Here is a 144,179-nt window from a genome sequence, read left to right as displayed (position 1 = left end):
TTGTATCCAGTCCATGTTTCTTGAGGTGTAATTCCTTCTAGATTCCTTGTAGGAGATCTATTTAGCAAATACACCGCACAGTTTACGACTTCGGCCCAAAATTCTTTAGGCACTTCTTTTGTTTTTAGCATACTTCAAACCATGTCAAGAATAGTTCGGTTCTTCCTTTCAACAACTCCATTTTGTTGAGGGGAGTAAGGTGCGATTAAAGGCCTCTAGATGCCATCATTTTTTTAGAATTTTTTAAATTCTTTTGAGGTGAATTCACCACCACGATCTGATCGCATTGCCTTGATTGTATAGCCGAATTGATTTTCTACCAATCCTTTAAATTCCTTGAACTTCTCAAAAGCATCATTTTTATTCATCGAAAGATAGACCCAATTTTTTCTGCTGAAATCATCAATAAAGGTAAGAAAATATCGACGACCTCCAAAGGAGGTCGGAGTGATTGGCCCACATATGTCTGTATGAATGAGTTCAAGAGACTTCTTAGATCAGTTGTGCGATTCATTCGGAAAACTTGCACTAGGGTGTTTGCCAAGAACATACCCTTCACAAATATCATCTTGAGCATTAATATGAGGAAGACCATTCACCATTCCTTTACTTGGAAGAAGCTTTAGAGCTCTGAAGTTCACAAGCCCGTACCTCATATGCCATAGCCATGTATTATTCTTTATGCATGCACTTAAACATTTTGTAGTAACATGCTTAATATCAAGAGAAAACATCCTATTTTTAGACATAGGAATATGAGCAATAAGTTTGGTTTTCTTTCTCAAACGAAGACTACCATTTTTAGTTGCATATTAAAACCTTTCTCAAACAATTGTCCAAGATTAATAATATTTGTTTTCATGTCAGGCATATAATAAACATTGGTGATGTTTGTGTGAGATCCATCTTTAAGCTTGATGAGAATCTTACCAACGCCTCTTACTTGGATTTTGGACACGTCCATTCACCATTTCATCCAACTCGGTAAACATATATTTATGCTCGCACATATGATTACTTGCCCCGAAGTCTAAATACCACAAATTCTTGATTGTGGAATCTCCATCCTTTCTTGCTAGCAAAACTACATCATTGTCATTGTCTTCTTTTGATGCTTAATTAGCATTCCCTTGCACATTGTTAGAGCAGAATTCTGTTGCATAATGTCCAAATTTATTACAAGTATAGCATCTTACATTTCTTTTGCCATACCTTTGGTCTCTACCTTGATTATTGTCTTTACTTCTTCCTCGGCCTCGAGCAAAGCCCCTACCATGACCTCTACCTCAGCCACATCCACGGAAGTCACCACGGCCACCGCCGTTTTCTTGTGAACCTTTGGTCTTTGACTCTTCTTTCTGGTCAATAATCGTGAGCTTGGTTTGTAGAGCCTGCTCCATAAGATCTCTCCATCTTCTTTGCATCCTTGCTTCATGAGCTTGTAGAGAGCTTAATAGTTCTTGCACCTTCATTTCTTTCACATCTTTTGATTCTTCTATGGCTGCAACTACATAGTCATACCTTGGCTCCAACGAGCATAGAATTTTCTCTATGACACGACTATCTTCAATGTCATCGTCATTTTTTTTTCAATTGGTTGACAATAACCAATACCCCTGTAAAGTAGTCTGATACACTTTCGGACTCTTTCATCTCCAATGATTCAAATTCCTCTCTCAGGATTTGAAGGCGAATACTTTTTGTTCTTTTATCACCTTTGTATGCTACTTGTAAGATCTCCCATGCCTTTTTGGAAGTTGTAGCTTCGGCTACTTTCTCAAAAGTAGCTTCATCAAGAGCTTTATAGATAAAGAAAAGAGCTTTCTTATCTTTTCTCTTTTGTTCCGCCATTGTCGTCCTCTGTGCCTACGTTTGGTCGACTCCTTCTTGAGGCACTTTATAGCCTCTTTCAATAATATCCCACAAGCCTTCGCTCTCCAGTAAGGCACTCATTTGGATACTCCAATTACCATACTTCAAATCAGTAAGACGAGAGATAGGAAGTATCGACATGGCTCTGATACCACTTTGTTGGAAAAAGGAATTATGGGAGAAGAAATAAAAGGATTATAGAAGAAAAAATGTGGAAGAGGAGAAGAATCTATACGTGGAAGAGGAGGAGAATAAAATAAAAAAACTCAACTTGCTTCATTCATGAAAAAAAAGTACATATTTATAGGCTTATTGGATAAGCATCAATATCAGATAATCGTGGCTCTTTTTTTTATTATTGTTTTATCTCAATGAAACTCTTATTCCTATCATGATTGCCACCTCATTTATTTTATTCTATCAATAATTAAGTTTAGTTTTCAACAAACTGTATGACTACTTGTCTCTTCCAAGGTGGAAAAAGGTGAATACGCTCATCCCAGCGCCCCTGCCAGCCCGTCCCAGGGCCAACACGGCGGAAGTAAATCACGGGCGACTACTAGCCTTTGGAATAATGACTAGCACATAAGGGAGGTATTTATCTCGGCTTTGTCGAGATTCGAACCCCAGACCTTATGGTGGCAACACCTCATGAACTAGCCACTAGACCATCCTGAGCGGACTACGTGTCTCTTCCAAGCTGCCGGAGACAAAGGAAATTGTGACTTAATGTCACAATTGTTCTCGGTGTTCGACAGAGAGATTATGAGGTAATTTAGGGATTTTCTCATGCTTTTTACAACTATCACTCTGATACCATTGTTGTATCTAGTAACATGAAACAAACACAAAATAAAACTGCAAACAACTCATGATCTCCCGAGACGAACTTGGTCACCACTTGACGTACTTCGGAAGAGCGATCACGAAACTGAATCAAAAAGCTCTTCGGCCTTCACAGATCAAATCCCTCTGTTGCCTGAATGTTCACTTTGCCTGCAATCACCTCCTCGATGCCCTTGCCTTTGCGATCTCTTGGACGCATAATTTATAAGATGAAAGCATCGATTTGTAACCGATGTTTTGATGGCTCTTAATCACAATATACATTGAGGGAGATGAACCAAGCATCTCCTCAATGTAAACATTGCAAATCTTTTGCAACGTAGCAATTTCTAACAGCCTGTGTCCTTAAAGACCTTATTTCTAGTAGTGGCTTTTGCATTTACGGCACCATAGGGATCATAGTATGTTATTTTGAAGAAGTTACAAGATTTCTTTCATTTTTTTCTGCATTAAATGGTTACTAGTATACAGATTTGATGTTATGAGTATATTTTCTCAAGGTTGTGCTTCCTTCGATTCTTATGATGAAATAAAGAAGCTTTAATGTTGTCTGCTTGCTTTTGTACCGAAATTTCTCCTATTGGATGGCTGAGGGAGACGTTGGTATTCTACTAGGAATGCATTGGGGGTTGTTCGGGTGAGAAAGGAGGAGGTTGGTGACTCGAAACTGAACCCGATTTAGATGCATATTTTGACTAGATAGTTATAAATGGTATAATAATGATATCGAAAATTTTAATATGATATACTAACGTATTGAAATTTTTGATATACCGATAATATTAATATGATTCCATATATTTTAGTATGATATGTATATAGTATGCTGAATCTTTTATATTTTTCCCACCCTATTCAAAGTGTTCTGGAGCATAGTGTTGGGGTTTTCAGGCCGCAAAAATCACTTTTTGCGTTGCGGAAACCCCGAATCTCATGCCACCGATCCGTGCGAAGTTATAAAATTTCGTAAAAACTTCGTGTACATGTTTTCTAGCCTAGATCTACACTAGATCAACAAGGAAGAGACATATACCTTTGTAGCGAAGCCCTTCGCGTATCCCGCTCGTCCAAAGTTCGCCGGATCTCAATGTTGTCAAGTGTACAACCCTCTATGTGTATCCACACGAATAAATCGATGGAGAGAACCTCTAAAGATAAGTTAGCAACCTTAGAGGATCAACAATGGTGGAGGAGAGGGAGAGAAGAAAGGTAGAGAGGAAGAAGAAGGAGGTTACACAAAGCAAAATGAAACTCTCACTTGTGTTAAAGTGGCCGGCCACTTCAAGAAGGGGCTTTTAAACCCCATGGGATATCAAGAGTCACAACTCTTGATCTCCCTCATGATGTGGCACACACATGTGCTAATCTTGATGATGTGGCATATCATCATTAGCCCACTTAATGCCAACTCACAAATGAGGTGGCAATGGTCAAGTCAAACTTGACCTTTCATCTTCCTCTCAAGTCAAGTCAAACTTGACCACTTCTCTCCTATGGTTGAACAAATATAACCATTGGTTCAAGTCAATTTTAATTTAATGAATCTCTATTCATTGAATTAAATTGGCTCAATGAGTCTAAGTCCAAATTAGACTCATTTAACACATGAACCAAATTGAGTCCAACTCAATTAGTTTACTTTGGATTACTCTTAATCCAATTTGGTTCATCATATGAACCTAATCCTCTAGGTACATCAAATGAACCTAATCTCCATCTAATTTCCCTTTGTGTGTGACCCTATAGGTTCTTGTAACATTGGCAATGCTCCTAAACTCATTTAGAAGCATAAGTAATGAGCGGTATCTAGCAACACATCATTACTAGCCAAGTTACAAGAATGTTGAGATCCAACATCATCTTGTGACTACTAATTGTGACTCTTCACAATATGTGACAAGTGTCCTTCTATCCTTGACATCTAGATTGATCAATATGAGGCATAGACCGTGTCATCCTCTAATCAATCTAAATCTTGAATCCCAAGTAGACTCACTCAATCAAATGAGCTCAACATCTCATATTGACTCATTTGGGCATGGTCATGCACATAGTGGTCTCACTCTATCAAGAATAATGATGTCACTCCCGTCATATAGGAGGGATAGATCCCATCTACATCACTCACATCCCTCCGCATAATTCGTTACATACCCAATAATCACCTTTATAGTCCACCCAGTTACGGGTGACGTTTGACGAAGCCAAAGTATGTAACTCCTTATGTAGGGAACCATGGTGACTTCGGGTCCAAGGACTAATAGTCATACTAATAGCCACTTGAGAAAGTATATGACACTCATATAACGATCCATGATACTTTCTCATGGCGGGTCATTCAGTATACATTCTCCAATGCATACCCATGTGTCAACTTGATATCTTCATATCCATGACTTGTGAGATCAAGTCATCGAGTTGACCTACATGCTAGTCTCGTCGCATTAACATTGCCCCTGAATGTTAATACTTGACTAGGAATGATTAAGAGTAGTGTTCCCTATATCATCTCAATATCGATTCAACCAATCGATTGATATAGGTAAGAACCTTCTACTCAAGGACACTATTATACTTAGTTATTTGGCACCAATACAAGTAAGCATAATAACCATAAACAAATACCTTTATATACATAAGAATATGATATAACGAGTCCATACAACAATCATCAAATGATTGGCTCTAGGGCTCTAACTAACAACCTCCCACTAGCACTAGTGCCAATCAGTATAGGCTCTAAGGTCTAATGACCTAGTGTGACAATCATGCTTTCTCTGTGCCAAAGCCTTGGTCAAGGGATCTGCGATGTTAGCCTCAATGGGTACTCTACAAATCTTCACATCTCCTCTATCGATGATCTCTCGAATGAGATGGAAGCGCCATAGTATGTGTTTGGTCTGCTGGTGTGAGCGAGGTTCCTTAGCTTGTGCTATTGCTCCATTATTGTCACAATAGAGCTCTATGGGATCAGCTGTGCTAGGAACCACCCCAAGTTCAGTAATGAACTTGTGGATCCAAATTGCCTCCTTTGCTGCTTCTGATGCAGCAATATACTCGGCCCCTGTTATAGAATCAGAGACTGTGTCCTGCTTCGAACTCTTCCAGCTCACAACACCACCATTTATGCAAAACACGAACCCTGACTGCGATCGATAATCATCCTGATCAGTTTGAAAGCTAGCATCACTGTAACCCTTTACAGTTAGCTCATCATCGCCTCCATATATCAAGAAATATTCTTTAGTCCTTCTCAAGTACTTAAGAATATTCTTGACCGCTATCCAGTGACTTTCACCTGGATCTGACTGGTATCTGCTCGTCATGCTCAAAGCATACGAGACATCAAGACGAGTACATAGCATGCCATATATGATAGATCCTATGGCTGAAGCATAAGGGATCAGATCCATGCGGTCTCTCTCATCTCTAGAAGAGGGACCTTAAGTCTTCGAAAGACTTACACCATGTGACATCGGCAGAAATCCCTTCTTGGAGTTCTGCATGACAAACCGTAGTAGTACCTTGTCAATGTATGTACTCTGACTTAGGCCAAGCAATCTCTTAGATCTATCTCTATAGATCTGTATGCCTGAAATGCGGGATGTTTCACCTAAGTCTTTTATTGAGAAACAAGTCCATAGCCAAGCCTTGACAGACTACAGCAAAGGGATGTCTTTCTCAATGAGTAGTATGTCATTCATATACAATATAAGGAAGACAACTGTGCTCCCAACAACCTTCTTGTAGACACAAGGTTCATCTTCATTCTAGATGAAACCAAACTATTTGATTGCATCATCAAATCGAAGATTCCAGCTCCGAGAAGCTTGCTTTAGTCCATAAATGGACCTATGCAGCTTGCATACTTTACCGATATGCTATGGATCTATAAAACCCTCAGGTTGTGTCATGTACACATCCTCGAGCAGGTTTCCATTCAGAAACGTGGTTTTGACATCCATCTGCCAGATCTCATAATTGTGGTATGTTGCAATAGTAAGCATGATCCGAATGGACTTAAACATCGCTACTGGAGAAAAGGTTTCATCATAGTCAATACCATGAATTTTCTTGAAACCTTTAGCTACCAAGCGACCCTTGTAAATAAGTTCATCCATGTCAGTCTTTCTCTTAAAGACCCACTTACACCGAATGAGTTTGACCCCTTCAGGTGGATCAACCAAAGTCCATACTTGATTAGTGTACATGGATTCCATCTCGGATCTCATGGCCTCTAGCCATTTCTCGGAATCTGGTCTCATCACAGCTTCCTGATAGGAGGTAGGCTCATCCTCAATGAGCACAACGTCATCATGGTCAGACAAGAGAAATAAATATCTCTCAGGCTGATGACGTACCGTATCATACCTGCAAAGAGGTAGGTCTACTTGAACTAGTTGTTATTCCTCAACTCCTTGTGGAACAACATCATCCACAACACTTTGTGGTTCCAGTTCAACTTCCATCGAGGCTTCAGTGCTATGGTTCACATCTTGAACTTCTTCAAGATCGAACGTACTCCCACTTGTCTTTCTAGAAACAAAATCCCTTTCTAGAAATACCCCAGTCTTAGCCACAACTATCTTGTGTTGATTGGGAATGTAGAAGTAATATCCCTTCGTTTCCTTGGGATATCCAATCAAATAGCACTTATCGGATTTGGGTCCCAATTTGTCCGAGACTTGACGTTGAACGTAAGCCTCATAACCCCAAATCTTCATAAAAGACACCTGGACATTTCTCCCAGTCTATATCCTATATGGTGTCTTTATTACAGCCTTAGATGGAACTCGGTTGAGAATGAAGGCTGCTGTGTCTAGAGCATAGCCCCAAAGATACATAGGAAGATCTGTGTGACTCATCATAGACCGTACCATATCTAATAAGGTATGATTCCTCCTTTCAGATACACCATTCCACGGTGGTGTTCCAGGAGGAGTGAGTTGGGATAGGATCCCACACTCAGCTAGATAGTCACGAAACTCATGGCTAAGGTATTCTCCACCTCGATCTGATCGAAGTATCTTAATACTCTTGCCAAGCTGGTTTTGTACTTCATTCTTGAATTCCTTGAACTTTTCAAAGGATTCTGACTTATGTGTCATCATATACACATAACCATATCTACTGAAGTCATCAGTAAATGTAATGAAGTACCTATAACCACCTCTGGCAGCGACATTGAAAGGGTCACATACATCACTATGTATAAGTCCTAACAAGGCAGTCGCTCTCTCGCTATGTCCACTAAAGGGAGTCTTGGTCATCTTGCCCAGTAGGCATGACTCGCATGTCTCATAAGATTCAAAATCAAATGAGTCCAGCAAACCATCTTTATGGAGCTGGGATAAGCGTTTGTCATTTATATGACCTAAGCGACAGTGCCAGATGTAGGTTTGGTTCATGTCATTTGACTTGAACCTCTTGGTACTTATGTTATAGATAGGGTTCTCAAGGTCTAGAATGTAGAGTCCGTTCATCAGAGGTGCACTACAATAGAATATATCATTTAAATAAACTGAACAACATTTGTTCTTTATTATAAATGAAAAATCTTTCTTGTCTAAACAAGAAACTAGTATAATGTTCTTAGTCAAAGCAGGCACATAACAACAATGATCCAATTCTAGTACAAGCCCAGAGGGCAGAGATAGAGAATAAGTTCCTACAGCAACAACAGCAACCCGTGTTCCATTGCCTACTCATAGGTCCACCTCGCCCTTCGTCAATGCCCTGCTATTTCTCAACACCTGCACATTAGTACAAATGTGAGAAGAACATCCGGTATCTAATACCCATAATGAAGAAATGGATAGATTGACTTCTATAACATATATACCTGAAGTGGAAGTCTCACTTCTCTTCTTCTTAAGATCTTCCAGGTACACTTTGCGGTTCCTCTTCCAGTGCCCGGTCTGACCGCAGTGGAAGCAGGTAGCATCCTTGGCAACCCCTCCTTTGGGTTTCAGTGCCTTGCCTTTACCCTTAGCTTGAGACTTTCCCTTACCTTTGGGCTTGCCCTTGCCCTTGTGTTTCTGAACCATCAGAATAGAGTTGGGCTTAACCTTCTTAAGGTTGAGCTCAGCAGTTCTCAACATGCTAATAGCTCGGGCAGTGGCTTGTCAATTTCGTTCATGTTATAATTTAGAACAAATTGATTATAGCTATCTGGCAAGGATTGCAAGATCAGGTCAGTGGCCAGCTCTTGGCCAAGTGGGAATCCCAACCTCTGTAGGTTTTCTATGTACCCAATCATTTTGAGTACATATGGGCCTACGGGAGTCCCATCTTGCATCTTGCACTGAAACAGTGCCTTAGAGATCTCGAATCTCTCATGCCTCGCTTATCCTTGATATAGTTGACGAAGATGTTCAACCATATCATAAGCGCTCATCAACTCATGTTGCTTCTGAAGCCCAGAGTTCATGGTCGCGAGCATAAGACATGACACATCTAATGCGTTATCTTGATGCTTCTTGTAAGCATCTCGGTCAACTCGCGTGGCAGTGGAGGAGGTGCCTCCGGAATGGGCTGCTCCAGAACGTACAGTTTACGTTCTTGTGTGAGAATGATTCTCATATTCTTGTACCAGTCCAGGAAATTAGCTCCGTTGAGCTTGTCCTTCTCAAGGACAGAACGCAGGGAGAAAGAGTTCGTATTTGACGTCATGACAGTCTACAACAGAAATTAAAGCAGAAAAATAAATATCATATTCAAATTAATCATATAATTAGGCCTTAATTAAATGATGCTCCCACTGAATTCTATAATTCAAGTGGGACAAGATCCACATCATACTATACCTTAAGTTAGCTTTGGCTAAATCATCCAAGACCTAGTATGATCGGTAGGTAACTAATTACCAATTACATCTCTATGCAACTCTTGTTTATAGGATCAAGATCCGCATGTATATTAAAACTTGAGTTAGCTTTGGCTAAATCACCCAAGTAATATAAATGTGATTTTGACCTACCTACCAACCATTGGAAAATGTCTATAGTTAAACTCGATCCAATTGAGTTAACTAGTTACTCAATCTAATTGAGTTGTACTCACCCATGTGTTGATAGGCGGGACCAAGATTATCCCTCCGCACCTTACCAAAATAATATGCATTGCTCTGCTTTGGTAGATTCAACAACAACATGTGATCACGGCATGGTAGGCATTTCGAGTTGACGCGATTGAGATCTAATCTAATCGACGATATGTATCATATACGCGATTTAGATCTAATCTAATCGTGGAGGTGCATCATGTACGCGATTTAGATCTAATCTAATCGTTAAGGCACTAATTACTTACTAATCTAGCATGCATCACATACACACACAAGCAATTAATTAAATTTTGTGATTAGTCATGGCCCTACTACTATCTTCTCAAGCCAATGAGAAGATCAGTTGGTCAACCTAGGGTCAATAGCTTCTCCAAGCTCCTCCCTTTGACCGCCATGTGTTGCTCGCACCCTCCTCGTAACTCCGTCTCGAGTGGACCTTCCACCGCTCTAATTTTGTACATTACAAAAGGTGAAACTCGAGTTACATTTGAGTCTAAAAACTATTTTACAACAGGAATATAAATAGAAGGGCACGACGCACAGGTCGCGAATCAAGTACAACACGCACAAACACACAAAATGGCGCGCAGGCCATATTATGAATTACAACACATATTTCCAATCAAATTGGGTTCTTTAGGCCATGACCATCACAAAATGATATATAATTCTAAATTATGTGATTTCCATAAATTTCTGTAATTTTTTCTAATATTTTTACAATTTTATGAGTCGCAACTTCCCGGCGGTCCCGATTAGTGATTTTCGGGCGCAATCGCGGAACGAAGCCCCTTGCGGGGTTAGGGGCAGCACCCCTACTCGCGATATAACCATCGCGAGTGTTCCTAAGCGATCCTACAGTGCCTTAGCCCGCTGTCCCAAAATAATTTGGGCGAGAGCTTGCCGATTCGGAAGGTGTTTCTCGGTAGTCGAAGCCTACAAGTGTTCAAACACTTGTTGCTTCGCTTCTACGAGAAAAATACTCATAAAATACATAAAAAATCATAAATTTACATAAAGTTATAGAACTGATATTTTTCATAAAAATACAAATAAAACACGTACACACTTCGCATGTGGCTCTGATACCACTGTTGGATTTTTTGGGCCGCAAAAACGCATTTTGCGTTGCGAAAACCCCGAATCTCATGCCACCAGATCCGTACGAAGTTATAAAATTTCATAAAAACTTCGTGTACATGTTTTCTAGCCTAGATCTACACTAGATCTACAAGGAAGAGACTTATACCTTTGTGGCGAAACCCTTCGCGTATCCCGCTCGTCCAAGGTTCGCCGGATCTCAAGGTTGTCAAGTGTACAACCCTCTATGTGTATCCACATGAACAAATTGATGGAGAGAACCTCTAAAGATAAGTTAGCAACCTTAGAGGATCAACAATGGTGGAGGAGAGGGAGAGAAGAAAGGTAGAGAGGAAGATGAAGGAGGTTACACAAAGTAAAATGAAACTCTCACTTGTGTTAAAGTGGCCGGCCACTTCAAGAAGGGGCTTTTAAACCCCATGGGATATCAAGAGTCACAACTCTTGATCTCCCTCATGATGTGGCACACACATGTGCTAATCTTGATGATGTGGCATATCATCATTAGCCCACTTAATGCCAACTCACAAATGAGATGGCAATGGTCAAGTCAAACCTGACCTTTTATCTTCCTCTCAAGTCAAGTCAAACTTGACCACTTCTCTCCCATGGTTCATCAAATCTAACCATTGGTTTAAGTCAATTTTAATTTAATGAATCTCTATTCATTGATTTAAATTGGCTCAATGAGTCTAAGTCCAAATTAGACTCATTTAACACATATACCAAATTAAGTCCAACTCAATTAGTTTACTTTGAATTACTCTTAATCTAATTTGGTTCATCATATGAACCTAATCCTCTAGGTACATCAAATGAACCTAATTTCCATCTAATTGCACTTTGTGTGTGACCTATAGGCTCTTGTAACATTGGCAATGCTCCTATACCCATTTAGAAGCATAAGTAATGAGCGGTATCTAGCAACACATCATTACTACCCAAGTTACAAGAATGTTGAGATCCAACATCATCTTGTGACTACTAATTGTGACTATTCACAATATGTGACAAGTGTCCTTCTATCCTTGACATCTAGATTGATCAATATGAGGCATAGACCGTGTCATCCTCTAATCAATCTAAATCTTGAATCCCAAGTAGACTCACTCAATCAAATGAGCTCAACATCTCATATTGACTCATTTGGGCATGGTCATGCACTTAGTGGTCTTACTCTATCAAGAATAATGATGTCACTCTCGTCATATAGGAGGGATAGATCTCATCTACATCACTCACATCCCTCCGCATAATTCGTTACATACCCAGTAATCGCCTTTATAGTCCATCCAGTTACGGGTGACGTTTGACGAAACCAAAGTATGTAACTACTTATGTAGGGAACCATGGTGACTTCAGGTCCAAGGACTAATAGTCATACTAATAGCCACATGAGAAAGTATATGACACTCATATAATGATCCATGATATTTTTTCATGGTGGGTCATTCAGTATACATTCTCCAATGCATACCCATGTGTCAACTTGATATCTCCATATCCATGACTTGTGAGATCAAGTCATCGAGTTGACCTACATGCTAGTCTCGCCGCATTAACATTGCCCCTGAATGTTAATACTTGACTAGGAATGATTAAGAGTAGTATTCCCTATATCATCTCAATATCGATTCAACCAATCGATTGATATAGGTAAGAACCTTCTACTCAAGGACACTATTATACTTAGTTATTTGGCACCAATACAAGTAAGCATAATAACCATAAATAAATGTCTTTGTATACATAAGAATATGATACAACGAGTCCATACAACAATCATCAAATGATTGTCTCTAGGGCTCTAACTAACACATAGAGCACTTGGAAGAAGAATAGAATTCATGTCTCGAAGTTGTTGTTCGATGGCTCTTTCATAAGGTACTTCGAGCGCCTAGATCAACTTAAGGTGCCTTCAACAAGGCCTATCCAATCCGAATCCTCAGTGACTTAGCCATCTCTGGGCACTTAGATCCCTTCTGAGTGCCTAGACTGCTGACTTGACGTGACCACGACAAACCTCAATCCAACCACTTCTGCATCGAGTTTATCCTTTCTCGAGTGCCTGGACCCCTCCTAGACGTCTGGAAGTTGATGTGCGATGCCCAACCAAGGTGTGCCACGAGGCTAGGTTTCAAGCTATTAGGGGGCTTAGACCTCGGATCATCTAGAACCTCTTTGGGTGCCCAAAGTGCACTAATTCCAATCTTCTGATTATCGATCATTGTACTGCATCATAATTATCATGCCTCGAGGGTATACTTGTCCTCCAAATCTAATGGTATCCCTAGTGATAATATAAGAAATATGATATCAAACTCAGCTCATATAAAATAAACATTGGTGCAAAATAGAAACTCGCTAACTTTTTAAATGCTAATGTGGGTATGTATGCATGAACATGTGAACATACTAAAACCAAACAAGGTAAAGAGTATTACAATTCTACCAAAACTTAAAGAGTTGATACGCAACAAAAAACAATCAAATCAAAATAGTAGAAAAATAAAATCCAATAACCTAAAGTCATGCGGGATCGGAAAGCACTTATCTCTGAACGACACTAAGGTAGTCGGCACAGTCTGTCCTCTATCTGCTAACCTAGAAGTCGAAGAAAAGTAAGGGGTGGTAAGAACAAAATACTCAGTGGGTATAAGACAGATAGTGGATAATATTACATATATGAAGATCAAAGGAAACATTCTCAAGTAATAATATTTATCATAAAAGTAAGAGCATCAATATAATCATCTGTTAACCAAAAGCATAAACAACATAGCACTCCACTAACCTGCTCAACTAGGTATAACTAATAAATCAGGAGTACATATAGTACATTCAAATCTTACATGAACAAATACATAACTAGCATATAACAAGTCTTGACTGTACACAACAACATGCTATCACGAATGTATCTCATGGGTAATCAGGTATATAAATAGTCACTGTCAGCAGTAGAAATGCTCTACCATGGATGGTCTCATGGGTAGATAGAATATATAGGTGGCCACTGTTTGTGAGAGAAACACTCAACTACAGATAGTCTCATTGGTAGATAGGGTATATACATAGTTATCTAGCTACAGACTGTAGGCAAACTCGTTACCACGGGTGTCTCATGGGTAGTTAAGGTATATACATAGCTATCTAGCTGCAGACTGTAAGCGAACTCACTACTACAAATGTCTCATCAACAGTCATGACATACAAGCATATAAACTAATAATGACTAGTAAACGGTAACAATCATATCCAAGATTAAACTCTGCTAGCTACACTATGGTCTAATGATATCATACGTATATAAACAATTAAGCATGAAGCACAATGAAACTATATAGATATCAAATGGAATAAACATAAGGATGAGCAACTAAGGTCGGGTAGCAAGGTTTTCACAGCAACAGGGTCGTGATCGTATGTGTGCTTGGACCGGATGTTGGCCGACGATGACCTCCGTGAATGAGAGGGTGCCGGATTAGGGGAGGTGATGACATGGACACAGTGGCCATGAGGCCACTGTGGCAGGGGCAACAACGCATGATGCGAGGTTGAGCGGCGAAAGTGAGTAGATGGTGTTAATTAAAACCTAGGTTTTAATTAATGAAGCATAGGTTTAGAGTTCAATCAACTCTATATTTAAAGTTTTTCTTATACCCAATTTATCCCCTTAAAATATAATTAAAACCCATTTAAATTATGAAAATTATAATAAAATCACATATATATATATATATATATATATATATATATATATATATATATATATATATATATACACACACACACACACAATAATGTTAGCACAATAATATGAAAAGTAGTAAGTTGGACTGTTCTAACTGTCCTAATCTCTACTTAGAATTTCTAATGAAACCTTTACGTTGAATCGAGTGGAATTTCCACTCACTATGGTTTCCTTTTCGATGGTTCCTTGGTTCTTTAGCATTGGCCTCCACTCCACTATTGTCACAGTAGAGTTCAATAGGTTCATGCATGTTTGGAATGATTTCCAAATCTTTCAAGAACTCATGAAGCAAAACTGCTTCTTTAGCTGCTTCGTAAACTGCCACAAACTCGACCTCCATGGTTGAATCAAAAACACAAGTTTGCTTGACACTCCTCCAAATGATGGCTCCATTTAACAAAGTGAACACCACACTGAAAGTTGACTTTTGAAAGTCTCTATCTAATTGAAAATTCGAATCTATATATCCGATAGGAATCAAATCCCTACCAGAATATACAAGCATGTAGTTCCTTGTCCTTCTCAATTATTTGAGTATATGTTTCACTATTATCCAATGATCCAATCTTGGATTTGATTGGTATCGACTAACCACTCCCACTGCAAAGCATATGTCGGGCCTTGTACACAACATTATATACATGAGACTACCAACTACCGAGGCATAGAGAATTTGTCTCATCTTCTCTTCTTGAGGTGTTTTAGGACACTGCCCTTTAGAGAGATGAACTCCATGTCTAGAAGGCAAACTACCTTTCTTGGAGTTTTGTATCGTAAACCTGACAAGCACCTTATCAATGTATGATGCTTGAGACAATGCTAAAAGCCTATTCTTATGATCTTGAATAATTTTGATCCCAAGAATATAGCTTGCTTCTTCCAAATCTTTCATTTGGAATTGACTAGCTAACTAGTTATTTACCTTGGACAAATATTCTACATCATTCCTTATGAGCAGAATGTCATCCACATAAAGAACTAAGAAGATCACTTTATTGTAGGATCGATGCACACTAGAGGGGGTGAATAACCCTTGTGACTTTAACGTTCATTTTAAAACAATCGAGAGATAGGCAGCAGAATAAAGAAGACCAATAATCGCAAACACACTAAGATTTACTTGGTTCAGAGCCTGTAGTGACTCCTACTCCAAGGCCCGCACGTGAGAGTGCTTTTAATGGGAAATCACTAATCAATTGCAAAGTTTACAAATACAATAAGATTTAAGTACATGCAATTTAAAACGCAAATAATACCAACGACTTGAAAATCAAATTTTTAGTGCAGTTGTCATCGGAGTAGCTTTCGAGTGTCGAGGAGGCGTTTTCTGAGCAGCATACAGAAGCATAAGTTGTTTAGAAAGTTGTTGTGAAGCCACTGCTCGAAGGATACTTTTATATCCTATTCCAGGGGCTTGGATCTCCTCCCAGGCACTTGGATCCCCTCCCAAGCTCTTGGATCCCCTCCCGGGAGCCTGGACCGTACTGACATGGAATGCTCTCGTCAAAAGTCGATTGGCAAAAATTATCCTCTTCCGGGCACCTAAACCCCTTCTGGGCCCCCGGACCGTGACGTAGGCATGTCTAATCCTCGCGCTCCAGCTCGGCGAAGAGATGGATATTGGTGGTCCGAGCGCCCGGACCACCATGTTTTGCCAACTTCAATTTCTTGTAAAATAAAGTTAGTACAAGCAAATAATATATAAATAATGATAAGATTTGACAACCTTAGGATTGTCCGATCCTAACTTTGAGTTTCGTTGAAACTCTAGATCGAACTAGGATTGTTCGATCCTAACTTTGAGTTTCGTTGAAACTCTAGATCGAACTGACGCCTACTGTTCCCTCTTCAAGGAACGCGTCCTCACCTACTCCTCTCAAGAGAAATTACCTTTTGTCATCCAAGCCATCTGAACTTCTTCTCAGCATCCGAGGCTTCAAGACTTCTTCGCTGGACATCCGATCCCCTGTCGGTATAGTCTTCTACCTGATGTCTGCGACCCCCAGGACTTCCACCTAGAATCTGTGATCCTAGGATTTCTCCTGATGCCCTCAACTTGCAAAGACTTTGGCTAGTCCCCCATACTAGGATTTCGTTGCCTAACCGTAGCTAGGGCTTTCCACCTGCCTAACCTCAGCTAGGACTTACCTTTGCGTAGGATCGCTTAGGACTTTCTTGGACACTTAGTTCAACTTGTTAGACAACAAGATAGCTTAACTTTGAACTCCTTTGTCATTATCAAAATATAAGTTTGATTGTCTAGTACTCCCTGCACCAACAATATAAGTTTGATTATAACAACCTGGTTCAAAAGTTAAGTAAAAACATACAGAGTAGTAAAGCATGAAGAACATGTAAATTTTCAAGTAACATTTTTCAAAGAACATTTTTCAAGACAAAAATAAAATCTTACTTACTCTCCCTTAAATATTACTTTTTTCTCAACATAAAGATATTTTTCTCAAAATAAAGCTTTTTACTTTACATTTTAATACATTTCTCCCCTTTTGACATATATCAAAAAATTATTAAGTAGAAAGAAAAGTTGTAAGAAAAACTTAAATTTTGAAAAGTTAACTTTTTAATTCTTTTATTTTAAGCTCCCCTAAAAATAGCACTTAACTTTAAAAAATGTGTTTAGCTTATAAAGTCTTAGCTAAATACTTAGCCTTAAAAAATTTCATATAAAATTTAGTTAAATACTTAGCTTTAAACACAATTTCTTTAAAAAATAATTAGTTAAATACTTAGCTTTAAAAAGAGTTAAAAAAACTTAGCTAAATAATTAACTTTTGAAGATAATTTCTTCGAAGAATACTTAGTTAAATACTTAGCATGAAAAGATTTTTTTTGTAAAAAAACTTAGTTAAAAACATAGCTAAAAGAATTCATTTAAAATTTTCAAGAAGTAATTGATTTTGAAAAAGCTTAACTTATAAATCTTTTGAAATATCAACCCAAAAAAAATTAACTCTCTATTTCTCTCTCTTAAAAAGTTTAAGTAATTTGTAGGGGAGTGAACTTAAATATTTCAATTAATACCTTGATTAATGACTGTGACCCTAGAGTCTAAGCATGAGAAACTTAAGTTTAAAATTATGAAAGTAATTATCGATTTTCCTAATTTTCTAATTCACCCACTCTATATTATCAAACATATTCAGCTTATGAGTTTGTGCTAGATGGAGTAAAATTAATTTTAAAAACATTTAATTTTAAAAAAAATTAAGTTTCAAATTTGAAAAATATTTAAGTTTCAATTTTAAAAATATTTAAATTTAAAATTCAAAATTATTTACGTTTGAATAAAAAATTTAAGTTTGAATTTCAAAAATATTTAAGTATAAATTTTTAAAATATTTAAGTTTGAATTTGTAAAAAGTATTTAAAATAATTAAGTTTAAGTTTAAAAATAATTAAGTTTGAATTTATGTTTGAATAATTAAATTTGAAGAATTAATTAATATTTAAAAATTATTAAGACTTGAAAATAATAAAATTTTAAAATAATTAAAGTTTCGAAATTAAACGTTGAAAATTAATTAAGATTTTAAAATAATTAAGATTTTAAAATTAAAATTTAAAAATTATTTAAGATTTAAAATTAAAATCTAAAAATTATTATTTGAAAATTAATTATGTTTTGAAAACATTTAAAATTTTGAAATTAAAATTTGAAAAATAATTGTAATTTAAAAATTAATATTTAAGATTTTGAAATTAAAATTTAAAAATTAATTATGATTTGAAAATTAATTAACTTTTAAAAATATTTAAGATTTTGAAATTAAAATTTAAAAATTAATCATGATTTGAAAATTAATTAACTTTTAAAAATATTTAAGATTTTAAAATTAAAATTTAAAAATTATGATTAAGATTTGGTTGGAGTTTGATTAAGTTTTATTAAGTTTAGTTTAATTTGAATTATATTTTTGTTGATTAAGTTAGGTTAAAGTTTTAATTAACTAATTTTAAATCTAAATTCATCTCACACTTCTTCTAGATTGTCAATTAGGAAACCTTATCTATTTTGTGAAATGGTTAATTTTATCTTCAAATTAGATTTAAATCTAAGGATTGATTTATACATGAGTCAGACTAAGGTATAACAGTTAGCCAATTAAACATTTATTTCAATAATTAGATTTCAGGCTGTGGCGAGATACTAGGCTTTTTTGGATATTGGAATAACAACCACTTCTAGACAAAACTTTTTAAAGAAATTAAATGTTTAATTTTCTTTCTGAAAATCCTTGGTTTAACTAAACAAGTGTCGATCAAGCCTAAGTTCTTATCTATCCTAATCTAAGCATGTATAAGGAAAAAGCAGTAAATCAAGCATCAATCAGGTTTATTAATAAAGATGGTCATTCTATTGGCTCCCCAAGAGCATAGCCTTGATAAGGTTTATCAAGGTAGTGGATTTAATCTTTGAGGATCAAATATTGATCAAGTCCAAATTGATTAGTCAAGTTAGACTTGGGGACCCATGCTTGGACTACTTTTCTATTTGTTCGATTAACAAGAGACAGGTAGGATTTAAATTTACTTTTGGCCTTATACCCAAGTCTGGATCAGTTGTATACAACCCTTTGCTTCCCAAGAATTAGGTCAAGATTCTTGAAACCCAAAGTGAACTGTTCCAATGAGTCCCTAAGTTCCTTGACTTTACTTTTTAAGTTAGAGTTTTCTTCCTCGAGTTGTTGGACTTAAGTTGAAGTTCCAGCTTGAACTGATTCAGTCAAGGAGCTTGGGTTAGTCACTTCCTTGAGGGCTTTGACCTCCTCTTGGAGTGACATGACCCAGAGGTTAGATTTAGTTAGTTTTCTAGATAAGTATGAAATTAAGTTATGTGATCTAATCAAGGAGATACTTACAGTGGATTTAGACCCTTTTGAACCGGATATGGATCCATGGCTTTGCTCGGACTTAGCTTCCAATTCTATCTTAAACTCGGATTCAGTCTCGGCAACATGGACTTGTACGAGTAGAGCAAGGAAGCTTACTTGAGTTTGTTCTTCTTCGTCCGACTCTTCCGATGACTCGGACCACGTTGTCATCAACGCCTTCCTTCTTCCTCGCTTCTGGTTTGGACATTCAGGCTTGTAGTATACCTTCTTGTTACAATTGTAGTAGGTAACTTCGGACTTAGCCTTCGTGTTCTATTGAGTCACCTTCTTGATCTCTCGTTTGGTAAAGCCCTTCTTCTTCTTATATAGTTTTTGTACCGGTTTCACTAGCTCGGTGGTGATTTCGTCATCGTCTTCTAAGTTTGATTCATCTTCGGGCTCGAGTATGGTTCGGCGGCTTTTTGGTTCCCATGTTCTACTTGTTTCTACAATTAAAGCAATCCCTTTCTCGACTGACTATGCATTAGTCTATTCATGAAGTTCAAATTCTGAAAATAGTTTATCTAGTCTAATTAAAGAAAAATTCTTAGCTACCTTGTAGGCATCTACCATTGATGCCCACAATGTATTCCTTGGAAAGACATTAAGTATGTACCTGATAATGTCGCGATTTTCCATTTTTTGCCCGATCACATGGAGGTCGTTGAGTAGATCTTGGATTCGAGCGTGTAGTTGACTTGCTGATTTACCATCCTGCATTTTGATGTTATACAATTTATTAAGAATTAAATCTCATTTGCTTACCTTAGTATCGGAGGTGCCCTCGTGTAGCTCGATCAGCTTTTCCCATAATTCTTTGGCGCTGTTGAAGGGGCCAACCCGATTCAACTCTTCTTTGGTTAAGCCTACACTAGAGGGTCTAGGTTACCTTTGCATCAGCTTCAATCTTCTTATAGGTTTGTGCGTCCCATTTGTCATAGGAGACGAGAGCTCCATCTTCAGTGGGATATGTGAATCCCATTTAGATGATTATCCACATTTCTACCTGCGTTTTGAGGTGGTACTCCATTCAGCTCTTCCAGTAGCCGAAATCTTCGCCAAAGAATAATGGTGGGTGTGCGGTGTTGTAGCATTCTTGGTATGTCATTTGAGGGAATCTTGCACACAAAAATGAAAGAGAAAAGAGTACCAAAACTTGATCTTGGATTAATAGTGCGGTATGAAAAAAGATTGTACAACTCGAGTGGTTTTGCGCCGACTTTGAGACATGAAAAACTCAATTACGAAAAATAAATCTAATCAGAAGGGGCGATGATACCAATTTCAAGGAAAAAAATAAAATAATAATAATAAAAATTATAATGTCAAATTTTGTCAAACATGATATTTCACAAATTCTTACTAATGGTGAAAAAATGAAAGTGATTTTTTCAAAAAAATATGGAGGGAAAAATGAAACGAACCTCCTGCTTGATTGGTGGTTTCATCAATTTAGAGCGGTCTTGCTCTGCTACCAATTATAGGATTGATGCGCACTAGAGGAGGGGTCAATAGCACTTGTGGGTTTCACATTCATTTTAAAACAATCGAGAGATAGGAAGTGGAATAAAGAAAAAGACAAACAATCACAAACACACCAAGATTTACTTGGTTCGGAGCCTATGGCAACCCCTAATCCAAGGCCCGCACGTAAGAGTGTTTTCGATGGGTAATCACTAATCAATCACAAAATTTACAAAGACAATAAGATTTAAGTACATGCAATTTGAAATGTAAATAATACCAATGACTTGAAGAATCAAATCTTTAGTGCAATTGTCGTTGGAGCAGCTTTCGAGTGTCGAGGAGGCGTTTTCTGAGTAGCATACAGAAGCATAAGTTGTTTGGAAAGTTGTTGTGAAGCTAATGGTCAAAGGCTACTTTTATAGCCTGTTCCAGGTGCCTGGATCCCCTCCCAAGCGCTTGGACCGTACTGACGTGGCATGCTCTCATCAAAAGTCGATCGGCAAAAATTATCCTCTTCTAGGCACCCGGACCCCTTCCCGGCGCCCGGACTGTGACATAGGCTCGTCCAATCCTCGCGCTCCAGCTCGGCGAAGAGATGGATTTTGGTGGTCCGAGCATTCGAACCACTATGTTTTGCCAACTTCAATTTCCTACAAAATAAGGTTAGTCCAAGCAAATAATATGCAAAAAATGACAAGATTTGATAGCCTTAGGACTATCCGATCCTAACTTTGAGTTTTGTTGAAACTTTAGGTCGGACCGACACCTACTGTTCCCTCTTCGGGGAACACATCCTCGCCTACTCCTCTCAGGAGAAATTACCTTTTGCCAAATAGATCCTCCAGACCGTCTGGACTTCTGATCAGCATCCGAGGCTTCAGGACTTCTCACCTAGACGTCCGATCCCCGACCTATCTAGTCTTCCGCCTGGTGTCCGCGACCCCCAGGACTTCCACCTAGAATCCACGATCCTAGGACTTCACCTGACGTCCTCGACCTGCTAAGACTTCGCCTAGTCTGCTAGACTAGGATTTCATTGTCTAACCGCAACTAGGGCTTTCCACCTGCCTAACCACAGCTAGGACTTTCCTTTGCTTAAGATCACTGAGAACTTTCCTGCACACTTAGTTCAACTTGTTAGACAACAAGATAGCTTAAGTTTGAACCCCTTTGCCATTATCAAAACACAGACTTGATCATCTGGTACTCCATGCACTAACATTTATCTCTCCTTTTTTTTTTTTTGCTTATAGATACAAGGTTCACCTACATTTTGATAAAACCCATAAGATTTTATTTCTCCATCAAATATGATGTTCTAAGATCTAGAAACTTGCTTAAGTCCATAAATGAATCTTTGCAACTTACTGACTTTCTGCTCTTGGTCTTTAACAACGAAACCTTCTGGTTGAATCATATAAATGATTTACTCAAGATAGACATTCAAAAATGTCATCTTAGCCTCCATTTGTCATGTTTCATAATTATAATGAACAACAATAGATAAGAGAATATGAATGGATTTGAGCATGGCTACTAATAAAAAGGTATCCTCATAATCTATTCCTTCTCTTTGGGTAAAACCCTTGGCCACCAGTCTAGCCTTGAAAGTCTCCACTTTCCCATCAGGTCCTCTCTTTTTCTTGTAGATCCATTTGTAACTAATAGGCTTAACACCTTTAGATAGATCTACAAGTCCCCATACTGAATTAGAGTACATTGAATCTATTTCAACTTTCATGGCTTCTTTTCAGTTCTCCTTATCAACATCATCTTTTTCCATCTTGTATGTCAAAGGATCATCATCACCTCCATCAATGACTACAACTTGTGCTTCTCCTTCTTCATGATATCGCATGGGCAATCTTATTTCCCTTACACTATGTCGTGGTGGTGGAGATGATGTTTGATTTATAGTGGTCTCCTTCTTTGGTTTTTTCAACAACTTTTGTTGGCATAGAGTTGATCTCATCAGCTAGCAACTCCTCCAGAACTACTTTACTTTTGGGCTTGAAATCTATCATATAATTGTGCTCAAGATAAGTTGCATTTGTCGATACAAATACTTTATTTTCAGTAGCATGATAAAACAAACTTCCTCTTATTCCTTTGGGATAGCCCACAAAAATACATACTTCTGAACGAGGTTCCTATTGGTGCAGCTGGCAAAAATAATTAAACATGAGTTTTGGTGAATGATAAATGGATTAAAATTAAATGTGTTATTAATCTAACCTTATTATTGAGTGCACAGGGTTGACTAACTTGATGGGTCAAGAGGACCAAGCACTAGACAGGAAGTCCAGTCAGGATGTACAATTCTCAATTAGTGAAATCCATATGTGGGATTTTGGCAGGAGGTTGGTATATTTGATTCCTGATGGGTTGAAGTCCATATGTCAGATTCTGGTAAGAGGTCGGAATGTTTGATTCTCGATTGATGAAGTCTGAATGTGCGATTCTGGCAGGAAGACCTAGTGGGTCAAATTAGGCGTCAATGAGGTAACTTGACACTTGGTAAGTGGAGGTAAGTCACTGGAGGAAAGTGACTCAGTGAGAGTGCGTCCTGGTTGAGGGGATAATAGGCATTGGTCCAATTTAGGTCCATTTCAAAAATCTAAATTGAGACCCTAACTAGATCCTGGTCTCAAAGAGACAAGATCTAATTAATACTAAACTGCTTATTTTTATTGTACTAATACTATTTTGCAGGTTAGATATTTTGTGTTGGACTAACATATTTTGTAGGGCCAAAGGAGTACAAAATGCCTTAAGTGAACAGTACCCGAGGCGCCTTCAAGCCATTGGAAGGCGCCTTGAGTACTGTTTATGGAAAGTACCTTTGGGGACTTGGAAGGTACCTTCGGTAAGATAAAGTAGAAGGCTTTGTCGATGATAAGGAGCAGTTGTGTCAGGATAAACTTTGGGGTTGAAGGCGCTTCCAGTGCTATGGAAGGTGCCTTCAACGCTCAATAAAATAGCATCTCGACCAGCAACTCAAATAGACTTCATTTACAAGCTTCTACGCAATCGTACGATGCTCCAACTACTCCGATTTCGTGTTGCTACTTTGCTACGACACTACTACGCCCAACTACCACAGAGAAGCCATCCAACACCGAGTTTGATCTATTAAAAACTACAAGTGTTGAGTAATGAACATTTGTTTCTGCACTTAATTATTGCTTAACTGAAAGTGTAGCTTGTTACACTTATCCAAGTCTTTATTATACTTGATTCCCTCTTCTGGAAGTTTCGAAAGAGGCTATTAGTGGATTAACCATCGATAGGTCAACAGGACCTGGGTCTTGGAGCAGGAGTTGCTAAAGGCTCCGAACCAAATAAAACCGATTGCGTACTTGTGTTTTGGCTTTTGTTTCTATGTTTAATTCCACTGCGTACTTTTGATTTAAAAAGAAAAAGAAAAATAAAAGTTTTTTAAAACCACATGATTCATCCCCCCCCCCCCCTCTCGCATGCGTCTTAATCCAACAATTCCAACTTTCCAACCTTTTCCTTTAACACATGTGTTGGACACCCCCATATGCGGATTTACCTCAAACTAGGTTTGAAACCATTTCACAATTCTAAGGGGATTTTAGGGATGACTTAGATGGAACAATATTCAAATATATATAGACGTTTGCAATGCAAAACTCCAAAATGAGGTAGGCAAAGAAGAATAATTTAACACCGATCTCATCATGTCAAGCAAAGTGCAATTCCTTCTTTCGGCTACACCATTTTATTGTGGTGTCCCAGGTGTTGTGAGCTGTAATAATATTCCATTTTCAATCAAGTGGTACTTAAATTTATAATCCATGTATTCTCCTCTGCGATCTAATCGAAAATTTTTGATTGATTTACCAAGTTATTTATCTACTTCAACACATAATTGATTGCACTTTTCAAAAGATTTAGATTTTCTTTGCATTAGATCTACATATCCATATCTCAAATAATCATCAATGAATATAATGAAATATTCATAGCGTCCTCTTGCTTTGACATTTAAAGGTCGACATACATCAGAATGTATAATGTCTAGTGGTGCTTTGGCTCTTTTACCTTTAGTCAAAAATTGTCTCTTGGTCATTTTTCCTTCTAGACAAAATTCACAGACCAATAAAGTGCTAACATTTAGCTCTTTCATAGGACCATCCTTTACGAGTCTTTCTATCCTATCTATATTAATACGACCAAGTCTTAAATGCCACAAATATGCGTTATTATTTTCGTTAACAATCTTTCTTATTTTGAGGATTGATTCAGTGACTTTGAACATTTCGATTTGAAGTAAATTATGATAGATTGGTTTAACAAAAAATAGACCATTCTCAGCATAACCAAAACAACTATTTATCCAATTCTTATTAATTGAAATATGCTCTCAGGGTGTGGGTGCATGACATCTCTGGTGTAATGATCAAGTGTCGATTCTCAGGAACTGACGACATGGAGTTTCTCCCTCTATATCCGTAAAACTGACACTAGAAGAGTCACTAAGGTAATGGATCTACCTTATTAATTGAAATATAGTCCATATTAAAAGAAACTGAAATAACTGTTCATACAACTTCAAAACCGAACACAAATTACTTTTAAATCCTAGAACAAAATAAACATTATTTAAAAGTAAATATTTATTATTCTTGAATGGCAGTTATACTGTCTCAACTACTCTCATTGATAATTTTTCCCCATTGCCAATTTTCATCATAAAAGCTCCCTCTCCAAGATCCCTGGATGACTCTAACATCTATAAAGAAACACAAACATGATTAGATGTTCCTGAATCAATTATCTGGCTTGTTCTCAACTAAGCATGTTTCCATGACTAGTAAATCAAATTTACCTTGTTTCTTCTTTTGTTTCAGCTCATCTAGATACTTCTTGCAATTCCTTTTCCAATGGTCATCTACGTTGCAATGGAAACATTTTCCCTTAGCTTTAGGTTCAGTAGCCTTCCCTTTCTTCTTTTGGATCTTTTTCTTGCCCTTCATCTTTCCCATATTTTTCTTCTGTTTAGAAGAAACTTTCCCCGTAGCGACATTAGCCTCTGCAACATTTGCTTTTCCACTCTTATCATCCATAAGAGTTTCATATGTTTGTAGCTCATTAAGGAGTTATGTCAGATTATACATCCCATGATTCATGACATAGTTTGTCCTGAATTGAAGGAATATGGGAAAACTGTCTCCAGAATCATGCCAACTTGAGTCTTTTCATCAATGTTTGCACCATTGATTTCAACCTCGTTGAAATGATTAATCATTTTCAGAACATGCTCGTACTGAAGAACCATTCTTCATTTTATAGTTCATAATTGCTTTCACGGCTTCATAACGAGCTTACTCAGATGGACGCATTCCATAATCTCTTTAGCAGTTTGGAGAATTCATGCTTAGTTCTAAGCACTTCATTCATCGCTGCTAACATGTAGCAACGAGCCATATTATTTTCAACAATCCAATTATTGTATCCTTCTGAGATAGCCTTAGAAGCATTGGTTGAAGACACTGGAGTGTTGGTTATTATCTTCAATTAGTGGGTTTAATTGTAAGTTGTGTGTATGAGCACCAACTAGATCCATTAATGTGATCTAATTTAAATTTTTTGAGTTTCGGTTGTTGGATATAGACCTTATATATGTAAAATCTATAAGCCCGCATCTATTATTATCTATAGGTTAATAATAGATGTTCATTATATTTAGGGTTGGTCCCAAGGATTTAGGACATCATCTTGACACAACTCATGGTTTCTCATTAGACCTAGAATTTTTCGGCACCGTCAACCCTAAGCCCCTTGGAAGACTTTCCTTTTGCTTCTGCTCTATTTCTTCTTCGTCAGGATTTATTTCTAGACGACACAAAAGACAAGTATATCTTTTCAATCAGGTTCCTTTGTCTTTGGTTATTCTTTATATTGTTGTCATGATTAATTGTTGAAACTAGATTCATACTCATATGTTTTTGAATTCCCTCTTTGTGAATTCTTATATGATTCTTAGAATTAATATGGCTTAGGTTTTGTAAGTTCTATCAATTGGTATTAGAGCAAAGACTCTATTTTATCGATTTCATAGTTTAAAATTAGAGTTTTTATCGATTTTTTAGATTTTGTGTTAGATTAGATTTTAATGGTATAAATATAATTGATCGTCGAAATCTTTTATATAGAAAATTTTAAAATACTTGATCTTCCATGCAATTCGTGTTTTTCACGGAGACTAATGATGATTTAATCGATTGATTTGGTTGTCAATCAATTACCAAACCCAAAATATCAAATAGAATCAATGGAATCGATTAAAATTTTTTCTTAATTGATTCCCAATTTAAACTCGTGATGAGATCAATTGATGATCGATTAAGTTTGTTTTTAAGTGATTACAATGTTTTCTTAATTGATTGGATGTTATTTTTAATGGATTAAGTTTTCGTTTTAATCGATGAAGTTTTTCTTTTAATCGATCGAAAAAAAATATTGCAATATACCGTTTCAACGTAAAATAGTGTAAGGAAGAAAACAAATAAATATTTTATTATTATGCATTAATAATTAATTTACGTTGAATCGATTGCATGCACGAGTAGTGCGTGACGGTTTAATGTAACGATTAAAGGATTAAATACTATTAAGTATAGAATTTGAAAGAATTTTAGCCATTTAAGTAAGAGTTGTATATAATTACACAAGTTACATGTAAGTTTTTATATTGATTGGAATAATTAATTAGATTATATCAATCAATTAATAAATTTAATTTTAAGTTGTTAAGATTGATTAAGTAATTTCTATTCGAATAAAATTTTTAGTATTTTTTTTAATCTATCTACATAACGTACTACTAAGTTGAATTAATGTGTCGGCCCAAAGGAAGACACCTTAGATAGGTTTAGTGCATGTTGTGTTGATAGACGTATATCTATGTTAAGAGTAATCGGCCCAAAGGAAGGTTACTTTTATGCCAGATATATATACAGGTAGCTTACAACTATGGAATAAAATTATTATTTTGTTCAGATCATACACGAAATATGTCGGCTCAAAGGAAGGCATATTATGTGGCTAATTAAGGTTGTTGTAAGGTATATGGACCAAAATATAACTTATATAAAGTATCATATTATGCGCATAATGGGTCGGCCCAAAGGAATACACATTATGTGGCCAATAATAGTTTAAGTTATATCAAAGAGTATCACTAAAAAATAATGTGTCGACCCAAAGGAATGTACATTATATTATACTTGGTATATCATAAAAAGCTCATTTATGTGCATTTAAAATTTTATTTTATTTGCATAATCTTATACCTATTCTTGGCTTTGATTAAATCGTGAGCTTAAATAAATTTCTCTCTCTAATTTTAATGTAATCTGTTGTTGGGACCGATTATGTAGCTAGAGGGGGGGTGAATAGCTCTGTGCGCTCGTCGTGCTCTTCGTTGCTTGTTTCTTCAAGATATGCAGCGGAAAATACAAAGAAACAAAATACACAACGCTAACAAGAGGATTTACTTGGTATCCACCTCACAAGAGGTGACTAATCCAAAGATCCACACACTCACGCACCCTCCACTATGAAAACCCTCCTTTATGGTAACTACCAAAGGCGGAGAAGCACTACAAGTTCACACTACAAGAAGAAAAGGAAAGGGAGCAAAATACAAGCAAAAGCTTACAAGTTTGCACAAGAAAACTCTAACCCTAGATTTCTTCTTCTCACTGTAGATCCACATCTTGACTTGGAAGAACCTCCAAGAACTTCAAGAACTAGCGGTGAGAACTCTGTGGAGAAGCTCTATGAAGATCTGTGCTCGTTGGAGAAGAAGTCGTGGAAGTTCTACCGAGAAAACAGCTGGCCAGCAGCTAAATACGACGCCAACGGTCGGATCTCAATCGATTGAATTGCTCCCAATCGATCGGGGTGGCTTTAGATCGATTGACCGATCGATCCAGAGCGCCTCTGTGCTCTCGGGAATTGTCTGGATCGATCATCTTATTGATCCAGCCTTTATCGTGCAAAATCGAGACCCCAATCGATCCACTGATCGATTGGAGGCTCCCAATCGATCACTGAACGATTGGAAGGCTTTCTGTTCGCACGACACTTCTCCCCAATCGATCCACCGATCGATTGGGAGAAGGCTTGTCGCGGGGACTCTCTCAATCGATCGACCGATCGATTGGGCATGAGCCAATCGATCGGTTGATCGATCCAGCCCAACTTGCCAAATCAAGTCCAAACTTCCCTCAAACCAACATCCGATCAACCATGACCTGTTGGTACATCATGCCTAGCATCTGGTCACCCTTGACCTACTAGGACTCCCTTACCAAGCGTCTGGTCAATCCCTTTGACCCACTTGGACTTCCACCAGATGTCTGGTCAACCTTGACCCATCTGGATGTCCTCGTGCCAAATATCCGGTCAATCCCTTTGACCTACTTGGACTTCCACCAGATGTCTGGTCAACCTTGACCCATCTGGATTTCCTCATGCCAAGTATCCGGTCAATCCCTTTGACCTACTTGGACTTCCCAACACCAGATATCCGATCATCCTTGATCCATCTGGATTTTCCTTGCCTGGCTTCACTCACCAGGACTTCCTTTCTGCCTAGCTTCACTCACTAGGTCTTTCACGTCTGCCTGGCTTCACTCACCAGGACTTCCTTTCTGCCTAGCTTCACTCACTAGGTCTTTCACCTGGCTTCACTCACCAGGATTTCTCTTCTGCCTAGCTTCACTCACCAGGACTTCCTTTCTGCCTAGCTTCACTCACTAGGTCTTTCACCTGGCTTCACTCACCAGGATTTCTCTTCTGCCTGACTTCACTCACCAGGACTTCCTTTCTGACTAGCTTCACTCACTAGGACTTTTCATCTGCCTGGCTTCACTCACCAGGACTTCCTAGTCAAGTATCCAGTCAATCGTGACCTACTTGACTTTCCTTTACAATCTCACCACATGAACAATTGCACCTGCAATCTCCATGTCTTGTCTCCATGTATTGTTAAACATTGAAACTCAAATATCAAGACTCGAGCTTGAACCAATTCAAGCTCAGTCAATCAGGTCAACCTTGACCTAGGAAATATTGCACCAACAATCTCCCCCTTTTTGATGTTTGACAATACCACTTAACAAAACCACTTGTAAGTTAGGCTAATCCCATAACCTGAACTTACTTCATGCCAATATGAGAATGAAGGTCTAACTTAATCATACATTCTCCCCCTATTGACACACATCAAAAAGAAATTCTCCCCCTGAAGAGTTACTCACCGTTGTTCACAACTTCACTCGTTGTTCACAACACGATTCAAATAAAGGTCCCATACCCTTTATTTTCACCAAATGCTTATCCTTGAGCATATACCACTTGGTATATTCACACACGATTCAAATGAAGGTCTCATACCCTTCATTGTTATCAACTGCTCACCCGTGAGCAAACACCACATAAATAATGAAGATATCCACTCTTCATTACATTCAAATGCCCAACCTTGAGCATTTTAGCTAAAGAATGTTAACCACCTTCCAATGTGTATGAAAGATATTTTTCATGTCCTTAAAGAGTAACCCCCCCTAAAGACATGCACGAAACTTCTGTCATTGCACCAACAATGACTTGGAATCCCTAAACCTTTAGGAAACCCAAAATTAGAAGTTTTGAGGTTCATAAATTCAGTAATGAAACCAAACCTCAACCTAAACTTCGACTTAGTCTTCCTTAACCAATCCATCATTGTTTTCATCATGAAAACTCCCCTTAAATGTATATAAATATGTTTTGAGGGGTTAGGAATGGTTACCTAGACTAAAGATGGTCCAAAATGCTGAAATCAGACTTTACCAGCCAAAATCAGCATTCCCAATCGATTGGAGTTGGGTTCCAATCGATTGAACCTGCTTGAATCGATCCACTGATCGATTCAGGAGGGTTGGATCGATCGGTGGATCGATCCAGGAAGCTTCTGTTCGCGAGAAGCTTGCTCTCAATCGATCGCCCGATCGATTGAGACCCTTCAATCGATCAGGTGATCGATTGAAGCTCTGAAAAAGGCTGAAATTCCATTTTAGTCAATTTCAGAAACCTCTAGAAAAATCTACAAAATTTCAAAAATCATAAAAATCGTTGTAGACATTATTTAGGGCATATAGTATCATGGAAAAATAGTTTTCTAAGAAAATACTTCATATTTTCCAAGATTGACACAAACTTGAAAACTTATAAATACCTTAATGTTTTCTTCAAGTTTGTGCTCAACTATTCAATGATGATTATTATCAAAAGATAGCCTTCACCAAGGTTTTCCAAAAACATTTTAAAATGATTTTCAAAACCAATATCCAACCATGTTCCTTTGGCTCAATGCACATGACTTGTACATTAGCTTTCCCAACGATTGGAAAACACATAACTATGTGTTTTGATGAACTTAAAACTCAAAATAATGCACTAAAGCAACATCTTGAGTTTTGTTCATCATCCTAACATCTCGCTTGTATTTAATGTGTACGAAACTGTTAGAGTGTATACTAAAAGCTTAGCTTTTGGTATAAACATTTATCTAGAAATAAGAATCACATTGGTCAAGTGTCTACATTTATGATAAATGTAGTTGCTCAATTAATTTATATTGTAGATAACATGGTGTGTGGTGTCACATACAGAAGATCATGTTATCGGTTCCTTATAAATTATAAACAGTAGCTCACGACCAAGATGGAAAGGAACAAACCATTGGAAGGTCGTAGTGTAATTAGGTATTAGTTTATCTTAACTATATAATTACACTAGTACACTTAGAGTGTATTGAGTAGGACCATTTGAGGTCGCTCCTTTTATACTGACTTTATAAAGGAACAAAGACTTCAGTTATTATGGAAGTGTGTGCTCTTAATCCTAATATAATAACAAGCACATATATTTGATATTTATTTCTTTAATTTATCAATGGGTGAGATTTAGTTCGATAAATCAATAAGCCCGATAAGTTGGGAAATGATATCACTTATAGTGTGTGTTGTTGATTATAGAAGGAAACTGTGTCTTAGTGATCTAGGTTGAGAATGTCCCCAAGAGGAGCTCATAAGGATTGTCATGTTAAACCCTGCAGGTGGACTTAGTCCGACATGACGATGAAGTTGAGTGGTACTACTCTTGGAGCTAGATATTAATTAAGCAAGTTGTCAGTAACTTACTTAATTAGTGGACATTTGTTATCTTAAACACAGGGAGACTAACACACTCATAATAAGAAGGAGCCCAAAATGTAATTTGGGGTTGGTGCGGTAGTTCAATAATAGTTCTTTAGTGGAATGAATTATTATTGATGAAATTAAGTTGTGTGTTCGGGGCGTAATTTCATCGGGAGACCAAAACCAATTCCTCCTCTCGGTCCCTATCGTAACCTCTAGTATATAGAGATTTATACCCACCGCATACCCACCTTCTTACCCATCCAATGGGGCCGGCCAAGCTAGCTTGGAACCCAAGCTAGGGCCGGCCAAGACCAAGTGGATGAGCCATGTAGGTGGCCGGCCAAAGCTTGGGTCCCAAGCTTAGGTGGCCGGCCACTAGAATATTAAAAAGGATTTTTATTAAAATTATTTCTTATGTGGATATCATGATTTTAAAAGAGAGTTTAAAAATTAAAAATTTCCTTTTATAGTTTTCTACAAAAGATTAAGAGAAGAGATTAATCTCTTTCCTTATTTGTATTTTAAAAGGATGATTTTAATTTTTGGTTAAAACTTTCCTTATTTGTAAATAATCTACATGTTTAAAAGAGAGTTTAAAATTTGAAATCTTTCCTTATTTGTTGATTAAAGGAGGATTTTAAATTTTAAGAAAACTTTCCTTTTTAACCATGTTCATGATTTAAAAGAAAGTTTAAAAATTAATAATTCTCTTTTATTAGTTTCTACAAAAGATTGAGAAAAGATTTGATATCTTTCCTTATTTGTAGATTAAAAGAGATTTTAATTTTTAGAGATAACTTTCTTTTTATCCACATGTTTAAAAGAAAGATTTTAATTTATTAAATTTCCTTTTTATAAACCAATCATGAAGGGATAAAAATTATTGAGAAATTTTTATAAATTTCCGGAAGCAAATAAGGAAGTTTTAATTGTTGTTTAAAATTTTATTTGCTTGGAGTTTTCTTGGTGTGGCCGGCCATTGCAAAATTGAAAAGAAAAATTATTTTTTAATTAAATAAATTTTCCTTTTCAATTGCAAAAGAATTAAGGAAGTTTTTATTAAATTTTCCTTATTTGCCAAGACCAAGGATTATAAAAGAGGGGGTAGAGGAGGCTTCAAGGTGAACAACTCTATTATTTTTCTCCCTCTTTTCTTCCTTGGGTGTGGCCGACCCTTTCTTTCCTCTCATCTCCTTTGTGTGGCCGAAACCTTCTCATGGTGGAGATAGCTTTGGTGGCCGGAACTAAGAAGGAGAAGAAGGAGAGAAAAGAAGCCTCTTTTCTAGCATCCCTTGGAGCATGGTGGTGGTGGCCGAACCTCTTCATCCTAGGAGAAGTTTTGATGGCCGAAACTTGTAAGGAAGAAGAAGGTGCTAGGTGGTTCTCATCTCGGAAGATCGTTGCCCACACAACGTCCGAGGTTAGAAGAGGAATACGGTAGAAGATCAAGAGGTCTTTCTAAAAGGTATAACTAGTAATTTTTCTTTCCGCATCATACTAGTTATTTTTGGAAATAATACTAAATACAAGAGGCATACGATTCTAGTGTTTCGAATTTTTTTTTGATATAGTGTTCTTTTGTTTTTCTTTTCCTTGTGATTTGATTGTTCTTTTTGGTTGACCTAAAGTTATTTTAGGAAATTAAATATTAGCTTTCCTTAAAAGGTTTTGTCTAGTCGGTGGTGGTTGCTCCCATATCCAAGAAGGTCATGTGCCTCGCCACGTCAGTACTGGGAACCAATTTTGGAAATTAATATTTAATGGAATTAATAACTTAGGTGATTTGGATCAAACGTGTTAAGTTCCGCAGGCGATCCAAAATTTAATTTAAAAGAACACATGGTAGCTAGGAAAAGGTTCAGACCTTTGTACAAAATTTTTGTACAGTGGAACCTCTAGGTTTTCCGAGTAGCAACCAACAATTGGTATCAGAGCTAGGGTTTTGCCTCTGTGTATTTGGTATTAGTTTAATTATGCACATGTCATACATAATTTAGGCAGGATAATAGTAGGATGTGCTAACTTTGTGGATGCAGGATCCAACTATTATGGCTTATAGTTATTATGTGTGTGATTGGACCCTTGGACATGTCAAGGGCATTTTATTGTGTGTGCATGATTGTATTATAAAATACAGCAGGAGCTGTATTTAGTTTTATTAGGATTTTATTTTTGATCTAGATACATGTACATTCCTTTTATGGAATATAGGATCAAAATATAAAATTATATTTATGTCGCGGATCGAATCTTGCAAAGCGTGGAACCTTCTAAGGACCAGAGGCGCAGCGGAACTAGGAGCAAGATGGATGCGACAGCTAGACCCGGTGGCAGTGGCCAAATATGGCAGCAGCTTGGGATGACAACACACGGAGGACAACTAGAGATAAAAGCCATAATAGTTGAAAATTAGATTTTCTATTTATTGCTTTTATATTGTGCTGTGTGCATGTTAGTTTACATATTTAGTAGGCTAGCATAGTTAAAATTCCTCATTTATAAATAACTAAGTGGGAGAGGGATTTTTAAGTAAATCTCATGGTCTCCATTACTGGTTTGTAAGTGATGCAAACAAGCTTGCGCGTTGGCTCTGAGTGCCTTCCTCCATAACGGATGAGCTTGTTTGTGGATCACTAGAACAGACTTCCATTTTTGGATAACTATAGGAAGTTAATTAAGAGCGTGTGATCTTCCCCAACGGAAGGGGCATAATCTTATTAATGGACTTAGTGTCAAGTAATGGTATACACTTAGATACATCTAATAGTATCCTCCCCATCGGAGTCACTGCTATTATTTGTGTGACCAAATGATACCAACTATTAATTTTATTTGTCAAAAAGATAGGTTGACAAGATAATAAAATTAATGGGTTAAAACCCTCCTTTTACAAATGTTGAATTTGTATACGTCCACACTAACGTGGCATGCAAAATTCACGGTGTTTGAGGTGTTGGTGAATTTAAATAATATTGTTTAAGGAATCAATATTTTTTAAAATTCAAAAGTTTTTGACCAAATATTTGATCAAAGACAGATCAACTATTAATTTTATTCGTCATAAAGTAAAGTTGACGAGATAATAAAATTAATGAATAAAATCTCCTCTTCGATTTTGTATACGTCCACACTATCGTGGCATACAAAATTCATGGGGATTTTTAAGGAGTTGATCTTGACCAAATATTTTTGTGATTCTTAGGATTTAAATATTTGTCAATTTCCTAGTAGTCATACTATAGAAAAGGCTTAGTAGTCCCAATTGTAATGATTGGAAATAGGACTTGGACATTAAGGTAGACTGTCTTCTTAAAACTAAGAACAACATAGGTGTATTTAATTCATTAGTTGAAACATGTTTAGTGGTGTTATCTACCAAAACCTGGAGTGTAGATACAGATGCCATTAATCATGTCCGCAATTCATTGCAGGGTTCCAGGAAACCCGACAACTAAATGAAAATTAAAACACCGTCCACATGGGCACTACTGTAAAAATGGTAGCTGTTGCAGTGGGAGATGTTTATCTTTTGATAAGAATAAAACATGGATTTTTAAGTAATTGTCTTTACGCACCAAATTTAGAAAGAACTAGTTTTCAGTTTCTAAACTATTCAAAGAACTTGATATTCTGCCTCTTTTAATAACAAAGTTGTTATTAAGAAAAAGAGGGAAGTTATCTGTTCTGGTACGTTGGTTGGCAATTTATAAATCCAATAACTCTCACGATGCAACAAATGGAAATTAGTAACACATCTTCTAACTTTAAGAGAAAGTAACCTTCGGAAATGAACCAATTATATCTTTGGCATCTAAGGCTAGGTTATATTAACTTGAGTATGATTCATTGGTAGCTGATGAACTTTTGGGTTCATTAGTAGTGGAAATCTTTCCAACCTGCGAGTCTTACTTGGAAGGAAAAATAACCAAGAAGCTTTCAAGTCTAAGGGGTATGGAGTCAAAGATATGTTGAAATTGGTTCATTCTGATTTGTGTGATCTTATGACTATCCAGACAAGAGGTAGTATTGAATATTTCGTCTATTTTATAGACAACTATTCAAGATACAAATAAATTTACTTAATGTACCGCAAGACTAAGTACTTCGATTAGTTCAAAGAATACTAGGCTGATGTGGAGAAACGACAAAGTAAAAAGACACTATGGTGAAATCATAGTGGCAAGTACCTCTTGGGAGAATTTAGGAGTCACTTATCAGAAGTAGGGATTCAATCCAAACTAACTGCACCTGGTACACCTCTACAGAATGGTGTAGTAGAAAGAAGGTATAGGACTCTTATGGAAATAAGTAGATTTATGATGAGTTATTTTACCAAATTCATTTTAAGGATATACTCTGGAAACGGAAGTGAACATAGTACCTTCCAAAGTTAGAACTCTCTACTCATATAGAATTGCTGAATAGGCGTAAGCTTATTTTGAAGCATATTTGGATTCGGGTAGTCCAGCACATATGCTGAAGAGAGACAATGATAAGTTGGACAGGAATTCACTTGTTTGTGGGTTATCCTAGAGAAATGAAAGTAGGTTTATAGTCTTAAAAATCAGAAGGTCATTGTTAGCATCAATGACCAATTTTAGAAAAAGGACTATGTAATAAACCATGTGCCCATAAGAAAACTTGTTCTTAAGGAAATAATAAAAGACATGTCTAATCTAGTACCAATTGTGCAAGATGAGATACCACAAGGAAACTGCAACACGTATCACAAATGATACACAATTGTAGAAAGTGCCTTGTCGTAGTGGGAGGGTTGTTAGGCAACCTAAAAAGATTCATGTTTTGGGAGAGTTTTTGGACTCGATCCCTGGAGGACATGAACCTGATCTCCGGACATATGACGAAACACTCCAAGATAAAGATGCAATATCTTGGCAAAGAGTAATGAATAACAGAATTAGAATATATGTATTCTAATAAAATCTGGAAGCTTGTAGAACCACCAAATGGTGTAAAAGCCTTTGGGTATAAAAAGGTCTATAATAGGAAAAGAGTGATAGACAGGAAGGTAGAAACTTTCAAAGCAAGGCTAGATGAAAAAGGAAACTTTTTCACTGGTAGTCATGCTTAAGTCTATCCGGATTCTTTTATCTATTTGGTAAGTGGATGTCAAGACAGCATTCCTTAATGGAAGTCTTGAAGAAAGCATCCATATAAAGCAACCAGAAGGGTTCATTGTAAAGGGCTAAGAGCATCTTGTGTGTAAGCTCAATCAGTCTATGGACTGATACAAAGCTTCAAGGTCTTGGAACATCCAGTTTATCAAAGTAATCCAGACCTTTGAATTCATTTAGTAACTGGATAAGTCTTGTGTATACAAAAGGTGTGATGGAAGCGTGGTGGTATTTCTTGTACTATACGTAGATAACATTTTTGGTAGTTGGAAACAATATCAAAATGTTGTCAGAAGTAAGGGTATGGTTGTCCAAACAATTCGATATAAAGGACTTGGGAGAATGTATATATTCTTGAGATCAAAGTAATAAGGGATCGCAAGAAAAGAATATTTTACTTATTCCAAGCTTCATACATCGGAAAAATCCTTGCTCGTTTTAAGCATGCAAAACTCCAAGAAAGGTTTCTTACTTTTTTAGGATGGAGTAACTTTATCTAAAGATATGTCTCTGTAGACATCAAAGGAGATAAAGGAAATAAAGGCAGTTCTTTATGCTTCGGCTATCGGAAGCCTAATATATGCTATGCACGAGATCAGAAATCTGTTTTGCCAATGCATAGTTAGCAGATATCAAAGTAACCCTGGACAATGATAGTGGACTGCAGTAAAGCATATATTGAAGTACCTTAGAGGCACTAGAGATTATATGCTAGCTTACATGGCAGTTAATTTGGTCCTAGTGGGTTGCATGGATTTTGGCTTCAAATCGGATAGGGATAATAATAAGTCAACCTCGGGGTTTTGTGTTTACTTTAGGAGGTAAAGTCATAACTATGGAAGAGTGATAAGCATAAGTATTTTTCTGGACTCCACCATAGAAGCTTAGTATATGGCAAGCCTCTGAGGTAGCCATAAAAGCTGAATGACTCAATAACCTCAAGATAGACTTAGATATGATTTCTGATTTGTCCAAAGATTGTTACAATTTATTGTAATAATGTTGGTGCAGTAGCAAACTCGAAGAAACCATAAGTCTATAAGGCAAGTAAACACAATAGAGCGCAAGTACCACCCAATACGAGAAATCGTATAAACGAGGAGAAGTTGTTGCTGCCTAGATTGCATCAGGTGATGACCTATAGATCCTTTCACTAAGGTCCTTAAGGCAAGAGCTTTTGATGGGCATGTTGAAGGGTTGGGAATCAGATTTATGGCAGCAGATATGACAGCTTAGTCTTTTAGTATAAGTGGGAGATTGTTAGAGTGTATACTAAAAGCCTAGCTTTTGGTATAAACATTTATCTAGAAATAAGAATCACATTGGTCAAATGTCTACATTTATGATAAATGTAGTTGCTCAATTAATTTATATTGTAGATAACATGGTGTGTGGTGTCACATACAGAAGATCATGTTATCGGTTCCTTATAAATTATAAATGAGCTCACGACCAAGATGGAAAGGAACAAACCATTGGAAGGTCGTAGTGTAATTAGGTATTAGTTTATCTTAACTATATAATTACACTAGTACACTTAGAGTGTATTGAGTAGGACCATTTGAGGTCGCTCCTTTTATACTGACTTTATAAAGGAACAAAGACTTCAGTTATTATGGAAGTGTGTGCTCTTAATCCTAATATAATAACAAGCACATATATTTGATATTTATTTCTTTAATTTATCAATGGGTGAGATTTAGTTCGATAAATCAATAAGCCCGATAAGTTGGGAAATGATATCACTTATAGTGTGTGTTGTAAATTATAGAAGGAAACTGTGTCCTAGTGATCTAGGTTGAGAATGTCCCCAAGAGGAGCTCATAAGGATTGTCATGTTAAACCCTGCAGGTGGACTTAGTCCGACATGACGATGAAGTTGAGTGGTACTACTCTTGGAGCTAGATATTAATTAAGCAAGTTGTCAGTAACTTACTTAATTAGTGGACATTTGTTATCTTAAACACAGGGAGACTAACACACTCATAATAAGAAGGAGCCCAAAATATAATTTGGGGTTGGTGCGGTAGTTCAATAATAGTTCTTTAGTGGAATGAATTATTATTGATGAAATTAAGTTATGTGTTCGGGGCGAACACGGGATGCTTAATTTCATCGGGAGACCAAAACCAATTCCTCCTCTCGGTCCCTATCGTAGCCTCTAGTATATAGAGATTTATACCCACCGCATACCCACCTTCTTACCCATCCAATGGGGCCAGCCAAGCTAGCTTGGAACCCAAGCTAGGGTCGGCCAAGACCAAGTGGATGAGCCATGTAGGTGGCCGGCCAAAGCTTGGGTCCCAAGCTTAGGTGGCCGGCCACTAGAATATTAAAAAGGATTTTTATTAAAATTATTTCTTATGTGGATATCATGATTTTAAAAGAGAGTTTAAAAATTAAAAATTTCCTTTTATAGTTTTCTACAAAAGATTAAGAGAAGAGATTAATCTCTTTCCTTATTTGTAGTTTAAAAGGATGATTTTAATTTTTGGTTAAGACTTTCCTTATTTGTAAATAATCTACATGTTTAAAAGAGAGTTTAAAATTTGAAATCTTTTCTTATTTGTTGATTAAAGGAGGATTTTAAATTTTAAGAAAACTTTCCTTTTTAACCATGTTCATGATTTAAAAGAAAGTTTAAAAATTAATAATTCTCTTTTATTAGTTTCTACAAAAGATTGAGAAAAGATTTGATATCTTTCCTTATTTGTAGATTAAAAGAGATTTTAATTTTTAGAGATAACTTTCTTTTTATCCACATGTTTAAAAGAAAGATTTTAATTTATTAAATTTCCTTTTTATAAACCAATCATGAAGGGATAAAAATTATTGAGAAATTTTTATAAATTTCCGGAAGCAAATAAGGAAGTTTTAATTGTTGTTTAAAATTTTATTTGCTTAGAGTTTTCTTGGTGTGGTCGGCCATTGCAAAATTGAAAAGAAAAATTGTTTTTTAATTAAATAAATTTTCCTTTTCAATTGCAAAAGAATTAAGGAAGTTTTTATTAAATTTTCCTTATTTGCCAAGACCAAGGATTATAAAAGAGGGGGTAGAGGAGGCTTCAAGGTGAACAACTCTATTATTTTTCTCCCTCTTTTCTTCCTTGGGTGTGGCCGACCCTTTCTTTCCTCTCATCTCCTTTGTGTGGCCGAAACCTTCTCATGGTGGAGATAGCTTTGGTGGCCGGAACTAAGAAGGAGAAGAAGGAGAGAAAAGAAGCCTCTTTTCTAGCATCCCTTGGAGCATGGTGGTGGTGGCCGAACCTCTTCATCCTAGGAGAAGTTTTGATGGCCGAAACTTGTAAGGAAGAAGAAGGTGCTAGGTGGTTCTCATCTCGGAAGATCGTTGCCCACACAACGTCCGAGGTTAGAAGAGGAATACGGTAGAAGATCAAGAGGTCTTTCTAAAAGGTATAACTAGTAATTTTTCTTTCCGCATCATACTAGTTATTTTTGGAAATAATACTAAATACAAGAGGCATACGATTCTAGTGTTTCGAATTTTTTTTTGATATAGTGTTCTTTTGTTTTTCTTTTCCTTGTGATTTGATTGTTCTTTTTGGTTGACCTAAAGTTATTTTAGGAAATTAAATATTAGCTTTCCTTAAAAGGTTTTATCTAGTCGGTGGTGGTTGCTCCCATATCCAAGAAGGCCATGTGCCTCGTCACGTCAGTACTAGGAACCAATTTTGGAAATTAATATTTAATGGAATTAATAACTTAGGTGATTTGGATCAAACGTGTTAAGTTCCGTAGGAGATCCAAGTCAAAACCTAAAAGAACAAATAGATTAAGTTTTGGATCAAACGTGTTAAGTTCCGCAGGCGATCCAAAATTTAATTTAAAAGAACACATGGTAGCTAGGAAAAGGTTCAGACCTTTGTACAAAATTTTTGTACAGTGGAACCTCTAGGTTTTCCGAGTAGCAACCAACAGAAACCACATACAAGTCACCTTATAGTTCTTAGTGAGATATAAAACTTTGGTTTTGCCCTATTCTAGGGATCATGCATATTTATCTAGGCATTTTAAGGTGATGAACATCCACCAAGGATGTTACTTGTTAATAAATGTCATTAGTCCTTAATTGCAAGAAATTAAAATAATACATGATATGTTATGGCATACATCAAAAAGAAATAATCTTAAAAAGAATATACCCTATAACTACATGATGTATGTATGACATGACATGGTATTTTTGTATTTTTCATAATAAGGTATGAATGTCAAAGCAAATAAATATGATGTCATGACATATAAAAGGCAAACAATCATGGCAAGTTTTAGCATAAATAAAATACCTATATTACCTATCTAAGTACCCTATAACCTTGACTAACTTAAAATTTAAGTCCTAAATTGCCCTTAAGTCCCTAATAAAATGTCAAACTCCCAACTTGACATTTCTTTTATTCTTAATTTGTTGTGCCAATTGAAATTAACTATATTCCTCAAATTTTGGCACAATCTACTCTTCCAAGAGTAACCATTTGAGTTAAGGCATAGATTGCCTTTAATCCCTTAAGAAATTACCAGAATATCAACTTGGTAGTTCTTATTATTATCCCAATTGTGCCAATTTAATTTAGAAACACAATTCCTCAAAGTTTTGGCACATTTTACTCTTACAAGAGTAACCAATTAAAAATAAGGCCTAAATTGCCCTTAACTTCCTAAGAAAATGCCAAAATCCCAAATTGGCATTTCTTTTACTCATATTTTGTTGTGCCATTGAAAATACATCAAAAACTTCTCAACTCATAGCACATATTACTCCAATTAAGAGTAAATGATAATCCTTTTCATTTTCAAAGGTTAATAATAACCTTGAAAATACTCCTTGAGTGTCAACTTCATCATGATTAGGTTAACTACCCTTTTAATTTGAGTTGACACTCTCTAACCCATCTATGGGGTAGAGAAAATGCTCCTAAGAACTCAAAACCTATTGGTGCTCCTTGGATGCTCTAGGTACTAGCTAGGGATAACCTCTCTAGATACCTTCCTAGTGACTTTGTTTGGCTTCTTAGAAGCCTTAGTCACTTTTTCTAGGTCAACCCTAGGGATTTCTTCCCTTGTGACCTTTTTAGTGACTTTGTTAGACTTTTTAGAAGTCTTAGTCACCTTAGTTGCAAAAATACTCCTAGGGATAACTTCCCTTGTACTTTTGACTTGACCCTTAGACCTAGATTCGGTTCCATAGCTATATGAAACCCTATGGTAAGAAATTACATCCTTCTTAGCCTTAAGTTTGTATCCCAAACCTCTATGGCCATTGGATGGCTTTTGTTGTCCTAAACCTAGGTTTTGCTCATTTTGCCCTTTTAGGATATTTTCCATCCTTTTTAGGGTCTTTTCCATTTTATCAAGTCTTGACCTCAAGACTTGATTTTCTTTCCATAAATCCTTAGTTTTGATTTATCATTAAGTCCATGAGCATTTCTATTTCTAGGCTTATAACTAAAATCCTTAGAGTTATTGCCTAAGTTCTTATCTACCTTCCTAACCCTAGGTGTGGTAGTTTTAGCATGAAGAGCCATATGATTTCCCTTAATGCTATCATGCTTCCTATGTTTATGGTAAATAGCATTAAGATGATATAAATTAGAATTATCATGTTTTTTACCATTATTTAAAGGAGTACGCTCAATGAACGATACCTTTTCTTTTACCTTGGAGGCTCTCCCTTGAGTTATGCTTCCTCCATGAGCCTTGATCGCTTTCTTCCCCTTGGGGCATTGGCTCCTATAATGTCCCTTTTGATTGCAAGAGAAGCACACAATATGCTCCTTGCTCTTCTTTGTTGTGAGGACGGTCTCCTTGGGCTTCTCCTTGCCCTTTGGTGCCTCTTGGCTCTTTTTCTTGGCCAATTTAGGGCATTTGCTCTTATAATGCCCATGCTCCCTACACTCAAAACATATGATATGATTTTTATTTTTATTTGAAACATTTATACCTTCATGTGTAGGGATGGCATCTTCTCCTTTTGATCCGGAGGTAGAGGCTTCCTCTTGATCCGATAATGATGCTCCTCCAATAGATTCGACTCGACTTGTGGAGGTGGAAGCTTCTTCATCCTCTTCTTCTCTTGACCCGGATGTGGAGACTTCTCCTTCTTCTTGATCCGGTGTCATCGAAAATTGCTCCCCCTCAATCCTAGAGGTGGAGGCTTCTTTATCTTCGTCTTGTGTATGGAACAAGGAGTATGTCCTCTCCTTGCCCTCTTCATTGCATTCCTTTGAAGATGAAGCTTCTTGGACTTCTTCTTCGGAAGATGAGCATCTCTCACCTTCAGAATTCTCCTCCTCTTGGTCTTGCTCCAATGAGTCACCCTCTTTGGATTTTTCTTTGATTGGTACAGTGGAAGGGATCTCATGAATCTTTGCCAATTTGCTCCATAGCTCTTTGGCATCCTCAAAATCTCCAATTTGCTCCAAGATGTTGCTCGGCAATAGATTGACCAAAAGCTTGGTCACTTTATCATTGGCCTCACATCTTTGGATTTGATTTTGGCTCCACTTGTTCCTCTTGAGAATTTTTCCCCTTGAATTCTTTGGAGCTTCGAAGCCTTCCATTAGAGAAAACCATTGCTCTATCTCCACCATCAAGAAATTCTCGATCCTTGATCTCCAAAGATCGAAGCTCATCATTATGAATGGTGGAGGCACCCTTGTATCGAATCCAAAACCATCTTGGAATTCTATTTGAAGTTGAGCTTGATGATGAAGTCTTTGACTTGATAGAATTTGCTCCAACTTCTACACCCTCTAGCTTTGTTGCCCCTTCCGGCGATGATTCCAGTGAAGAGCAGTTTCGCTTTGATACCACTTGTTGGGACCGATTATGTAGCTAGAGGGGGGTGAATAGCTCTGTGCACTCATCGTGCTCTTCGTTGCTTGTTTCTTCAAGATATGCAACGGAAAATACAAAGAAACAAAATACACAACGCTAACAAGAGGATTTACTTGGTATCCACCTCACAAGAGGTGACTAATCCAAGGATCCACACACTCACGCACCCTCCACTATAAAAACCCTCCTTTATGGTAACTACCAAAGGCGGAGAATCCCTACAAGTTCACACTACAAGAAGAAAAGGAAAGGAAACAAAATACAAGCAAAAGCTTACAAGTTTGCACAAGAAAACCCTAACCCTAGATTTCTTCTTCTCGCTGTAGATCCGCCTCTTGACTTGGAAGAACTTCAAGAACTAGCGGTGAGAACTCTGTGGAGAAGCTCTATGAAGATCTGTGCTCGCTGGAGAAGAAGCCGTGGAAGTTCTACTGAGAAAACAGCTCGCCAGCAGCTAAATACGACGCCAACGGTCGGATCCCGATCGATTGGATTGCTCCCAATCGATCGGGGAGGCTTTGGATCGATTGACCGATCGATTCAAAGCACCTCTGTGCTCTCAGGAATTGTTTGGATCGATCGACTGATCGATCCAGCCTTTATCGCGCAGAATCGAGACCCCAATCGATCCACTAATCGATTGGAGGCTCTCAATCGATCCACTGATCGATTGGAAGGCTTTCTATTCCCGCGACACTTCTCCCCAATCGATCCACCGATCGATTGGGAGAAGTCTTGTCGCGAGGACTCTCCCAATCGATCGACCGATCGATTGGGCATGAGCCAATCGATCGGTTGATCGATCCAGACCAACTTGCCAAATTAAGTCTAAACTTCCCTCAAACCAACATCCGGTCAACCATGACCTGTTGGTATATCATGCCTAGCATCTGGTCACCCTTGACCTACTAGGACTCCCTTACCAAGCGTCCGGTCAATCCCTTTGACCCACTTGGACTTCCACCAGATGTCTGGTCAACCTTGACCCATCTGGATTTCCTCGTGCCAAGTATCCGGTCAATCCCTTTGACTTACTTGGACTTCCACCAGATGTCTGGTCAACCTGAACCCATCTGGATTTCCTCGTGCCAAGTATCTGGTCAATCCCTTTGACCTACTTGGACTTCCCAACACTAGATGTCCGATCATCCTTGATCCATCTGGATTTTCCTTGCCTGGCTTCACTCACCGATACTTCCTTTCTGCCTAGCTTCACTCACTAGGTCTTTCACGTCTGCCTGGCTTCACTCACCAGGACTTCCTTTCTGCCTAGCTTCACTCACTAGTTCTTTCATCTGGCTTCACTCACCAGGATTTTTCTTCTGCTTGGCTTCACTCACCAGGACTTCTTTTCTGCCTAGCTTCACTCACTAGGTCTTTCACCTGGCTTCACTCACCAGGATTTCTCTTCTGCCTGGCTTCACTCACCAGGACTTCCTTTCTACCTAGCTTCACTCACTAGGACTTTTCATCTGCCTAGCTTCACTCACCAGGACTTCCTAGTCAAGTATCCAGTCAATCGTGACCTACTTGACTTTCCTTTACAATCTCACCACATGAACAATTGCACCTGTAATCTCCATGTCTTATCTCCATGTATTGTCAAACATTGAAACCCAAATATCAAGACTCGAGCTTGAACCAATTCAAGCTCAGTCAACCAGGTCAGCCTTGACCTAGGGAATATTACACCAACATCTGTAACTGCCAATATTAATAAAAAAAATATAGATCTGCTACATTAACGACCCCCTAGTATCGGCCCCATGAATATGGATGAAGGTACATGTAGGTACACAAGCGTCAAGTGCATGGTGGGGTAAACCCCCGGTCATCAATTCCTGAGAATCGACCTCTGGCTATTACGCCAGAGATGTCATGCGCCCACCATCTGTGTTACGCCCTGGGGACAACTGCCAATATTAATAACATCCCAACATTAACTAGTTCAAATTTTGTTGAATGAAAAAAAATATGTGATAGTAGTTTTACACTACATGGACTTAGACTATGTATTAAGGAATGATCGCATCACACCTCTGACTAGTGCTAGCACTATAAAGCAAAGGGTTAAATTTTAGCTGTAGGAGAAATCATATAGCATGTTTCTAAGTATTATGAGATTTTCCATATCGGCATAACTTAAAGGCTCAATAACTGAGGGAAAAGATGCTAGGAGTTTCCTTAACCAATTAGCATATTGTTTCATAGCAAACGAAAAGGTCAAGACTATCACACTTCTTTCGAAGTTGGTAACCATGCGATATAATGGCAAAGGAATCATATGGGAGACACTTGTAAGTGCTCACTTAGCATCTGAATCTCAAGGTTCGAGTAAGAAAAGGAAAAAGATCAATAAAAAAAATAAACTACAGATTCTGGGGGGCTATGACTATAAGATGTAAAAGAAACAAAATAAGGAGCTCACTTATTTCTTCTACAAGAAGAAAGGTCATATAAAGAAAGACTGTCTCAAGTACGCCAACTAACATATAAAGAAGGGTAAACTTTTCAACTTTGTTAGTTCAGAAGTCAATTTAGCTATTGTACCCACTGACACTTGGTGGATAGATATCGGTGCTAATACTCACATAAGTGTCACTATGTAGGGTCGTCTCAGGAGCTGACTTCCGCTTTATGGTGAAAAATACATATATACAAGAAATGGAAAGAAAGCTAAAGTTTAGTCAATTGGTGTTTTTAGACTTTGTTTAAGAATCAATATCTTTCTGAATTTAAAAAATATATTTATTGTACCATCTTTTCAATGAAATTTAATTTTAATTTCTTGTTTAGGCAAATCAGGTTATTTTTGTTCATTTAGAAATGGAATTTTCAATATTTTTTAATTCAGTGTTAGTTGCCAATGGTTTCTTGGTTGATAAACTTTATAAATTGAATACCTTTACTCCTACGATTGACAACGTAATAATGCATAGTATAGGTATGAAATGTAAATTGACCAACAAAAATTCTTCCATATTATGGCATAGGCGTTTAGAGCATATAACTAAGCAACGCCTAGAAAGGTTAATGTTACATGGAATTCTTAATTCTCTTGACATGTCAAACTTTGATATCTACATTGAGTGTGTTAAGGGGAAGACCACTAACAAAAGGAACGAGGGGTCTAGCCGTTGTAGTGACGTTTTAGAGATAATGCATACGGACATTTGTAGACCATTCTCTAAGCCATCTTGGAATGGACACACATATTTTATTAGCTTCATAGACAATTATTCCAATTTTGGCTATCTGTACCTTATTAATGAGAAGTAGCAATCTTTGTACATGTTTAAAATTTTCAAAGTTGAAGTTGAACTTCAATTAGATGAGAAAATTAAAGTCATTCGATCTGACCATCGAGGTGAATATTATGGTCAATATGATGGATCAGGTGACCAACACCCATGACCTTTTGTGAATTATCTAACTGAGTGTGGGATTGTGTCTCAATATAGTATGCTTAGTACTCCCAATCAGAATGGTGTAGCTGAACGTCGCAATCATACCCTAAAAGACATGGTAAGAAGTATAATGAATTTCACTTCTCTACCAGAGTCTTTGTGAGGTGAAACACTCAAGACTACAATTTACCTACTCAATAGTGTTGGTGCAATCAACCTCTAGGGTTTCGATATTTGACAATATACCTAAGTTTGGTCAATTTGACCAAGGGTTGATCTAAACAAGACTTGATGTTTGGAAGAGAGAAGTCTACTCAGGACTAGATGACTAGCAAAGGTAAGTACTAACCAAAGGATAGGCATGTGAGAAGTCTACTGAGTGACTAGTCCTAACTGTAGGTTAGGCAAAGTGGAAGTCCTGGTGAGTGAAGTCAGACCCTAGTGAGTGAAGTTAGGTGGTGAAAGTCCTGGTGAGTGAAGTCAGACCCTAATGAGTGAAGCTAGGTGGTGGAAGTCCTAGTGAGTGAAGTCGGACCCTAGTGAGTGAAGTTATGTAGTGGAAGTCCTGGTGAGTGAAGCTGGGCCCTAGTGAGTGAAGCTAGGTGGTGGAAGTCCTGGTGAGTGAAGTCAAGCAATGAAAGTCCTAGTGAGTGAAGCTGGGTAGCCCTAGGGAGGTAGCCCTAGGTTATATATGACAGACTGGTTTCCAGTCCAGCGAATCTTGAAATCTGTTAACAATATCTTACTGTTTTATCTATTGTGCTAACTCAGTGTTACAAGGAAGTCCAGCTAGGTCAACGGGTCGATCGGATAGCTGGCATGAAGTCCAGACAGGTCGACGAATTGACCGGATGTCTGGCAAGATAATAAGTTAAGGTAAGTCATTGGAGGAGAGCGACTTTGTGAGGACACGTTCCCCGTTTGAGGGAACAGTAGGCGTTGATCCAACTTAGATCCATTTGGGAAATCTAAGTTGAAATCTTGACTAGATTCTGGTCTTGAGGAGACAAAATCTAATTACTACTCTATTTGTTATATTGTGCTAACTTTGTTTGACATGTTAATATAATTTTTATTATCTCGGACTAACTTTTTCTTGCAGGAAAATGAGTTGCTAGAAAAGTCAGGTCCGGGTGCCCGGAAGGGATTCGGGTGCTTGGAGCTGGTTTGGGCGCCCGAATTCGGTCCGAGCGCCCGGAATGCCAAAATCTATCAACGCCAATTTAGAGCACGCTGATTGGATGAGCTGACGTCACAGCCCAAGCGCACGGAAGGGATCCAGGCGCCCGAAACTGCCTATATAAGCAGCCTTCCACCAGGAGCATGGACATAAGTTTCTTCTATGATTACTTTCTTGTGCGCTGCTCCAAAGACGCTCCTGCGACTCCACGACGTGACTTCGACGGCCAAGTGACGCTGCTCCGACGACCAAGCAACACAACTCCAACGACAGAGTGACGCGACTCCAACAACTAAAAACACTGCTTTCCATATCTATGAGAAGTTGTTGGTATACTTGTTTATTTCTGCACTTAAATTATAGATTTGTTGTATTCCTCGTGTAAAGATTTACGAATTGTTAGTGGATTGCCCAACAAAAGCACTTGACGAGTGCGGGCCCTGGAGTAGGAGTCAACGAAGGCTCCGAACCAAGTAAAAAATAGTTTGTTAGTGTTGTTCTTATTTTTCTCATCGGCTGCGTACTCAATTTATTTCTTGATTTTCGACGATCGCTATTCACCCCCCCCCCCCTCTAACATTCTTCACGATCCAACAAATAGAGTACCTAGTAAGGCAGTAACTAAAATATCATTCGAGGTGTGGATGGGTAGAAAGCCTAACATTAGGCATTTACACGTCTAGGATTGTTCAGTTGAAGCTAATCCTTACAAGCCTAATGAAAGGAAACTGTACTCAAGAATAGTTAGTTGTAATTTTGTAGGTTACTCTGAAAAGTCGAAAGGGTATAAATTTTATAATCCTTCTAATAGATCCTTCTTCGAAACAGAAAATGTCAAGTTCATTGAGGATAGTGGGAGTGAAAAGATCAGGAAAGTATCTTTTGAGGAATGCATTGATAATCCTCCTATAGTCACTACTAGTGCGATCAGTAGTGATGGGGTTGTTAGAGTGTATACTAAAAGCCTAGCTTTTTGTAAATATTTATTTTGAAATAAAAAATCACATTGATCAAATGTCTACATTTATATGCTAAGTGTAGTTGTTCAATTAATTTATATTGTAGATAATATGGTGTGTGGTGTCACACACAGAAGATCATGTTTTCAGTTCCGTATAAGTTATAAAAAGTAGCTCACGACTAAGATGGAAAGGAACAAACCATTGGAATAGTCATAGTGTAATTTGATATTAGTTTATCTTAACTATAAAATTACACTAGTACACTCTGAGTGTATTGAGCAGGACCATTTTAGGTAGTTTCCTTTTATACTGACTCTTTAAAAGAACAAGACCTCTGTTATTATGAAAGTGTGTACTCTTAATCATGATATAATAACAAGCACGTATACTTAATATTTATTTCTTTAATTTATCAAAGGGTGTAATTTAATTCGATAAATCAATAGGCCCGATAAGTTGAGAAATGATATTATTTATATGGTGTGTTGTTGATTATAGAATGAAATTGTGTCCTACTAATCTAGGTTGATGATGTTCCCTTGAGGAGCTCATAAGGATTGTCATGTAAACTCTGCAGGTGGACTTAGTCCGACATGACGATAAGGTTGAGTGGTACTACTATTGGAGTTAGATATTAATTAAGTGAGTTGTCAATAACTCATTTAATTAGTAGGCATTCAATATCTTAAATACAGGGAAAATAACACACTCATGATAAGAAGGAGCTCATATAGTAATATGGGATTGGTGCGGTAGTGCAATAATAACTCTTTAGTGGAATAAGATATTATTGATGAACTCGAGTTGGGTATTCGGGACGAACATGGGAAGCTCAAGTTCATCGGGAGACCAAAACCAATTCCTCCTTGTGGTCCCTATCGTAGCCTCTTATTTATAAAGTCTTATACCCACCTAAACCCACCTTCTTACCCATCCATAGGTGGTCGGCCAAGCCAAGCTTGGAGCCCAAGCAAGGGTCGGCCAAGATATGCCTTGGATGGATCAAGTGGTGGTCGGCCCTAGCTTGGAGCCCAAGCTTAGGTGGCCAGCCACAATAAAATAAAAAGGATTTTATTTTAAAATCTTTCCTAATATAGAAGACATGATTTTGAAAGAGAGTTTTAAAATTAAATTTTACCTTTTATAGTTTCTACAAAGGATTAAGAGAAAGGTTTGATATCTTTCCTTATTTGTAGATTGAAAGAAAGATTTTAATTTTGGAGAAAAGTTTCCTTATTGTAATCATCCACATGTTTTAATAGAGAGATTTTAATTTATAAAAATTTCCTTTTATAACCAACCATGAAGGGAATTTTTAAAAGAGAAATTTTTATTTTAAAAATTTTTAGAAACAAATTAGGAAGTTTTAATTTTGTATTTAAAACTTTCCTTGTTTGGAGGAGTTGTAGGGGTCGGCCACATTAAAGGGTTAAAAGGAAATTTTTAATTAAATTTTCCTTATTAACCATTGGCAAGGAAAATAAGGAAGTTTTAATTATGTTTAAAACTTTCCTTATTTGCCAAGACCAAAGAATATAAAAGAGAGGGTAGAGGTGCCTCACCTCACAACATATCTTCTATTATTCCTCTCTTCTCTTCCTTGGTGGTGGCCGGCCCTCATCCCTTCTCCTTCTCCTATTCTTCTTCCTTGTGTGGCCGGCGGCATCTTCATCTCAAGGAGCTTGGTTGGTGGCCAAATATTGTTAGAGGAAGAAGGAGAGATAGGAGGCTTTGTTTCTTAGCATCTCTTGGAGCTTGATTGGTGGCCGAAAGTTCTTCATCTCTTGAAGATTGTTGGTGGTCGAAACTTGCTTGGAGAAGAAGGAAGCTTAGGTGGATTATCGTCTCGATAGATCGTCACCCACACGACGTCCGAAATAAGAAGAGGAATACGACAGAAGATCGTGAGGTATATAAGCTACAAAAGGTATAACTAGTTATTAGTTTCCGCATCATAACTAGTTCATCCTTTTGTTTAGATCTTGGAATACCAAACACAAGAGGCTAGCGATTCTAGGTTTCGAATTTATGATTCGATTTTGTGTTTCTTATGTTTTTTGATCTTGTGATTCTATTGTTCTTGATGGTTAAACCTAGGGTTACTATAAGGAGATTAAATATTGAATTTCGTTGAAAGGCTTCGTCTAAGAAGTGGTGGATGATCCTATACCCAAGAAGGCCTAGTGCTCGCCATGTTTAACCTGGAAGTCGATCTCTGAAATAAATATTTAATCGAATTTGTAACATAGGTGGATTTGGATTAATAATGTTAAGCATCGTTTGCGATCCAAGTCTAAACCTCTAAAAACAGATAAGTTGAATTTGGAATCAATAATGTTAAGTTCTGTTTGCGATTCCAAATTTAATTTCTAAAGAACACAATAGGTTGTTAGGAATGGTTCGGGACTTGTACAAATTTTTTGTACAAGGGAACCAGTACGATATTCCGAGTAGCAACCAACATGGGTTACCATATCATGCATTATGGATAGCACACATTCAATAAGCATAGTAAACCAAGACATTCCCATGGCATCTTCAATGCAATTGGAAAAGTCTGCCACTGAAATTGAAGTATTACCTCATATTGATGAGCAAGTACCTCAACCATCTCAAACACAAGTGCCTTTAAGGTGATCCATAAGGGAACGGAGAATCAGAAATTCTCATGATTATATTTAGCTCCAAGAGTATGATTTTAACATAGGGTTGGAAAGTGATCCTACATCTTTCTGAGAAATCAAACAATGCTTTAACTCTAAAAGGTGAATTAATTCTATGCAAGAAGAGTTAAAGTCTATGGCAGACAATGACATTTAAGAACTTATCGAATTGCTTGAAAGTAAAAAGCTCATTGGTTGTAAATGAATATTTAAAATCAAACGAAATTCAAGGGGCAATATTGAAAAGTATAAGGCTTGTTTTGTTGCCAAGGGATTCACTCAGAAATAAAACATTGATTACAAGGAGACTTTCTCTTCTGTGTCCATGAAAGACTCCCTTAGGATAATTATGACACTTATAGCTCATTATGATTTAGAGTTATATCAAATGAATGTAAAGACTGCACTCTTCAATGGAGTCATAGAAGAATCTATATATATAGTGCAGTTAGAGAACTTTGAGTCTAAAGACTCAAAGAACTAGTATGTAGATTAAAAAGGTCTATTTATGGTTTGAAACAGGCATCTCATCAATGGTATTAGAAATCTGATCAAGTGGTTACCTCATATGATTTTAAAAAGAACCTCATTGATCAGTGCATATATGTCAAGTTCAGTAGAAGTAAGTTTATTATATTTGTTTTGTATATAAATGATATATTGCTTGCGAGCAATAATAAGCATCTGCTGTATCAAACCAAGTAATTTATATCTAATAATTTTAAAATGAAATATTTTGGTAAAGCATCCTTTATTTTAGGCATACAGATCTATTATGATCGTTTAAGAAACATTCTTGGACTTTCACAACAAGCCTATATTGAAAAGATGTTTATAAGGTATGGTATATAGAGTTGTACATTTGGTGATACACCTGTGTCAAGAGGTGACAAGTTCAACTTGCAGCAATGTCTATAGCTTGAACTTGAAATAAAGGAGATAGAACAATTCTTATATGCGTCAATACTGGGAAGTCTTATGTATGTACAAGTTTGTACTCGATCAGATATATCATTTATAGTGGGGATGTTAGGCAGATATGTTAGTAATCCAGGGCCACCACACTAGAAAGCAGTAAAGAGAGTAATGTGGTATTTGTAAAGAACTAAAGGACATATGTTCATGTATCGGAGATCAGATTATCTGGAGGTGATTAAATATTCAGACTCTAATTTTGTTGGATGCTTGGATAGTAGGAGGTCCACTTCAGGCTATGTTTTCATACTGGCTAGAGGAGTTATATCTTGGAAGAGCGTCAAGCAGACTCTAATAGCTACTTCTACTATGAACGTAGAGCTGATAGCATGCTATGAAATATCCAATCATGAGATTTGGCTGCGGAAATTCATCACAACGTTACAGATCATTGATGGCATTGACAGACCACTGAGGATCTACTGTGATAATAAAGTCATAGAACTTTATGTCAAAAATAACCGTAGTTCGTCGAAGTCTAAGCACATTGACATCAAGTTTCTAACGGTTGGAAAAAGAGTTCAGAGGTGTCAGATCATGGTAGAGCACATCAGCACAAATTTCATATTGGTCTATCCACTCACCAAAGGCTTGGTGCCTAAGTTATTTCATACACATGTTGTGGATATGATAGTCCTTCTTATGAAAGAAGAACTCATCTAGTAGGAGTCTGTATTTACTTTATTGTTCTATATTTGATAATAAAGATAAATATTTTATTTTGATTATTATATGTATTTAAAGTTTAAAATATTAATGGGAATTTATATGTTTGTTTGACACTCTGACTAACTCCGCCCATGATGACCGGTCATGGTCGGTCCCAAGCCCGGATAAAGGAGGAGAGTTGCGTTAGGTTGCCAGCCAGTGTCAAACTATGGCAAATATTCAATGAATGAATCCATTAAACTATTGTGCTAATGCTAGGTTGTTCCCCGGAAGGAACGCGTTGCAGTGTCCGATTGTAACGTCTCGGCAAGGACCGCTACATCTCCAGAACTCGGGTGTAGTGATAAATATGCAAGAGTTCGCGTTACAGGGTCCGACTGTAATGTCTCAGCAAGGACTGCTATATCTCCATGAGAACTTGGGTGTAGTGTTAAATAGGCAAGAGTTCTCACACCATAGGTTAGATAAGAACAAATATGATAGGAAAACTAATAATCTAAGATTTGGAACATGGAATATATGAACTCTCACTGGTAAATCAATGGAGGTAGTAAATATGATGATTAAGAGAAAAATTAGTATTTTATGTGTACAAGAGACAAAATAGACAGGTGAGAAGGCAAAGATGATAGAGAACTCGAGTTTTAAGTTATGGTATACTGGAAAGAGTAAAGCAAGAAATGGAGTGGGTATCATTGTAGATAGTTTGTTAAAGGATGAAGTTGTAGGAGTAGTTAGAAAAAGGGATAGAATTATAGCCCTTAAGATAATAGTGGCGAAAGAAACTATGAATATAATTAGCGTATATGCACCACAAGTAGGATTAGATGAAGCTACCAAATCAAGGTTTTGGAAGGACTTAGATGAAATATTATAAAATATTCCACCAAATGAAATGATTTTAATAGGAGGTGATCTAAATGGGCATGTCAAAGTGAAAAATGAGGAATATAAGAGAGTACATGGGAGTTATGGGTTTGGAATGAGGAATGAGGAAGGGAAAACTATATTAGATTTTGTGATAGCATATGACCTTATATTAGCTAATACGTTTTTTAAGAAAAGAGAAGAATACTTAGTCACATTCAAAAGTGGAAATAATAAATCGCAAATTGACTTTTTTATGGTTAGGAAGAAGGATAGAAAGATTTGTAAAGATTGCAAAGTCATCCCTGGAGAAAGCTTAACTACCCAACGTAGGGTAGTAGTGTTGGATATACGCCTCAAACATAGTATCAATAGAAAGAAAATATATGCAATTCCTATAATTAAGTGGTGGAAGTTAAAGGATGGGAAACAAACTATATTTAAGGAAAAGGTAGAAATACAAGCATTAGGTGAAATATACGATGACTCTAATACAACATAGGATAAGATGGTATCAAAATTGAAAATAGTAGCTAAGAGTGTACTCGGTGAGTCAAAGGGACATACACTACTAAGTAAAGAATCTTGGTGGTGGAATGAGAAAGTACAAGAGAAAGTGAAGGAAAAACGAATAGCTTATAAGGAATTATATATTTGTAAGAACAAGGAAAACTTAAAAAAAAATACAATAGCCAAGAAAGAAGCTAAGAAAGTAATGAGTGAAATAAAAAATGAAACTTTTGAACGGTTATAACAAAAATTGGATACAAAAGAAGGGGAAAGAGATATGTATAGAATAGCTAAAGTGAGAGAAAGGAAAACAAGATATCTTAGCCAAATAAAATGTATTAAAGATGAATGTAATAGGGTATTAGTAAATGATGGGGAAATAAAAGAGCAGTGGAAAAGGTATTTTCATCAACTTTTTAATGAAGGTTTAGGTGACCAACTTAACTTAGGAAATTTAATTAGGTCAAATGAGCATAGGAATTTTAATTTTTATCGTAGAATTCAAACTTCAGAAGTAAAACAAACTTTAAATGAGATGCACAATGGAAAAGCCGTTGGACCAGATGATATTCCGATAGAGGTATGGAAGTGCTTAGGGAAACAAGGTATTGAATGGCTTACAAAATTATTTAACATGATATTGAAAATGAAAATAATGCATGATCAATGGAGGATAAGTACTCTAATTCCCTTATATAAGAACAATGGAAACATACAAAATTGTACAAACTATAGGGGTATTAAACTAATGAGTCATACTATAAAACTTTGAAAAAAAAGTAATAGAAAAAAGATTAAGGAAGGAGACCACAGTGACAGAAAATTAATTTGGGTTCATGCCTAAAAGGTCGACAATAGAAGCTATACATCTCCTTAGACAATTAATTGAAAAATATCGGGAGCAAAAACAAGATCTACACATGGTATTCATTGACTTAGAAAAAGCTTATGATAGAGTCCCAAGAGAACTTATATGGAGAATTTTAGAAAAGAGAGGTGTTAGCGTAACATATATTGAACTAATTAAGGATATGTATGAGGATGTAACGACCAGAGTAAAGACTTCAGGCGGAGTAACTGATGCATTTCTAATAAAGATAGGGTTACATCAAGGATCAGCACTAAGTCCCTATCTTTTTACACTAATTATGGGCGAACTCACTGCGCACATTCAAGACACAGTACCGTGGTGCATGTTGTTTGCAGATGATATTATTTTGGTAGATGAGACACGTGAAGGAGTAAATGCTAAGCTAGAATTTTGGAGGGAAACATTAGAAGGGAAAGGTTTTAAGCTTAGTAGATTAAAGACAGAATATATGGAATTTAAGTTTAGCAATATTAGAAGTAATGAAATAATTGTTAAAATAGGAGAGGACGAGTTGCCCGGAACTGATGGAGGGATTGAGAGAGATGTCTTACATAGAATACAAGCAGGATTGGTGAAATGGAGGGGAGCGTCGGGTGTTTATTTAAGGGGGGAGGATTGTAAGGACCCACGAGCAAAATTAACAAATTTATTTATGAAAACTGTTTAAGGTCAAACAAGCGTTAATTAAAGAATTAATCTAGGAAATATTCTATGAATTTTAGGAATTTGTCCAAATTTTAATTGAATTTATACGATATATTTTAAAGGGATATAATTATTAAATTTGAGAGAAACATATAGTCCTCAATTAGGATGGGAGTTGATTAGCTTAATTAACTTAAGGTTAGGTTTAATAAATCTAACCTCTCGCCGGATTCCTCCTGGTTTTCTCGAAGTCACCGACATCTCCTCGCTATTCACCTCCACACGATGCTTCCCACCGTGCCCTAAGCGTCGGTTAGGCGCCACTACACGCGGACGAGCTTCTGGAAACGGTGCGACCGGACGCGGAGCTTGCAACGGTCTCTCCGACGGCGCGAAAGCCTCGCCGAGGGCTTCAAGCGGTGATACGAGGAAGAGAAAGGCAAGTACATTCTCATATGTTCGTAGGAGATCTGCGAGGTAAGGGATTGTTAGCTAAGGTAGTCAAATGGCTAGTCTGCGATGCCAATAGATTTAACAGGCTGTGATTCGATGCTTTGGCGTTATTCTTGGTTTATTTCGTAAGGTTTTTCCTGGGATTTTTGTTGTCAATTTGGTATTTGTGATCGAATTTGATGCCATGTTTCTTTTGGTTGTTCGAGTTCTTAGACAGACGATTTCTAATGATTGATGTTTTGAGTGTTCTATGCAATGCTTGTTTGTTTAAAAGTTTGATTGAGATGCCGATTGGTGGAACGGGTCGTGATTTGAGGTTTCCATGAAGTTCTAGATTCAGTTTGAGGTTCTTGTGGTGTTCTCGACTTGGATTTGAGATTTTTGGGATGATCTTGCTCGGCTTGTGCCTTCCATGTTGTTCCTATTTTGGGTGGTGATTCTATCTGGTTTTCTGCAGGGATTTGGGGTTCCATGAATGAGTTTAGATTTGTTAAGTTTGTCTAGATGGATTGTGTTTCTGGAACCAAGATTTTGGTGGAATCGGTTAGGTGATGATGTTTTGCTTCTGTATGGGCAGTTTAGAGTTTCGATCGATGATGTTTTCATTTTCTTCCTGCTTCTGAATTCGTGGGCAGTGTATTGTTGGAGTTTTAATTCTTGATCGATGATGTTCTCGCTGTTCTGTTGCTTCAGAAATATTGAAAAGATTTAGTAGGTGGAGGTTCAATTTGATGACGTTCAGTTTCTCCGAAAAACTTTGGGACAGGTTGTAGGTGTTTTTGCGCTTTGATTGATACTGCCCTTGCTGTTCTCTATTGTTTCTAACATGCTGGACGAATTCAGAGGTGTGGATTTCAACTCAAGTTTGTGCTGTATCATGTCTTGCATCACTGTATTTTTGGTGGATTTGTGAATTCGATGTTGCTTTGTGTTATGTCCTGCTTTACCGAATTGTTGAGGGATTTGTGTGGATTCAACTCGATGTGTCTCACTTCTTTGTGTAGCTGTGGATTTAGTGTAGGGTGATTGGAGGTTGGTTTATTGGTAACCTTGTTTTCCCATGAGCTAATTGCTGATAGATCTAGTAGATGGGAACATGAGTTCAATGTGGTTTCTTTTCCTTGTGAGGGCTTCAAATTTCCTTTCTTCTGGACAGGTTTGGTGATGATTTTGGGATCTGACACAGTTGTAGAATTTCTGCTTGTGCCTTTGATGTAGATGTTGGTGTTGGTTCTACATTTTGGGGTGGGTCTCGATGACTCCTAGTACTTCGAATTCGATGTGTGATTCGATGATGTTTTCAAGTTTTGTACAGTGGTTGGTTTTATTGTTTTTTTCTTCTTGGCGAGCATTTGGATTATGGGTTGAATTCAATTGTAATGGTGATTTTTCCTTGGAGCATATTTCTACTGGTGAAGTTTGGAATTTAGGGTCTTTGTGTTCACGTCACGTGATGATTTTTGTTTTGATTTTTCCCTTAGAACGGATTTTTGATGTGGCGAATGATTCTTTTGGATGATCGTAAATGTTGACGCATATTTGTTTCAATAGATACTCAGTCTTCTAAATAAGGTAATGTCCAATAGAAATGTTTCTCCTTTAACTCCCTAAGATATGTATAATTATGGAGTGAATGGGATTGAAAAGAGCTAAGATCCTTGAGTAAAGATTTCTGTGCATGTATTGTCCATCTATGGTTGCAAAATATGGTATGTGTGAATTATATTTATTGAATACAGATATAGAATGGATATGGAAAGATTTTTAAGAATGGGTATGTTTACTGAATGAAAGGAAATGTGCTATTAATATAAGTATAGTATGAATAGGTTATGAATCTTATGTGGCTAATTGGATGAGTATGAGCATATGTGGTGACAGTACGGGTTGGGTGACCCGGGATGAGCTCCGAAGAGGGCCCTTCCAAACTTGACTGATACTGTTATTTATTGTTAACTTCTGTTATATGACTGCATGTTCTCTAGGAGGTACCTCTAGGATCATGGGACTGTTGACTGGCTCTTTTAGTTTTTACCGGATATGTGACATATTTTCCTTATTAGCTATGTAGGAACTATTACATATCGTATGCTTCTTCGGTTTACTGTATTTGAGATAAGTTATATGCCTTCTAGTTACTATTCTTGTTACCTTATGGATGTCATACTTCTCATATTAGATTGTATTTGCTGGGTTCGTAGACTCATGATGCCTACGTTACAGGTGAGGGCATCACCCAGGATATGACGAAAAGCATGCGGACGGAGTAGGCGAGGAGGCGAGATGGAGGCATGGCACTGTCCGAACATTTAGGAGTGTAGAGTTTACTTGTTCCTTTGTGGGAGGTTCTTTATTTGTATAGGGAGATATTCTTTGTTCTTATTTGTTGAACTCTTGTTGGGATGTTGTTATTTACATTGGATAGGATAGGATAGATCCTTTGGTAAAAGGGCATTATAGTTATATACATAGCAGATGTCGAGAGGGTTGTCCAAAAAAAAAAAAAAAACTTGAGTGATAATCTAGGGATGTTTCAGTAAAGACTTCAGGTGGAGTAACTGAAGTATTTCCAATAAAGATAGAGTTACATCAAGGATTAACCCTAAGTCTCTATCTTTTTATATTAATTATGGGCGAACTGTACCGTGGTGCATGTTGTTTGCAGATGATATTATTTTGGTAGATGAGACACGTAAAGGAGTAAATGCTAAGCTAGAATTTTGGAGGGAAACACTAGAAGGGAAAGATTTTAAACTTAGTAGATTAAAGACATAATATATGGAATTTAAGTTTAGCAATATTAGAAGTAATGAAACAATTGTTAGGATAGGAGAGGACGAGTTGTCCGGAACCGAGAGATTTAAATATTTAGGATCATTTTTACAAAATGATGGAGGGATTGAGAGAGATGTCTTACATAGAATACAAGCGGGATGGGTGAAATGGAAGGGAGTGTCGGGTGTTTTATGTGACAGTAAAGTACCTCTTAAACTTAAATGTAAGTTCTATAAAACCGCAGTTAGACCTGCTATGTTATATGGAGCTGAATGTTGGGCTATGACTCGAGCACATGAGCAGAAGATGAGAGTTGCAGAGATGAGGATGTTAAGGTAGATGTGTGGACATACGAAGATGGACAAAATAAGAAATGAGAGCATTAAAGAAAAATTCGGAGTTGTATCTATTGAGGACAAACTCCGAGAGACACGTTTAAGATGGTACAGACATGTACTTAGACGACCAATAAATGCTCCAATTAGGCTATGTGAAACTATGATAAACATGCATATCAAACGAGGAAGAGGAAGACCAAAAAAGACTTGGTTAACAACAATAAAACACGATAAAATTTATTTAAATATAGATGATGATATAATAGGAGATAGAGCTCAATGGCGTAAAAGGATTCATACAGCTGACCCCACCTAGTAGGAAAAGGCTTGGTTATTGTTGTTGTTGTTGTTGTTGTTTGACACTCTGACTATGATATCATCATTTACTACTGATATTTAGCATTTGGTGTTTGTAAATATGATACAGATTTTTTTTGAAATCATAAAGTTAATTATGATTTACTATTACAGTTTAGCATAAAATATTTTACAAATATGATTTGACCTCTTTGAGGTCATCTTTAGACCAGTTAAAAATTGACATGTATTGATCATATTTCATGTAATTTTCACTCTATACATCTACATCTTAATCTATGTCATTAAAGACATTGGTATTGTGATTACTGTTGAGGCTTATTACGATCATATATAGGGGTGTCAAAAATGAACCCGACCCGACGACCCAACCCAAGTCGACTCGAAAAAAATCAGGTTCGGGTTGGGCATTTTCGGGTTCGGGTCGGGTTCGGGTTGGAGGGTTGGAGAGCAAAAAAATTTCGGGTCGGGTCGGGTTCGGGTTGACCCGAGTTGGCTTAAATATAGGGTTTTGTGAGTTTTTTTGGGGTTAAATTAAATTTTATTTTAAAATTTTAGATGTTTTTATGTATATTAATATCATGTTTGTATGATAATGATGGAATATTGAGATAAAAGTGAAGAATTATAGGAAAAATAGGCCAAAAAAGTCGTTTTGAATCGGATTTTCGGGTTATATGGGTTGGTCGGGTTCGGGTTAATCGGGTTGGTCGGGTTCTGGTTCGGGTTCGGGTTGAGGTGTTTTGGGTTCAGGTCGGGTTGGGTTAAAAAAAAAACTCAACCCGGCCCAACCCGACCCGACCCACCCGAATTGACACCCCTAATCATATATAGTATCTATGACCTCTTTAGTCATATACCAATGAAGATCAGATTGTTTATAGTGGTATTTTGTATCCATAAAGTTTAATATCAACTAAAATTTTACTTGTATTTTATATACAACTCATAAGTAGCCCAAGTGGGAGATTATTGGTTTTTATCTCTAATTGGTGAACTTAATTATAAGTTATGCATATGAGTACAAATCGGACCCATTAATGTGATCTAACTTAGGTTTTTAGGGTTTCAGTTGTTGGATGTAGACCTTATATATGTAGAACTAATAGTCCCGCATATATTATCATCTATGAGTTGATAATAGATATCCACTATATATAGGGTTGGTCCCTAAGGATTTAGGGCATTATCTAGACATAACTCATGGTTCCCCCTTAGACCTAGAGTTTTTCGACGTCGTCAACCCTAAACCCCTTGGAAGACCTTCCTTTTACTTCCGCTCCACTTCTTTTTCTTCCTCAGGGTTTATTTTTAGATGACATAAAAGATAGATATCTTTTCAATCAGATTCCTTTATCTTTGATTGTTCTTTATATTATTGTACTATGATTAATTGTTTAAACTAAGTTCATACTCATATGTTCTTTATTTTCTATATGCCAATTCTTAGAATTTATACCACTTAGGTTTTATAAGTTCTGTCGAGGAGGGCAATCCTCCTTGTTATTACAGAATAATAGCCTAAGGAATTATAATTTACAACAATTAAATATCGCAGTATAGTAGGTCAAATAATTGTTAATTATAACGAGACTTTCTCAATTATAAATGCTATCTAAAATATCTCACATTTCTAATATTTTTAATTTCCTTTAACTTTTTTGTCAAGAAATTAATTAACTAATCTAATTATTTCTTTATGAGTGTAACCCATCCGTATCAAATTTAAGACTTAATTTAGTAATGCCTCCGTGGGTAGGTAAACTCTAAAATACATCTTAAAATCCTATCTTATGAGAAAAACAACCTTGTTATTGTAATTAGTAGACATAATTAGTAGACATCCTCTGTAGGGAAGACATAATTAATTAGTAGACATCCTCTGTAGGGAAGACATAATCAAAGCGTACAAGGCACTACTAAAAACTCACGATGTTGTTTTAATGGTGGAGACCAAAGGTTAATATTGTCATATTACCCACTCCCACTCATTATTTTATAAATATATATTAAATTTATAAATAACTTTTATTTTGTAATTCTTAGTGAATTCAAACATATGAACCACAAGGTCTTTATAATTTTAAACAATTTAAAATTATAATGAAATCAATTTAAAGATTAAATTTATAATATTCAGATTTGACCCATTATTTTGCAAAATCCAATTGCAAACACTCATTAAATTTTACAATAAGACTCTCTTTAACTGACATGCAAAAAGTGCATATAATTGCATGTTGTAAAATTAAACAATTATTCTATCTTCAACATATTGCGTGACAACTTAATTATTATCAACATGATAAAACATGCAATAAGAAAATGGGAAAACTTGGTCGGACATTATGGATTAAAATATGATAAAGAAATTTATCAAAAAAACTTCCTTCTCACGGTGCATAAAAAATTTATTATTATGAATAACTATTATTCAATAATAATCGTATTAATTTTCTAGGCCTAACCAATTGAAAAGAGATATAATGTATCTTATTTAGAAGCCGATATGATCTAATCTATCTTCATTCTCCATTTTATCATCAACACCGTGAATCAGAGTTGACACAATCCTGAAACAATATCTTTCTAGTAAAAAATATAAATTATGATACGACTTAAGATTTTAAATTAATTAGGACCAAATAATATCGAGTTTTAATGATTTATCGAAATGATACGTTTCAACTATTTCACCCGATACATTACAATATTTCAAACTATGATTGGACCTACACCTTTATTCCACTAAGCTTTTCTTCCTTAATAGAATCATGTATTATGTGTTGGCGAACACAATCTGTTGTCGAAGATTTATGGATATTAGTTTAATTTAAATTTACCAAATTAAATTCACTTATCTGTTGAAATGACCTAAGTTGATAATCTCGGACTGCCAGCAGAGGTTGGTTTTTGCCAAGTGTTGTCCGCGGAGTGGCTGAGCGAGCAGAGCATCCACGTGGCAAAGTCCGAGTGACCGAGTCCGAGAGTCCCAAACCGAGCATCCAAGTCTCAACCGGATAGTGCGATCGGGCGGGCAGAGCAACCAAACAAGCTGAGTGGCTGGGTAGTTAGGCCGACCGGGCAGAGTAGCCGAGTGAGTGACGAGAAAGGCCGAGCGAGCAGAGAGACCGAGCGACCGAGTGAACAGCCGAGTGAGTGACGCAAGCGACCAGACGAGCAGAGAGACCGAGTAGTCGAGGGAACAACAAAGCGAGTGACGCAAGCAGCCAGACGAGCAGAGAGACTAAATGACCTAGCGAGTGGTCAGTCGAGCGAGCAGAAAGGCCGAGCGACCAAGCGAATGGCCGATCGGGCGAGCAAAAAAGCCGAGCGTCTGAGCGGGCCGAGAAACTGAGCCGGCGAATGGACCGAGGCATGTGAGAGTCGTAATTTCCTTGAAACAGATTCACCCACCTCCGGTTGTGCTTCGAGGCTTCCATCGGTCATCTGTTTCCCAAGATACAACAGTTAACCGTGATTCTCACCAAGCACTGGTGGTTACGACGAATTGAGTAGTACCCAAACTATCACGAGCACTCTGCCGAGCAAAAGTTGCACGACGGGAGGAGGGAAAGTAGGTGGAGAGTTTTTGCTGCTTTTCTGTGTGTGTCCCTTTACCTATGATCACAGCCTCCTCATATAGGAGCTCAAATCAACGACAACGTTAATGATCGATTAATGATCATTACTCGTCGAACCGTGAACTATTTTGATTCTGCATTAATCTTACTTTAATGCATCCATTACACAAGCAGTAAAAAAGTTTACGTGGCAAAATATTGGTTGTTCCACTTAAATAAATTTTGCCACAGCCGGTCCGCCATTTTATGCACGCAGGTCATGCCCACACACGAGTCAACATGGTTCAGTGCAATCCGGGCCCTAGATTTGCACCCCCCCCCTGTGCACCCACGCGTGAGAGAAAGTCTCTCCCCATGCATTTGTTCACATCATCAATGCATGTGAATCAATATAAATCAACTGACGTGTCAAGAAACTCCCAATATGAGACTAAAGTCTCATTCATAATATACCTTCTTTCATCTTCCACCTCTTCTCTATTCACATCACTTATATCCAACATTATGTTTTTACCCCTTATTTCGCCAAAAATGATTTGTGATGACAAATGAATCAAGGCAAAGAGATTGAACCAAAATTAACATAAAAAATTGTCGTCTATACTTTTACATGATTTGTCTAGTCCTAACTTTACCAAAATGCAACCACAATATACCATAGATAGATAGATAGATATGGATACTCTAAAATGGTAGGTGATTCCTTAAAATGCAACCCCCAAGGTGCTAGCCTCCCAATCAGCATTGTACTTTTGCCTTCAATGTAGACCCGACCCCGGGTCGAGTCTGGCTCGAACCAGGCCCGGGCCCGTAACCGGGTCAACGGGATGGTTGCCCGTTGACCGGTTTGCCAGGTCAAACTGGAACCGACCCGGTAAGTTGTCGGGCCGGTTCCGGTTCCGTTGGTGCAAAACCGGCGGACCGTCGGTTCGGCCCGCCAGTTCAACATTTGGTTTTTTTTACCGTCTTGAACCGCTGGTTAACCGATGGTTCATAGTCGTTGGGAGAGGGTGGGGGGGGTTTTTTTGAGTATTTTTTTTAACGGTTAAGATCATTTGACCGTTTTTTTATCAATAGCTATGATTTAATGTTCGTTACTATCAAAACTCTATAAATAGAGAGCTTATTTCATCATTTTCACACACATCTTCGCTACTCTTAATCTCAATTTCGTATTCTCTATACGCTTTCGTTTCCAATTTTCAATTACAATGGAAGGAGGTTGTGGAGGTGCGTCATCTCAAGCTCGGAAGGGAAAGAAAATAATGAATATGCCGGAGGAGGACCCCAACATTCAATCCACCGATGATGAGATCGAGCATCTTCCGAATCCGACACCCGAAATACAAGGAAGTACCGATGCAATTACTTCTAAGGTTCGAGAACTTCCTCCTCTAAAGTCTTCTATTTTCACTAAATATTTTGAAAATGTCACTCTTTCATCGGGAGAAATGCGTATAAAATGTAAGCACTGCAATGTTTCCTACAAACTCAAAGCCGGCGGCGGCTAGGGGTCGTTGAAACGACATGTAGAAACGAAACACCCGATGGAATTTGGACTCGGTCATTCTCAAACACAATTATCAAGATTTTCTTCAACTAGCAGTAGTATCGATTCTGGTTTATTTTTATATTCGGATAATAAATTAAAAGAATCATTAGCTAAATTTATTTCCGTAGAACATCTTTCTTTTAGTTTTGGATCTAAATGTACATTTGAAGATTTTTATAAAGAATCTCTTAATTCATATGCTAAACGTGTTCCTAGAATTACACTTACTCGTATAATTAAAAAATTAATAAAATAAGGAAAAAAAATCTAATTGATGAATTTAGTAAATTAGATAATAAAGTTTCTTTATGTTCCGATATTTGAGTGATTATTGATAACACATTCGTATATGGTGTGACTTACCATTGGATTGATAACTCTTAGAACCTCCAAAAAAGATTGTTAGTTTATAGAGTTTTTGATGAATCACATAATGCTCATAACATCGCATAATTATTATGTTTAATTTTAGAAAAATATGGCTTAACTCATAAAATAATTTCAATATCATTAAATAATGCTAGTTCCAATACCGCTTGTATAGATGATCTAAAATTTGTTTGTCAACCTATTATTGGTGGTTTATTTTTTCATATTCGTTGTGTATGCCATGTTTTAAATTTATGTGTTCAAGATGGTTTAAAAATTTTAGAAAGTTATATTAAACCAATTAGAATTGTAATTTCTTATTTATGGTCTCATCCATCTATAATGAAACAATGGGGTAGGTTTGTAAAACTAATGGAATGAAACCTAAAAAATTTCCACATGATGTACCAACACGTTGGAATTCAACATACCAATTATTACAATATTCATTTGAATATAAAGAATTATTATATTCATTTTTTTGCACAAAATACTAATACTAATATATATTTATTTTCACAACAATGGAATATTTGTAGTAGTATTTAATGATGTAACCAAACAACTTTTCGGTGATTATTACCCCACTGCTCAATTAGTTTTAGAAATTTTTTCTAATATAGTATTATATTTTTTGATATATGGCAAAGGGGGAGAGAAAAGTGAAAGTTAAGTAATTAAAAAGTTAATAAGTGATTAAGGGGGAGCTACAATAAGTTGTTCTAAATATTGCATCAAGTTGTTCTAAATATTGCATCTTTTTAATTACACTTGATATTGAATCTTGATATTGCATATTTTTAACTTGTACGCATTTATATTCTTATAATCACGTTATGTTTTACTTAATTTTGAATTTTGTTGCTATAATAAAAAATGGGGAGATTGTTGGTGCGGGAAGCATCCGACGATCAAACTTGAGTTTTGATAGTGGTAAAGGGTTCAAAGTTAAGATTATTTGTGGTCTAATAAGTTTGAATGAGATTGCAGGAAAGTCCCAAGGGTTCTTAGGAAAAAGCCCTAATTGCGGTTAGGCAGGTGGAAAACTTTAGGGGATGGTAACCCTAGGTCCTAGGGGGTGGTAACCCTAGGCGGAAAGTCTTGGCGGGTCGAAGGTTTTGGGCAAAAATCCTAGAGTCAGAGATTCTAGGTTGAAATCATGGTGTCGCGAACCGGGTCGAAGACTGGATGGGTCGTGGAGCGAACATCCAGCATGAAGACTGGAAGCTTCAGACGCTGAGCAAAAGTCCAGTTGGTCTGGAGGATCAATCTGGCAACAAGTAAACTCTCCTGAGATGAGTAGGTGAGGGCGTGTTCCCCGGTGAGGGAACAGTAGGTGTCAGTTCGACCTAGAGTTTTTAAGAAATCCAAACTCAGAACCGGACAGTCCGATGACTGTCAAATACTTGTATTTATTTTATTTTATTATGCTAACTTTGTTTTGCAGGATATACTTTGTTTGTGGACTAATATGCCTTACAGAAAGGAAGTTACATAAAAGAAGCCTCAGATGAACAGTACTCAAGGCGCCCTCCATGGAGCTTGGAGGCGCCTCGGGTGCCTTGGATGAAAGCCTCGCAACAACGAGTGAAGGCACCTTCCAAGGAGATGGAAGGCGCCTTGAACGCTAGATGGAGGGCGCCCTCCATGGGGCTTGAAAGCGCCTTCGGGTGGATAAGCAGCAAACTCCGTGGAGCTTATCAACGCGGTTGACTCGAGGCTGGAGGCACACTCGACAACTTATATAAGTCTAGTCTGAGTAGATGCCAAAGAACAACTCATACTAATAATACTTTTTCCGTGTGTTGCTAACCAAATGATCCGAAGAAGCCATAGCACTGCTCTGACAACCTGAAGTCCAGATTTTCTCATTCTTAGTTGTTGGTATATTTTTCTACACTTAAATTATATACTTGTAATTAATCTTGTAAAGAATCTCGAGCTTATAGTGATTGCCCACCGAAAGCGATCAACGATCGCGGACCTTGGAGTAGGAGTCGACACAGGCTTCGAACCAAGTAACCAAAAGTATTAGCATTGCTTCCGTGTCTTTACTTTTCCGCTGCGTATTTACTTAAAGTTTTCCTAAACGAACGAAATAGCCAAGAGCGCTATTCACCCCCCCCCCCCTCTAGTGCTTTTTCGATCCTATAAAAATTTATATAGGGTCATAACAATCTCCTCCACCAGAATTAATCAATTGAAAGAGTTGGATATCTAGATTTCTAAAAAAAATACATTTATCAAAATAAGTTTGAGGATCTACACATGTATTATGATCTCAAATTGGACTCTAATGAAACTCTCATCTGATTCATTAATGAACTTAAGTAGTCATGGGGTAATGGTGTAATAGTTAGATCTTTCAATAGATAATCAAGGAATCTAAGGTTCGAATCTCATCTATGGCATATTGTAGGGAATTTTTTTTTTCTCCAGCAAGAGATGTGTCTAAGAATATTGGTCGTTTGGTTTTCTATTAGTGCTTCATGATTTATCTTAGTGATCGATAGATAACTTTCATAGGATCACACCAATCATCATGTTCAAGTTTAATCGATTTGAAAAACTATATACTCAATACAAACTACATAAATTAATGAACTTAAGTAAAACACCATAGACAAGGTATATGGTTTCAACCTAAGTTGATAGAAGAAGTTTGCCATAAGGCTAGAAATCAAATAATTCTTAAAGTCTTCCCTATTTAAACAATCAAGCCCCTTAGGGTACCACCCTAGCATCACCGCCATTATGTAAATTAACTAATTAACCTCATCCTAAAAGTATTATCCAATGGGTAGAAACCAATCCTCAAACCCAAAGAAAGCTGTGAAGGGTTATCTCTGGGCCTAGCCCTAACCATAATGTAAATGTTATAACTATCATGGTAGATGTTACATGACATCAAAATTCTCAAATAGAGCTCTATCACCCCGAGACTATGGTATAGTAGAAGAGTGTCAAGTTATTATTCAGGCACTATGACTTGATCACTGGCTACAATGTATTTGTAAAAAAATTTCTTCAAATGAGGCACCCAACTATGGGACACTAGGCTTCTGAGTCGCCCGCCATCAACACTTCCCAATTTACCTTAGCGACCGGTAGAACTTTTGTAGGATTAGACCGGTCGTCCTAGGTTCAGTATTATATGATTCATTATTTTTCAAATAAAGTCATATCCATATAACTCAATCATAATTTTTTTTAGTTCGTACCAGATATCTAACTTACGCAGACTAATTTTAAAGGTGTCTGGCCTTACAAAAGTGTTTCATCATCCACCAAAATAAATCAGAAAGTATTTGACATTCTTAGGTCAACCGTCTATTATAAAAAATTTATTCGTTAATTCATCAAGATTCGATCCTTATATATTTAAAAAATTGAGAAGATCACAATCTTGAACTATAAGTAACATACTTTCCAAGTCTAAGAAGTGATGAAGAGTTCCTAGAAACTAGAGGTAGATAAGAAATTCTAAAACTTCACATGTGCATCTCATTTTGTTCATATCCATGCCCAATGACCATTGTGTTTTGATGAGCTTGCACTTAAGTGTATATTTATGTTGAGGGTGTAGTTGTAATTGTGATGGATATTTGAAGATTAAGGGTAGGTAGTATAGATCAAAGACATGACTAGAAGGGGAAAAGGTGAATAGTCGGGAAATAAAAACAACACTGCAAATTATTTAACAAGCTTTGAATCCTGAATCCTCCTCCATGACCTACTAACTCAATAGTTGAGTCATTCCTTATACAAAATATTATTCTCCCTCACTCATAGTGAAACCCACTAATATTGTTTTCCTTTAATAGGCAAGAAACTTTATACAAAATATTTTTCTTTTTACAGAAGATATATATAATCTTTTTGAACGTCTTAATTTTCAAAGACTACTTTAAATTATATATAAAAATTTATTAAAATATATTAATTTGTATAAAGAAAAAAATAATATACACAATAGTAATAAAAAAAAAATATTTAAAAAACACATAAACCATCACTAGGTAATTATACATATACGGGAGTTGTTTCACTGCACGTCAGACGTACGTGAGTAGGGGCAGGATAAAATTCATATATACATATATATTGGATACTTTATATAGATTGAGGAAATTTTGAAATGAAAAAAGTATAGTTCAAAATCAAAGTTTTAAGAGTAATATTAAATTACAAATATAAATATAAAAAGATGAAAATTGGTGGACAATTGATCTGAAACTTGCCAAAGAATCTCCAAAAGTTTACTAATAGTGTCAATTGAGTTTATGAAAGAAAACTGATAGGGGCTTTTCAAAGCAAATAACTCCTGACATCAACCGCACAACACTTGACATGCCCACAGTTCAAAGAACAGTTCGTTTCATTGCAATCCAATACAAGTGCTCCCAATCACTTGGCCAAGGGGAACCAAGCTCAGTTCAGGCACAAAATAACCACAAAAGATGGTTTAACCTTGTTCATTCAATGAAACATCTACTTCTACAGCATCTTCATTTACAGAATATTTATTCTATTAATCATATCTCATAGTTGTTGCTTCGCATTATGAATGCATCCGAGCTAAACATATGGGTGCACAAATTAAGCTTTCTGGCCAACCACCATTAGTAGGTTGTGCGAAAGGCCTCCACCCACTTGATTCAACATGAAAAGAAGACACCAAAGGATACCGAGTGAATCGTTCACATTCCCAAGTGTAGAATTGATGCCTGGGAATAATCTCATCGCCACCGCCCATCGTATTCTGACCTGACATAGAAGGAAATAAGAAGTATCGAGCATGATCTGGAAGAGGTGAAGTTAGTCTGATGCTCCTCAAAACTCCAACTTGTGACATAGGTGGCACCATGGATCCTGGGACATTTTGCAAATTGTGATAGTAATCTTGTTGATTAATGCTGACTGGAGCTCTTGGATACAATGGAACCAAAGATTGAATAGTAGAGTTGGAGACTCCAAGCCTAAAGTAGGATAAAATAAAAAATAATCACAATTAACATTTACATAAACTAATTAAATGAGATAATTTCAATCTCAAATAATTGATTTTCTTCAAGGACAAAATGTTCCATAAGTATCATATATTAAAAAGTGATTATTAAAATAGAGAAGGGAATATATTAAACTAAGAATGAGTAATATTAATTATATATATATAATCAATCAAATATTTTATATTTTACAAATAAAAAATAAAAAAGCAAATAAACAACTTAATTAATAAGTAAACACTAACCATATAACAACAATAAAATGTTACTCTACTTACCCATCTATGGGCTTTACATGAGAATTGAAAATTAAATTATCTATAAACCTTAAAACCCTAAACCCTAAACATCTGCAAGTGCTCATAGATGGATGAGTAAGGCAGAATGTGAGTTTGGTACAACTCTCAAATTGTCACCGTGTGATATAGAGGTCACGGGTTCGAGTCTTAGAAGCAACCTCTTGCAAAACAAGGTAAGGTTGCATAAAAAATTTTACACACACTAAATGTGTTGAGATTAAATGATAAAAAATTTTAAAATGAATGAGAAAACAAAAGACAATGGGCCATTGATATAAAGTGAAAAAAAAAAGGATGGAAGTCACATGGAAAAGAAAGGTCAATGGAATAAGGGTTGCAGGACTGGACTAACAGGAAGAATTATGATTAACTTCTGATATCAAACGAACCAACATATAAAAAAGCCTGAGCTACATAGTGAGTTTGCCTAGGCCACTATTTTAAAAAGCCACCTAACAACAAGACCACCTGGCAATTAGGTAAAGTGATCACTTGTCAAAATTGCCTAAGTAATGCCTACTGCCTTTCAAAACAATGATAAAAATTATCGCATGTAATAAATTCCACATAACACGAATAAGATAAATTAACTAAGTTTAAACATAATAAAGTAATGTCCTAAAATTTCATACATAGAAAAAAAAAATGAAGCGTCCCAAGATGTGTCCTATTTTGATTAAAAACACAATCAGTTACTCTCAACTTGGTTGTTTTTTATGTTTGCATGAAAGCAAGCCAATGTATTGCTAACGACAAAAAAACTGTATAGGATCCACCCCTTCACTTCTCAACCCCAATGAACTAATCCTCTACCACTATCAGATGTACATCAAAATAAAATGATTGTTTTTTTTTCAACATTCAAAAACAATTCAACCCAAGGTTCAAAATCTCAAAACGTGTCAAAATTTTGGCCTTTGACCAAAACGATATTATTTTGATATCGTGCCAATGATTCAATGCATGATCCCGATAATGAATGGAAGTTGAAAGGAGCAAATGAAACATAGGAATAAGACATTGTCTGTATTGAACATGATTTTAAATCTTGTACCATGTCGGACGAAACGGTCGAAACATATTATTTCAATAAATTATTGAAACTCGATACCACTCAACACAGACAATGTCTCTTTCCTTTGCTTCATCTCTTTCCTCCTTCAAACTTTTACCTCCAATCTATCACCAGCATCATGAATCGAAGCATTGGCACAATACTGGAACAATATCTTTCTAATCAAAAATCGAAACTATGATACAACTTGAGATTTTGAACTTCAATACTGAATAGTATCGAGTTTTAATGATTTATCAAAACCCTACATTTCAACTGTTTCATCCGGTACCGTATGACATTTCAAACCATGATTGGACCTACACCCTTATTCCACTGAGCTTTTCTTCCTTAATAGAATTGTGTATTATGTTTTTACCCCCTTATTCCGCCAAAAATGGTTGGTGGCTACATATGAATCAAGGCAAAGAGATTGAACAAAAATCAACATAAAAACTGTGGTCTATACTTTTACACGATTTGTGTAGTCCTAATTTTACCAAAACGCAACCACAGTATACCATAGATAGATAGATAGATATGGATGCTCTAAAATGGTAGGTCATTTCTTGCAATGCGACCCCTAAAGTTCTAGCCTCCCAAACAACATGGTTTTGCATACAATTCTACTCTCCAGATACAGGGACTAAGCAAATCACTTTTTTCCATTAATTTGGACAAGGTAGCATTATTAATGTTATAATCATATAGCCAGAAAAGTATCTAGGTTGATTAATTAACCTCAATTGTAGATAGCATTAATTCATTATACAATAGGAACATAAATTAGGGAGGGAGGGAGGAAGGAAGGAAGATAAAAAAAGAACTAGATATATATAGAAGGATTAATGACAATTATGAAATGGAATTTGTCATCTCCTAATTAACCATAACAATTCAAAAGACTGAGGCTAACAATACTAACTTCAAACCCACCTTACATTAAAAAGTATGAAGGTTTCAACTATTGACGCATATGCATTGTCATCTTCATAGTTACCCCTCAAATGCACAGAAATCTTTTGAAGGTGTCTGATGCCTTGGTAAAAACCGTGCAAGTTGTTACCAAGGTTCCCTTCAAAAAAGAAGTATGAAAACCATTTTTTCAAACAAAAATATCACTGATAGATCATGCAGTCAATCATGCCATAACCAATCATATTGGTTTTAATATAAAACTTATAAAATACAAATTAGTTATTTTTAGAAATTCTGCAACATGATGTATAGATAGTTATAGTTTCCGGAAAAAAAAATATATATGACAAGATATTGCTAAAATTTAATCCTGCCAGTGTTATTTTTGAATCTTGACTTTGTAATTTGTGGGATAAGGCTTGATTGTTGTCGTTGTTGTCTTTGTAATTTGTCATTCAAGTAGTGTTTGTGTCAGGTTACCTAAATGTATCGATAAGATGATTTTGTTTGTGTAAACTGGTCCTTTGACTAATAGTTCAAGTTTTTGAAGCGATTAGTCAATCGACTTCATCAAATCATCAGGAGGCTCAAAGTTCAAATCCTACCCACGTAAAAAAAAAAAAACATAATTTGTTCTAGGTTTGGATCAATCAAGTGAAGAGTACTCACCAAAATATAGAAATTAAGATCATAAAACCATATGTTAATCATTTTCCTGAGCTTAAGCATTTGGGATACTGATTAGCCAATCAACTTTAACACTTCGTGTGTCTCTGTCTATTAAATATTAAGTAATATGAAATAGATGAATCAAGAACTTCTTCCATGCTTAATTAGTTCAACTGTTAAATTTGCATACATTATTAACTCAAAGACTAACAGCAAAGTTTGAAGTAATCAACCAATACAAGACAGAAAACATTCACATACATAATGAGCACTTCACTGTTATTCTTTGCCTAAAACAATTTCCCTAAAAACATTCTAATTGAACTATTGAGTTCCACATCTGCTAAACAAATTAGCAGCGCTGCTGATGATGACTGCTAACCAGTAGACACCAATCCACAAGCGTGGTTGGACCCATCCTCTAGGTGTGAACACTTGCCTTCTCCCTATATATGATACAGAATAATGCACATGCATGTTCAAACATGTGTACGACTACAAGAAGTTGCCTAATGCTGCATGTAAGACTGACACTTGCCAATGTAGCCAGCATATGATTGAGGTGATGAAAACTAATATAATTGCTGAATTTTCCTAGAAATCAACCTATAGACCATGTCTCAGCCAACAATAGTCATCGTCCATTAAAGACCTAATCCACAAATCCACAATAGATTAATCATCCACCAAAGACTTCATCTTTAACAAACTCATTGTTCACCAATAAATCATTCACATGTAAATTGTCTAGTATTATGTTAGGTTGTCCTATGATCGCCATGTTGTAACAACATAATGTGTCTAACTACCTGCCCTCTTAGATGTGTACCAACACCAAACATAATAAATAATTGCATTGCGTTGTAATATAAAAACAATTTAATCAACCTACAGTCCTACGCTAGCTCAAACAAAAGCACATGAATGATATTAATATGTGCATGCAAATCAACCAAAAAAAAATTCTTTGTATAATTATTCCTTCTAAGTTGTGTGTACAATGGTCAAGCATTATAAAATCTATGTCACTATAATATAACTGCATAAACATATATCATATATTCCACAAATATGCAAATTATTAGAAATCAACAATACTGCAAAGGTAGCTGAACAACCCGAGCAGATAGAATAAGAAGGTAAGCTGAGATTCAATAAGATACAACATCACCAAGACTACATGATTACACTACCATGATACCATCTATGGTGATCATTCATACTCAATAATTAAAACAATTGTAACTTTAATCATTAATTCAATTTCAAATTTGAATAACTTATCCTCAAACACAACCTGAATAATTCTTTAGGCACTGCAATTAACACACCAATCCAAGGTCCTTTCAATATCCACACAATTTAATCTCATTAAAAAACAATCATTTACAAGTTCAAAACAATTATCCTTAAAGGTCAGTATCAAAACACTATTACAGTCCTAAAATCTAACACTCATCCTGCAATCAGCAATCCATATCAATCAATACATGATCCCAACATTACCTCTCATGTCCACCTTAGTCTCAATCACTTCTCCCAATAAAATAGTCAACCAACATGATCATTATAATGTCATCAACCTCAATGGCTTGTCACTAAAACAAATTGTCCATCTACATCATCAATGTCATCTATGCACTGGAACACCAAATTCAATCCAATCAACACATATCATCAATACTTATGGCCATACTCCCCACTCAGATCCCACCTCTTAATTTAATGACTAAAATTCCAATAATCGTATACAAAGATAGAAGAACTATCACAATCTACAATGACCAACCATTATGAAAGCTACCTGCTACAAAGAAATAGGATAAGAGTCAAACCTTGGTTGGCTCAATTACGAAGATCATGAATAGTCTACCTTGATTGGTTGGCTCACTTACGAAGATCATCAACTCAATCACCACTGTTTGCTCTAAGATCCAAACAAATGAATAATACACAAATAGCACGCCATTTAAAACAATGCAACCACAATTAAATTACCATATACAAGCGCCCTGCTAAGGTAGATGCAATACAATAAGGCTACTGCAAGGTTAAGGAGAGGGCTACTGCTAATGGACCTTTTAGTGAGGAAATAACAAGGTGAGTGAAAGAGCCCATTGTTGTCCTGGTCTTTGCAAAGGGGAAGGAGGGATGTCATCTGCTTGATTTGTGTGAAAGAGCAATGTTACTTCGAGGAACAAAATAGGTGAGTTTAAGGCTCAAAACATGATAACAACAGTAGATGGGGGAAGGGTAAGTGTACTCATGGGAGAGAAAGGACCGATCAATATAGGTGGAGTGCAAGCTGTGGAGTTGCACAAGTAGTGTGTGAGCAACTTCAAGGGAGGAGCAAGTGCAAGTGAGAACGGTAAGGGGTTAATGGATACACATCGAGAACAGGGAGGAGAGGAAGATGTTGCCAGAGATGGGTTGCAGATGATGAGAGCAAGGTTTAAAATTTCAACCCGTGCCGAGGTTTCGATCTCAGACCAGAACGATACAGTTTTGGTATCGTATCGTGTCATGCCAATACACTTTCGATATTTTTTTATTTATATATAATAATTATAAAATAAATATGTTTATGGTGCATATCAAAATAAGTTGTATATTGATTTTTTATAAATTCTCAATTATTGAATAATTTAATATTCTTAGAAAAAATAATTAAAATAGTTTTATTTAAATAGAATTAATATATCAATAATTCAAATTAAAATGGAACTATCTATAATAATAATAATAAGTATATAAATTAATACAAGATATTACTTTATATATAATAATTATTATATAAATTAACTATCTATTCATTTAATTAATTATTAATTAAATAATATATATTTTAAATAGTAAAAAATATTAAGTAAAAAAATTTAAAATAAAAAAAATATATCAGAATATAAATATAATTTATTAGAATTTTTTTAAAAAAATAGAATTTTTTAGAATTTAAAAAAAATAGAATTTTTTAAAAATTTTTGGAATTTTTAAAAAAAATTAAATGAAATTTAAAATAATAAAAAATATATTAGAATATAAATAAGAATTATTATATTTTTTCAGAATATTAATTAATAAAATTTATTAAATTTATTTTAATTTTAAATATATTTTTTATATATTTTATTAGAATAATTTAATTAGAGTTTATCAAAGTTTCTCTGAAATATCACACATCCTCTTTAGAATTTGTTTAAATTAAATAATAAAATAATTAATTATTGAAAAAAAAAACTAGCAGACGCGAGATCTCCTGCAATCATCGCCCACAATCCTTGCAAGGGGCGTCCGACGGCACCGAAAGGGTCGCCGAAAACGTCCGATGACGCCGGCAAGGTCGTCGGACGCTTTTGGCAACGCCTTCGGCGCCGCAGAAGGCGTCTCGCGTCTCCTCCGGCGCCGCAGAGACGGGGACACCTCCTGTGCTGATTTCGGCCACCCGACGGAACTGTAAAACTCATCCGTGCCGGGCGGCAAGGAACGCCATTTCAACCCATGGGTGAGAGTGCACGCATATGGACATCAAGTGATCGTGACAAGAAGAGAGGAGAGAGTTTTAAGTAAACCACAGTCATCAACTTCGTCTAAACAAAAGTGAACTGTTTTAGTTTAGTTCAACATTGGTTATGCCAAAACTTACAAATCGAGTATAATTGACTTCAGTTCGAACAGCAAAGTAAACTCAACTCCGTAACTTTATAATTGAAGATTATTATTCTATTTTAACTTTATAATTGAAATTATTATTTTTTTACTTTTAGAGATATATAAAAAAAACCAGAAATAACAACAATTAGAATGACAAACTTACTCAAAAGGCAATGGAATTGTTGCTAATCTACCAATTGGGCACCAATGAACTCCAAATGGCTGCATAAATGAATGAGAACTAATTGGATTATAATTGTTGCAAGTGGTTAAAAATTAAGGACAAGAATCTTCTAGAACATATAAACTACCGAGGTGACAAACAAAATGGAGCAAACAGAAAAACACTTGCTATTAAAGTCCACTAACTTCATGAATTACTTCAACAGGAGTTACATTGCATGCTAGTAGGGCTTCATTAAAACATCTTACTGACAAAAACATATATATCAATCAAAGAATAAAACCACGTTAAAAGGAATTGGAAAAGGGCGAATACAGGTAAGAGATACAAACATAATAGTCCAAACATAACAGAATGACAAAAGAACCGAGGCCAATGCAGGAAAAAAGATTTATGTTGCATAATATTGTTAAAAATGCCCATACATCCACATTTGTACCCACATATGCGGTGCTTCACTGCCACATATGCCTGCATATAATTCCATCTTATTTCCATATCTAATTTAGCCCAACAAACTAAGTTTGCTAATTAAATCTATGGTTTGAAATCTAATATTGTGTCGGCCAACACGGACAAAGCATATCATTCTAATCAAAACTCAGAACTACTCAATACCGAGACGATGTGTTGTTGTGTTAATCATATTGACAAGGATCATTTCATATCAACACTCAACACCCCTTAACATACTTAGTAGCTTGCCCATATAAGATAATGTCAAAATTGTAGCATTCTAGATAGAAAACAAACATCAAACTTAATTTGTCACTGGCACAATATTTATTATAGAGAGTATCTAGACTTGATCAAATTCCTACAATCGAGAGGTAGATCAGATCCCTACAATTAAGGTAAATTGAATTCCTATATTTCCTTTTTTTATTTATATAATCTATAACACTCCCCCTCAAGTGGAGCATAATTATTGATCATGTTACCAAGATAATCGACCCGAAACTCATTTATAGTTTTTGTGAAAATGTCTCCCAATTGTTTTCCTATCTTTACATACTAGCTACAGAGATCAAAACTTGTAGAATCTTTTCACAGACAAAATGGTAGTCAATTTCAATATACTTAGTTCGCTCATGACATATAGGATTAGAAGTAATATGTAGTCGCTTGATTATCACACCACAATTTGCTGAAACTGAAATTTTCTGACCTACTTCAGTCATTCTTATTCTCACACATAGCATTTGTCATAGCTCTATATTCTAATTATGCATTCAAATGTAATCCATAAAACTAGATTTCCACCAACAAAGACACAAAGACCAAATGTGAATCTTCGATTATCCTTGGATTCTGTCTTGTGAAAAAACACTCAACCTTGTATGGCCATGATTGCTATATAAGATACCTCGTCCAATCCTTTCAAATAGCACAAAATTTATTCTATATAACTGAATATTTGAACGAGTCACAGTGAGATCATGTAACTTTCCAACCTCTTTTGTGAGTTACAGATTAGAAATCATTTAAGTATTACATGGTTTAACCCCTAATTTTCCTATCTCAATCAATAAGTCAAGTATATATTTGCTCTGAGATATGAAGACTCCTATCTTACTTATTGTTACCTCAACGGCCAAGAAGTATTTTAAAATCCCTAAATCGTTTGTATGAAACTAATTGTCAAGAAAGGATTTAAGAGACAAAATACCAGTAATATCATTCCCCATAATGACAAAATATCGACTGTCTGTAGAACACAAAATGATCGGACTTATATTTTTTCAGTCCAAACTTCTCAATTGCTTAACTAAATTTGTCAACCCAAGCACAGAGACTTTGTTTCAAACCATATAAGGATTTACGAAGATGACAAACTTTCTCATTCTCCCCCTAAGTAATAAAGTTTAACGATGGCTCCATATTGATTTCCTCCTAAAGGTCAACCATGAAGAAAAACATTTTTTGATGTATAACTGATGATTGGACAAATTATGAGTGACTGCCATGGAAATAAATAACCAAGAGAAAGAAAATTTAGCAGCCGGAGAAATAAGTATCAAAATAATCCACTCCATAAATTTAGGCATAGCCTTTAGCAACAAGATAGGCTTTCATTCGTGTAATAAATCCATCAGGATTGACTTTAGCTGCTAAACACCCATTTGGATCCAATTGTCTTCTTCCTTGCGACAATTTGACTAAGGCCCAAGTAACATTGTCATCCAGAACATTCATCTCTTCAATCGTAGCATTATGCCAACTAGGATGAGATAAAGCTTCATGAACAATTTTAAGGGATATAGAATTGAGAGATGCAATAAACGAACAAGTAGATGATAAAAAGTGGCTATAAGACACTAATGAAGTCACTGGATAAGTACGTTGGTGTTTACCATTACGAAGAGCAATTAGTAGATCATCACTTGAAACTGAATTCGTTAACCAAGAAGCTAGCGTAGGACATGGATTTAGAGGGATATGTAGCTGAGAATAAACCTGTTGTATGGGAGGCTTAACAAGAACAAATTCAGTAACATCAAAGATGGAGGATGTGACGGTATAAAATAACAAATTATCATCCCGATTGATAAAAAAAGAAAGGTGTGGTTTCAAGAAAAGTGACATTAGTGAACACCGAATACTTGTTAATATTAGGAGAGACATCTATATCCTTTTTGAACCAGAAAATACCCAAGAAAAACACACTTCGGGGACTTTTGATCAAGTCTTGTGACTTGAGGACAAATATCCCAAACCCAAATGTTCTAGATTCAATAGGGAACAATCACTTATTTGGAAAGAGAATGTGATAAGGAGTTTCACCATGAAGAATGGATGATTGCATACAATTAATTAGAAAGCAAATTGTTGAAACTACATCAGCCCAAAACCGTTTAGAAACCTACATTCAAAATAATAAAACTCTTACAGTTTCAAGAGATGTCTATTCTCTCTCAGCAGCCTCATTTTGAGATGAAGTGTCTATACAAGAGATCTAATTGAAAATGTCATATTGAGTCATGTAAGTTTGAAAAGATTCCAATAAATATTCCTTGGTGTTATCACTCGTAATATTTGTACAAGAACAATAAATTGAGTTTTACTCTCAACAAAAAAAAGACAGAGAAATGAAAGAATAACTCTGAATCAATGTTCTAAAAATCGGCCTAGGCAATTGACTAGGTGCCGCCTAGGCGCTAGGCGCCAGCCAGGCGCCCTGAAAACATGCTAGTTGGTCAGCCTAGATGAGTTTGGCGCCTAAGCAAGATTAGGCAGCCCTAGGCATCGACTAATCGGTCGAATCGTCTAGGCGCCACAAAAATAATGCAGGGTTTTCATGATTTTTTTTAGTTTGAACTTTTAAATTTAAAGCTCAATTTAAAAAAACTGAACTGTCACCTTGAATTTGTGTCCGATGATGATATTGAGTTTGTGTTCAATGAAGAACAAGTTGTTGAAAATTATAGAGAAGAAGAAATAGAATAAATTTGTAATATTTTATTAGTTGTATAATTTTATACTCATTTTAAATTTGATGTTATTGTGTTGGAGTTATAAAATGTGATTTATTATGTAATTTATATTGATACCATGGAATCTGCCTAGCGGCGCCCAGTCCTGCCTAGGCGGCTTAGGCCCTAGGCGGTGGTCTGGCGCCCGACTAGTGCCTAACAAATTTTAGAACCTTGCTCTGACTAATTTTTTTATCAAATATAACCATGTCATATGAGAATAATTATCAACAAAAGTAACAAAATATTTAAACCCAAGTTGAGACATAATACGACAAGGACCCAAATATTTGAATGAATCAATGAATAAGCTAGTGAATATTTGAATGAATCAATTCAAAAGGAGCACTAGCTTATTTATTGACTCTTAGACTTGAAATAAGACAATAGTGTTAAGCAAACTAACATGACTCAATATCTAATGAGGATAGACTATAAAATTGGGGGCAAAGATTCTTTGATACTAGGAGAAGAATAACCCAACCAACAATGTCGGAACAAGCGATGGTACCTGAGCATCAAGGATGTATAGGCCCTCAAACTCATATCCTTTATCAATAATCTTCTTTGTCCTAAGATCTTGAAAAAGTCAATAATCAAGAAAGAATGAGGCACCATAATTAAGAGTCCGAGTAAGCTTTCTTATAGAAATTAAATTAAAAGATAGTTGAGATAAGCTTAAGACAGAGTGTAATAAAATTGAAGGAGTTGGAGTAATTGTGTCAAATCAAAAAACATACAAGGTTGACTCATCTACTAAAGTAATAAAAGAAGTAGAGATATGTGATTGAAAAGTAGAGAACAAATTAAAATTACCTCTCATATGATATGTGACACCAGAATCAATGATCCACTTAGAGGATGAGGAAACAAGACATGTATTTGGTTTTCCTGACTCGATGTAAGTAATTGATGTGGATAAAGATTTTAACGATTCTTGGTACTAAGCATGGTTTAAAATTTCGACCCGTGCCGAGGTTTCGGTCTCAGGCCGGAACGATACGGTTTCGGTATCGTATCGTGCCGTGCCGATATAGTTTCGGTATTTTTTATTTATCTATAATAATGATAAGATAAATATGTTTATTGTGTATATAAAAATAAGTTGTATATTGATTTATTAAAAGTTCTCAATTATTGAATAATTTAATATTGTTAGAAAAAATAATTAAAATAATTTTATTTAAATAGAATTGATATATCAATAATTTAAATTAAAATGGAAGTATCTATAATAATAATAATAATAATACAAGATATTATTTTATATTAATAATAATTATATAAATTAACTATTTATTTATTTAATTAATTATTAATTAAATAATATATATTTTAAATAGTAAAAAGTATCAAGTAAAAAATTTTAAAAAAAACAGAATACAAATATAATTTATTAGAATTTTTAAATTTTTTTTAGAATTTTTTTACATTTTTTTAAAAATTTAAATGAAACACGAGATCGCGCCCACCCGCGATCGATCTTGCGGGGGCCGTCCAGCGGCGCCGGAAGCGTCCGGCGACCCTGCCGGACGATTTCGGCGCCGCAGAAGGCGTCGCGCGCGACGCCTTCGCTGCCGAATGTGCCGCGGGACGCCGCCGGAGGCGTCCCGCGTCTCCTCCAGCGCCGAAGGAGGCGTCCCACGTCTCCTCCGGCGCCACCGAGACAGGGACGCCTCCCGTGCCGGTTTCGGCCGCCCGACGGAACGGTAAAAACCGTCCGTGCCGGGCGGCACGAAACGGCACTTCAAACCTTGGTACTAAGAGAATATAACATATTCATCAATAGAGAGCATGATAAAATTCTTCTCAACAGTATTCCCAAAGAGCAACAAGAACAAAAGAAAATAGAGAACTAAATCTAGAATACCAAAGAAACTCTGAAACATGTTGCACAAAAGAGTCTCACACCCGAATACAAAAAAAGTCTCAATGTTAACTCAATCAACTATGCGAAGATGTTGTGTGGAGAAGAGTGAAATAAATAGTGACAATTAAAGATGTTCCTGTCTGGAAGCTGAGAAGACGAACCTGCCGGAATGACGTGTTTGGAAGGTTGACCGCATCCCCATGACCCGGTTGATGATCTGTCCTCTATGTTGACCAGATCGTCAGAAGTCCTCCTCCGGTCAACTGTACCTGTATCCAGCGACCGGGTTCCCCCGGTCTCTGGTACCTCCAGACATATAAGTAACCGCATAATAGTATAGCAATAAAATGAACAGATACCGAGTACGAGAACTTACCCTGGCCCAGGGGGGCGCCCTCGGATGTATGGATAAGCTGATCGGGATACTGGCCGAGTCGTCGCGACCCTGAATAGTAGGTGAATGTCCACCTGATGAGTAGCTAGCTCCGGAGGCTCGGAGCCGGACGCGATATGGATCCGTAGGATGACGCACTGTCCGACTACAATTTCGGCTCGCAGGCCGGACTACAACAGCGGCACGAAGGCCGAATACACCCTTGGCTCGCAGGCTGGCATATAGACATAGCACGATACCTGAACGGCGGCTGCTCAGAGGGTGGCGACAAACAGCCGCACGGATGGTGGCGACGGACAGCTGCGCAGATGGTGGTGGTGGATTGCTGCGCGGATGGTGGTGGCGGACTGCTGCCAAGAGGCAATACCCGCTGTAGTCGCCGACCACGGGCACTAGAAGTGAACTCAATAGCTGCTGGACTCGGCGCCAGTAGGAGCTACTGAACGCGACGGCAAAGGCCGCTGGACGTGGCGGGGGTGACCGCTGGACACAGCGGGGGTGGCTGTTGGGCGTGACTGCGGTGGTGGCCGCTGGACTCGGCGACAGCAAGGGCGCAGTTGCGGCTGTGAGAGGCACTGCGAGGAGGAGGGGAGGAGTGGTGGCTGGCGGCGAGGCCAGTACCATGGTGGCAGCAGCTATGAAGCCCAAAAATGAACACACCAAATCGAGCCCCCTTTCCTTCCTCTTGACGTCGGCGTCGGCGGAGGGGGGAGGCAGCGAGAGTGGCAGCTCGCCAGCGACGAAGGAGTAGGCGGTGCTGGCGACCAGGTCGCGGTGGCGTGGAGCAAGGGTCGATGGCGGCGAAGCTGCGAGCCCAACACGAAGAAAACCTTCTCCCCTTTGTGCTCTGCGGCCGCCGTCAAACTCCCACACGAAGAGAAAAAAACCTCCCTCACATAATCTGTGAACAGTGCTTAAAAGCACTCCAAACCCTCAAATGCGCCAAAAGACGAAAATACCCTCCCTCATCTCCTTATTTCCTTTCATGTCCCAAACTACATCCGGATCACAAGCCTCCCCTTCAAGTCTAGTCGAAGGAGGCGTGAGTCCGACTGACTGGACAGTCTATTGCAAAGAATTGAACCGCTCTCGATGTCAAAGCCAAATCACTGAACCAATAATATAATGTCGCTCGAGCGGTCGCTGTCGTGCGAGTGATCGAAATGATGCCGATCGGATGGATAGATGCTAGACGGACGCTGTCGTGCGAGCGATCGAGATGATGCCGATCGGATGGATAGATGCTAGACGGACGCTGTCGTGCGAGCGATCGAAATGATGCCGATCGGATGGATAGATGCCGAGCGTGCGATCGGAATGATGTCGATCGGACGGATAGATGCCGGGCGGACGATGTCGCGCGTGCGATCGGAATGATGTCGATCGGACGGATAGATGCTGGGCGGACGATGTCGCGCGTGCGACCGGAATGACGTCGATCGATCGGATAAATGCCGGACGGACGATGCCGCGCGTGCGACCGGAATGACGTCGATCGATCGGATAAATGCCGGACGGACGACTGCTCAACCCCGAACGGGGGAGATAGATAATCATGAAACTGGTCTGTGACCAGTGAAGGCCGCTCAACCCCGAATGGGGGATATAGATATATGATGTGCTGGTCCGCTGAACTGATCCGAGACCAGTGATGATCGGCTCGAATATAAACCTCCCGGCCGATCGGCTCGGGGGCCTTCGGCTTCGAGCCCCTGGCTCGGATATAAACCTCCCGGCCGATCGGCTCGGGGGCCTTCGGCTTCGAGCCCCTGGCTCGGATATAAACCACCCGGCCGATCGGCTCGGGGGAGATAGGAAATACGATATGCTGATAAGCTGGCTCGAGGCCAGTGATAATCGTTCGACCCCGAACAGGGGAGATAGAATATCTGAAGCTGGTCCTCGACTCCGAACAGGGGAGATGAAATAACTGATGCGCTCAACCCCGAACGGGGGAGATAGAATATCTGATAAACTAGTCCATGTAGCGGTCTTCAAGCCGGGGTTTTATAGTCGCCGGTTCGACTCTACGGTTTAACGTCTGGGCTAGACGGTCTTCAAGCCGGGGATTTTATAGTCGCCGGTTCGACTCTACGGTTTAACGTCTGGGCTAGACGGTCTTCAAGCCGGGGTTTTATAGTCGCCGGTTCGACTCTACGGTTTAACGTCTGGGCTAGACGGTCTTCAAGCCGGGGTTTTTATAGTCGCTGGTTCGACTCTATGATTTAACGTCTGGGCTAGACGGTCTTCAAGCCGAGGTTTTTATAGTCGCCGGTTCGACTCTACGGTTTAACGTCTGGGCTAGACGGTCTTCAAGCCTGGGTTTCATAGTCGCCGGTTCGACTCTACGGTTTAACGTCTGGGCTAGACGGTCTTCAAGCCGGGGTTTTTATAGTCGTCGGTTCGACTCTACGGTTTAACGTCTGGGCTAGACGGCCCTGAGGGCTAATTCAAACCCGGCCGATCGGCTCGGGGGTCTTCACCATCGAGCCCGTGGCAGCCACGGGCTCGTATATAATCCTCCCGGCCGATCGGCTCGGGGGTCTTCACCATCGAGCCTGCAGCTCGGATATAATCCTCCCGGCCGATCGGCTCGGGGGTCTTCACCATCGAGCCTGCAGCTCGGATATAATCCTCCCGGCCGATCGGCTCGGGGATCTTCGCCATCGAGTGTGTGGCTCGTATATAATCCGCCCGGTCGATCGGCTCGGGGGTCTTCGTCATCGAGCGGGTGGCTCGTATATAATCCGCCCGGTCGATCGGCTCGGGGGTCTTCGTCATCGAGCGTGTGGCTCGTATATAATCCGCCCGGCCGATCGGCTCGGGGGTCTTCGTCATCGAGCGTGTGGCTCGCATATAATCCGCCCGGCGGATCGGCTCGGGGGTCTTCGTCATCGAGCGTGTGGCTCGCATATAATCCGCCCGGTCGATCGGCTCGGGGGTCTTCGTCATCGAGCGTGTGGCTCGCATATAATCCGCCCGGCCGATCGGCTCGGGGGTCTTTGTCATCGAGCGTGTGGCTCGCATATAATCAGCCCGGCCGATCGGCTCAGGGGTCTTCGTCCTCGTGGGACTAATACAGATCATATAAATAACCGAGAACAGATAACGGAAAAACTGACCTAGGTCATGAGAATGGCAGAACTATCCGGCGTCGTCCATCTTCACGTTCCAGATCAGGCGCGTTCCCACAGACGGCGCCAATTTGTTCCTGTCTGGAAGCTGAGAAAACGAACCTGCCGGAATGACGTGTCTGGAAGGTTGACCGCATCCCCATGACCCGGTTGATGATTTGTCCTCTATGTTGACCAGATCGTCAGAAGTCCTCCTCCGGTCAACTGTACCTGTATCCAGCGACCGGGTTCCCCCGGTCTCTGGTACCTCGGTGCTCGAGGCGAATCCCACAGATATATAAGTAACCGCATAATAGTATAGCAATAAAATGAACAGATACCGAGTACGAGAACTTACCCTGGCCCGGGGGGCGCCCTCGGATGGATGGATAAGCTGATCGGGATACTGGCCGAGTCGTCGCGACCCTGAATAGTAGGTGAATGTCCACCTGATGAGTAGCTAGCTCCGGTGGCTCGGAGCCGGACGCGATATGGATCCGTAGGATGACGCACTGTCCGACTACAATTTCGGCTCGCAGGCCGGACTACAACAGCGGCACGAAGGCCGAATACACCCTTGGCTCGCAGGCTGGCATATAGACATAGCACGATACCTGAACGGCGGCTGCTCAGAGGGTGGCGACAAACAGCCGCACGGATGGTGGCGACGGACAGCTGCGCAGATGGTGGTGGCGGATTGCTGCGCGGATGGTGGTGGCGGACTGCTGCCAAGCGGCAATACCCGCTGTAATCGCCGACCACGGGCACTAGAAGTGAACTCGATAGCTGCTGGACTCGGCGCCAGTAGGGGCTACTGAACGCGACGGCAAAGGCCGCTGGACGTGGCGGGGGTGACCGCTGGACACAGCGGGGGTGGCTGTTGGGCGTGACTGCGGTGGTGGCCGCTGGACTCGGCGACAGCAGGGGCGCAGTCGCGGCTGTGAGAGGCACTGCGAGGAGGAGGGGAGGAGTGGTGGCTGGCGGCGAGGCCAGTACCATGGTGGCAGCAGCTATGAAGCCCAAAAATGAACACACCAAATCGAGCCCCCTTTCCTTCCTCTTGACGCAGGCGTCGACGGAGGGGGGAGGCATCGAGGGTGGCAGCTCGCCAGCGACGAAGGAGTAGGCGGTGCTGGCGACCAGGTCGCGGTGGCGTGGAGCAAGGGTCGATGGCGGCGAAGCTGCGAGCCCAACACGAAGAAAACCTTCTCCCCTTTGTGCTCTGCGGCCGCCGTCAAACTCCCACACGAAGAGAAAAAAACCTCCCTCACATAATCTGTGAACAGTGCTTAAAAGCACTCCAAACCCTCAAATGCGCCAAAAGACGAAAATGCCCTCCCTCATCTCCTTATTTCCTTTCATGTCCCAAACTACATCCGGATCAGAAGATATTTTTGGTAACGAACGCGCTTTCACATACCAACTCGTAATGGCACATGTGACTCACGCAAAAATTCCGATGACTGAATTTGGGCAATGACAAATTAGTGATTGACGATTCCTCCTAGACTAGCAGTGGCTAATGCAAGAGAAGAGTTGTCGCCATCAATAAATAATGAAAGAGAAGAGGCGACTAGGGATTGAAATGACAGCTAGGGTTTGAGATGACTGTTAAGGTTTCTCGAATACCATATTAAGAAATTTTGGAAGAATTTTTTTAAAATTTATTCATCAATCTCGTGCATATATAGTGTATATACACTTAATCAAATTCTTACAACGTAAATTATATCCCTACAATTAAGGTAAATCATATACCTATATGATTTAGCAACCCTATTGGAAATTATGTTCAGAAGCTTAATCTTTAGTTCATAATTGTGAAAAGCAAATGCCCGACTACGCATAGGTGCAAGGCACAGCCATGCGCCATTTACCTGACGCAATACTTGAGAGAAGTGCGCTTAAGCGCGCACCTTTTGAGAGGTTAAGGCGTGCTTAAGGCTTGATTTCTCTCACCTTATTGAAGTGAATTTTTATTTTTAAAGCTCAACCCATATGTTTAATTACCCTTTAAATTAATTAGATTGCATGCATGCAAAACATTTCTCCAGCGTGACTCTTTCTCTCCCCTAGAAAATAAACATCAACCTTTAATTACGTTGCATGCTTGTGACACATTTTCTTGTGTAACTCTTCCTCTCCCCTAAAAAATGATCAACCTCCCTTGCAAACTTATTTCTCTCTGCATGACTCTTCAATATTTGAAGTTTGCTTTTTCTTTAATGTAAAGTTTGATTTTGATTATGAAGATAAACTATTTCAATATTAATGAATTTAATATTTACATTATTGTTTAATAGTTTATGGATTATAATATTGTTAGCGAAATATTTTGACAAAAATTTCTTACATATGTTTGAATTGTAGAAATTTATACTCAAATCACCTTACTTCGATAAGGCATGTGCCCCACCTTACGCCTAGCACCTCAGGCCCCACAGCACCAATGCGCTTTTGGGTGTCTCAAGTCTTAAATAACTATACTTCAGTTTGAGGTCAGTTGTTGCTCACTTCTTAAAGCCAGCTTTATGCTTTGTTTACTCGCACAGGCGGATAAGGAAAGGAATCAACTAAGGCAGAGGAAAAGCAAAGAAGAGGGAAAAAGGATCTATTCGGAAAAGCTCGCGAAAAAGAGAGAACGAGAGACAACAACAACAACAACAATAACAATAACAACCAAACCTTTTCCCACTAGGTGGGGTCGGCTGTATGAATCCTTTTACGCCATTGAGCTCTATCTCCTATTATATCATCATCTATATTTAAATAAATTTTATCTTGTTTTATTGTTGCTAACCAAGTCTTTTTTGGTCTTCCTCTTCCTCGTTTTATATGCATGTTTATCATAGTTTCACATCGCCGAGCATTTATTGGTCGTCTAAGTACATGTCCGTACCATCTTAAACGTGTCTCTCTGAATTTTTCCTCAATAAATGCAACCCCTACTTTCTCTCTAATGCTCTCATTTCTTATTTTGTCCATCCTCGTATGTCCACACATCCACCTTAACATCCTCATCTCTGCAACTCTCATCTTCTGCTCATAGCCCAACATTCAGCTTCATATAACATAGCAGGTCTAACTGCGGTTTTATAGAACTTACCTTTAAGTTTAAGAGGTACTTTACGGTCACATAAAACACTCGACGCTCCCCTCCATTTCACTCATCCTGCTTGTATTCTATGTAAGACATCTCTCTCAATCCCTCCATCATTTTGTAAAAATGATCCTAAATATTTAAATCTCTCGGTTCCGCGTCCTCTCCTATCTTAACAATTGTTTCATTACTTCTAATATTGCTAAACTTAAATTCCATATATTCCATCTTTAATCTACTAAGCTTAAAACCTTTCCCTTCTAGTGTTTCCCTCCAAGATTCTAGCTTAGCATTTACTCCTTCACGTGTCTCATCTACCAAAATAATATCATCTGCAAACAACATGCACCACGGTACTGTGCCTTGAATGTGTGCATTAATGTAAAAAGATAGGGACTTAAAGCTGATCCTTGATGTAACCCTATCTTTATTGGAAATGTTTCAGTTACTCCGCCTGAAGTCTTTACTCTGGTCGTTACATCCTCATACATATCCTTAATTAGTTCAATATATATTACACTAACACCTCTCTTTTCTAAAATTCTCCATATAATTTCTCTTGGGACTCTATCATATGCCTTTTCTAAGTCAATGAATACCATATGTAGATCTTGTTTTTGCTCCCGATATTTTTCAATTAATTGTCTAAGAAGATGTATAGCTTCTATTGTCGACCTTCCAGGCATGAACCCAAATTGATTTTCTGTCACTATGGTTTCCTTCCTTAATATTTTTCTATTACTTTTTCCCAAAGTTTCATAGTATGACTCATTAATTTAATACCCCTATAGTTTGCGCAATTTTGTACATCACCCTTATTCTTATATAAGGGAACTAGAGTACTTATCTTCCATTGATCAGGCATTTTTTTCGTTTTCAATATCATGTTAAATAATTTTGTAAGTCATTCAATACTTTGTTTCCCTAAGCACTTTCATACCTCTATCGGAATACCATCTGGTCCAACGGCTTTTCCATTGTGCATCTCATTTAAAGCTTGTTTTACTTCTGAAGTTTGAATTCTACGATAAAAATTAAAATTTCAATGCTCATTTGACCTAATTAAATTACCTAAGTTAAGTTGATCTCCTAAACCTTCATTAAAAAGTTGATGAAAATACCTCTTCCACCGCTCTTTTATTTCTCCATCGCTTACTAATACCCTATTACATTCATCTTTAATACATTTTATTTGGCTAAGATCTCTTGTTTTTCTTTCTCTCACTTTAGCTATTCTATAGATGTCTTTTTCCCCTTCTTTTGTATCTAATTTTTGATATAACCGTTCAAAAGTTTCATTTTTTGCTTCACTCACTACTTTCTTAGCTTCTTTCTTTGTTATTGTATATTTTTTTAAGTTTTCCTCGTTCTTACAAATAAATAATTTCTTATAAGCTATTCGTTTTACTTCACTTTCTCTTGTACTTTCTCATTCCACCACCAAGATTCTTTACTTAGTGGTGCATGTCCCTTTGACTCACTGAGTACGCTTTTCGCCAATGTCGTAGTCGACTTGCCATGTATTTCTCCTAACACTTATGCTCCAACTCTCTCTTTAACGATACTTTGTTTTCCATCCTTTAATTCTACCACTTAATCCTAAGAGTCATGCAAGTTTTCCTTCTATTGATACAGAGGCGTGATTAAACACTATTATCCTATGTTGGGTGGTTAAGTTTTTGACATGGAATGAGTTTTCAATCTTTATAAATTTTTCAATCCCTCTTCCTAATCATAAGAAAGTCAATTTATGATTTATCATTCCACTTTTGAATATACTCAAGCGTTTTTCTCTCTTCTTGAAAAACGTATTAGCTTTTATAAATTCATAAACAATCACGAAATCCAATATAGCTTTTCCATCTTTATTTCTTGGTCCAAAACCATAACCTTCATGCACCCTATCATATTCCTCGTTTCTTATTTCTAAATGTCCATTTAAATCTTCTTTTATTAAAAATATCTCATTTGTCAAAAAATTTGTACTACTTCATATAAGTCCTCCCAAAACCTTAATTTGGTAGCTTCATCTAATCCTACTTGTGGTGCATATACGCTAATTATGTTCATAGTTTCTTTCGCCACTATTATCTTAAGGGTTATAATTCTATCCCCTTTTCTAACTACTCCTACAACTTCATCTTTTAACAAACTATCTACAATAATACCCACTCTATTTCTTGCTTTACTCTTTCCAGTGTACCATAACTTAAAATCCGAGTTCTCTATCATCTTTGTCTTCTCGCCTACCCATTTTGTCTCTTGTGCACACAAAATACTAATTCTTCTCCTAATTATCGTATCTACTACCTTCAATGATTTGCGAGTGAGGGTCCCTATGTTCCATGTTCCAAATCTTAGATTATTAGTTTTCCTATCATATTTGTTCTTATCTAACCTATGATGTGAGAACTCTTGCCTATTTAACACTACACCCAAGTTCTCATGGAGATGTAGCGGTCCTTGCTGAGACGTTACAGTCGGACCCTGTAACGCGAACTCTTGCATATTTATCACTACACCCGAGTTCTGGAGATGTAGCGGTCCTTGCCGAGACGTTACAGTCGGACCCTACAACGCGTTCCTTCCGGGGAACAACCTAGCATTAGCGCAATAGTTTAATAGATTCATTCATGAAATATTTGTCATAGTTTGACGCTGGCTGGCAACCTAACGCAACCCTCCTCCTTTATCCGGGCTTGGGACCGGCCATGACTGGTCATCATGGGCGGAGTTTTTCGGTGCGAACGAGAGAGAGAGAAGAAAAATGACGAAGTCACCGTTACTTGAGTGCTTGAGACTCGTGGCCGCCTCATTCAGTACCATCTGGAGCGAGGCTCGGCAGCCCCGTGCAATGTTTGTCGGTGCAAGGCCCTACCACCTCACATGTTGTTGACCGGCGCCAGGCGCAGCCGCCTCACGACCTGCAGACTGGAGCACTCTGTTGGAGTTGAAGGTGGTGTGCGACTCCTTCGGGAAGCTAGCCAACCCCTTGTCGTCCGCATCATGGCATGGGGTACCTATGTTTGCAGCCGCGTCACCCGCCTCGTCCTCGAGGGACTCTCTTTTGCTAGCTCGGCGTGCCTCCCTGCCATCACCCGCCTCGACCAGCTCTATGTCCTTGGTCTGAAATTGAGCTGCCTCACCTCCCCCATCCCCGACCTCGCCCTGCTATCCGCCCTGAAACTTCTCTTCCTCCCACAACTAGCTCTACGATCTAATCCCGCCATCAATCTCGTCACTTATTTGCATCTACCAACAACTTCACTAGTTCGATACCCACCTCACTGGGTTGGCAAACTCGCGCAGTGCCGACTGACGCCAGGCTTGGACGCCTCATGAGTTGTCGGACCGACCCGCCGTCGCTCGCGTGGTGTGCCTCAACTACTCCCTCACGAGGAAGGATCATGGCTTTCCGTCTGATTTGGGCGGATGAAAAAAAGCTCAAAAATTGATCCGCCAATGGATATAGCAATCCATCCGTCCAACAAGAAAACAATATTGAGGATGTGTAATCCATCCTTCCGCACAAAATAAATATTGGAAAACTTTTCTCAGTTTTTTACATTCATCCTCCCAAGTAAACAAAGCACTAATGTTTTCTATTGATGCAATTATGCATTTCCAAAGCTAGATGAAAACCTGAATATATCGATTGCTCAAAAGACAGCTTCAATTTATCTGCACACCCTTGTAAATCACTCTTGATGGCAAGGACCCTTGAAGTTTTTTATTGTCCAACTGTGCTCAAAAAACATTAAAAATGCACTTATTCAGTTCTTGTACAGAAGTGTTAATATCTCTGATGTTTGATGAGAGGAATACAGAAAAAAAAAAGTGATTCTGCACTCATTTGATATTGCACGACTTTATTACTATCCTGAGTTGTCTAGATTGCGAAAGTAAAAAAAGAAAAAGTCAATACTCAGAAACAATTAGTTATACCATTGATGGATAAAAAAATAGGAAATAGGTTGATATGACATGTAAATGTTCAAAAATGACTATTAAATTCTATAACTAGACAAATACTGTTAATTGTGGTTTAAAATATCTAAGATAAAGAGTAACTAAACATAACAACATTGATATTTAATTAACCTGGGAAAAAAAATAAACGGTGTAGCTGGCATAAACCACAATGGCATCCATGTAAATGTGAAAGCATAATAGTCGGAGTCTTGGATATGTACCTATTTTTGTAAAAAAAAAATAATAACTTAAAAAAACAGCTTCAAGGTCATCGCACAAACTGATAGACATATGATGATGCAATGAATATTGATCCATCAACATGCATAAAAATGGGGATACACTACATGCTACAATTGATTTTTTAAACAAGAACTTAATTGCAATACATGGATACAAAGAGTAGGACACACCAATCCTCAGCATACCATTTCTAGGTGATGAAAATTGGATAGTTCTCCATCATGTATCCTCTCACCCATTCTAACATTACGTGGTGTGTGAGGACCATTTGCATACAGCCAACACCCTTTCTCAACTTCTCGGCAATTCGGGCATTCCATAACTCCTTTAACATTGAATGCAGAACCAATGCAATCTGAAATGGTATGTGTACAGGTGTCAAGGAAACATGTTTTGAGATTTTGCTCAAAAGATGTTTAGTCAATGAGTCAACCTATGTGTCGGAGCAAAAGGTATAGTATCCATTGCTTTCATCAAAATCAATTGAAACAATACACACACACACAAACACTGGTTACAAAATAGAAAGGTTAAGCAAGGTATAAGATGTAGGTGTACAAATTGAAGCCAAGGAAAAAGACTTACAACTGTTGACTTTAAACCAAACACAAAGGTGAAAAAATAGAAGACTTCAAGGTAGTAACAATTTAGTACTACATATAATGAGAATAAATAATAAGATAGTAATTCCAAATTGACTGCAGAACAACGAATTAGTTTTCCTTCTTTTGTCAGAAAAAAGTCTACTAACTAAACACTAACTATCAAATTATTATTATTATTACTTCTAATTGAGGAACGTTGAAGGGGAGCCTTGGCGCAACGATAAAGTTATTGTCATGTGATCAAAAGGTCCTAGGTTCGAATTATGGAAACAGCCTCTTGCAAAAAGCAAGTTAAGGTTGCGTACAATGGATTCTTTCCCGGGACCCCGCATGGCGGGAGCTTCGTGCGCCGAGCTGCCCTTTTTACTTCTAATTGCGGAAAGTTATTCATAATATGTATATCTGCACACAATGTGAAGAAGATTGCGACATCGAATCTTGGGCATGTATAGGTCAAGTGAGAATACATATTATAGAGATTGGAATGTTATTATTGTATACAGGTTAAGCGACAAGACAGATTATAGAAATCGGAACATTATTAGCCCATTGTATGAACCAAACAATAATTATGATGTGAGATGTTCAAATAAATAATTTTTTTCTTTTTGGTTTCTTGATGAGCTATAATTTCCGTAAGATAAAACAACATATCAGGGCATTAAAGGTTTCTGATCATGGCGCGATTGGTAGGACTGGTAGTTAAGTTAATTATATCCTCCTTCATCCAAGTTTCTCTCTGGTCAAGCATGAACAAACGTCATAGCGTGTAAGAAGATCGTCTTTTTTCCCCGAAATACAACAGTATTTTACAGGTTCAATATCTAACGCAATCTGGTAAGGTTGAAACAGATCAAGAGTGGCAGACAAGGAAACCGACCGAGATGGAACTGATGCCGGCATAGCAGTCTGGCCGTGGCACGTCCCCCGCCGCCCGTCACAGCCTCAAGGCACACGGAGCAAGTGGCGACCTCTTTCCCGTCACCGACGCCCTTCTCCGCTTCCCCAGGGCCCATCTGCTCATGCCCCAAACGACCAAAACGCAGAAGCCGAATCCGCCACGGAGAACAACTACGACAGAACAGGAGGGAACGCCAGTCCCTCGTCGATCCCACCGAAACCGATGCCCCTCCAAACCGCGGTATTCGGATTGCGAAATGTCCCCGATATCGACCTCGGATTCGAGGAAGCACGAAGGACGTCGCTTTCGATTTGCAGGGATGGGTTGGGACGCGGCCCTAGGGAAGAAGCGCTCCCGACTGCGACGGCCTCACTTGGAGTTCTATGCGAGCGTTTTAGATGACGTTAATATGAGAGGAGATTCGTGGTGCGGTGATGGGCTAGGCGAATCAGCTGCTTGCTTGCTGTACGCATAGGGAAAGGGTGCGGAAGGGCGGATGGGGATTGGAGTAGGCGGGACCACCGTGGGCATGGTTGGTGAGGTGCTTTATCACTCACACTACAAACCGCACCAACGTGTTTGTCTGACGTGTCTGTCATCTTATTGGTTCAGTAGGCGGAGCCCGCGTGGGTCCATGTTTGAACATATTAATGAAGCGCTAGCATTGAGCTTAAGTATTTTTTAAAAAAAAAATCAATTTACCCTTTAAATTTTCAATTTTTAATTTTATTATTATCATTTTAACTTCCTAAAAATTACTTATTTTTATTCATCCTTGGTTTACTCTTGTTAAAAAAAATATATATTTGTTATTTCTATTTTTCTTTCTAAATTTTTTTCTTTACGTCTCACCTTGATTAATGGTGCGAACTCATAGTCAATAAATAGATCATCAATTGTAACAAAAGATAGAATTCATCATCCCAACAGTCCTACACAGTCGGTCCTATGATCATCAATGAGAAGGTAAATCAAAAAATTATAGTTGATTAGTACGAGGAAAGACTTTTTTTCCTTAATTTTATCTAGATTTAAATTCTTATTTTATTATAATAATTCTATCTCATACTAATCAACTCAACATTACTCTGAGAGTCAATGAATAGATCATCAGTGAATACTAAACTTATAGACGATCAAAGATGACTAATAAGATTGCAAATAGATGGCATACTCATAGGCGAAGAGGACTAATAAGCTCATGAGCAAGTAGCGTTCTCATAGATAGCGAGAACTTGCAACTAGACCGTAAGCTTGGGGGACGAGATGAGCTCAAACAACATTGTGATTTTATAATTTGAGAAAAAAAAGGCTTTCCATTTAATTTTAACTAGCGATTCATCTTTAGAATAATTTTTCCTCTGGTAAACAATGAATAGCATTTCGATTCACCAGTAATATGCTTTTTTTATCTATCCTTTTTCCATCACGTAGAAGAGTATAATGACTAAAAAAAAATAATCAATAATATTAATTAGAAATGGTATTTAATAACTATGAAAGTATAACGGTAAATAACAAAACAAATTATAAACATTTAAAAATACAGTAAAAGCTTATGTTAAATAACTAATTTTATCTTTTCAATTGCCATAGAAAAATTAATTATGAAGACTCCTAACCTCGAAATAATTAGGAAATTAAAAAAAAAGTATATTAAAACCATTGGGTTAAATGTTTCTTGAGATAATTTATTTGTAAAAAAAAATAATGAATTTAAAATCATGTCTCAATAAAATTATATCTACATATGTCCGTTACTCATTGTTAAGACATTAACTCGAGACATATAAAAAATGTCAGATTATTTTAGATTTTGCAATAGAAAAAAACAAAGATCAAAAAATTGAGAGAACTTTTTATTTAAAAAATGATTAAGGGTGGGAGGGATTTTTTTTTAAGTGACAGTGTGCGGAGGAAATTAAAAATAGTAGTTACTATGAATTAGAATTACTTTAATGCTCATTCATTTAATTATCGCTATAAAAAAATTATTGAAACATTCAAACATACAAAACGATAGAAGGAAAAAAAATTGAAAATGATAACTTTGGCCAATAATTGGATTCCAACCACGGTTTGAATCTGAACCGAACTTGGACTCAAACTGTGAATCATAATCAAAATCATATTAATCCAAAATAATATTTACCCCACTCGATAATCCAACCATGAAAATATAAACTCACAATACTTCTTTCACATTGTCGTCGGATTCATTTAACTACTTTGGATACTGATAGAAGTTACTAAATAATTATTTTATTGATAGAAGTGGCTAAAACCTGACAACGCCTGCAATTTAAGATATCCTAGATTCCTCTTATGTAGCTCCTATAAATTGTAAATTTCATAGTTTTTATATAGCTCATTTGAATTTCAAGATTCTTATACATCTTTATTTTCATAATAATTTATTGGTAGACTTTTTTTTGAATAACTTGGTTTTCTTTGGATTCCACTTAAATTTTGGTTTGGTAAATTACTGTTGCACTCTAAAAAGGAATTGATTACTGGTGAAATTTTACTCTTTGTGGACTTTGAAGTAGAATCAATATAAATTACCAAAACAAAAAACCTCCCACCTCCTAACCAACTTGACGGTCAACTAAAAATCGATCTCATAATTTATCTCTTTTCATATAGTCTACGGACAGACTATGAGGGATCACCTAAGGTAAACATAATCACCTTTTGCTACAATATAAATTACCAAAAAAAAAACATGAAATGATTCTGTGATTTACCTTCACATAACATGTGGATGGACTGTAAAGAACGTTTAGGGTGAGCGTAATAATCCAAAATTCCCCTGAAGGAACAAATTTCACTAACCAAACATTAGAAGTGTACCTTTGTAGTTGATGCAATGAACAAATTTTACAAACAGAATATTATCAAAAATATGTCTTTTGAGATTGGCTGGGGCTGAGTTCAGCACAGGGTTCACAATCGCATCATCAACCTGCGAGAACCATATGCCTGCTCGAACACCGACATGAATTGCAAAATAATTTACACACGTCTGTATTTGTGGCTAAGCTAATTGGACAGGGGGGCCACATAGAAACACCAAGAAAGGAGACGGTTGAATGGAAGCGACATCAATGGCTTATGCAGCGTGACCTCAAAGACATTTAGAAGAGCTCCTCAGAGTTGAATTTGTTCCAAGCTTCCTGTTACATGTCAAGAACATTGGATGAGTGCGAAGTTGCAGTAGAATAGAACAACAACAACAACTACTACTACTACTACCACCACTACCACCACCACCACCACCACCACCACCACTACTACTACTAGGATGACCTAGTGTGACCAATATTTACCAGTTTTGGATGTCTGCCCATTTAACAAAAAGAAAATGATTCGGAGTTGAGGATCGACCTGCCCTGGATGATGACCAATTCCCGGTCATACCAGCAGATATCCATGGTAGCATCAAACAACAACAACAACAACTACTACTACTACTAGGATGACCTAGTGTGACCAATATTTACCAGTTTTGGATGTCTGCCCATTTAACAAAAAGAAAATGATTCGGAGTTGAGGATCGACCTGCCCTGGATGATGACCAATTCCAGATATACATGGTAGCATCAAAGCAGCGCATAGTTTAGACTTTAGAGTAGCTCATTTCTCATCTTTGAGTGTCCGAATTGTTTAAAACTAATCATACAATAGACTATACAAGATGAAGGTTTTATTGCAAGGACTGCAACGAAACATTTTTGCAGGAAAATGCTTAAATGGAGTTGCATGCATATTTCCCAAGTTCCTATGTTGGCTGCAGTTTAATAAACTAGGTAAGCACAACAAAGAAACATTTTGAGATCTGGATTGGGACGATGAGAATGTTCACAGAAAGGGATTTGCAAAGCTGGTACAATCTTAAGTTGAACAGATCATCCTAACATTGATTTTGATATTACAATCTATCAAAAAGCTTCAAATGGTCACAAATCATATTTATCCCACAACCCATTCAACAACAACTAAGTTTTATCCAGCTTATCCCACAAGTTAAATTTTGGTCAAATTCCCTTGTTCATAACATTTATGAAATTATACATAACACATATATTACCATTGATCAATTTCTGTTGTTCCAGGAAAATAAAGAGTTGTTGCGTTCTAATAAAGGTTTAAAATTTCAAGTCATGCCGAAATTTCGATTTATGACCATAACGATACGGTTTTAGCATCGTATAGGCACAATTTTGGTTTTTTTTTAAATATAAATATAAAAAAAAAGGCAGCCCGGTGCACGAAGCTCCCGTCATGTAGGGTCCCGGGGAAGGATCCATTGTACGTAGTCTTATCCTGATTTTTGCAAGAAGTTGTTTCCAGGATTCGAACCCGTGACCTTTTGGTCACATGGCAACAACTTTATCGTTACGCCAAGGCTCCCCTGATTTTTAAATATAAATATGTCAATTAAAAATATTTTTATTAATATTTGATTGTCATAGACATGGAAGGATTAAGTAGGTTTAAACTAGATTTAATTTAAATTTATTTTGATTAGTTTAAAATTAAATCAAATTTATATATACAATAATTTAATTCATAGTATATATTTTATAAGATTAAAAATTATATTATATATAATTTTTTATTTTTTTAAAGAATCTGGATTTTTTCTTTGTTTACCACATGACCAGATAGATAGGGGAAAAAATTAACCTTCTTTCAAGAGCTTTTTGTTTTTCTTATTTTCCTCCTGGACGGATGAAGGAAGGAAAAAAGTTAACGATATAGGAGGGGAAAAAATTAACGATATAGGAGGCCAGAAGGAAGGAAAAAAAATATAGCGATGTACCAGGGAAAAAAAATAACAGAAGGGAAAAAAAAAGAGATGTAAAGGAATTGGATAGGAAAACAATTAATATTTTAAAAAATAAAATAATAAATATTTAAAAAAAACCTGCAGACCTCGTGGAGTCCTGCACGCAACTGTAGGGTTTAGCGAAGCTACCATGAGCCATAAATCGGTGCAATGTTGGTCGGTGGTTGAAACGGCCAATGCCAACCAGCATGGCTGGAAACTGTATACCATGGTTCTAACAACCCATTTTATCTTATGTTTATGTTATTCCCAGAAGAGAGAAGATGAAGAAAAGAGAAAGGTAAAAGAGTAATAGTGCAATTTTTAAATTACGATGCATCTTGTCTTCACACTAATTTATTAAATTATAGCCCACAACATAACCTGCTCAGTGAAGCAAGTATCAAATTCCAAAGCCTCTTTAGATTTTCCCAAACTCTCTGGGTTTTAACTATGCGTATTGTCAAAAATAGACTTCAATAGGACAAAAAAAAACATGCAGCCAAACCGTTGATCATTGCCTAGTTAAGACATACATCATCATATAACAGGTAGGGAGTCATAGGCAACCTGTAAAGCATAGCATATCATAACATATATAGCGTACAAAACATTACAGGATAAGGCACCTTTTAAACTTACTCAGAAAAAAGTCAAGAATAAAACAAATATTCTGGACACATGATTAGTGATTATTCCCCCTCAAGTAGAATGAATAAAAGAATAAGGAAAAGAAGATAGGTAAAGTTTATTCATGGTACACTCATTAAAAATTTATTCTTCATGCAATTTAGATGCACATAAGGAGAATTAAATAGAGAAGTATTTGATTCACATGAAGTAAATAGAGTTCAATAATTATAGTCAAATAAATTTATTCATAGGCTAAATATAGAATAATTTTTCGGCAATTTACCAAAAGGCGCACTTAGATTTATGAATTGACCAAAAGGCATACTATATTTTGATATTTACCAAATAGCGTACTTAATTTTCTATTCTTCCCGTTCTACCCTCAATCATTTGTCAATCTCTTTCCTCTTTTTTATGCATGCAATTTCTTTTCTCTTCCCTCTCTGCAATGTGCGCATCCTCTCTTCTCTTTCCTCCCATCTTCTCTTTCCTCACTCTTTAGGAGATATGCATGCATGCAAAGCATAATATGGGCCTGATAGAGTTTAACGTGTTTTTTTTATAACATTTTAATACCTTTGGAGAAATCGAAATATGCGATGGGCGGCACCGTTGGACTCCTTGCAACCTCAGAAATCTACAGGACCTGAAATGAGTCCAATCCGAGGTCTCTAGGTCCATCAGTGGATTTTTGCTCGAATTGGACTCATTTCAGGTCCTGTAGAATTGTGAGGCTGCAAGGAGTCCAACGGTGTCATCCATCACATATTTCGACTTCTCCAAAGGTGTTAAAATATGGTCAAAAGAATCAACTAAAACAACCCAATGTCGACCTGATATGAACGATGGGCCTGATATGGTTCACATCAGGCCCACGTTGGGCCTGATTTATCTCATGGTAGAGATTGTCATTTAGATAATTTTTGTTTTCTTTTGAGTTTGGTTGCGATTGTTATACCATATTTTGTCAACTTTAATCAATATAATGTAACAGAAGTTTAATGGGGAGCAACAAAACAAGCGAGAGAGTTGGAAGGACAAGAAACAAAATTAGAGCACGCTCACAGTGCCCTTGTACAAATTGTTCTCCTTTACAGACTTCAGAAATTACGTCTTGATGTTGTTGGGTTCGCTTGGTGCCGCGGGGAATGGAGTTTCTCTACCACTTATGATGGTGCTCTTCGGAAATTTGATCCAGTCCCTTTGGAGGAGCTTCAAACGGAATGCGCATTACAATCACCTTTTTAGCATTCTATTCCACGATTGGTTCCTCAAAAATACTTAATAGTTAAAGAATGAAGTTTGTTGGAAAAAAAATGTTTGATAGTCATGGATCTAATCATTGCATATAGGTAACACTGGAATTTTTCTACCTAGCAATTGGAGCAGGAATTGCATCTTTTCTTGGTACGAATATTTACTTGACTCCCCATTAAACCTCTGTTACATCATATCTATTAAAGTTGACAAAATATGGTATAACAATTTCAACCAAACTCAAAAGAAAACAAGAATTATTAAAAGACAATCTCCACCATGAGATAAATCAAGCCTAATATGGGTCTGATATGGAACCATATCAGCCCCACATTGGGTTGTTTTAGCTATTTTTTCTATAACATTTTAACCTTTTCGAACAAGTCAAAATATGCAATGGGTGGCACCATTCGATTCCTTGGAATCTCATAAATCCATAAGACTTGAAATTGGCACAATCTAAGGTCTTTAGGTTCATCAGTGGGTTTTGACCGAAATCCACTGATGAACCTAAAAACCTCAGATTGCACCCATTTCAGTTTCTATGGAGTTATGAGGCTTCAAGGAGTTAAAATATGGTATCCATTGTTTATTTCGGCTTCTCGAAGGTGATATAATTAGGGGTGTCAAAAATAAACCCGACCCGACGACCCAACCCGAGTCGACCCAAAAAAAATCAAGTTCGGGTTGGGCATTTTCGAGTTCGGGTCGGGTTCGGGTTGGAGGGTTGGAGAGTAAAAAAATTTCGGGTTGGGTTGGGTTCGGGTTGACCCGGGTTGACTTAAATATAGGGTTTTGTGGGTTTTTTTGGGGTTAAATTAAATTTTATTTTAAAAATTTAGATGTTTTTATGTATAATAATATCATGTTTGTATGATAATGATGGAGTATTGAGATAAAAGTGAAGAATTATAGGGAAAATAACCCAAAAAAGTCGTTTTGAATCGGATTTTCGGATTATATGGGTCGGGTTCGGGTTGATCGGGTTGGTCGGGTTCGGGTTGAGGTGTTTTGGGTTGAACTCGGGTTCGGGTCGGGTTAAAAAAAAAAAAAACTCAACCCGACCCAACCCGACCCGACCTACCCGAATTGACACCCCTAGATATAATATAGTAAGAAAAAATCTCCACGATTATTACTGTGTTGTGATTTTTATCCTTGCCAGTACATGTTTACTGTGTTATGATTCTTCCTCAAAGTTCGTTAGTGAAAGAGGATCAGCACCTTATGCTCCTCACCTATGTCTGCTAACTTAGGACAGCCAAAAAAAAAAAAGGGTCTAAAATAAACCAAAGATGTCGGACTAAAGAAGAATTCAATAACATCATATCCATTTTCTTTCCTTTCATCTGTTGGATTGGTAGCATTACATTGTTCTATCTCTATATCTTCTCAAAGTCATCATGTAGTCATATCGATTTCCTAATTTTTTTTTGGCTATTCTTTTTACACAAGTCTTACTTCTTTAGCATCAAATATTAGAATGAATAGTTTAGATGGCATGTAAAGTGCAGTCAAGATAATTCAAAACTACTTTATGCTAATCACTTTGCAAAGAGGCTAATTTAGCAAATGATGCTTTAGTTGTGTTGCTAAAAAATTGTGTAGCAGAATAGATATGTTCACTTTCATCCCGAGTTAAAGTAATAATCAATATGTTATTGAAAGATGAACAGGAAGGCTGATAATTGATGTACAACCCTATTCAATAAGCATTGACTAGTTGTCGAGATTTGATAGGGAAAAAATTAATTTCTGAAACATGTTTAAGGTCCAACGTGAAAATTTTTACAGATTTTTTCTTATTATATTGTAACACCTCCGAGAAGTTGAAATAAACAATGGATAGCATATTTGAACTCTTTGCAATCTCAGAAATCCATAGGACTTGAAATGGATGCAATCTGAGATCTCTAAGTTCATCAGTGGGTTTCAATCAAAATCCATTGATGGATCTAGAGACCTCAGATTGCATCCATTTCAAGTTCTATGGATTTCTGAGGTTGCAAGGAAATGAATGGTGTCGTCCATTGCATATTTTGACTGATCCCGAGGTGTTAAAATGTTATAGAAAAAATCAGCTAAACAACCTAGCATGGGCCTGATATGGTTAATATCAGGCCCATGGTTCATATTAGGCCCACATTGGGTTATTTTAGCTGATTCTTTCGACCATATTTTAACACCTTTGGAGAAGTTGAAATATGCAATGGACGACACTGTTGGACTCCTTGCAGCCTCAAAAATCTACAGGACCTTAAATGAGTCCAATCCGAGATCTCTAAGTCCATCAGTGGGTTTTGGTCCAACGGTACCATCCATTACATATTTCAACTTCTCCAAAGGTATTAAAATGTTATTAAAAAAAACACGTTAAACTCTAATCTCGTGGGCCTGATATGAAATCATATCGGGCCCATATTATGCTTTGCATGCATGCATATCTCCTAAAGAGTGAGGAAAGAGAAGACGGGAGGAAAGAGAAGAGAGGATGCGTGCATTGCAGAGAGGGAAGAGAAAAGAAATTGCATGCATAAAAAAGAGGAAAGAGATTGACAAATGATTGAGGGATAGAACGGGAAGAATAGAAAATTAAGTACGCTATTTGATACATATCAAAGTATAGTATGTCTGTTGCTCAATTCATAAATCTAAGTGCGTCTTTTGGTAAATTGCCGATAATTTTTTATATAAATATAGCAAGTAATGTTTAACTAATTAACAGCTACTAATAAGGTTGCAGAATTTTAGAAACACTATAAAGTAAAAAAAAAAAAAAATTACCTTTAGTTCTAGAAGAATAGATGACAAAAATGAGTACAATAATTTATAATCTTGCATCATAGAATAAATGAAAAGGTTGAGAATGAAGAGATTGATATTGTTGATGTTATGTGGACTGTAGTGGCAAATAACATTGGGAAGGTTACAACTGAAAAGTCAATTATTTGTAAGTCCAAAATGAGGAGAATTTGAGCAGATAATAAGGTAACTGCAATTGAAGCCAAAAAAGTTGTAATTTGTAAACATAGCAAAGTTCGATGGCAACTTGGGACTAAGACTGAGAAGAATATTTAATTGAATACTAAAGGGAGCAAATGAGGAGATGTAAGTAAACCAAAGTATATATACCCCGAATTTCTTCCTAGTCAATTGAATCACAAGCAAAACTAATTTATTTCTTGTCTATTCTGTTATGTAAACCAAACATATTTTAAGACTATCTTTTACATTCATACAAGTTGAACTTAAAAATTTGTTCAAGATAAATAACATGAATTAGGAGGAGAAAATTTATAAACTAAAAATTTTAAGTAGAATTAAAATGAAATGCAACATCAATAAATAAGAAAAGAAGTTTGGGTATAATTAAGATGGGTGTTAAGAAACTTCTTTCAAATATTTTTGGATAGCTTGGATCTATTTTCAGCATAGAAATATGAATATTTCATTAAAAGAATAACATATGATTATGATAAGACTAGTCATGTATATGGGTCAACCTGTTTGGGTATTTAGGAAACACAAAAAATTAATCTAGCATAAAAAAATTCTGGGATGTATATACTGGCCTACTAATAAAGACAAAAGAATTAATAACTTAAATGGGTAAATGATAGGTATATAATTTCTAGTTTACTGTTAGTTATTCCATATACACCCTATCTTTTCAGAAATCTTCAGTTTAGCTCATCACATGGCTTATTTAGTGTGGAAAAATGAGGGGTAAATAAAATAACAATAATTGACAAGGGGTATGCATATAATGTACCCTTGGTCAGAAAAGTCATTTGATGGAGTAAAGATATTTTAAAAAGTAGGAGCACATTGAATACCAATAAAATAGAGGGAGTGTACATAATTCACAATTTAAATTCTTGTCTAAAATATCAATTTATAAACTATTTCCTTATAACCAGTTAGATACAAACAATAATAGGCCCTTCAGAAATAAATTTGTTGTGCGAATTTCAAATTTTATGTTATTTTTGCCTGGTTTAAGTACTATATTTTACTTTTACTATTTCTAGCTAGCCAAATCCAGTTTTGTCTAATGCTCTAAAGAATGGATCAAATCTGAGGGGCAGATTGGACGAGAGTCAAGATGTTATTCACCGTTTATAAACATAAAATTACCCAAATGATGGATTGTCAATCCATCCACAGATTGATTTTTGGTCAAAATTTAATCCTCCCAAATCAGACAAAAAGCCCCTTTCCTTCCTCCCAGTTCGTGAAATCTCATCTTTGCCCAACGTCCTCCTTACTCTTCTGCATTCCCTCCCTCCCAAGCCTGCCATCTACTAGCAAGTCCACTACCTGCCTCGCATCCTTTAGCCACCTCTACTTCCTCTTCTACTTCTCCCAAGCATGTCGCTTGCTCAGCCAAGCCCATTCCTCTTTTGCTTCTCCAAGTCCGTTGCTCGTGAGCCCGTCAACAACCCCCGCCTGTGAGCTTGTTTTTCTTCTTCTCCCAAATTCACAGTTTGCAAGCATGTTCCTCTTCTGCTTCTCCTCATAAGCTTATTGGCCAACCATAAACCTGTTCCTCTTTTGCCTCACCTCCTCCTGAGCCTACCACCCACGAGTAGAAATGAGAATTCGGTTAAAATTGAACCAAGCCAATTTTTTTCGAGCTAACCGAACCGATTTTTTTCGAACTAACCAAACAGACCAAATTTTTAATAAAAAAACAAACAAAAAGAACTATAAAATATTGATTAAATAGGTCGAAAACCAAATTAATCGAATTTTTCTAATTAGGGCCTAAAAATTTGGTTGGTTTCAGTCTACAAATTAGAGTCTAAAAATTCGATTCGGTCCAAAAAATTGATTTATTCGGTTTATTCATTTTTATCGAATAAGGAATTTAAAAACCGAACCCGAACCAAATTAACTGATTATTTAGGGAAAAAACAAAATTCTAAAAAAAACGAACCAAATTTTTAAATTCGGTTGATTTGTTCAATTTAGTCGAACTTTTACTCACCTCTACCCGCTAGCTCACTATCGACCAACTGTCGAGGTGTGACAACCATCAAGACCCCAACATGATGGAGGCTAGAGTGGAAAATAAAGATTTGTGAGGATCAAGAAGATCAAAGGGCAAAATATAGGATTATTTGGAGCTCATTAGGTAAACACAACGACTATGATTAAGTGGGTTTAAACCAAATTCAATTTTGATTTAGTTTAAAAAAAAAAGAAAAAGGCAACCCGACGCATGAAGCTCCCGCCATGCGGGGTCCTGGGGAAGAATCCATTGTACGTAGTCTTACCCTGTTTTTTGCAAGAGGCTGTTTCCAGGATTTGAACTCGTGACCTTTTGATCACATGGCAACAACTTTAACATTGCGCCAAAGCTCCCCTTCAATTTTGATTTAGTTTATCTAATTAAAAATTGAACTATATTTATATATAAGATAGTTTCCTTCATTTGTACTTAATTAAGAGTTATAGTATTTTTAAGAGTTAGGAAAAATATTTAATTGCATCTATTGAGGAAAAACTTTGAGAGAGACGTTTAAGATGGTACGAACATGCACTTAGACTGCCAATAAACATTCTAGTTAAGCGATGTAAAACTATAACAAATACACGCATCAAACAAGGAAGAGGCTTACCAAAGAAAACTTGGTTAGTAACAATAATATAAGATAAAATTTATTTAAGTATATATGATAATATAATAGATAATAGAGCCCAATGACGAGCCCAATGACGTAGAAGGATCCATATAACCAACCCCACCTAGTAGGATAAAATTTGATTGTCATTGTAGTAGAAAATATATTTAATTACCTTTTCTCTCTCCCCTCTCTCAATCTTTCTTCTCTTGCAACCAATTCCCCTCTCCCAATCCCTCTTCTCTCTTGTGCTCGTTGCCATAGCCAGATGCCAACATGCTTGTTGCCATACCCGCTTATTCGCCATCACGCTCATCATCGCACTAGACCATACCCGCTTCTCTGCAATTTATATATAAGATAATTTGGTTCATTTGTACTTAATTAGAAGTTGTAGTATTTATAAAAATTCGGAAATATATTTAATTTCTTTTTCCTCTCCCTTCTCTCGATCCTTCTTCTCTTACGACCAATTCCCTCTCCCAATCCCTCTTCTCTCTTGTGCTCGTTGGTTGTTTGGAATCATGCTTGCCGCCACCCCCACTTGAATGATATCATGCTTGCCACCACACTCTAAACCTTCTCCTAATTCTCTCTATATTCTCTTTGCATCGATCTTCTCTCTAAACTATTTCCACCAAGTTGATGCAGTGTGATTTGGTGTGTGCCAAGTCGACTGCAATTTCTTTGTTTCCTCTCGAGCCAATGTGGCGTCATGCATCTTGAGCTAGTTAACCGGAACGCTAAATTCCACCCATGACAACTGGCATGGCTTGGCACCTCGAACCATGATCACAATAGAATTCAAAAATAATAAAAATATATTTGTTAAAACAAGTATTCAATAAGATAAATATGAGATTATTTAATTATCAATTAGGTGATCCTAACTAAAATATATATCATATAAATTTATTATAATGATAAATTTGTCCATCTCGATATTCCTACATAGAAAGAGCAGTTTGGACTTTTCAAAAAAAAAAACAGATTGGCTTTTGGTAACCTGTCCAGATCATTGGTTTTCAACAAGTCTGACAGGTCAGTTCAACTTTTGTTTTTCATTTCTAGTCTATAGTCGCTTCAAACCAATGGAGATTCTGGTCTTGAAATTTTTTCAATAAAAAAAAAAAAACTAGTCACTCCCTCCATCATTTGATACCACCTGCTCCTTTCCTTGCACCTCATCCCCCAATACTGCTCCTATCACACTACCCCATACCGCATCAAAATCCCACCCGACCCGCAGGAAATCTCCTCACCCACTCTTCAATCTGAATCCCTTGTGGCGTCGCCCTTCACCTCCCATCTCTCCTATGTCCAACATCAATTCCCTCCCTTTCCTGAAACCCACTGGTGTTCTCAATGCACACCACAAATCCATTGCTACCCATGTCCACATCTTCAAATCTGAATGTGATCCCACCAACTGCAAGGGATCCTCTGCTACAAATGTCACCTTGAAAATCTGTAACTTCTACCTCCTGCCTTCATCACAGATTAAAGTGTTACATCATGTAATCTCGGGGTACTAACTAGATAAACCTCACACAACAACATCGCAACATCAGAAGGGATCCAGTCCTAAGAAAAAAATGAAATCCAGTACTCCAGATTCAACCTAATAATCATTGCAAACAGATTGCCAAGCACAAGATTGAATACAAGAGTTATCTCAAGAAGAGAGATAAATTCCTGGAACTAGATCTAGTACAACAAATCTCAAACTTGCAAGAGAAGAGAAAGTTGATCAAAGTGTATAAAGTGCAAAGTTCACCAATAACCAAGATTTGGACATGTGACATTGTCAACAATAGAAAACTCCATGGTTTTAGAATGGCACTGCCTAGGCCACATAGGTGGATATTAAGGGTATCACATGGTGGCTGCACAAAGCATATGCAGCCCACATTTATAGTTGTTAAGAAACTTATTTAGTTCATTTGAACTGGTTTAGGCTAAACCTCCTAAGCTAGACGATTTGGCAGCTTGTAACTCACAAGTGTTAACACATAAATATCTTGCACAAGAAAGAAGAAATTAAAGTCTCCCTTTTTTACTTAAATTGTTATACCTTGCCATAATTTGAGATACACGATGGGATCACAGATCACTCATTTAACTTTGCCATCACTTGTTAGAATCAGCGGGTCACCCATCTTTCTCTCACTTGTTATTTAGTTGAAGCGAGATTATTATGGATCAAGAGAAAATGATCACTCCCAATCAACATGACCCTCAAATTACTTTTCCTTATTTATAAATTGATTCAAATGCAGTTAACAGAAACATTAATAATAATACTTTTATTAAAAATAAATTAACAATCTAGTGTTATTGAGTTACCGTGCTAGTTTAATAATACTTTTATTTAAAAAATATCAACAATCTAGTGCTATTGAGTTATATATACCAAAAAATAACATCAATTATAATTTATTTTTTTATTTATTAAGTTTTGTTAATATATATAACATTATGTTTATGTTATATCCTTAACAATTGGATATCTCGAGACATAAATCAGAAACTCTTAAAAAAAAATCAGAATATCTACATATATTGCATTGAAAGAATCGCTATAATGAATTGATAAAATGAATGAGCCCCCACATAAATCACTCCATTTATATCAACTCATCATGAGTATCATATAATCAATGGCATAGCCACGTGAGGATGGGGGTACAATCGCCCCCCTAAGATTTTTTTTAAAAAAAAAATACCAAACTCTCACCGCACTTTGACCGGACGATTTACCACCTCGTTGTCGAAAAATTGAAATTGACCACATATTTGGAAAGCCCTCGACCTAAGCTATTCATTGGTACAACTTTTATGAGGAAATATCGTGACTTGAAAGGTTAAGGAAAGTTAAGTATTGAATTTTAAAAATAAAATATATAATAATAAGCGGATGAATTAAATCGTAGAACACAAAGTGAGGGCGCTAAATTAAAATCGGATCGGGTTCGAACAAAATCCAACGGATAGGTGCGGAGACAAGGATTACATTGGTTCAAGCCATGATTGATTTGGAGTTGATTGGGCCAAGTCATGACCAAACCAAATTTAAAGTTTAAAACGGGTTCGATCGGTTTAAACCTTCTCTTTCCTTTTTTTCTCCTTGCACACGTAGCAACCCCCGCCATGTCGTATGCCAGCGCCATGCCTTCTCTCATCCTTCTCTTTTATTTCCCCTTCGTCTTCATCCCCATTTCCTTCTCCTTCTCTTCTCCAACAAGAGCAAACTTACAGTTTTTCCTCTCCTCTTCTCAAGCACTCTTTTCTTCTCCATTCTCTTCTCCATAAAGTAAGAAACGGAGCAATCAGTTACTACCCTCTTCCAACAACAAGAGCAGCCCTCGCATCTTCTTCCTCTTCTCATATTTTCTAGGGTTTTGTTGGCACCACAAGAATAACCCTATTTTGCCATGCCTAATTCTCTTTATGTCATTCCGAGCTCACCAAAGCTAGTCGAGGTCAGTAACGAAGAAAGTAAACTCCTCTTTTGCTTCTTCATCCCTATCTTCTCTTATCTGTTTTTCTCAAAAGCAACGGTCTTCCTTTTATTTTTCCAGCGAGCAACCCTTTACAAGCAGCTCTTTTTTCCCCTTTGTCCAACCACAACAACAAGAGGAGTAAGTTATTCCCTTCTTCTTTCATGTTTCATTAATTGAACGAGAGTTGTAAAGTATATATTTAATTTTATTTTATTAGATTGCTAGTTAGGATGGTAATTAGATCAGAATGGAGATCTTATATGTAGTAATACAAATATTATGAGGAAACGAGGTCATAAATGATTCTTCAACTTTGAATCATACATAAGCTTTGGGGATCGACGGATCATTGTTTCAACTAGAACCAAAGGCTAAGGTCAAAATTTTCAAATTTAAGTTGGTTTTCAGCTCCATAAATTCAAAATTTAGGATTTTGGATCGTTAGAATCGACCTATACTAACGTTTGGAATTTTCAAAATTTTCATCTTATATTTTTTATGTATTTTCGAGTTCTTAGAGTTGGATAACTCGATTCCACTGCTAAAATGTTGGCATGCAAGACCCAAACATAACCACCGTTGTTCGGGAAAGAATTAAGTTTGTTTTCTGAACACCACAATAGCATAAAAGATAAACCAATACATGAGTTAGGGGCATCCCTGTAATTGAAGTTGTAGTTTTGATGGTGAATTAGATTCAAGTATTTCATTGGTTATCGAAATGAAACATGGTTATTATGAAATCCTAGCAAAATGTTAAAGCCAACTAAGAATGATTAGAGAAACCAACTATCAGCCTAAGATGAAACTTCAAAAGAAACATATGTTCCCAGTTCCTACACATTTTAGGAATCAACTATACAGTGTACACAAAATGAACAACCCTTGCAGTCATCTAAAATGTAACAGAATAGCAAACCCAATTCGAGGAATTGCTCATGTGATATGATGATAGAAAAGGACCCAGCTTGATCTTTAATCAATTTATTAATGGGTTTAGGTCAGAAAATCAGAAATAGGTTAAATTGTTTTTGCCTAATTTGGAAGAAAAGACTTAGAGGCTGTAGAAATTGAACAATAGTTGAAGTTTACTTTATTCAGGAATACAATTCCACAGACCATAAACACTCCACCCAATAAGACCACCAATTTGGAGAAACAACTTGCCACCACCTATCCACTTGCAAAGTAATAAGAGACAAAATGTGCCTAACGAACACTAGAGAGACAGATTAAAATAATAGTGTTTTCATTGTCAACATAGTTGGCAAAATTAGTTAATACGGATTCACCGACTTGGATCAGTATTGACAATGGCCAGCCCAACTTTTCTTATAAATCATCTTCTCTCAAAAATTGAGGAAAAATTTGGAAAAACTAGAAATTTCAATGGGAGAAATCAGCTAGAAATTAATTAGATTATATTAGAAAATCAATGGAACCCAATTACTTTTCGCTAAATCAAGAATGCAAATTGACGAAACAAGTTAAAATTTGGTATACTATTCTCTCAAACGCAATCACCTCTCCCTTTTCATCGAGCCGATGTGGTGTAGAAGCATCTCAGTGTCGGTCAACCACAATTTCTTTGTTCTGCCGCAAGTTGGTGTGCCAAAGTATCTCAGTGTCGGATGGGATGCAAAATGGTAAATTCCACCCATGACAGTCAGCATAGCTTAGCACCTCAAATCATGGTGTAGAACAACTCCAAAGTTCTACTAAACTAAACAGTAATTGTTTCAACACTAGGAGCTTAGACCATTGATTAGTGGTAGATCTCTAAGTTCATTTAAGTACTAAGAGTTGCAGTACAACTATTTATCAAACAAAAAGGGGATAAAGCACCTAATGGCATAACAAAAGTAGTCCTGTTGTACCTATGTGCTAATGCTACAAATACACTTTTTTTATTTTCTTTTTTCCTTTTTGCCTCTTTTTTGTGCATTTAGTAGGCAAAGAAAACTTAAGATAAAGAATGAGCAACAATTAGTGTTCCACATAAACTATTTCACTCGATAGTTGCGAGCTCATGATGGAAAAATTTACTACTAGGTACATACCTTGAGTAGATCAAACACCTTCTCAGCAATATACTTTTGCTGAAGGGTTGCACCCTTTTGTTGAACTTTATCAGGATGAATGCATAAAGTCGCTTTTCTATAGACTTTTTTCACAGCAGCAGCAGTGATTAAATCAGTCAAAGAGACAGGCTGCCAGCCACATTCAGGCCAAAGTACCTGCCAACCATTTGGAAAATCAATGAGATCAAATCAATGACAATTATATCTCAGCACCTATCACAATACAAGATTTTTTAAGATTCTTTCTAAATGATATATGGATTAATAGCAATACCAACAGTAAAAAAAACATTAAGCTAGGCATTAATTTTGATGTTTAAATGCACAAAACTTTAAATGTAGTTGGCAACAAAATTCAAATAGATAAGAGTTCAAACACTAAAAGCACTAATGTTGTTTACATTGTCCAAACCATGACAGTACATGTGGAGAACTAGAAAAAGAAAACATGCAAAAACACTATTAGCCAATTGAGAGTCATATCGTTGCTTTTCAAGGCATTAGGCATTGCAAGGTCATAGAACCCAGGTGCAAGGTGCATACCCAGGAAAATTGAGGCATATAATGCTACAATTGATCTACCTGTGTAACGCATACAACCAAGATTTGAATTCTCAATCCTAGTTCAATCCCAGGCTGAAATGAGATATACTGGTGTGCTCGGTGCTAGTGTCAATGGATGTGTCAAGTATTAGAAGAAGAGAGGGGAGAAGAAAGAGAAGTTTCGCATAAAGACATCAACTGCAAAAACTTTGCTACATAGAAGGTGCAGACCCTAAACTCACAGGCGAACGAAACACCTCTATAAGGCAAAATTGCCTCGCCTTGCTATGTTTAGCTGGTCAAAACGCCTCTCCTTCCAAAACATCTCACACCATCACCAACTTGTGTTCATGAGCACCTCACCTCGCAGAAACTTCATTGACCTCTAAGAAAGATTGAATGCATCGGATTTGAAGTTTTAGTCCTGAAACACCTTGCACCATTGTTGACCGGAATTCCCAAACACCTTGCTTCAATCAACCAAACAACCACCTCACTTCGTGGAACCTTCGCCAACCTCCAAGGAAGATTCCAACTCAATGTGATATTCTAATTGTATTGGGTTGTTCTGAATGCTGATCGACCAACAAAATGAAAAGGATCACCTATGCTAATTGGCACAGGATGAGATATTAATCAATACATGGAACCACATAGAAGGATAAGAGTTAACCACAGCATGCTCACTTCTATTGTGATTGTCATTATTAGATCAATTGCTTAACAAATCAAACTCTTTTAGAATTAAAGTCCATCCCATTTTATTTGAAATCATAAAAAACCTATTGTGTTATTTGAAGTCATAACAAACCTAGCACACAAAAAAAAATATGAAATGTCCAAATGCTAAATTATTTTCCTATTATATATATCATTTTCCCTTATTGGCATTCTGTCATATGCCATAAAGTATATTTCAATAGTGTATTCCATAAAGTATATTTCCCACATGGATTGTCATCTTTTTTCAATTATATTTTCTTGGAAAATGTTTTATGACATACCAAAAATACCTCATACCACAATGACATGTATGAAAATAATTGGGCACGTGGACATGCCACCAGTTAATAATTTTGCATGAACAATTAACAATGTTAAAATTTTGTTATAATTTCTGATAATAAGTGATAGATTTGTTATGATCTGTTACAACACATAGATTTGTTATTTAGATAGTATATGATAGATTTATTAATTTTAAAAGAATGACATAGACTTCTTAAAGCTTGTAAACTAAGTACTATATTTAGAAATTAATTCATCATTAATTGATTGTGTTAATTTCAGATTAAGGAGACTACGGTGACCAAAAATTAATTTAGATACATAGGTCGACAATAGAAGTTATATATCTTTTTAGACAACTAAAAGCAAGATCTACACATGGTATTCATAAACTTAAAAAAAAACTTATGATAGAGTTCCAAGAGAAATTATATAAAGAAATTTAAAAAAGAAAAGTGTTAGCATAGCATATATTAAACTAATTCAGGATATGTATGAGGATGTAATGACCAGAATGGCAGATTACTGAAACACTTCCAATGAAAATAGGATTACATCAAGAATTCACTCTATGTCTCTATCTTTTAAACTAATCATGACGAACTCACTAGACATTCAAAACACATGGTACATGTTGTTTGCATGATGTTATTTTGGTAGATAAGACACGTGAAGGAATAAATGCTAAACTAGAATCTTGATAAAAAACACTAGAAGTGAAAGATTTTAGCTTAGTAGAGTAAAAATAAAATGTATGGAACTTGAGTTTAACAATATTAGATGTAATGAGGCAATTGTCAAAATAGGAGATGATAAATTGCCTGGAACTGAGAGTTTTAAGTATTTAGGATCATTTTTGCAAAACAATAGAGGGACTGATAGAGATGTCTTACATAAAATACAAGCATGAGGGTTGAAATGGAGGAGGGAGTCGAATGTTTTATGTGATCGTAAAGTACCTTTAAAACTTATAGGGAAGTTATACAAAACAGCGGTTAGACCTGCTATGTTATATAGCGTTAAATGTTGGGTTATGACTCAAGCACATGAGTAAAAGATGAGAGTTGCAGAAATGAAGATGTTAAAATAGATCTGTCAACATACGAGGATGGACAGAATAAGAAATGAGAGAATTAGATAGAAAGTCGAAGTTGCATCTATTGAGGACAAACTCTCATAGACACATTTAAGATAGTACGAACATGTCTTAAACGACCAATAAATGCTCTGGTTAGGCAATGTAAAACTATAACAAATATGCACATCAAATGAGGAAGACCAAAAAAGATTTGGTTAGCAACAATAAAACAAAATAAAATTTATTTAAGTATAGATGATATAGTAAGGGATAGAGCTTAATGGTGTAAAAGGATCCATATAGTCGACCCCACCTAGTGGGATAAGTCTTGATTGTTGTTCATTTCAGATGCGAAAAAATCAATATGAAAAACATATCAATTCCTCAATAAAATACCATACACAATGTTAACTCACTTAACAACCCAAATTCAACCACCATCACGATGGTATTTAAGTATATTCTGAAAAATAAAAAAAAATATTTGATATTTTATATTAGGCAAGCTAGAAATAAATTAAGCATGGCAAGATATATTCAATTTTACATATTTAATCCTCTTTCACACATATTATACTTTCTCACATATTCCACTTTCAATATGTTTATATCAATTAGAAATTGAATTGAAAGTGATTTTACTTAATTTTACTTTAATGTGGGAGCATAAATTCATATAAGTTTTTCTTGTATGATCTTCTTTCACTTAAATTATTTACTTATAAAAAAATCTAGAAATTATATAATCAAATAAATTTGAATTTCAGAGAAACAAGTTACTAAAGATATATCAATCTTTATTTGAATTCATCTTAATTGATGTGTGCCAAAACGTATCAAGCGTTGACACAACACAACACTCATCAGCACAGCATAGGCTAAACAGGAGAGATTTACCCATGTCAATTGGTATCGACTTTGGTCGACACACGCCAATTATGGTGCCTCACGGTATAAGATTCCGTAGAGTTCAATAGCATGATAAGATTTATGACTTGTTAAGAATATGTTTTCTGATTATTGTTAGTGGACATTCAACTTCAAGAAATATGACAAGTAGAAAATAAAATTTCTTTTCACATTAAAAATATGAATTTCTAACTAGTCAGAATGTTAGAAAGAAAGCAAAATGCTCAGTTATGTATTGTTGTTAAAATTGATTTAATAAAATACAATAACAGTAGCAACAAATCTTAAGCATTGGAGAAGCCTTTAACTGAATCGGCGGATGATCATAAAACAATCATCAACTTCAAAGTGTTCAAATTGATATTATTTGGAAAGCACATCATAGTTCCTAAGAGGAGAAAGAAGGCGACAACATTGTGTGACGTTGCACTATGGTAGCATCAAATACTGATGGCAAATTCAGCATAAAAAAGTAACTTACATATTGCATGGACGACAGCAAGGCACGCAAGTTGCCTTCTTTACCCAAAGCCCACCGTTTTATCTCAATGTCTAGGGTTTCAGCAATTCTCTGACATCAATATCAACGACTGTTAGATAGTAAATAATGTCCCCGGATGATGAATTTTGAACAAGAGAAGGCATACTATTGCTGAAGCATTTTAGAGAAATATCAAAGCAACTAGTTGTCATGACAGAGAATAATAAAGCATACATGTCTTTCTGCTTGCTCCCTTTGAGTTTGCATATCCCGCTCATTCTTCACTGCCAGTGCTTTTGCCTGCACAGAATAAATAAATGCAAGATCAAATAAAGAGTTTGGGTGTGGTTCTTATTTTACATATGAACCAAATAAAATATCAGTACCGCCCGCTCAAGTGTCCTTTGATGGCGTTCTAACCTAGCTCTTCTTCTCTCTTCACTTTCTCCTTCAATTTCTTGAAATTCTCCGGATGATGGAGCACCTTTTGATGAAAAGAAAAATGGAGTATGGGGAAGCAAGGAGGGGAAAGGGAAGAGAAGAGAAACAATACTTAGTCAAAACCAGTTATGAAATGAAAGGATCTATCTGACAAAACATACAATGAAAATGAACCTACACCAATTAAAATTGTTACCTCCAAATATGGAAGCTAGGTCATCTGTAAAATTTGTTGTAGATGATGACTTTCTAACGTTGGTGCTAGTCCCCGATGGTTTCCGTGTGCCATCAAAACCACCTCTATTTTGAGTTTGACCGTCAAACATTGTTTCCTGAAATATCCAAGTACTATGGTAATGCTTCTGAAATCAAAATAAATTCCCCATAATAATGAGAGATTAGCCCTAACCGTTGAAGTAGATCTTTCTTTTGGTGCACTAGTAGCTCGAGTGCTCATACCAAAAAAGGACTCGAGATCATCCTCAGGCATCTGTTGTTTTTCTCTCGCAGCCGCAGCAGCCTTTTCTCGGGCTTCTGCAGCAGCTCTTTCTCGTGCTTCTGCAGCAGCTCTTTCTACTGCAGCCCTTTCAGCTCTTCGCCGAGCTTCTGACGCAGCTCTCTCCACAGCAGCTTTTTCTCGTGCCTCAGCTGCAGATTTTTCTCTGACTTCTGCAGCAACCTTTTCCCTAGCTGCAGCAGCCTTCTCTTTGGCTTCTGCAGCAGCTCGTTCAGCTCTTTCTCTGGCCTCTCTTTCAGCTCTTTCACGTGCTTCAGCAGCTGCTCTCTGGACTGCAGCTCGCTCAGCCCGTTGCCGCGCTTCAGCATTTGCCTTCCCAACAGCTGCTCTCTCAGCTTTCATCCGAGCTTCAGCAGAAGCTCTTTCCCTAGCCTCTCTTGTAGCCCTCTCCACGGCTTGCCTGGCTCTTTCTCTTTCCCTTTCTAATTCCTGTTGTCTTTCCATCTCAAGTCGCTTTCTCTCCTTCTCCTGATACTCTCGTTCCCTCTGTTCCTGTTCCCAGATGAATCTTTCATCGTTATCATCCAAATCCTCTTGATGTGTGGCCTCTTTTATTTTGTATGCTTTTGCATCACGTTCTCTCTCCCTCACCTCTTTAGCATGCCTGAATTTTGCTTCAGCTCTATCCATGGCCACCTTCATGGCAGCCGCAGAAGCTGCAGCAGCTGAATATGTCTCAAATTCTTCACCTTTAAATAAATCTGAATGATTTTGATCATATGTCTGAGGCTTGCCCATTGCAAAATCTTCAAGTTCATCAAATGGAGATGAAACAGCATTCTTAGCTGATTCATTGTAAGTATAATTATTAGATGATTGATACAATGATTCATCATCCTTTCTTGTGACAGTACTACCAAAAGGTGCTTGTTTAACAGCGAGTGGAGGTGGGTGCCTAGAAGGTGGTGGAGCTGTAGTAGGTTCAGTGAAGAGGGGGATTTCATCAACAGAAAGCCAAACATCATCTGCTGTGTCCAGTTGTTCATTGAACTTTGGAGACTGATGATCTGAGATATTTTGTCCAATAGTTGCAGAATTATGCAAATCACTCCTACCTACAGATCCTTGAGAATCGGAATGCTTGTTACTCTGCAACTTTGGCAAGAGATCATCAAAGGGATCCACTGGAGATTGAGGTGATTCTTGTCTGTGTCCAATTGTAATGTTCTCAGTTTTCTTGAGAGGGCTCTTGTCTCTTCTACCCTCATTTATTTCAGTATTAAAGAGGGGGGGATCTGATTCTGAGACTCCATTAAAAGCATTTTTATCCTTGTTCACTTCTGTGTTACCAGAAGAGACACCAACTCCTGTGCTCCCATGATTTATTGATTCACTGATGTTTTCCAGAGGGTCAGTGAACAACCCAGAAGAGGAATAAGTGGCGGGGGATACTGATTCTAACACAACAAAGGGATCTTTTATAGTATTGACAGATGGCTTAGCTGGTGGAACAGTGGGCTCCTGTTTGTTAGCCTCTGGAAACTCTCTGCAAATGCCATTGCATTTTGGAAAAGTGAAAAATAATGCCTACTCACAAATAGAAAAGGAAAGTTTAGTATGGAAGTATGGAATATGTAGCAGAAGGCAATTGTTAGCTAGACTCTTTCCTGGATCCCTAAAGGTATTGCTACCATCTTGAGAGACTACTTTCGGCTCTAGTAACTGACTCTCACTTCAAACATCCAGCTTATCCAAACTATTTTTATTTAATACCACAAAACTTGTATTTGGTAGATTTGAGTTTTATTGGCAAGCTTTTGTACACTTGACAGCTTTATGGAATAGATTAAGTATTTTATATAGAATTCAGAAATATCTTGCAACCCAGCAATCAAAAAGGTTTTACATCAGTTTAATGGTAAGAAATGTTATTTATCATATGGTATGGTCATTCCAGAATGAATTTATAGATAATGTCTTAGTTATTCATCTCTGAAAAGACCATGATTTGTACCTTGGAGATCACGTAGCTCCACCAATCCTACATCAGTTTAAGCATGTGCAACCACATGTAAGGTCACTGTCCATGCTAATAAATAGTTGCTTTTGAGAAGGAAAATTGAACTAGGTTATGAGAAGAGAAACCCCGCACTGCAGTAATAAATTGATAGGAACTGTCAGTGTGTCTTAGACGCTCAAAACATCATTTGACTTTGAGATAGAGCAAAGAGCTAGAGGAAGTAGTTGAAAGTTGAAGCCCTAAATTTCAAAAGTCAATGACTAATCATCAAAGGAGCTCAACTTCAAAATTGATTTTTGAAATGAATTCAGATATGACATCCATGCACCTCTATCCTTCGGATTGGGAGGATTCAACAATGGAAGGCTAAGGTTGAGAATTTCTTCATCATGAACATTAAAGATTGGTTCAACTTAACAGAGGGATTTGAAGCCTCAATCGATGGTCAAGGAAGACACCTCGAGAAAAAGAAACGGACCAAGGAGCAACTCAAAAAATCCGAGACAAACAACAAGTTAACCAAAATTTTAGTTAATTTATGTCTGACAATATCTTGTGTAAGATAGGTAATTACAAGGATGGAAGTGAGTTATGAAGCAAATTGGTCAAGCTCCATGAAGATTCATTCTCAATGGAAAGTAAAAAAAAAAAAGGTAGAGAGGGAAACTCTTTGTTTCAAGTATATGAGGATTCGGAGGTTGAGAGTCATTCAACATCTAAGGAGGAAATTGAAGAAGCATCCACCTTAAGGGTTGAAGGGGAGAGATCATTGACACCGGAATAAGAAGAAGCCTCAACTTCCGAAGCCAATGAGGAAGAATCATGTATCACCCCTACAAGTAAAGAAGGCATAACAATTTCAATTTGTAAAAATAAAAAATCATATCATGCGCTTTGAATGTAGGGAAAAAAGGGTACTATAAAAGTAAGTGTCCCAAATTAACAAAGAAAAAGACTCAAATAGCACCCAAGGTGAAGGAGAAATCAAAGGGAGTCGGGACCTTGATATGAAAGGGCAAGGAGCACATTGTATGCTTCTTACGCAATCTAAAGGGACATTATCAAAATCAATGTTTAGAGAGGATGTCCTCGAGCAAGAGCAATGAGGGAAGCTCAAATCAAGGGGAGTTGTCAAGAGCAAAACTAAGGTACCATTAATTAATGGTACTTCCTCATATCATGATAAAAAATGGGCTAGAAATAAGTTTTATGATTTTAGTGTTATTTATCATCATAATAGGAAGCATGATAGTTCTACATAGAATTATAGATCATATATGCTAAAACAACCTTACCTTAAGGATAGGAAGGTGGAAAACAATTCATGTAAGAAACCTAAGCAATTTAGACATATGTCTAGAAAGAAAAATATCCAAGGCAATAATGAAAAATCAAATGTTGAGGATTTATGTCGAAAATTAAGTCTTGAGGTCAAGACTTGATAAATTAGAAATGACCCTTAGGAAAATGACAAATAATGTCAAAGGGTCTAAGAGGCAAAACCTCAGCCTAGATAGGCAAGAGTCATCTAAGGGCAAGAAAGGTTTGGGATACAAACCTGAGCCAATGAGAATGTGTCATCATATCATAAAGTTCCATATAGCTATAGAACTAACCCTAAGTCTAGAAGTCAAGTAAGGTTACAAGGGAGGCTATCCAAACTAAGGTTTCTAATAGGAAAGTCGAAAGTTTCTAGGGAAGTTATCTATATTGAGTACCTAGAACACCCAAGGAGTACCAATAGGTACTGGGTTCCTAATAGTGTGATCCCTTCACACTAAATGGGTTTAAAGTATGTCAACTCTAATCGGAATGATAGTTAACCCAACCATGGTGAAGTTGACACTTTAGGGCATTTTCAAGGTATTGTAACAACTTGAAAATGAGAAGTTGATATTTACTCTTAAAGAGTAAAAGTGTGACAATAAAAAATTGATGTATTGAGATTAATCAAATTGGCACAAATTGGATGAGACTTACAAATGTGTCAAATTGAGACTTTGGCATATTTTAAGAAAATGGAGCAACTTATGCCTATTTTGGCTTAGCATTTAATTGATAATACTTAGATAGAAAATTTAGGTAGTTTTTTTAGTCATAAATACCATGATTGTGTATCCTATCACATGCCATGACATCATATACTGCACTCATTTTGTTAAGAAAAATGATACACTTCATGTCATACATGCATCATTAACTTTTTTTTTTTGAAAAATATTCATTTGATGTATGTCATAATCATTATCATGAGATGTTTAATTTCTTGAAATTAAGGACACATAAATTAGCATCCTAGGTAGGACGATCAAAGTTAAAGTGTCTAGATAGAGATGCATGATCCCTTAGTATAGAGAAAACAACCTATTGTACATCTCACAAAGAACATAGAGTTAACTTATATGTGTATTGAGACATATTAGATACAAGTGAGATATTAGGAAGATAAGCAAAACTCAAGATGTTGATTTAGTGCATCTATTTGAGTTTTAGTTTCATCAAAATACAATGATTAATCATGGGGAAAGCTAGTCATATGCATTTAGCCGAAAAATCGTGGTTGAAATTATTTTTGAAAATCATTTCAAAATCATTTTGGAAAACCATGATGGAGTCTATTTGTTGATAGAAATCACCATTGACTAGTTAAATACAAAGTTAGAGTGAAAGATTGAAGTTTTCAATGGTTTCTAGTTTTGTATTATTTTTTGAAAATATGATTTATTTTCATAAAAAACTATTTTTCTATGATAGTATATGACATAAGTAATGTGTATGTGAAATTTCATGATTTTTCAAATATCATAGAATTATTTATGTTCCTTAAATTCGATCCAAATTTGAATTTGGAAATCAGAAACTCCAATCGATTGGCCATTGGGTCCAATCAATTGGCGCATGTCGTAATCAATTGGCACATGTGGTAATCGATTGGCAACTCACGCCAATCCATTAGCACTAGCCGGAATCGATTAATAGTTAAAATGGTTTGATTTCAATCCATTAAACCACGATTAGTCAATTTAACTATTTCTAACCAAATATTTGATAAGTATTTAAGGGTAATTTTCGGGATGAAAATGAGAAAGATGGTTAAAGGGGACTAATTTAGAGTTAAGGAGGTTTAGATTCAAGATTAAATTTTTAACGACTCAAATTTTGAGATTTCCTAAAGTTTTAGGAACTTAAAATCATTGTTGGTGCAATGGTTAAGGATAGAGCATATCTTGAGGGGGAGAGACACCTTAAAGGCATAATTTGGATAAGAAAGAAGATTTATAAAAGGATGTTGATTAAATGCTCAAGAAAGAGCATAGGATACAATAAAAGGTATGGGACCTTCATTGAGATATTTGAAAGATAAGAGGAATGAATCTTGGGAGAAGATTTTTGATTTGTGTCAAAGGGAGAAAATGTAAGGTTTAAGTTAGAAATAAACTCCCATTCATACTTTGGCATGGGATGAAGAAGGAAGTTGAGCTAATATGGGTTAGTCTAACTTAAACAGATTGTCCAAAATCAAAAAGGGGAGATTGTTGGTGCAATCGTCCTCATGTCAAGGTTGACTAATTTGACTAAGTTGGGGTTGGTCCAAGCTTGAGTTTCGATGTTTGACAATATACAACCACAACAACTAAGTTTTATCCCACTAGGTGGGGTCGACAAGATGTTTGACAATATGTGAGAGAGAAATCAAATAGGTCAATGAGAATCGAATACTTACTAGGAAAGTCCTAACTGGAGGTTAGGTAAATGGAAAGTCCTAGCGGAGCTAGGTGGTGGAAGACCTAGTTGGGAAATCCTAACTCAGATTAGGTAAGTGAGAAGTATACCGCATGACTAGTCCTAACTAGAGATTAGGCAAGGGAAAGTCCTAACTCCTAACTAAGATTAAGCAGGTGAAAAGTCTACCGAGTGACTAGTCCTAACTAGAGATTAGGCAAGGAAAAGTCCAACAAGTTGACAAGGGAAAAGCCAAGTGGGTCAAAGTTGACTAGACACTTGGCAGAAGATGAAAAGTCCAAGAAGGTCAAAGGTTAACCGAACACTTAGTGAAGAAGTCCTAGAAAATCAAGGTTGATCCAATGTTGGGCAAAGGAACCCTAAACTTAGATTCTGGATGTTAGGGTTGGACAATCGATTAGGGTAATTGATTGAAAATTATTTTCGTGAAATACAGAACAGTGTTGAATCGATTAAGTCAATTGATTCAACATAAGTCAATTGATTAGAGTAATCGATTAGACGATTTTCACGAGGGAACAGAAAGGCCTAGAATCAATTGAGGCAATCGATTTAGGCTTGACCAATCAATTGGGTTAATCGATTAGGGCCTTTTTCACGAGAGAACAAAAGGTGCTGAAATCGATTGGGGCAATTGATTCAGCGAGCTTTAATTGATTAAGCTAATCAATTAGAGCGGTTTCGTAAAGAACAGAAAGCTTCAGAATCGATTGGGTTAATCGATTAGAAGCGGGTAATCGATTAGTATGGCTTACTAATCAATTAGTCAGGCGAAAAAGAGTCATTCTACACGTTTTAAAAGGCCAAGTTGACGTGGCAATCGATTGGGGGTAAGACCAATCGACTAGGAGGCATTTTCCAGCCTGAAAGAAACCCTAGAAAAGGGGAGTTCGTGGACATTTAAAGACGTCAGTTCTTGAGAAGTTAAAAGTGAAGTGTTACTGCATTTCCAACCAATCAAAAGGTATTTCGAAGCAACAAGAAAGCGTTCAAAGCATAATACATGTAAAGTTGTTTGTATTCATTGTATTTTCTTTGTATTTCTCGTGTTCGAGATTGAACGAGGCTTCTCCGTCTCTTGAAAGGAGGTTTTCATAATGGAGCTATGACAGAGAGTTGAACCCTTGGATTAGTCAGCTCAAGGAGGTAGATACCAAATAAAATTGAAGGTGTTAGCATGGTGAAGTCTTCGCTTCAAGTTTCCGCTGTCATTCAAGTTCAACAAAGTGAAGTGAGCTATTCACCCACTCTAGCTTATAGATGTTCTAACAAGCGTAGCATGTATTAAACTAGTTAAAGATATGTATGAGGAGACTTCAGGCAGATTAACTAAAGCATTTTCAATAAAGATCCGATTACATCAAGGATGAGCAATGAGTCCGTATCTTTATACAATAATCATGACGAACTCTAGACACATTCAAGACATAGTATCATGGTGCATGTTATTTACAGATAATATTATTTTGATAGATGAGACACGTGAATGAGTAAATGCTAAACTAGAATCTTAGCAGAAAATAGTAAAAGTAAAAGATTTTATGCTTAGTAGAATAAAGACAAAATATATAAAATTTAAATTTAGTAATATTAGACGTAATGAAATATTGTTAAAATAGGAAATAATAAGTTAATTTTAAGTATTTAGGATTATTTTTGCAAAACGATTGAGGGACTGAGATGTCTTACATAGAATATAAATAGGATAATCAAAATAGAAGAGAGCGTAGGGTGTTTTATATGATCGTAAAGTAACTCTAAAACTTAAAGTAAAGTTCTACAAAATAACGATTAGATTTTGCTATGTTATATGGCGCTAAATGTTGGGCTATGTCTCGAGCGAAGACGAAAGTTGCAGAGATGATAATGTTAAGGTGGATGGTGGGCATACAAGGATAAATGGAATAAGAATGAAAGCATTAGAGAAAAAGTCGGAGTTATATTTATTGAAGGAAAACGAGAGAAGCGTTTAAGATAATACAGACATGTACTTAGACAGCCAATAAATGTTGCAGTTAGGCGATGTTAAACTATAATAAATACAAAGAGAAAGACCAAAAAGACTTTGTTAGTAATAATAAAATAAGATAAAATCTATTTAACTATAGATGATGATATAGTAAGGGATAAAGCACAATAGCGTAGAAAGATCTATATAGCCGACCGCACCTAGTGAGATAAGGTCTAGTTGTTGTTGTCGTCGTTAATAACCAAACACAACAATAAGAGTACATAGATTTATAGAGTTGATAGTGAAATTGCTATTCCAAAACTAATAAATTAGAAATAAGTGTAAGATGAACTAAGATCAGAAGGTCAAAAGTGTTAACTACAAGTCCAGCGCTAGTATACAAATATTTGTGTGTGCATGTGTATATATGTTTATCTGAATTTTTCGTCAAATATCTTAAGCTTACTCGTTGAAACTTGTCTACCATCAACAAAATTGCAACAAAATGATGAATTTACACAACTACAGAAACTAATATTTTTCATTCATGTCTTGCAATTATGATGCTTCCATGTTCTAATGGTGTGGAAATAAAACCGCTGACACAATAATGTTCCTGCCTAGTAGTTCAGGCTAAATTTAAGTGACTACCTTTATTTTCTAACAAGATTAGGTGGGCATAAATCGTTGAAGAGAAACAATCAAGTGATCATGATCCAAACAAGTTCCATGGTCAATCTACCAAGTTATGAAGAGATAAAAAAAAAATGCACCTTTTCTTCGGATGAGTGCTCCCAGTGAATCCAGGAATCAGATCGTCAAACGCAGACAAACCCTGATCCCTTTTCTCCGTAGATCTTCTACCACTCTCATCTTTTGCATTCGTCATTGGCTTTCCGAGATTCTCAAGAAGATCATCGAATGGAGGAGAGACGTGAGTAGATCCTGATGAGTTTGAGGCAAAGACATCGTCATACTTGATCGACGACGAGCTCTTCGCCCCAACACCATCAAAGATATCATCATCATAAACCGGCTTGTCGTAGACTGGCAGAGAAGACGAAGACGAAAATTTCGTGCCAGGATCTTTATTATAGTTGTCGAAGATGGAGTCAACAGGAGGGGGAGAAGACGAGGCAGACCGCCCATGCGAGGAGGGATCCGAAAGAGGCTTTGCACGACCTCCAAACACATCATCGTGTTCCGGGGGACTCCGTCTCCCTGACATGTCAGCCCCATGATCGCCGATCCAGGGATCACCGGCCGAGTTGGAGTTCCACCCGGATCTCGGATTGCTCCGGGAGCCGTTCACGGACGAGGATCTGTCGGATCCGAGCCCTATATTGAAAACTCCTCCGCCGGATGCGTACGCAGAGGTTGGAGCCTTGGAGGCGGCCATGGGGGCAGCCTTGCCCTGCGGGCGGAAGCCGAAATCCCGAGCCAGGATTCCCGGGAAGTCATCCATAGGCTAGACGAACACGGAGATCGGCAAGAGGGAGATTGTTAGGAGGTAGCTATGGCCTAGGGCGGCGAGCGGTGGCGATCGGCCGGGAAAGCACGACACGGGAGAGGCGGAGAGGGGAGATCGGGGGGAGCCACGACTCGCTTAGGGCCGAAGAAAGAAATGAAGATGAAACTTTTTTTTGTCTTTTGGGTTCGACCCCCTTGAGCACGGAGGACGCTATTCATTCTGGAGGTGGGACCCATGCAAAGTGGTGATGGGTATGCGACGTATTTCGGTGCATGATCGTTTCAATCCTTTATTTGCGCTGTCTTTACTTGCGAGGACGGAAAGAAAACTGGGAGTGTAGGAAAAAGAAACTTAATCGATAAACGGTTAATTTTGGAATTAAAATTAATCACAGTCGGACGACAAGCAAAGATGGAAAAAAATGACACAGCTATTCTTTCTTCCATCACAAAATTATATACTATATATCATTAAGCATGTGACTCTTCGTTTTCTCCAGTTTCTTTTCTCCATCCGAAGTTCACGCCTGTGGTCTTACCTCGGCAAGGTCTTCAATTGTTCTTCAGGGCAACGACCTCTATCGTTGTTTGATTTTATCTGCAATGTCTGTGGTCTTTCCTCGGCAACGTCTGCGATCTTCTTTACTCAGCTACGTTTTCTGTTTATTGATTTCTTACCACATTTATCCTTCTCTAACAATCTGGGCAATCAATGTTATATGACTATTTTGATAATTAAGACTTCATAAAAAGGTTTCTAGTTTAAAGCAAGTATGCACATATTTTTCAACATATTTTTCAGTTTACCAAAAATGTAGAAATAGAACATTCTTGTATTCATATGCCCAGCAAAAAGAATTCACTTGCAAATACAGATCTTTGGATATCATGCATATTTAAACATTCAACGTTTTTATACGATTCTGTCAATGAAGTTGCTGTTGTAAAATAAAGTAATAAAAGCAGTATTATATTCGTACAAAAAATAACATGTAATAGACAGATAAATAAAAGTGTAGAGTTTAGAATATAGTTATCTGGTTGAAGCGTCAGCACGCCGACTGTCCTTAGAGAATTTATTGCCGCCTCATGGGGCTCACGGTGCAAAGGCTCTCTGGCAAAATTCCCCCAAGATCCGACAACCGCTCGTCTCGTCCGTAGGTGCACTCCAAAACGGACACTACACTCGGATCCAACCTCAGATCGCCGGAAGACCAAGCCTCAGGACAAGAAAGCAGCGAAAAACTCGACGAGAAGAAAGCAGAAAACCACGCAGAATGAATCGCACAGAGAAGGGAGAAGGGGAGGAGAAAGCTCGAGGAACAAACCAAACTGGTTTGGTTCAGACTGAACCAAACCAGCAAAAACAGACCAGGTCGCCCGTGAGCGCAAGGCCCACGGGCTGGGGATTTGCACCCCCCCCCATGCGCGCGTTAATCGCGTACGTGACGCCCGGTTTATGGATTTCCGGCTCGAACCCCCCAAATCCACTCAATTTGGGCTTGGCCCGCGCATGTGTGTAGGTCCCCTTATCATTGCTAAGCAAGAATGGAAGGGCTTCCTATATAAACCCTTCCAAGCTTCTCCACTTAGCAATGTGGGACTAAAAACACTACAAAAAAAAATGCTTTGAATTTAAAACAAAATTCAACAATCCCCCATAAATTCAAATCATTTCGGTTAAAAACAAAAAACAAAAAAATATGTTCTGAGGCTAGGTTGCAATGAGCTTTTAGTGAAAATACCTTCCGGTTTGAATTTTCACCTAAGTACACCAATCTTATTCACATAGGTTTGAAGTGAACTAGGTCTTGAACTTAAACCTTTTTATATGTGAAGTCAAATGGTAACAACTCATCACGGACGACGGTTGAATCCTTCTGGGTTGGTGCATTACGACCATGCCACCGAATCTTGTTTCATAAGTGCTAAGGGGAGTTGCCTAGACCCCCCACACTGCGGTCACACAGTTACACTTACATAGTTGAGTTCTCCAAGGATGTACTGCGAGCATCCTGTCAATAAGACCTTGAACTCATTAAGAGCCTCCAAGCTCATCCTTACTAGCAGTCAAGCATCTATCCAGAGAAGAGACTATGAGATTACATCTCAATCAATTTGATGCTTACGGTTCACCCTTATAACTTGTTTATACCACATTGAACCTACTTCTTGGGTTGCCGTTATAGATGAAACCAGGATAGGCCTCAGTCCCATTCCCTTACTGGATCTCTTGATTTTCTCAGAATCAAGTACTTTTGTGAGTGGATCAGCAATATTGTCTTTTGAACTTACGAAGTCCAATGACACCACTCCAAGAGACACTAGCTCCCGAATAGACTTCAATCTTATTCGTACATGTCTCTTCTGTTTCTGGTTATACTTGGAGCTTCTAATCTGAGCTATTGTTGTTTGATTATCACAATGTACTGAAATAGAAGGTATTGACTTCATCATCAAGGGAATTTAAGAAAGAAGACCCTTAAGCCAATCAGCTTCAGTTACTGTGGTATCCAAAGCATGTAGAACGGGTTATAATCGTCTGTTTAACAGACCTCCAAGCAACTGCACCGCCTCCAAGTATAAAGACATAACCAGTAACGCCTTTACACTCAACAGTGTCAACTATCCAACTAGCATCACTATATCCCTCCAGGACTGCAAGGAATCTCCCATACCACAAGCCCAAGGATATAGTGCCTTTTAGGTATCTGAGTACTCTGTCTAATGCATCCCAATGCGTTCTGTCCGGACAGCTGGTAAACCTGCTCAATTTCATTATAGCAAAAGAAATATCAGGTCTAGAATAATTAGCTAAATACATTAGACTACCTATTATTTGTGAGTATCTTAATTGAGACACTGTCACACCACTATTATTCTTGTGGAGAGTTTTTGAAGGGTCATATGATGTGACAACAGATTTAACTTGGCTATAACCATATTTCTCTAATACTCTCTCAACATAGAGTGACTGAGAAATTGTTATTCCATCAGTTGAACGAGTCAACTTCAGCCCTAAAATCATATCAGCACAACCCATATCCTTCATATCAAACTTACCACTTAAGAGGGCCTTAGTCTCATTAATAATAGAAAGGTTAGTTCCAAATAGTAGAATATCATCTACATATAAACATAGGATAATACAATTATCACCTTTCATTTTAGCATACACACATTTATCAGAGTCATTTACTTCAAAGCCAAACGATAGCATAGCTCTATCAAATTTTTCGTACCACTGCTTTGGGGCTTGCTTCAAACCATAAAGAGATTTGACTAACCTACAGACTTTATTCTCATTTCCAGAGACTACATATCCCTCAGGCTGATCCATATATATCTCTTCTTCTAGATCTCGATTCAGGAATGCCGTTTTGACATCCATTTGATGGACCTCAAGATGATATATGGATGCTAATGTGATTAACACTCGGATTGTAGTAATTCTGATAACAGGAGAATAAGTGTCAAAATAGTCAATCCCTTCTTTTTGTTTAAATCTCTTAGCAACTAGGCAGGCTTTGAATTTATCTACTGACCCATCAGGTTTTAGTTTTCTCTTAAACACTCATTTACATCCTATAGTGGTACACCCAGGAGGTAAATCTACCAACTCTCAAGTGGCATTAGAGATAATAGAGTCCATTTCACTTTTAATAGTCTCTTTCCAGTGTTTAGCTTCAGGAGAAGCCATGACATCTCTATATGTCACAGGATCACCTTCTATATTATAGATGATAAAGTCCTGGCCTAAATCCGTAGACACACGTTGCCTCTTGCTCCTTCTTGGTTCTGTATACTCACTAGATTCATCTAGTATAGAGTGACTTGAGGAAGGTGTACCCACTACGGATAGTGGGACCTCTACGGAAGAAGACTCATTTCTAGTAGGAATACTAGATTGAGGTGTTCTCGTCTTCATAGGAAATATATCCTCAAAAATTGTAGCATCGTGAAGTTCTACAATAGTATTTGCATCTATTCCAGGAATTTCTGATTTAATAATCAGGAACCTATATGCAATACTATTTTGAGCATAACCCAAGAAGATATCATCTACGGTCTTTGGACCAAGTTTTTTTCTTCTGTGTTCAGGTACTAGTACCTTTGCAAGGCACCCCCACACTTTAAGATATTTCAAACTTATCCTTCGGCCTTTCTAAAGCTCATATGGTGTTTTATCCCTTGACTTCATTGGGACTCTATTTAGCACATGACATGCAGTGTATAGAGCCTCCCCCCACATAAAGTTGGGTAACCCAGAACTGCCTAACATGGAATTAATCATATCTTCAAGGGTTCAATTTTTTCGTTCTGCTATACCGTTGGATTGAGAACTATATGGAGCAGTTACCTCATGGATTATACCTGTATCTTGACAAAATTTTTGAAACAGGTTCGAGGTAAATTCTCCACCCCTATCAGACCTTAACCTCTTAATAGTTTTATCGGTTTGATTCTCAGCTTCAGATTTAAAAATCATAAATTTATCTAAAGCTTCATCCTTGATTTTTAGCAAATAAACATAACAATAACGAGAGTGATCATCAATGAAGGTGATGAAATACCTTTTATGATCTCTCGTTATTACACCGTTAAACTCACAACAATCAGTATGGATTAATTCTAAAATATCAGAATTTCTATCAACTGATTTGAAGGGTTTTCGGGTTTGTTTATATTGCACACAAACTTCACATTTTTTCCTATCATTTATAACATATTTAGGAATCATGTCAAGGTTCATCATCCTTTTCACGGTATTAAAATTGACATGTCCTAATCTGTCATGTCATATATCATAAGACTCAATGTTATATGAACAACCAATATTAGTAGATTTATTTAAGGTAGCATTTTCTACATTGAGTTTGAATAAACCTTCATTAAGGTAACCTTTTCCAATAAAGGTTCCTAAATGTAATATTACAACTTTATTACATTTAAAGTTCAACTCATAACCAGCACAGACTAACTTTGATCCGCTAATCAAATTCCGACGGACCGCTGGAACATGGTGCACCTCATGCAGTGACAGGACTTTTCCAGAGGTGAACCTCAGGTCAACTTGTCCTATCTCAAACACCCTGGCTGCAGAATGGTTCCCCATGGTCACGGAAGTGCCTTCAATTACCTGATAAGTAAGGAAGGCAGAGTGATCAGCACAGCAGTGTACATTAGCACCTGTATCAACTAACCATTCATTGGGTTGATAGATCAAGTTTAGTTCGGGCTTGAAGGTAACAAACCTATCGCTGGTGTCGTTACTAGCAGTCACGACATTTACTTGTGCCTTGGTGTTGGACGTATTGCTTTGGTTTTTCTCCTTGTCCTTTCGCTTAGGGCAGAATTTGGCATAATGTCCAACCTGTCCACATGCCCAGCAAGGCTTAGGTTTGGTTCTAGTTTTCTTTTGAACCTTTGGGTTGGGTTTCATCTTGTTCTTCATTTTCTGATTTTTGAATTTCTTCTTGTCAGATGAGACTACTACATTCAACTTTGGAATAAAATCCATAGACATTCTTGTATCATCATTTTTATGTTGCTTTCGATGTTCTTCTTCGATATTTAAGGCAATCATCAAATCTTCTAGAGAGATTTTACCTCTCCGATGTTTAAGAGTCATGCCAAAATCTTCCCAACTCGGAGATAATTTTTTGATGATAGACAAGACCTGAAATTTTTCAGGTAATGGCATATCTCCTTCAGCAAGACCATGAATTTGAACTTGGAATTCATGTATCTGCTCAACCACAGATTTGCCTTCTACCATTTTGAAGTTCAGGAATTTTACCACAGTATACTTTTCTAAACCAGAATCTTCGGAGTTATATTTTTTATCCAAAGATTTCCACAGCTCTTTAGCTGAAGAGGTTGAGCAGTATACATCAAATAGTGCGTCTGAGAGGGCAAACAGGATTCTCCCATGGCAGAGATAATCCCTTTGCTTAAACCTCTCTAAGGCAGCACTACGGGCAGGTTCCTCTTCATTAGGTGAAGGAGGATCTATTTCTATAACGGAGAATAGCCCTAGCGTAGTAAGCCAAACTTTCATCCGTTGTTGCCAACGTCTGAAGTTTTGCCCGTAAAATTTCTCGGGTCTAGCACTAGCCTCATCAGATCCTATTACCCTATCATTCATCATGTCTATTGATGTAGGCAATAAATTCTCTAAGAATGTTGTAAAATAAAGCAATAAAAGCAGTATTATATTTGCACAAAAAATAGCATGCAATAGACAGATAAATAAAGGAGTAGGGTTTAGAATATAGTTATCCGGTTGAAGTGTCGGCACGCCGACTGTCCTTAGAGAATTTATTACCGCCTCCCGGTGCAAAGGCTCTCTGGCAAAATTCCCCCAAGATCTGACAACCGCTCGTCTCGTCCGTAGGTGCACTCCAAAACAGACGCTACACTCGGACCCAACCTCAGATCGCCGGAAGACCAAGCCTCAGGACAAGAAAGCAGCGAAAAACTCGACGAGAAGAAAGCAGAAAACCGTGCAGAATGAATCGCACAGAGAAGGGAGAAGGAGGAGAAAGCTCGAGGCTTGAGTGAAGAATAGAGGTGCTGCAAGTCCCCTTTTATTCACTCTGAGAAGATACGAAGCACTGCTTCGCTAGCGAGGAAACGCATCTCAGTGTCGTGTCTGCGTCCCTTCCTCACGCGCGGAACAAAACCGAAAAACAACCAAACCAGCAAAAACAGACCGGGCCGCCCGTGAGCGCAAGGCCCACGGGCTGGGGATTTGTACCCCCCTGCGCGCGTTAATCGCGTACGTGACGCCCGGTTTATGGTTTTTCGGCTCGAACCCCCCAAATCCACTCGATTTGGGCTTGGCCCGCGCATGCGTGTAGGTCCCCTTATCATTGCTAAGCAAGGATGGAAGGGCTTCCTATATAAGCCCTTCCAAGCTTCTCCACTTAGCAATGTGGGACTAAAAACACTACAAAAAAAAATACTTTGAATTTAAAACAAAATTCAACAGTTGCTAGGGATAAAAACAGAAAGTCATACAATCGTCTTGTGGGTCCCACGATTCTGTCAAGGAACACCTGATAAAAATTTTACAGGTGTCTTTAATTTTTATTTTACAGTAATTTAGATTTTTTTTTTTTATATCAATCTATGTTATTTTTGTTACTCTTTGTATATGTTTAATAAGATGAAGTAGAATAATGAAGAAGGAGATGATCAAAATATTAATAATTATAATGATGAGAATGTTGGTAGTTCGGATGAAAGTTCGGATTGTAAAGTTTTTATAAATAGGAACTATGTAGTTGTTGTTTGAATGGTATTAAAGGATGTGAGAAAATATGTAGATAGTGATTTGACAGAAAGTAATGAGTAAAAAGATAATATTCGATATGTTTTATTGCATGATCTTATGACTTATAGCGATGCATGTTATAGTATTCTTAGGGTGAGTTTGGATAGTTGTAGATACTTGTGTGAAATATTAAAGCACAATAATATGGTAAAAGGTAATAGGAATTCAAGTGTTGAAAAAAAATTTACTAAATTTTTACATTTGCTTGGTTATGTTGTCAAAAATAGAAAATTGAGTTTTTTCTTTCGTCGTAATATAAGGTCTACTAGTAATCATTTTCATAAAGTCTTGAAAGCCATTATTGGCCTTCGTATTGAATTTATAAAGCAACTAGATAGATCTGGAATTCCTCATCTTATAGAGAGTAGTAATAGATTTTATCCTTACTTCAAAGTTTTTTTTTATCATTTTGAACTTTAGAAGTTTTGTAATGTACTTTGTAGTCACATATGTTGATTGTCTCTTAATTGTAGGATTGTGTTGATGCATTAGATGGAACTCATATACGTGTTAAGGTATCTGAAGCATATGCACCTCGATATAGAGGAAGAAAGGATTGGCCAACTACCAATGTGTTTGTTGGATGCTCTTTTAATTTAAAGTTCATATATATCCTAACCGGATAGGATGGAACTGTATCTAATTCTCAAATCATAAAAAAAATATCCTATCTAGATGTGATAAATTGATAATTCCTCATGGTATCTAATTTACAATTAATGTTCATTAATAGATAATATTTGAAAGAAAATATGACTAATTTATATCTTTGATTTGGTAGTAGATAAATACTATTTAGTTGACTCTTAGTTTATGTTGAAGAGGGACTTAATTACCCCTTATCAAGGAATTCATTATCACTTGAAAGAATATTCAAGATGTGATCCTACAAATGCAAAAGAGCTATTCATTCTTCGACGTCCATCTCTTCACGGTATAATGGAGAGAGCTTTTGGGGTTCTAAAGAAGAGATTTCCAATTATTACTAGTGGAACAAAACCTCATTATGAAATTGACATTTGTACAGACATTATCTTAGCATGTGTTGGTGCAATTGGCACCAATGATCAAATTTAAGTTTTGATGAATGACAAATGGATTAAAGTTAGATGTATTGTAATCTAACCTTTCTACCAAATGTGCATGACTTGAATGATCTGACACTAGGCTGAAATCCAGCTAGGTTTAGAGGACCTGATAGCTGGTGTAGAAGTCCAGATAAGTCAAGGAGTGACCCAATATCTGGTGGGAAATCTGGATGGATCCGTAGGACCTACAGTTGGCCGAAACTCAATTGGGTCTGCAGACTTGACAACTAGTGGGAAGACCTGGTGGACCGAAAAGGAGTCAAGCAACTATGTATGGTAAGTAAGGTAAGTCACTAGAGGAGAGTATTCTAGTGAGGATAAGTCTCAATTAGGGACTTTAGATGCATGTCCAGTTTATCTCCATTTTGTAAACCTACACTGAGACCTTGACTAGATCCTAGTCTTAGAAAAATAGGATCTAACTTATAAATATATATAAACTATTCATTCATATATTTTTTATAACTCTATGTTGTAGAGACAAATGTAGATCTTCAAATTTTTCATGTGTCGCAATTGACAGAACTCGATTCTGAGTTCAAAGTCAAAAGATATGAACTTCTGAAGATTGTTGCATCGAACCAGCTAAGGGAATGTGCCTTTGGCCTGCTGGAAGGTGCCTCGGAGTGTTGGAGGCTCCTCGGAGCTCAATGAGGGTGCTCTTAAGTAGATAAGGCAGAAGGCTTCGTCAAAGATAAGGAGCCGCTTCTTCAAGGATGAGTTTTGGGGTTGAAGGAACCTCGTGCCTCCAATACCTTATAAAAGTAGTATTTGGCTAGCAAAAGACACAAAACTAATATATGAGCTTAGATGATCCTTCTGCTACTTCAAATGTGTCAAATCTGATGTGCTGCTACCGCGTTACCATTTTGCTACTTCTAGCCATTGCTGACAGACCGACACCAACACCCGAACTATAGACTTCGACAAACCTTGTATTGGTAACAATTTATAAGTTGTTTATTTTTGTTGCTAGGGCAATGTAGGTTATTACACTGTCCTTTACATCGTTCTTGTATTCGATTCCTTCTTTCAGCGGTTCCAGAAAAGGTTTAAAGTGGATTACCCATTGATACGATTCGAGGGATAGTGGGTCTTAGAGTAGGAGTAGTCGGATGCTCCGAACCAAGTAATCAATCGTGTGCTTGTGTTTTTTGTTTATTTCCGCTGCATACTCATTTTATAAAACTGAAAAAGGTAGATTTTTAAAAGTCAAGTGATTCACCGCCCTCTCTCACGTGGGCACCAATTCTACTGTTGGATCGAGACGCACCTGGAAGAAGGGGGTGAATCGCGTGATTTTGGAAAACTTTATTTTTTTTAAAAAAAAAGTGAGTACACAACGGAATTAAACACATAAATAAAAAGTTAAAACACAAGTACCCAAGTGATTTTACTTAGTTCAGAGTCTTCAGCGACTCCTACTCCAAGACCTAGGTCCTGTTGACTTATCAATGGGTAATCCACTAATAAGCTCTTCTAAAATTGCAGGAAGAGGGAATCAAGTATAATAAAAACTCGGATAAGTGTAACAAACTACACTTTCTGTTAAGCAATAATTAAATGCAATAACAAATGTTCATTACCCAACACTTTTGAAGATGGGCAAATTGAGCTTGGTGTTGGATGGCTCCTCAGCAGTAGTCTAGTGCAACAACCTCATAGCAAAGCACCAGCATGAAGTTGGAGTGATCTGAAAGTTGAACAGATGCGTAAAGAGTTGTAGAAGAGTTGTATATGAGTTACTTTCAAGCCTGGGTCAAGACACTCTTTTATTAAGTGTTGAAGGTGCCTTCAATTCCATAGCACTGAAGGCTGTTGGATCGAGAAGCGCTAGAGGGGGGGTGAATAACGCTCATGGCTTTTTCACGTTTCGAATTCATAAATCATACAAAAAACTAGCAGAGTAATAAGCAGCGGAAAATAAGAACAAGCACACAGACACGAAGGAATTTACTTCGTTCGGAGCTTATGACGACTCCTACTCGAAGGCCCGCGATCCTTAATAACTTTCCGTGGGCAACAACTATAAGCTCGAATAGAATACAAATATTACAATTAAGTACAATAGAAAAAGACAGTTATACCGACAACAGTATAGTAATCTGAAGTTTGGAGCTCCGGGTTGTCGGTGTCAAGTCGCAGCACTTCCGGGTCGTCTTGTTTGCAGCTAGTTGCAAAGTGATCGCTTGGAATTTATTGATTGAAGGTGCTACTCGAAACCCCTTTTTAAACAGTGCTCAAGGCGCCCTAAAGCCCATCCAAGGCACTTTAAACAAGCCGAGTCACCCGCGTGGATCAAGCCTGAACTGGTCGTGACTTATCCCTTCAAGGCGCCTTCTGTGCTCTCCAAGGTACCTTCATCCACCAGTCCAAGGCGCCTTGAGTTCCCTTCAAGGCGCCTCCAAGCTTGCTTCGTGGACAACTCAGGCTTTGCACCCGAGGTGCCTCCAAGCCCCATGGAGGTGCCTCGGACATTGTTCATCCGAGGTGTACTTTGTGTTTTTGGTACCTGCAAACATGTTGGTCCCAAAATACCTACAACACAAAGTTAGTACACAATAATAGTATGAATATGAAAGTTTGATAGTCTCCGGACTGTCCGGGTCTGACTTTGGATTTCCAACCGGAAACCCTAGGTCGACCCGACGTCTATTGTTCCCTCTGCGGGGAACGCGTCCTCACCTACTCCACTCAGGAGATTTACCTGATGCCAGTCCAATCCTCCAGACCGACTGGACTTTCCATGTAGGGTTACCACCCCCTAGGACTTAGGGTTACCGCCCCCTAGGGTTTTTCTCCACCTAGGGTTACCACCCCCTAGGACCTAAGGTTACCCCCCTTAGGATTTTCCTCCACCTAAGGTTACCACCCCCTACGACCTAAGGTTGCCGCCCCTTAGGGTTTTCCTCCACCTAGGGTTACCTCCCCCTAGGACCTAAGGTTGTCACCCCTTAGAGTTTTCCTCCACCTAGGGTTACCTCCCCTAGGACCTAGGGTTACTACCCCCTAGGGTTTTCACCTGCCCAGCCGCAGCTAGGACTTTTGCCTAAGTATCACTTAGGACTTTCTTGCAAGCTCCATGAACCTTGTTAGATAACACCACAACTTAACTTTGAGTCCTTTGCCATAATCAAAACTCAGGTTCGATCATCTGGTGCTCACTGCACCAACAAAGGCTCCTTCAATGCGTAAAGTCTTATCCTAAACAACCCGCCTCTTATCATTGACGAAGTCTAATTTTATCTGACTAAAGGCGTCTTCCAAGCTCCCGAAGGTGCCTCCCATGAACAGTACTCAAGGCGTCTTCTAATGGCTTGAAGACGCCTAAGGTACTGTTCGCCCGAGGTATTTTGTGCTTCTTTTGCCATGCAAAATATGTTAGTTCAACATAAATATCTAATCTGTAAAACAGAGTTAACACAGAAATAAGCAATTTAGTATTAATTAGATCGTGTCCTGTAGACCCGAATTTAGTCATGGTCTCAGTTTAGGTTTTCTAAAACGGACCTAAACTGGATCGACACCTACTGTCCCCTCAAACGGGAATCGTCCTCACTAAGTCACTCTCCTCAGTGACTTACCTTCAATTACCAAATGTCAAGTTATCTCCTTGACATCCAATCTGACTCACCAGGTCTTCCTGGCAGAATCACACATTCGGACTTCACCAATCATGAATTGAACATCTCGACCTCGTGTCAGAATCACACATTCAAACTTCGTCAATCGAAAATTGAACATCACGACCTCCTACCAGAATCGCACATCCAGACTTCAACCCATCTAGAATTGAACATCCCAACCTCCTTCCAAAATTCACATCTAGACTTACTGCTCGGTGTCTGGTCAATTTGACTCGTCAAGTTAATCAACCATGCGCACTCGATAACAAGGTTAGATCAACAACATATATAACTTTAATTCACTTATCATTCATTAAATCTCAGGTTTGATCATTTATGCTAACTGCACCAATAATCTCTCCCTCTTTGATGCAATAACAACCTGGATTAAAGTTAGAAAAAAATATGCAAAAAGAAAATAACAATAACAAGATTCAAGAGAAAAATTCAATAATTTCAATTTCCATTTTATTGTCTTGATTATTTTAGGGTTAAGATTTTTAAGATTTATATTTAGTTTTTTTACTTAACCCTTACCCACCCCTTTGGTATTCATAAAAAAAAATATGCATATAAGTGTATCAAAGTATGAAAATGTAAATGCATAATTAAGCATATTAAGTAGCAAAATTTTCAATGGTAAAATTTTTAATAAAAACTTACAAATCTATTTTAGGGAGGAGTTAATGTTAAAAAAAATTAAAGCAATTTGAAAGGAATTGCCAAAAGTAATTTTTAAAATGTGATTTTACAAAATCAATTTTTAAAATGAGTTTTTCAAATTATTTTTCTAAAATAATTTCAATTGATTTTCAAGCCGAATAACTTTTTAAAATATTTAAAAAGTGATTTTTAAAATAATTTTTAAAACACTTTTCAAATGGATAAAATAATTTTCAAAAGATATATCAAAATATTTTTAAGGAAACTATAAAAAAAAGTTTTTAAAGTATTTTTTAAACCATTTCTTTTAAGTTTTCAAAACAAATATTTGAAGAAGTATAAGAATATTTTTCAAAGTAAGTTTTAAAAGAAAGTTTACAAAATTTTTCATAAAGATTACGTAAATTAATTTTTAAAGTTTGATTTTCAGTGCAACTTTTGAAAGTAAATTTTGAAATATCTATTCAAAATATTTTTTCAAAAAAAGATTAAGTAAGTTTTAAAATATTTTTTGTTTAAATTACCAGTTTGTAAAAAGTAGCAAGATGATGAAAATTTTTGAAATAAGACATTGTGATAGTAGTTTTCAAATATCTTTCCTCTGAACCTGATATTATTTAAAAAATAATATTCATCTAAAAATTATATTTAAATATCTAATCTTTAGTTACTAACTAACTATTAGAAGATAGCAATATTCATTTGATTAATCAAGTTAACTAATAATGTCCAGTTAGAAATTTTCTAAATAAGAATTACTTAACTTGATCAATGTACTGTTGTATTTTTTTGTCCAGATTTATGTCGTTGCACTGATATAAGTATCTAAAGTCTAGGAAAAAGACCTACGCATCTCAAGTCATTCTAAGTTTTTAAATACACAATTAAGGCAGACTTAGTGTGTTTGTGAGATGCTCATTATCTAGATCTATATTATCATGCTTTCTAGGGATTTGTCTTAGACTAAGGCCAAAGCAAATTTTGAAATGCTAAGAAAATGAAAATTTTTAGAAAACACAAGTAATAAATTTTCTGAAAATTTACAAATCACTTAAAAAATATTTTAAGCAAAAATATATATCCTACTCTTTAATTAAATTTTTAAAAATGAATTTCCTAGATTATTCAAATAAAGTAGTCAAAAGTAACTAAATAGATAGATCGAGTCAAGCAATAAACAATATATATACAAGTGCACTGAATATAATCAAGTCTAGTCATCATCGGTAGGTGGAGGTGGGGGCTGATCAATCACTCGTAAAGCCTGAAGTCTCGATTGCATCTGTAGGTCTAGTTGCCAAAATCGGATGGTCATCCCCCCCGGAGAGAGGAGAATCCCTCCGAGACTGTATGGAAGACTCCTCAAGTCTAGCAAGGAGATTCTCTACAATTAGTGTCCATAGTGTATTTCGAGGAAAAACATTTAGAGCATACCTAATAATGTCGCGGTTTTCGAGTTGATGTACGATCATGTGTAAGACGTTGAGGATATCCTTAATCTTCACGCGTAGTTGGCTTGCGGTTGCTCCGTCCTGCATTTTGATATTTAATAAAGAATTTAATAATGTTAGGGTTGATTTGTAACTAGAGGGAGGGAGGGTGAGTAGCTCATCGTGCTTCGTTGTCTTGCTTCGTGATGATGATATGCAACGGAAAACACTCAAGCAACACTGACGCTAGGATTTACTTGGTATCCACCTCAAGAAGAGGTGACTAATCCAAGGATTCGACCCTCACTCACTCATCCACTATGAAAACACTCCTTTACGGTAACTACCGAAGGCGAAAAATCTTTGTACAACCTCTTAATACAAGAAAAAAGAAAAACAAGTTTATACAATAACAAATCTCACAAGATTTACACAAATGAGGAAACCCTAGCTTGCTTCTCCTTCTTGTGTGAAACGCCTCTTGACCTTGGAAGTGCAGCAGCACTTAACTCCAAGAAAGCTTCAAGAACTAGTGTGTATCTGTGAGAATAATCGCAAGAAGTGGAGAGGAAGAGATACGGAATCGCTGCGAAGAAGATGACTTTAAACTCGACGCTTCCTTCACAATGGTCAAAACTCAATCGATTGACCAATCGATTGGGGAGGCTTAAATCGATCGACTGATCGATTCAGAGCTTCTCTGTGCTCTGCTAGAGAAACCTAAATCGATCGACCGATCAATTCAGCGTTTATCGTGACTCGCGTGATTTCTAACCCCCAATCGATCGATCGATCGATTGGGCACCGCCAATCGATCGATTGATCAATTGAGGAAGCTTCTGTGGTCGCGATTTAGGTTCCCAATCGATCGACTGATCGATTGGGCCAACCTTCACTCGCAACCACCTCCAAATGATTAGCTGATCGATTAGACTACGGTTCAATTGATCGGTTAATCGATCAACCTCCCTTTGACTTGCTTAACTCAAGTCTAGTGTCCCCAAATCCAGCATCTTATCAACCGTAACATGTTGGATCTCCTCATGCCTAGCATCTGGTCAACCTTGACCTGCCTGGACTTCTTCACCAAGTGTCTGGTCAATCCTTTGATCTACTTGGACATTTCTCCTCGTGCCAAGTGTCCGGTCAACCTTAACCCACTTGGACTTACCGTCTTGTGCCAAGTGTCTGATCCTCCATGACCCACTTGGACTTCCACCAGATGTCCGGTCACCCTTGACCCATTTGAATTTCCTCGTGCCAAGTATCCGATCAATCCTTTGATCTACTTGGGCTTACCAACACCAGGTGTCAGGTCAACCTTAATCCACCTGGATTTCCACGTGTCTGGCTTCACTCACCAGGACTTTCCTTCTACCTAGCTTCACTCACTAGGACTTTCCATCTGCCTGGCTTCACTCACCAGGACTTTCCATCTGCCTAACTTCACTCACCAGGACTTTCCATCTGTCTGACTTCACTCACCAGGATTTTTCAACTGCCTAGCTTCACTCACTAGGTCTTTCACCTAGCTTCACTTACCAGGATTTTCCCTTTCTTAACCTCCAGTTAGGACTTTCCCAGTCAAGTATCCGGTCAACCTTGACCTACTTGACTCTTCTTCACATTAAAACTGATCATCCCTTGACCAGAGGAAAATTGTATCAACAATCTCCCCAATTGGATGATTGCATCTGCAATCTCCATGTATTATCAAGCATTTGTTGTTGTAAAGATACTCCTTGACAACTTCCCTTGTATCCTTGACTTAACTCCTAGACCTAGGATTGGTTCCATAGGTATATGGAACCCTATGATATGAAGCTACATCCTTCTTAGCCTTAGGTTTGTATCCCAAACCTCTATGACCATAGGACGACTCTTGTTTATCTAAACCTAGGTTTTGATTCTTGGACCCTTGTATTTCATTTGTGATTTTTCTAAGGGTCCTCTCTAATTTATCAAGTCTTGACCCCAAGAATTGATTTTCTTTCTATAACTTCTCAACCTTAGATTTTTCACTAAAACCTTGATTTTTCTTTTTCTTAGGCATATATTTAAAATCCTTAGAATTATTGCTTAATTTGTTGTCTACCTTTCTAACCTTAGGTTGAGTGTTTTTAGCATGATAAGTCACATGTTTTTCTTGAATTCTATCATGCCTTTTATTTTCGTAATAAATAGCATTTAAAT

General features: G+C 37.2%; 2 protein-coding genes and 2 long non-coding RNA genes across 5 annotated transcripts; 1 reads left to right on the top strand and 3 right to left on the bottom strand.

The window, feature by feature from the left end:
- The first annotated feature begins 57,407 nt into the window (after window positions 1–57,407).
- On the top strand, window positions 57,408–59,878 carry LOC122009102. Its single transcript, XR_006119464.1, has 2 exons — window positions 57,408–58,660; window positions 59,639–59,878. It is a non-coding gene; the product is annotated as an uncharacterized LOC122009102 (long non-coding RNA).
- Window positions 59,879–70,711: 10,833 nt separating this feature from the next.
- Window positions 70,712–96,185, bottom strand: LOC122009101. Of its 2 annotated transcripts, none has more exons than XM_042565121.1 (7): window positions 95,786–96,176; window positions 94,486–94,655; window positions 94,187–94,278; window positions 82,425–82,522; window positions 82,120–82,187; window positions 78,115–78,173; window positions 70,712–71,330 (listed from the first exon to the last, which is right to left on the bottom strand). In XM_042565121.1, exons 1-7 carry the CDS (start codon window positions 95,919–95,921, stop codon window positions 70,913–70,915), a joined length of 1,041 nt encoding a protein of 346 aa, XP_042421055.1. In that variant the 5' UTR covers window positions 95,922–96,176; the 3' UTR covers window positions 70,712–70,912. The 2 variants fall into 2 exon arrangements, with proteins under 2 accessions (XP_042421055.1, XP_042421056.1); XM_042565122.1 differs by having other exon boundaries at window positions 70,955–71,223; window positions 95,786–96,185.
- Window positions 96,186–98,631: 2,446 nt separating this feature from the next.
- Window positions 98,632–128,031, bottom strand: LOC122009098 (auxilin-related protein 2-like). Its single transcript, XM_042565120.1, has 8 exons — window positions 127,144–128,031; window positions 118,608–120,201; window positions 118,395–118,530; window positions 118,144–118,241; window positions 117,992–118,057; window positions 117,758–117,847; window positions 113,718–113,894; window positions 98,632–98,982 (listed from the first exon to the last, which is right to left on the bottom strand). Exons 1-8 carry the CDS (start codon window positions 127,833–127,835, stop codon window positions 98,944–98,946), a joined length of 2,892 nt encoding a protein of 963 aa, XP_042421054.1. The 5' UTR covers window positions 127,836–128,031; the 3' UTR covers window positions 98,632–98,943.
- On the bottom strand, window positions 100,044–103,123 carry LOC122009100. The gene is made up of 2 exons (XR_006119463.1): window positions 102,644–103,123; window positions 100,044–102,550 (listed from the first exon to the last, which is right to left on the bottom strand). It is a non-coding gene; the product is annotated as an uncharacterized LOC122009100 (long non-coding RNA).
- Window positions 128,032–144,179: the final 16,148 nt, after the last annotated feature.

Source organism: Zingiber officinale, chromosome 8A, assembly GCF_018446385.1.
Source record: "Zingiber officinale cultivar Zhangliang chromosome 8A, Zo_v1.1, whole genome shotgun sequence".
NCBI lineage: Eukaryota > Viridiplantae > Streptophyta > Magnoliopsida > Zingiberales > Zingiberaceae > Zingiber > Zingiber officinale.
This window is presented reverse-complemented; position numbering and strand designations above follow the sequence as displayed.

Bases quoted from the DNA above. Each gene is read 5' to 3' on its own strand.
- LOC122009098 (XM_042565120.1), bottom strand. From the start codon at position 127,835: ATGGATGACTTCCCGGGAATCCTGGCTCGGGATTTCGGCTTCCGCCCG. The intron at 120,202-127,143 runs GTGCATTTTTTT...TGGCATTTGCAG, and splicing joins AGCACTCATCCGAAGAAAAG to AGAGTTTCCAGAGGCTAACA. The intron at 113,895-117,757 runs GTAAGTTACTTT...AATGGTTGGCAG, and splicing joins TGCTGTCGTCCATGCAATAT to GTACTTTGGCCTGAATGTGG.
- LOC122009101 (XM_042565121.1), bottom strand. From the start codon at position 95,921: ATGGGCCCTGGGGAAGCGGAGAAGGGCGTCGGTGACGGGAAAGAGGTC. The intron at 94,279-94,485 runs GTATGCTGAGGA...TTACAAAAATAG, and splicing joins ATTTTCATCACCTAGAAATG to GTACATATCCAAGACTCCGA. The intron at 71,331-78,114 runs GTAAGTTTGTCA...ATCCTACTTTAG, and splicing joins ACAATTCCATTGCCTTTTGA to GCTTGGAGTCTCCAACTCTA.